Here is a 144179-nt window from a genome sequence, read left to right on the forward strand (position 1 = left end):
CATATTATTTTTATTATTTTCCATTTATTATTTTCCATAAATTTTTTAAAAACATTTACGAACTCCAGGGTGGTATCCTTACATAAGCATGTCAAATGGTTTTGTATAAATAAAAATTGTAATCTGTTAAAAAAAAAAAAAAAAAAAAAAAAAAAAAAAAAAAAAAAAAAAACGAAACTATTAATCCGTTTTTGTCCAAATTTTGTATTTTATCATTAAAAATTGCATAGTTTAACACGGTGTGAAAATTTGCTTATCCTACTATTCAAAAAATTTTGGTCTACATAAAATAAAGCAATAAAAATAATAATTAAAAATTATTTTTTGCAACTATCTTTAGATAGATGAATTTTATAAGTGTCTGAGAAAAGTTTTCGATTTGCTTTTAAAAACGATTTAGATACGTCAAAAAGTGAAACTACCCTTCCCTCTTCACATTTTTATCGTTAAAAATATAAATCTGTCATAAAAAGAAAATTCTTATAATTCAGAGAAAGTATATTGTGTCTGATATTTATGAATAATTAGCACTAATTAATTAAGTAAAGAATTTGAAAGTGATGCTTTGAATAATTAAGATTGACACTAACTACATGAAATTTCGACCATCAAAAAAAAAAAAGTTTTAAAAAGCGATTTTTTTTTTTTTAAATGCTGACATTTTTAAATATTGATCATAAAAACTAGAAAATGCTTCCTAATTTAGCCGTGTAACCTATCATCAAATAATCCATGTTGCTCAAATAAAAATTTAATTTTACTTATATTGTTTGCATATATTGTCATTTATAATAATCAAGATTTTGTCCCTGCTAATCGATTTTTTTTTTTTTTCTTTTAAGCGAAATTTTTCGAAGAAAATATGTTCATAAATTCACAATTTTCGATCATGTGAATCAATAAGTGATTCATTTTAAAACCCAGTCTAAACCTCAAATATATACATATATATTATTAAAAATTTAGTTTTGATTTCTTCCCAAATTGGTGTAAATATTATTTTCCTTATTCTGCGCTTATTATACAAACGCAAAATTGCAATTGTCAGAATTTTTCTTCTGAGTGTTAGATTTAATAATATTGTGTTTTTAGATAGAATAATAATTCTTATGCCCCCTCAGATTAAAGTTTATTAACCTGCGCACAATTTTTTGTAGAATTAATCGATCAGGATGTAGGTTTAGGATTTAATAATACTTGATTTGAGCCTCCCCCCCCCTTTTTTTTTTCTTCTTCTTTACGTTATCAACTCAAATAAGGTCAATCTCAACTCGAATCAAGATTTCTCATTACACTCAAAGCGTCAATAGTTTAATGTGACATGCCACATATAAGTAAGATTAAGTTGAAATTTAAATTTAAAAATCCAGTTTTGATTTCTTCTCAAATTAGTGCGCATATTTTTTTTTCTTATTCCTTGCTTATTATACAAATGCGGAATTGCACTTCTCGGAATTTTTCTCCTGAATATTAGATTTAATATTTTGTTCTTAAATAGAGGCGGACAATAATTCTTATGCCCGCAGTTTAAAGTTTATTAACGCTGACAAAAAGCTTTGAATAATAAAATAATTGCTTACTGTAGTTTTTATTAATTGAAATAAGTATAGATTTATATTTACTCCGTATGACAAAAATATGTGTCAGATTGTAATTCCATACTTTAAAAATGGAAGATTAAATGAGAATCAGTTAAAAAAGTCAGCGGTTTAGACCAAAGAGGTACATTTGCAAACTCCTGGAAATCCCATAAATTAAAAACTGCATTTTGCTTTTAGATTAATTTTTTATTAATTACAAATAATGTTTATAAAGTGTAATCTACTCTGCTTCGTATATTGAACGCATAGGTCGCGTTTTTAAGAACTATTATAAGTTATTTATTGATTTTAATTAAAAGAAAACTTCAATGGAAAATTAAACAATTATAGTTCCCTAGAACTTACTAATTTTTTTCTTATGTGCTTTTACCATAATTTCATATTTAATAAAAAAAAATTCAAAAAAGCATGATTACTAATGCATTTTTTAATATTTTAAAATTTAAACACAGTTGAAAAATTTAAAATATTCATCAAAATTTGTAAGGTAAATAATTGAAATCGTTTGTGAAAATTTCTGATGTGCATTTTAAGATATTTTTCAGAAATACAAATAGAGAAAAAAATGAATTTTAAAATATTTTAATGAATATTTTCCCTGGTTGCATCTTCCTCGAGTGCCGTATCTCAAATAACGATTTTCAACCTTAAAGAATATGACAAAACTGAATTTTATTACGGTTAACCGATCACACAAGTCATAAAAGAGTGTTCCAAAATGCTCTTGTAATTTTTATAATGTGTTCATATAAAGTGCGATGACACCGCGAATTTAGACTGCGAGGCATTTTTACCCGTCGACATGTTACTAGGGCCTCAAGTAGAAAGTGGTTAAGTTCACCTGCAAGCATGGAAATTTCAGTGCGTAAACCACCTGACAAAACGGAGAGCGGTTCCATTTTGCGTTGAGGGTGTTCGCTCGTCGCCTGTCTAGCTTTTGCTCTTTTTTCGCGTTCGGATTTTAGAGTTTGACAGCAGGCTCTGTTCAGCAAAGATGCGCTGATGTTGATGATAAAAGCTTCGTCGGGCTCTAGATGCCAGGGGGCTGAGCTGGTTGAGGAAAGGCAGAGATTACAAAAGATGGTTGAAACAGAACCTAAACTATTCGTAATTCAAGGAGATGTTTACGAAGTCGAGAAACTTGTAGGCGTTAAAACTGTGAAGGTATGCTATTTTTATAAACATAAATACCCAACTATGTTTGTTTGTGTTATCGTCTGCTCACTAATTATCTCCTGTCATCTGAAAGTGTTGTTTTTAAAATTTATTCACATTTCAATAATGTTCCTTCTATTCTAGAATGAATTATCCTGCCGTTAATATGTATTTCAAACTTCTACTTACATAGGAAATGCATTTTTATTATTTGTCTGTCTTAGAGTAAAAAATCGATAAGATTTGGTTTGCAAACATTGCATTGCGAAATGCGATCCCCCAGGAAATTTGATCATTGTTATTCACATGGGTAGATAAACTAGATTTTTTTTCTTCAGATTCATAATTTAAAATTTTAGTGAGCTGGGATTGAAATTTTAATTGATGAATTTTAACTTTAGAGTTTTTCATTATACCAATTTGATTATTTGACACAATAATAAAATTTGTAGTTAAATATTTGTAATCCTGGTTTCAATATTTTACTATGTTTGTATCTATTTTCATAAACTTTATAATTATGCATCAAAAAGCTGTGTACTGAGATAGTAACATTTAAAAATAAAATATAGTATTGTATTAATTACAGTAAAATTATATTCATTGAAATGTACAGCATTCAGTTTGCACTTATTATTTGTTGTTTGAGTTTTATGTGATTATTTCTAATATTCAAAGTATTTATTATTCAAGTATAAATGAAATATAAATAATATGTAAATAAGTATAAATAATAAAAAGTTTTGAGACATGTTTATAGACTAATTTACATAAGCTCTTAGTGCATAAAATTTGGTAAAAATTAAATTCTTATTATTTGTTACTCTTATTATCCTTACATTTCTAGAATTCTAAAAAAAATCTTTATACTTGCACTGTCCGAATTCTAAAATATTCTTATTATGCATGCACTTTTAGAATTTTCTTAAAAATTCTTATTATGCATGCTTGCCTAACTTGGAATTTGGAATACTTCAAATTAAATTTTATTCTTGATTTAAAAGTATACAATTGAAAAAGCTTTATAAAATCGCTTCAGCTCTCAATTTTTGTCTTGTTTCTATCTAAAATCAATTTATTACTTAAATTTATCTTTAAATGCTAATTGCTAAGTTGGAATTTTATGTATTTTCTATGTGTACATACTGGCTAAAGTACTATTGTAATAGTTATCATGCTAAAATATGATGCCCAAATTATTGTAAATGATATATGCCCATAGCCAAGGAATGCTCAGCCCCATCTAGTAGTGTCATTTATCCCCTCCATATAAGATTTTTAAAAAAAATTATTAAATAAATTTAATATTTGACCAATTAATATGTTATTTATGCTTATTAGTATATTTATATTAATAATCATAAATAACATATTAATTAGTCAAATATTAGTTATTTAATAATTTTTATTTATGCTAATGTTTAGTAAATAACTTATTAACATTATATCAAATAAATTAATTCATCAAGACTAGCAAATTGTAAATAAAAAATTTTTATAATGCCTCCTTCTCATTTTGCATATCCTGAATAGAAATTCGGGCTATTGGCTGGAAACCGTATCAATGTTTTTGGTAGTGCACAGGCCAAGTTACCAGTTTTTCAAAAGACAAATGGACCCTTTTGAATTGTGACCTTCTTACAAGGACAATTAATACAGATTTAAGCTATAAATTAGGTCATTTTGTAGCCCAAAGGCTTTGTATGTTATTTTCTTGGTAAATAACGAAATCTAGTCTAATACTAAATATTTTTATATTATTGTGCTTGAAATATGTTTTAAATTAAATAGTGTGTCATAGTACATAAATTCAATTTTCATTATTAAAGGTTATCGAGTCAGTTCATGAAAAAAAAAATTTCAAATAGTAATTTGTTAACTAGATTTGCAATCTAGTTTGTAAATTCTTTTCTTGGGAAGTATCATTTTCTCATAATTTTTATTTGCATTTTGTTGCAGTAATATAATAATTTTAATTAAATAGTGTAAGACATTACACTATTCAATTGTCCTTAAACTTAATTAAGTCATCTTGAAAGAAAAAAATAAAATACAAAAATTAGAACTTGTAAGCTAGATTTAAAATCTAATTTAAAGTTATCAGCATAATTAAATATGTTTAATTTAAATACAATGTTCAAAAAGAAGCATTACCATTTTTTAATTTTTTTAAAAAAATCTCAACTTTAAACTATCTTTCCTTACTTCGTACTTTTCATTATTCCAAAAGGTTGAAAAAGAGGATACTATTTTATTATATTTTTTATCTTAAAATATGTTCTACCACAAACTTGGGGCTGAATTGGAAAGGTTGTTTCTTGGGTTCCTATGCAAAAAACTAGTTATTTATTTATTTTTCCATGCAATAGAAAAACATGATTTGCCAAGAAAACTTATATGAGTTTTTATACCTTGTATCTTGTACCTTGGTGGTTAAAAGGTTAATAGTGCAGAAAACCGTTAAAATATCATTATGGACAATTTACGTTAATTTATGAAATGCACTGGAATGAATATTTCTGTATTAAGGTTATTTCAAATTAAAATGGCTGTTATAACTTACTATACATCAATTTTTTGTACATTTTATCCATTTATATTGTTCACATGTTATTTATTAATTAAAGAAACTTAAAATACATATGGTGTTGTGGGGAAAAAAAATTTCGGCTGAATTTATGGATTTTAATTTATTTTTAAGGGGAAAAGACTCTACAGAGTTAGATGGAGAGGTTATGGAAAAGAAAGCGACACCTTGGAGCCCGAAGAAAATCTATTTTCTTGTAAAGATATGATTGATGATCTGGAAGCGAAATTGAAGGAAAGGCATGAACGAAAGAAAGGTAAAAAGTTGCTGAAAACACAAGCAATTTCAAAAGAGCCTATTAACACTGTAAGTATATTTTGTTAAATTTTAAAATAAATTTGATATATAAAGTTTTCAATGTTATGTGTAACATTTAAAATCTTCTGTTAAAATTCTTCTTCAATTTACACTAAGGTCAATCTGGAATCTTACTTTTTTTTATAATTATTGCTCTGATTTTAAATACTGATTTTACTGTTAAAATAATGCAAGGAAAAAAACACTGATATTTGAAAGAAAATTTTTATTTATATATGTATGTTATGGTCAATGTGAATAGCCGGTTATTATTAATTCTAACTGGTTATTATTAATAATAACCTGAAGTTTGATCAATGTCATTCTTTCGCATTTTTATTTCTCACTTTGACCAAAGATGCGGTTATTATCAATTTTGTCCGATTAATCACATTGACTAAACTTCATTGGTTATTATTAAAATAATAACTGGTTAAAGTGAATAATTTGTGATATTTCTCACTTTTATCAAAAAAGGAGTTATTACTTTTATTAGTATTAATAATATGTTATTATTAATAATAACCTGATTTATTGTATTAGTATTAATAAGTTGTCTTAGTATTATTGTATTGAAATTGTATTAGTATTAATAATAACCAGATTTATTACTTTAACCGTAACATATATTCTATATTCATTATATTATTCTTAGTTATATTATTCTTAGTTATATGTATATACGTGTGTATATATATAACTATACTGTTTTTGCATCAAGTAAAGTTTAAATTTTGATGTCATGGTTAAGTTTTTTAATATAAAATTATTTGATGCAATATAGCTAGCTGTTTTTATTCATTGTTGTGCCATTAAATTTTTCATTCAATTCAATTTTGACTGATTAAATTTACTTTCAAGACATTTTTCTTTCAATAAGAAACTAGTTCGTTAGATTTATGTACAAATTTTGTTGAATATATATGCAGGAGTATACTGAACCAATTTTTTAGGATACAGCATATTATAAAATAGAAAGTAATAACCATTTTTTGCTTTATGAACTTACACAGAGACAAGATGTTTAATATATTATCTGAAATTAAATGAATAAGGTTATCAAAAATTTATTATTTGGTCTTTTACTTAGAGATTTACTGAATATTAAAAGTCAGTAAAGGGTTTGTTATTTATTAGCTATGTAATATGATGTATTAAATAATGTTGTACTGAATAGTAATACAAGAAAAAAACATGGTGTTTAATGCTCTATGATAAAAAAAATTAAAAAAATGCGTAGATGTTAAATTTTGTTTAAAGGGAAAAAAAGCCTTTTTGGTTTTAAATGTAAGAATAATGTAACAAAAATGAAAATAGGAAGGGGTAGAAATTGATTTTTAGTGAAATCATATTGTTTCTTTAAGACAAACTTTATTAACATTACTTACAATTCACAATTGATCGCATCTTTTAATTATCATTTTCGAGTGGAGAAATATCCAAATCTGAAACATTTACAATGGTATTATGATAACTAAAGTAAGATACGAAATGTTCGAGTTCTATTTTTTCAATATTTCTTGCAAAAACTGCATCAATGGTAGGTCCCCCTTTGGTTGTTGGATCATTCCTACCATTTATCATTTCCAATCCAAATTTGTCTTTAAGGAAGGTTAATAATGTTTCAGCTTCAGGTAACGAGAAATTCACATTAAAATCTCCTGCAAGGATCACTGGCCGCTTACAATAATCAATTTCTTCACCAGTAACGTCTGCCAGAGCTTGTGAACCTGCAGTGGATAGTGGCAATAAACATAATTATTAAAATCCGAAATAATCATCTACTAAAAATTTAAGTATCGTATTATAAAAATTAGACCCCTTTCTTAGTTTTATGTCAAAACTATAATAAAAAAAATAGTGCGTGGAGTCCCTCCACGCGGAAGAAGTGAAACTTCGTAATGTGGAAATAAAAATAGGAAGGGGTAGAAATTGATTTTTAGTGAAATCATATTGTTTCTTTAAGACAAACTTTATTAACAATGCTTACAATTCACAATTGATCGCATCTTTTAATTATCATTTTCGAGTGGAGAAATATCCAAATCTATAACATTTTCAATGGGATTGTGATAACTAAAGTAGGATACGAAATGTTTGAGTTCTATTTTTTCAATATTTCTTGCAAAAACTGCATCAATGGTAGTTCCTCCTTTGGTTATTGGATCATTCCTACCATTTATCATTTCCAATCCAAAAGGTTAAGGAAGGTTAATAATGTTTCAGCTTCAGGTAATGAGAAATTCACATTAAAATCTCATGCAAGGATCACAGGCCGCTCGTTGCCATGGTAGCGTTAAACCTTCAAAGCAACCTTGTTGGAAGTCGCATTAGAAGTTTCACTTCAATAAAAAATTTCTCAACATTTTATCTTAAATTCTTTTTTTTTACAAAATTGTGTGTTAGAGCATAAAAAATTTTTGTTTTCACCTTTTTTATGCAGCTTTTTCATTAGGTGTAAAAATTTTTTTTTTCATTTAACTAAAGTTTATATTTATAGTTGTCAGCATGATTATCTGCATAATTTTATATTTAAGCTAAAAATGTCTTTATTTACCAGTAAACATACTTATAGAATTTTTTTTTTTGCCTGTAACTTCATTTTCTTTTTTCAAGTCTAAAAATCCTTTTGGAAACTTATCTTTGACTTTTCTGGGTAACTTGGTAAATTTCTTATAATTATCTTTAAAAAATTGTAATTTAAACAAATAAAAAAATGTTTTTTTTTTTTTTTTTTTTTTTTTTTAAATCAATTTCTTTTACCATTTTATTAGTTTTGTATATCATTTTTTCTCAACTGCTTAGATTAATAATTGTATTTGAATTTAAATATAAATTTATTTATATTTAAACAGAGTTAGGGTCAAAATATTTTTCATTGCAGGAAGTGTGTGAATGATCAAACTGGTCAAAAAAATTTTTTAGTGCCACAGTTTTGCATGTGAGAAAATTATGCTAATAGTCCAAATTGCTAACCCTACCATTCCACAACAAAACTCTGAAATATTTCACCAGTTCTTTGAGTAAATCTGGTTTAGAAACACTGTTCTAGGTCATTCACTATCTCATAAGTTCTATCCTAACATTTATAGTTTAATAAACCTTATAATTTTCATTTCTTTTATTCAAGGAGGCTGAAGTCAACAAGATGGCAACAGCTACCTGGCAAGCTACTGAAATACAACCGATTGGTGCTCATTCTAAAGATACATTTTGGAGAGATTTTGATGAGGGAAAAATAACTGTTGCTGGTGCAGTTTATGAAAAAGACATGTATAGCAAAGTCAAAGAGAGAGCAGCTAGAACAAATAACTCTGGAGAACCAAGCAAAAGTGGAGAAACCTCTCCCCAGAAAGAAAACCCACCACCTCCTTTATGTCCTAAAGTTTTGTTAAAAAGAAAACCGTGTAATAGAACTACTGATAGTTTGGGTTTTAAATCTCCTTTAAAGAAACCAATAAGTTTGCAAGTTCGAAAAAGAAAAAAGTATGATGTATTAAGAGACTATCGGAGACGAAAAAGCAGAATTCATAGGAAAAGGAACATTGACGAAAATGGACGACATAAGCTTCTCAAAAGTCTGGCCAAACATGATAGTTTTAGTGTGGAAAATGGACTAAGCAGTTCTAATATATTGCAAGAATTGCTTATAAATGACGAGAAAGGGACTACCTTTCCTGAATATGTCTTGAATTCATTAAAATCTGAAAGTGAAAAGATGAATTGTGTGTTTAAGAATAATTGTAAAGATAGTTCTTGCGGTGAAGTCTTGGGAACTGATGGAAGGAAAAGCCAGTCACTAATTTGCAAGATCTCGATGCAAGAAAATTCAATGGTAATGATTTTTTTTATTAATTTAAGGGAAACTTTTTCTGAGAGGAAAATAATGTATGGTTGATTTGATTGCCTAAAATTAAATGCAGAGTTTCAATTTTTAACTATATACATCCTTTTTATAGAAAAAAAATTCTATGAACTTTAAGATACAATAGCTTGAATATTTAAAAGTTTATTAAACTTTTTAAAGATGGATAATTCAGCAATATTTTTCCATGTAGATAAAAATCATTATTTGATGGAAACCATTATGTTAGGAGGAACGGGAGCTGGAGTGTTCCAGAGCTATTTTTATTCGAGCTAGATCTTTAAATTTCCCCATGTTTCTGAGCTCTTTTAGTTTTTTAATAATAATCTTTTTTCTTCAGTCTTTTGAATTTTTCCAGCCTAAAATTTTAAAAAAATGAAAGATGTTTGTTCTTTTAATGCATATATATATTTTTTTTAGACACAGATATTTACTTAATTTTGTTTCAAATCAAGTTATGCAGCATTAATTTTATTTTATTATCTAATAAATATGACATACCCACAACAATATAAGAAATTAATTTCTATAATTAAAATACTTTAATATACTTTTAATAATAAATATTCATTTTTATAATTAAAATACGAGAGTCTTATTATCTGGGAGTGGAGTTAGAACATTATAAATTGTTCGTATCTGAGTCCCAGTTGAGCAATATAGAGGCTTTCAAAGTTATCCTAAATAAAAGACTGACTTGCTTTATTCCACCCTTTAGTTGTTATGGTACTTGAGAAAATTTTTATCAAGCTTGTTTTACCTATTAAGAACAAGTTCTATTAAGTGCTTCAAGATCAACACTTAAAATTATTAGGTGTTTTTATCAGGGTTCATTGATTTAAATCAACTGATTTTTTTTAAATATATATATTGATTTTAAAAGTTAAAAAACAATGTTTTAAATTATTGATACTTTTATTTTATTTTCTTAGTTTTAAAATTTATTTTAAATAAATTGCTGTGTTAATTAATTTTAGTTAACGAAAAAATTTTCTTTCTTGGTGTGTGTTAAATTCCAACACATTTGAAATTGCATTTTTAAAAATCTTTTGATTCTTGAGATTGAAAGTGCAGATTAAAGTATGCATTTAATATTGTCTTAATATAGACTTGCATAGCTGTAGAAAGTAATTAATAGATGTGAATTTCGGAAAAAAATGTGAATAATCTTAATTAAAATTCCACCTTTTGATTGAAACAGCATGGTATTAAAATCTACATTATATGTTATTGGAAAAAAATTTATATTTCTAAAGCTTGGGGTTATATTAAAAATAATTATACCCTAATATGCCAAAAATAGAAAGAAAAAAAAGGATAATGAATTCAGATATTTTTTCCTGATATAGTGTCACTTTTCCCTTTCAAAGTCTATTTGAGGCAGTAGAGTTATTAACTGGTAACTGGTATTTTTTTCTCATAATATGTTTACAGTATCTTTGACATCATCCAGATTTTCTATAAAGAAATTTTGTGAAAGAAAATTCCAATGAGTGCATAGATTTTTAAAAAAAATTTTTTAGCTGGTCTATTTTGATATAGAATTAAAAATGAATATTTTAATATAAAAATATTGCTGAGTGACTACATTTATAAACACAATCTGTTACATTTATTTTGTCATATTAAAAATCAAGAGAAAAAAAAACACAATTTTAAATTAAAATTATGGTTTGCTAATATAATATTGCTTTCATATTAATTTAATTTTGATTAAACATTTATAAAGTATTCTTAATCATAAACTAAAGTTCTTACAATGTGTTTGAATAAAAATCAAAAAAATCTGATTTAAATAAAAAAAAATCCGATTTAAATCAAAAAAATCACAAACCCTGATTTTTATATAAAAAAATTTACAACACACTAGCTTCTTATATTGACATTTCCTTTCAAAAATCCACAGTGGTGGCTTGAAACCCACAGCTTTACTTCATTCTTTCCAACAGCTCTTCATAATTTGAATACATATTTTTTTAAAATTAATAATGAAGTTCCTAATTTCTTTAATATTAACATGCAATTCCTGTTATTCCAGACTGCTTATCCTGCTTTTAGTCAAAGATCTGGTCGAGTCAATCAATTGCATCAAAATGAGGCTGGTACGCGAATGAATATAATGGTTGCCAAGATGTTTTCTTCTCTTATTGATGGTATCGTCAACGAGAAGTTAGAAAAAGTAGAACGATTCTGCAAAAATGGTTACATAGTTAATTGTTGTCGTGGTGATGGAACAACTGCATTAATGGTTGCTGCACACTTGGTAAATCTATCCTCTTTTTGATAGCTATGAAAATATTTTTGTTAGTCTAAGTAAATGTATATACTCATAATTGCTAACAGTTTATTAAAAGCAAGCAAGGTATAAGTCTAGTAATTTTATACTGTAATATTTTGTACTTTCCTTATTTACTTTCTTACAAAACTATAGTGTAGTATCTTAGGACACAAAATTTTCACTCACCATTGGCTACCAAACAATTAGGGCTAGGTACAGGTTTTATCTTGTAAAATGTTCTATTTTAAATCAAATTGCCATCCATATTTTTCTCAGAACTAGCTCTTTAGTTCAAAATCTGGGGAAAATATTAATCTGCAACTTCTACAAAGTAGACCATGGAACTCTAGATTCGCTAGAATGATTTATTTAGAATTTCCATAAATGGTTCCCCTGACATATTTTGATCCTGATACAAGCCCTTATATTATTTATTCAAGGTGTTTAGTTGGTATTCAGACATGAAGTGTTAAAAGTATTAAAACATTTTTTATATTTTTCTTTTTTTAATGATATGTTTATGATATTAGAATCATTGAAACCTTATGGAAACTTTTTTTTAAAATTATTATTATTTCACATAAAATATGCTTCTATTTTTCTACATCCTTTTATGGTTTTGGTCACCAAAACGTTCTTCATAGTACATTTGTTAACATTTTAAAAATGGTCCACATTTTTCATGAAGATAATTGCATACAAACATTTAGTTAGAGTAGCACATTAAAAACTGAAATTTCCTACTCTGAGTATACACTTCTATCTGTACATTTTCACTTAGAATTTTCTTTTCTAATATTGCCTCTTGGCCTTTTCTATTTTATTCTTTTTTTATATGTTATGTAATCATTAAATATGATTTTAATATGGTCCAGGTCAAACTTGCCTTTAACTCCAGTGCTTATTATAGAAATAATGGACGTCTGAAAAATTTAAATCTCAAATGTCTTTTTAATAGAGACTGATTTATTATTTTTGTTAAAAAATTCTGTGAACTTCTTAAGCATTGCAGGTTTGAAATGATTAAAAACCTATTCCTCTTTATAATATTTCATTTTTATTCATTGAATTTTTTTAATATATATATATTCATATGTTTGTGTATAGGTGTATATATATATATTCATATGTTTGTGTGTGTGTGTATATATATATATATATATATATATATATATATATATATATATATATATATATATATATATATATATATATATATATATATATATATATTTTTATATATATATATATATATATTTTTATATATATATATATATATATATTTTTATATATATATATATATATATATTTTTATATATATATATATTTATATATATATTTTTATATATATATATATTTATATATATATTTTTATATATATATATATTTATATATATATTTTTATATATATATATATATATATATATATATATATATATATATATATATATATATATATATATATATATATATATATATATATATATATATATATATATATATATATATACATACATATATATATGTGTGTGTGTGTGTATATGTATATCCTGTGGCAGAATTGCAGCACACGGTGGCATTGTGGCAGAACGTTAGAGTTTTTGCAGGAAAATGTTTCATTTGGGAAGGGAAAATTTTTGGCTTTCCTTTCCGCATAATTTCTCGAAAAATGTTTTTTTTTCTTCCAAAGATGTCTTTCTTATACATCAGAGAAGAAAGTAATAATCATGATTTTTCTATTCTCATTTGAGATTTTTAAAAAAAATCTGTGATGACTGGCATCAGCTAGAATCTCATAGTAATAATCTAAAATAAAAAATTCGAAATTGCGATAGATTAAAAGATAGTTAGCTCAAATTATGTTCTTTCATTTTCTTTTCTTTAAAGAACTCCATATTTTACATACACTTATTTAAATCTCTCTTTTTTTTTTAAAGAGTCCTATACGCGTGATGTTTATTTTGGGAGCTACTGCACTGATTTTACGATTTTTAATTTATTATCATTTAATTCATTTACAAATTTTTTTAATTTGTGTCATGATTTACGAAATTCGAAAGAGGAAATAGTTAGTGCATTTTTTCACCTAAAAAATGCGAGAATGTCGCATATAATATTAGAATTAAAAAGTACTACTTTTGCAATTTAAAATTTTATGCATTTTTATTCTTTACTTTCTTCTGTAAACACAGTGTTTCTGTTACTTTAAATTAGTAATTGTTATAATTAAAAGTATTTTAAAGCAAAATATTAGTGCTAGGGAAGTTTGTTGCAGAAAGCCTGCAAATATTCTGCCTCAGGATATACACTGAAGAGCCAAAAAAACTGGTACAGGCATGAGTATGCAAATAATCAAAGCCAATCAAAGTACGGTGCTGCGATCGGCAACGCGTATATAAGAAAACGAGTGTCTAGCACAGTTCTTAGATCGGTTACTGCTGCTACAATGCCAGGTTATACAGATTTAAGTGAGTTTGAACGTGGTGTTATAGTCGGCGCTCGGGAGATGGGACATAGCATCTCTGAGATATCAATGAAATGTGGATTTTCACGTACGACCACTTCAGGAGTATGCCGTGAGTATCGGAAATCCACCAAAATCCCCAGACATGAACATTATTGAACATATTTGGGATGCCTTGCAACGTGATGTTCAGACGATATCCCATCCCCTCTTACTCCCACTGTTTTATGGACAGCCCTGCAGGATTCATGGTGTCAATTATCTCCAGCACTACTTCACACATTGATTGAATCCATGCCACGTCGTGTTGCGGCACTTCTGCGTGCTCGCGGGGATCCTACATGATATTAGGCAGGTATGCCAGTTTTTTTGGCTCTTCAGTGTATATATTATTATTATTATTTTAATTGCATTTGTTAATTGAAATGTTCGTGTTGCTCTCGACATATTTTCAGTTTTCATCTTGTGAATATTTTAAATTATTCATTTATAAATTAATAAGAATGCAATTTATATTTAAGAAAATATAATTATTTCCTTTTCTCTTTTTTATGTTAAGTTACTTAACTCTTTAATAAAATTAATTCTTCTAAAAATTTCTCTTCTCTATTTTCTAGAGTATTAAGATATTTTTGAATAATTCCTCTCAAGCTTCTAATCCAGTTAATGGAATTTTCTGGACGTGTAAACAGCATATTTAATTGACCGTGTATCTTGAACAAACTTTGTTTGATACATCTCTGCATTACACCAACTGTTTCTCTACCAATGGAAGGTTTTTTTCCCATTGAAACAAATCCAGAGAACAATGCATAACTTCTTGTGCTATCTCTTCATGAAGTGGTGGATGCCTGACTAGTCGAACTGCTGGTTTAAACTATTTATGAGGGTGAAAATATAGAAAAAAGAATTTTTTTTCCATTAAAGCAGTTTTTCTTCATTTTAATTTGATTTTTTTTTCTAACTGGAAAGGGCAAGCATTATATTTAAAGTTAATGAATATTTTTTTTAGATTATTTTAGGGAACATAATTTTTATAACTAACTTTAAATGTATATATTTATGACCTTAATAAATGGCTCATTTGTAGCTGATAGGACAAAATTGATTCATTTTTTTTTTATTGCCTTTTCTTCATCAATTGGATATTTGCAAGCTACGTTATGAGTGGGTCAGCCAATCAGGTACAAGACATATGTGCGATATCACTTGTAGATATCCAATTAAATTTGATCCCAAAATTGATTCAGCATGATAATAAACCCAAGCCTGTAACATTAACATCTCATACACAACCACGTGATTTGTTGCAAGTTCTCAGTTTTGTTCAATTCTCGCAAATAATTCATGTTATAACATAAGACCAAGACATCTGTTTTTAAAGTCATAGCATATTAATAAATTTAGGTTGTACGAGTCATTCTTGTGAATTGACAAGATAAAAGTATTTATTTTGAAAATATGTTCTGATAATAAATGCAAATTAAAGTTTTAGCTATGACTAATAACTGCCATCTGCATATTTTAATCACTTTCTATAGTTTTTTTTTTTTAATTGGTAGGTATTTTTTTTTTTTTTTTTAATTCACTTCAGAGAAAAACAGAATTAAAGATATCTAGCCAGTTTAATTGCCTTATGAAACACGCAGGTGTTTCTAATAATCAGAAGGTTTAATGTTTTCAGCTTTACCTTCTCTAAAAATGATATGTTGGATTTTTTTGCTCTTTAAAATATTCATTTTTGACCCCTTAATTGTATACTTATTTTAGAGACTAGGGATATAATTTAAGGGATTTAATTATGGAGCATCCTTTTTTATGTGTACTATACCTTTTTTTTCGTTTACTTAGTTTATTACTTTATTAAGAATTTATTCGTTATCGTCATTCAAAGTTCTTTTGAATAGCGGGAATCAACAGCTTCTTAGAAATTAATCATGACAAATAAATAAAATATTAATAAATAAAAAATATAATATAATATACTTAATAAAAATTTTTTTTATTTTAGAGCAAAAAGAAACAATTTATTTTATTAATCAAATGTATTCACCTCAATCAAATATGTTTTCTAAATATGTTTACCTCTTACTGATTTAGCTATTCAATCTTTACAGGGCAGATATTATTCTACAAGAATTTTGTTGAAAGCAAATGCTCACAAAGATAAGCAAAACCAGAAGGGTGAAACTGCCTTAATGCTGGTAATAATTAAATATTTCTATCTATATATGATGATCATAATTTGCATGTTTTTTTAGATAAATTATAGTTTGTATACGGTAAGAACTCCCCCTGCCACAAAGTCTGAGGCTGCCTGCTACTATGGAAACAAGAATAGCTCATTTCAGGGAGAGAAGCTTCTTTTTATTCTAAGGCTAACACAATAGACCAAAGAAAAAGATTCTCTTTCCCTTGCCGACCTGAGCCAAAACCTATCCTAAAAAGTGACCCCTCACCCCTACTGGAAATAATTAGGCCTCACATCCGCGGGCCCAGATGAATGACTAGGGGAGTTCTTACTTTAGACAAACTACATATAGATTTTTAATTTTTTTGAACTTAAATACATATTAAGTGTGGTGGTAAAATATTGTTAAAAAAATCACGTAAATTTAGCATTTGTAATTATAGCTTACCTAATACTACTGTGTGAATCAAGCTTTTTCACTAGCAAGTCTTGCTATATCAGCTTTCAAATTATATAACGATTGTGTGGCTTAGGTAAAAAGTGGCTTTAAAATAAGTCCTCTTTCCAGAAAAATCGAAATTACTCTTTCACAACCCAATATATAATGCCGTGTTGATTACATATTTTGTTAATTGTTGTAATAGTACTACATAGCTACCAACACGTACATTTATTGAGGAAACTTTTTGTGAGTTTCAGTGGCATTATTGTTTTAATACAAATGATATATTGAAGCATAATATTGTTGCCACTAACTTTAAGAACACTTTATTATCCTCCATGACTAATCAACAGTTCAAATATATGTTTCTGAGATAAAATAATTATTAGTTGGGTGGTTATGCTTTAAAGTTTTGGCAAAAAAACTTAATTTTTATAAGATTCCTCCTACCTAATTTGTTATTTTGCTATCATTTTGTAAAATATTTCTCAAAGATCCTACGAGGTAGCAGCTATAGAAATGCTTAATCCTATGTGAGTTTTGTAAATGAAAAAATTTTGGAAAACAAAATAAATTATGTGAATAAGACAGCAGGTTAAAATGCGATAAATTTTTTAAAAATTTTTTATGTATATGATCACTAAAATTAAAGATTTTAAACAAATATTAATAAACAGGGTGTGTAGCATTTTTAAAAAGTGCTTAAAGGTGCTTATTTTTTATTTACATTTTTTAAAGGCCCTTAAGTGCTTTTTTTATTATTCTGGGATTGTAAAAAGTGCTTAGTTGATTGTCGTTCTAAATTACAAAAAATTTATAATTTCTCATATATATAATAATTCTTCTTTTCTTTTTTTTTTGGAAAGTGATTAAAAATATTTGAGTGCTTAAAAGGTGCTTATTTTTTGTTGAAAAGTATTGGCTATGCACACTGATAAAAATGATTTTTTATTGAATTTATTTAAATTTTAAGAGATGCCAAATAATCTTACATTATTCAGTAATAAATATACATAAATATATATTTATAAATGTTAAGAGATTGATAAGAGCTAGGGTGCTGTATTTTATCAAACCGTAGAAATTTCTTTTACCATATATCCATGTCATGAGATAAATAATAAAAAAAAATTCGTAATTATAGATGTATAGAAGGGTTGGTTTCAAACATTTGCTTTACTTTTTAGGCCTGTAAAAATAAACACTCAGAAGTTGTGAAGCTGCTTTTAGAACATGGTGCCAACTTTGCATTAACCAATTCTGATGGAGTTAATGTGCTCAAAATATCAAATCAATGTGGAAACCAAACAACTATGCATAACATTTTAATAGAACATATAGTGAGGTAAATTTGATGATCTTTGAACTTTATTTCTCTAATTTTAATTTTTCTGTAATCTTTTTTTAAATTATTAATTTGATATCTATTATATTGTACTTTTGTATCTATTATATTATACATTTTTATTTGTTGTTTAAAATGCTACTATTATCATTCGGTTCTAGCATTTCCTACTGTTACCAAACAATGTGATTGGTCAAATAAAAAACTTTTAATTAAGTTAAATCCAATATTTTTGTTTTTTGTTTAAAATTAACAAACCTCATTTATTTATTTCAAATTTTATTTATTCTATTTAAAAATAAATATCTATTTATATTTGTTCTAACTAATCTTTTTAAAGCATTTACTTATTGAATAGAAACTCTAATAGAAAGAAACTATTTAGAAAATTCTTAAAAGAATCAACTAGCAATGGGTTTTACAAAATTGATTGCTATAAATTCTCTTTCTATCTTTTTTTCACTTAAAACAAAATTCCTGAATAGGTAAAGTTTGATATTTTGAAAGCAATAAAATAATACTGTTTGGAAACAGTGAAAATAATCTCTTTTGTTAAATTGTCTTAATTGAATTTTTTGAAATATATATTGATGCAATTTTTATCGGGTATATGAACTTCAAATTATTTCATAAATATTCCTTCCTCTTTTGACAAAAACTAAACAACTAAAAAAGCATTATTTCAAGTTTTCTATTTTTTTTTCAGTTTGCAATCCTAAATAAAAAAAACTACAATATCATTCACATTAAAAAAAATTTTTTTTTTTAAAAAAAAGAGAATGAAATAATGTCATAGATAAAAATTATGAATTAATACGTATCACTTTAGAATATTATTTATGTTCAGTGTTTTTCTTATTAATTAAATTGATTACTTATTTGACTATTGGACAGGAGCAGTATACAAGTAAAATGCAGCATAGTAAAAATAACTTAATTGAAAATAACTTCTTTAATTAAAATGTATTGTTTTTTCGATGACTTTTTGCATATAAATGTAAAAAGTGTAAGTAGAGTAATACAGTAGGGAACCGATTATCCTGAACGATCGGGACCATCGCTATTCCGGATTACTGATTTTTCTGAATTGCTACAAAAAGCCGTTTTTTTATAGTTAAACCCAACTAAAAAAAAAAATTAGGGGAAATAATCTTAAAAGGAAGAAAAAATGATGAAGTAATACACTAATGATTATTTCCAAAATGATGGTAAGGTAAACATCTTTCAAAAAAGAAAGAAAAATCCTAAAATCTTATGAGGAAAAAAAATTTTTTTTTTAAAAATGGCTGGAAAATGTATCGAATTTCGTTCCGGTTTTCTGATATCCGGATAACGGGTTCTGTACTGTATTACAAAATTAATTAAAATAATATTACAAAATATTATTTAAGTAGCAATAATAATGTTACAAACAAATTAAAGTAGCAATAAGAATGTTACAAACAAATTAAAGTTACAATAATAATGTTACAAACAAATTAAAGTAACAATAATAATATTACAAAATATTATTAAAGTAAAGTATATGATTAAGTAATATTAAAAAACATAAATATTTACAAATTTGTATTGGTTTTCTTTTTGTAAAATTATAACTCTGTTATTTCATATAATATATTGCTTTCTTTGCTATTTATTCTAGTAGACTTTTCCAGTCTGCAAATAAGTTTGGTGATGGATTTTATTATTTTGCACATTAAAATTTACTGGGTATCCTAATAATGACTGCCAATTAAAAACAAACAGAAAGAGATAGAATTATACAATTTGCTGTATTCTGCTAAGTACGCAAGGTATTTCTACTTACCAAGTTTCAAAATTGGTTATTAAGTTTGCCAACAATGGCACTGCTGACTGGGAAAAAGCTATAAAACACTGTTTTCAAAGTATCTATTACTTGCTACAACAATATGGTGATGCATTCTTAGGATAAAAATAACAGGAACCCCAGCAACATTTCAATTGGAGTGGTTTGATATGTATATACAACAAGAAATATTGCTTTATAGTTTTCACAATAAGTAATCATCTGCCTACAGACTAATAACTAATTTTGAAAATGTTTGATAATGATTACTTGTTTTTTTTTTAAAACAAAATGCAGCAAAAAATTACATTTCTGTCTCTATAAGATTTTCTTTGAATTTGCAGTCCTTTTTGGGAAACCTTGTGAATTTACATTTGTTTTTCTTTTGGATTTTAAAATTCTTATGCATTTTTTCAGAGTTGTTTCAAAGTTTGAATCTGAAGCCAGACTTCTTATAGATCCTATAGCTCAAATAAAATATGCATTATTTCCGATTCAGTGTTTCTCACTTAATGAGGGACCAGTGTACTCTATAAATTTCCATCACCATGTAAAACTGGAGTCTCCTGGTAAATATGTTACTTATCTTATTATCTTTAGATGTGGTGCTAATCTAAATCAATAATTCTTATGTCTTATTTACATTTCGTAATATAACTCTTTCATTTATCCAAAAAGTTATATCTTCTAATACAGTCAAACCCCGCTATAGTGAACACTGCTTATAGTGAACTCCCGGATATAGTGAACGAAATGCTCGGACCCGTGCCTTGCTATACACGTATAATGTTATTTTTAGTGGATATAGTGAACCAAAAAATTGAGGAAGTTGGATATAATGAACTTTTTTCTGTCTTCGACTGATTCCCCCCCCCCCATTTTCTTCGTAATAATTTTGAAATTTCTACTTCAAAATAAATACATATACCGATTTTTAAAACCATCTATAGAAACTACTTTTATTTGATCGAATGGCAGGTTAGACAGGATTAAAAGGCGGAGTAACAGAAATTCAGGAAAAATTATCTGAGAGGCGGGAAGTGTTTCCATATCTGATGTTGAGGATTGCTCATCAGCTAAAGATTACAAATTTTTATTTGTACGCAAGATGAAGAGTGATAAAAAATAACACATTTTTTGCTACTACATAATATTTTTCAGTCATTTATATGAATATAATGTAATAAAAGGGAGGAGTTTGGGAACCATTAGTGAAATTGCCTGCGTAACGGATATAGTGAACTCCCTGTTATAGTGAACCGAAATTTCAGTCCCTCGAAGGTTCACTATAGCGGGGTTTGGCTGTAATTCTTTTTTAAAAGTATATATATTGTTTGTTTTTTTATCGATAATAACTATAAAAGCATGTTTTATTTACATAAATAATGTATTGATTTTTACGTGTTAATTTTGCTTTAAAAAGTTATTAAACAAAACTTAGTACACATTAAAAGAAAATAATAAAATGTAAGTGTTTGAAAATAATAAATGTAAGCTACTCAATTATAAAGTAAATATAATGTGTAAAAGCTATTTGTTTTCAATTAAGTAGTACTATAATTTAATTATTTTAATGCTCCTAATTTTGTTGTCTTTTATTTCTTTTCCAAAAAAGTCTTGCTTACCCTTTTCTTCCTGATTTTTAAGAATTATATTGTGAATGCTTATCATTCTTCTTATTTGTATGTAATTATAATTAAATTTCATACATAATGTGAGTAATCAGGAATAGCAAGTTTTTGAAAAGCAGATTGCAATTCTCAAAAACATATTTTAATTATGCAAATTTATCTTTTATGATTACATACAACAAAGTTATTTTAAATTACATACGGAAAAGTTTTTTTTAAATACTTCTAGATTTTTTTGTAAATTATTTAATTATAATTAAGTTATATATGATTTGATAAATTTGTTTTTAATTCTTCCTATAGCATTATCTCCTGTTTTTTCATTTCTATATTTCTTACTATTTTTTTTAAGAGTTATTTCTAAAGTTAACTTTAATTAATTTCAAAACTCGTCAATTCTACCCCAATTTTAAGAGTTTTGTCTTAACTGTTTATTTATTTTTAAATTTATTTTAACTTTAAATTTTAACCTGTTGTCTGTTACATATTTTTTTCTTATTTTATTTAAAACATAGTTTTAATTTGAGTTTTATTCAAGTTAAAAATGAGTTGTTGAAATCAAGTTGAATTTTTGCAAATGAAATATCTTTGCATAATAAACTTCAGATATTCATGCCATGCCATGGCCTGCTCTAAGGATTTCAAATAATGAGTCCGTAAATTAGCCAAATTTCAAAAGTATTCAATTTTTGAAAATCTTCGCCAAATGCAAATCTTAAAAAAAAAAATTTATGATTAATTCTTTTCCCACAGAGAACTATTTTATGGTAGTTCGTTTCAAGCTTATTTTATTTGGACCTACTTCTAGTTTGGTTATGTTACGCATCTACTGAAAATTACTCTAATCGAATAAAAAATACTGATTTGTTTCGAAAAATTCATTTTGACATAATTTTAATTTATTTCCAGTGCAAAAAATCAATCTCCAAAACACAATTTTATTCGCCAAATTTATGATTTTATCACATTTGGCTAGTTGGTGAATGCTTAGGGCGGGTCCTGCACTTAACTATTTGTTGGTTTAATATTAAAAAATTTTTGAAATATATAAAGCTATTAACTTATTTTCTTTTTAAAGTTATAAAGAGTTTGCTTTAAGAAGTCAAAAACTCTTAGCAATTATTTCTAATATTATGATTTTTATCAATATTTCTTGTATTTATTTCAGAAAAAAATGGGAACCAGAATCTTCTATTTATTGCTCACTCTACTTTTCACGAAAAAGCTGTACACTGCCAATTTGATGTTGAATCTGTAATTTATAATGTGACAATAAATGGAATTAAGCAGGATACATTTGAAGTATAAAAACTTATAATTTTTCATCTTGTCTTTATATAAACGTTAATCTAATCTTTTTTCAAATTACTTATATTTTCTTTTCTTTATTTTTTGTAATTGTTTTTTCTTTCTTTTGAAAAAAATTGAAGCATTAATATTTGATTGTTTTTTTTAGAATACTTTTTCTAGTTTTTAGCTGTTCTTTTATTTCTGTATTTTTTTTTCTTACAAATAATTTGGTTTTATAAGCTATATTGACTTGCAATCTAATAATTTTGTTGACCTGACCATTTATTTTCTAATGACCTACACACCTTATTCAAGTGTATTGTGTTATTTATCTAGTTTAAATTCCTGAAATTTTATTAAGCACTTAACTAGAATCAGTACTAATGAACAAACTGATTTTTTAAATGTCACTTAGAAAAATGAGGATTCTGAATATATTGTGCCCCGACCCTTACGATTTTGTTATTTCCTGATTAAATGCTTTAACCTAACACAACACGCCTTTAGAGGTAACAAGAAAGGCTAATAGTACAGACAATTTTGTTGGTAATATTCACAAGTATTAAGATCCTTCTTTGGATTAATGCTTCCCCGCTCTTTTTATCCTTTCCCCCATTTCCTTTCTTTCTTTTCTAGTTTGTATGTATATATATATATATTTCTGAGGATGTTAGAAAATATTGACGCTACCATAAACTTTCTATTTGTACTTTTAAAAATATAAAAATACATCACAATTAATTTTAAATTCATATAACAATAAAGATTAAGGTCTACTGCAGGCAATTTTTGTAGTTTTAAGTTATGTCAATTAAAACTGACTTTCATATTTTTTATTAACTATTTTATTTTTATATTTTGTTAAAGAAATGCTGTGAACTCTTCATGACTGATACTCTGAGGCTAATGATGCTAAATGCTACCTAAGAGTTATAAATAACTTTTCCCAACTCACAAGTTTTTATTAAGGAATCAATTGATTACTACTTCATTTTTGTGTAGTTTTAAGTTCTATTATTCAATCAAAATTGATGTTTAATACTTTTAATTACTATTTTATTTTTATATTTTGCAAAAATATTAAAAAATAACAGTCCAGATAACACAGCAAAATTGCTTATTATATTTTTTTAAAAAAATTTTATTTTATGTTACCACAGAGCCTTTGAAAAATTGCCTTAAAAAGGTTTATAAAACTAGTGGTACAATAAAAGCAACTGATAAACTAGTTAAAACTGATAAACTAGTTAAAACTGATAAACTAGATAAAACTAGTTAAAAGCAACTGATCTAGTTTAGAAATGTTAATACAAATTTGCGTACAAGCTTTGAAATAAGATTCAAAGTAGCTTCCATTTTGTTTTTATTTATTTTTAGTGATTCTAATTTCTTCCATCGAATTTATGATTAAAACTTGATTTTTAATTTACTAATTTTATGAACAAAAATCAGGGAATTATCTGATTAATCTAGACTAGTTTATGCCTTACCTTATAAACACAGCATTAGTGAAGAGATACACTGAAGTTGAAATGTATTTTATTATTATTATTTTTTTTTTTTTTTTTTTTTTTTTTTTTTTTGGTGAATCAAACAATTACTGTTTTTATTATCAATATAATTAATATTAGTGTTATATTTTTAAAAAATATATATTTTATTTTTCAGGATGTTAGTTCAGTTTTCAAAGTGACAGGTTTGCAAAATGGGTCAAACAGAGTTTCAATTACCACTGTTCATTCGCCACAATCTGAGGTTAGCATAAATAATTTTGGCATGCTTATTATTTAGTGATACTATAGTTGTTAAGTAATTTAAAAAGTGAACTATTCATTTTTTATACTATTGTTAATGTTATGTTTGTTTTGCTAATTAACATAGAAAATTATTATTTTTAATTTTGAATAATCTAAAATTTGACATTCCAAATCATCATTGAATTAGTTTTAAAAAATGTTCTCAAAAATAAGTTCATAAAATTTGCTGAAAATATAAACATCTTAAAAATTTAAACATGTGAAACGAAGTTATAAAAAATCCATATATTGAATGCAGCTGCTACGTTGATTTTACTAGGCAATGCCCAAATAATGCCATTGTCCATTGCAAATAGAACCTCCAAATGAGATTAATAATTTAATGTTTTTTTTTAAGTGCACTGACTAGATAGGGTTTGAGATTGCATTTATCATGAAATATTCATTGCTAATTTGCATGTGGCCTCCCATCTAATATTTTATTAGACTTCTGAAGGGTAAGACCTGAGAATTTCAAAATGGTAACTGTTTCATTCATGTATTGCCTTTCGAGAAAAAAAAATCTGGCGGTAAAAGGATATTTTTTCATACCATGATCTGTCATACAATCAAAGCAATTAATAATATGATCTGTCATAAATTTAAGTTCATCATGAAATTGATCAGCCATTATAGTAAAACCCACTTATGCAATGTGGAATTTTTTGATGATGCGAGTCATAATTATCAAGATGGTAATAAATAATGGGTAAAAATCTGCTTGTAGACAAAATATAAGTCAACAATAAGAAGTAATACACCAAGTAATGGGAATATGAAAAAACCTTTTGTCTTGAAAATGTTGCCAAATATTAGAGAAGATATTTAGGAAATTTTTTTTTATAAAAAAAAATATCACTAGAAGGTTGGAGAGAAAGCTATATGCTATGAGGTATAAAATCAAATGAATAGCAAAAATTAAAATCATAACTGCATGCATTATATAATTTATGCTACTAATTGGTGTTTTATCCGGGACACATCCATCTTCAGCAAGACTTTATATTCACTTTAAACAGCGTCGCTCGCATAAGGCCGGAATAGCTTGGTTAGTAGGGCACTAGGCCCATGTTCAAGAGTTCGTGGGTTCGATTCCCACCAGCGGAAGACTCCCTGTGTAGTAAATGGTCACTGATGCACGTTAAATCTGTCGAGTCGCAAAGTCCTCCATGTTTCCATAACAAATCAAAACCTCTGGGAGTACTGATCCAGGAGTGTTGAACATTAGTAGTCGTAAACCCAAAATCGGGTCAGCTGTTCAAGGACGGATAAAATAAAAAAAACAAAATAAACAGTATCGCATGATCTGGTTTATTAATTATATGCAGTTCTCCAACCTTCATTTAAAGCTGTGATTTGCCCTGATATTGTATCTGTGGTTATTGCAATTGTTCACTTTTCATTTGCATGACTCTTGTAGTTTTCAAAAGATAAATATATTTGCAGTTTTATTTTTCAGTTTATTTCAATAATAAGAGTGTATTTATAAAAATTTGAGACTTTTAATTCTTGATATTGCAAAAACCTAGTCTTAAAACCAAAATTATGCTATGTTATTCACCAAATACTTGATCCATACTTGCATTGATAACACATAAAAAAAAATGCTTGAAAATAGTTTACAATCATAAAAATAAATAAATAAATTATTGAGATGTTTCTGCGAGCTACAGTTTAGTTTAAAAAGATCAAAAAGCAAAATTAACACTCAATTCTGTCATATCAGTACCGTGTATAAGATAGTTGGATTTGCTGAAGAAATTTTTTTTTTCTAGGTGAAATTGATTGTTTGTGCTTATAAAGTTCATCGCACTGTTGTTTGTTTCCCATCTCAGAAATTAAAAGGAGATTTTTAGGTTCTCATTCTAAGTGTCAAGTAGCATTGAAAGTTATAAAAATTATTTCATTTATTCTGTGTTTTAATATCATATGTAAAGAAATCAACACTTACTACTATTTTGTCATTCAATATTTGTTGCGTTTTCATACTAATAACAGACATGATGATTTTACTTATGTTTAAAGTATTTATTATTGTAAATTGTTTACTTTAAATGTAATGGACTATTTACCATTTCATTTTTACTATTTTTTTCAAGAGTTGTCTTTTTTAGATTTTAATGATATTTTTAGTTTTGTTAAGGGAACTGTCAGTAGGAAGTTAAAATCATTGCAAAAAGTAAAGAAAAAATCATGCAAGTTGCATGAAGTAATGATTTTGATCTAATTTTGAAACTTTATTTTTAAAAAAAGTCTTTCTACATGAAGCAAAAATACCACAAACATGTTTTAGAAATAACAATCATTATATGGGCTTCTCAATGCTGTACCATTTACAAATTAAAAAGCAACATTGAAAGTATTTATAATGCTAAAAATGGGCATAAGTTTTGTTTCCTAACTAAGGGTTTTAACTTATTAGGAAAAACTTCACATCTGTGACATATTGTTTTTTTTTTTTTTTTTTAAAATCTTTTAATTGTAATATTTTTTATTGAAGAATTAGGCAAAATGTTGAGGGGAAAAACTTTGCAGAAATTGGCAATTTCCCTCTTTTTTTTTTAAAAAAAAAAATTGGTTTAAGATTTTTTTTCACATAAAAAATATTAATTGGATAATTTTCTTTCTTTTAGGTTTGTTTGTCCCATTTTAACTGCCCCTTAATTGAAAGCAATAATGCTTCGTACGGTAATATTAAGCAAAAATGTTCAAATTACTTCCTGTTTTTGTCTAAATTTAAGTTAGTGAATGATTTTTGGTGCTAATATGTTTGTTGATTTCTTTATATATGATAAAATTTAATTGTAATCATTGACTTTCAAAATGAATGAAGATCCAACTGTGATATATGGTACCTTTTATTTTGTTAAGGGGTACCTACATTTATTTTATTGTTGATTTTAAACAAAACTCTTCTATTTACTGCCATTTATTTCTTCCATTCATGTAAAACTACTACTGCAGTGTTCAAAACGTCATTTCCTATGAAGTGATAAATATTTAATCGATGTTATAGTTTTAGCTGTTTTCGTCTTTGTATAAAGTCTATGCTTCTCATAAATGTTAACTGTTTTAATTTTTGAAAGTACCTAGTTTTACAGTACAGTGTTCTTTATTAAATGAACTTCTATTGATTGATTTCCTATATTTTGCATTAAATATAAGTGAATGTTTTGATACTGTTTGAGTTAATTTACTTTTATATCCATAAAAGATTAATGGATTTGTATAATTATATTTTTTATAGAGGCATTACAAAAATAATGTTGTGGAAAAGTTAAATTTCCTTAATAATTTTCTGAATATGAATATGGTTTAGAATTGCCTACTGCATCTGGTTAACATAAATAATTATGATAGTACCGCCGATTTGGTTTAGAATTATGAATATGGTTTAGAATTGCCTACTGCATCTGGTTAACATAAATAATTATGATAGTACCGCCGATTTCGTGTTAACAAGGTTCGACAGTATTAACGAAGTTTTATTGAATTTGTTTCAGTTCATTACAGAAACAAATCAGGTATTTGGTTTTAAAACTGTTACAGTTTGTCATTTTAATTATTTTATTTTATTTATTTTTTTGAATGACACAAAACATTTTTGATTCACTTACTTAAATGTGATTAAATGTTTGATGAAGACCACATTTCATGATAATTTTTGCACATTCATTAAGACATTTTAGGCAATAAAAAATATTTTTTTTATGTTTTGATTCAAATAAAATTTTGATTTGATGATTTTAACAGAATACCTGCTGTATTTTTGAATTTAGTTTATTTTTCTGTATTTATATTTTGTTTATTGTTGAGTATTTTTACATATTTTTATAATAGGTGTATATGAAAAATAGAAAAGTTTTATTTTTCAGAATCATTTAAAAATATCACGAAACTAAAAATCATAAAACTTCTAAAAATTAAAAGAAAGTTAGTTTTGTTGAAATAAATAAATTATGCTACAAGTTAGCATAGCTGGCTATTCTATTTTATTTCCAGTAGGCTACTGGATTTTGCCAGTTACTCTTAAGTTAATCAAAAATTCATAATTTTTGTATATTTTTGAAAATTAACTTGGTTAAGTATTTTCTGAAAATAAATTTGTATCAAAATAGAACTTTTTATTCAGTTTATTCCTTGTAAATAGGGATGGCTGCTTAATAATGTGGTAAGCCTCATTTAAAGTAATCAGCATGAAGGAAGTCTTTTTATTTTTAAATATTTTAAAATGCTAAGTTCTTTTTTATTTATTTGTATTCTCTATTCTTAAAGTAAAGATTAATTTGTAACAATCTAAAATTAGGAATTTAAAAATGTTATAAAGATAATGTAAACTTTTTATATTGAAGTTTATTTATTTTCATTCATTAGTGGATAAATATAGTGAATTTACATTTATAGTTTAAAACAGTTTTTGTGTTTTGTTGAATATAAATCGCTGTGCTTAAAATGTTTTACATATTGTGCAATAGTTAGCATGAAATTTGTTGTTTGAAATGAATTTTACTTTCCTTTCCATGTTAGCAGCTATTCATTTTTGCTTGCAGCCGGTACAGCACCTGAATCAGGATGACCGGCTTCACCAAGCTAAGTGCTGTAAACAAAAGGTTAATTTCAAATATTATTTCTTTTTTGTTTCTATTTGTATTACCTCATTTTACAGCTATTATTAGGAAAGTCAATTAAAGCTGAAATTAAATTAATATACGAGATTATAGAAGTTCGATAATATAGAAACTGTTGTACTATGCAAATATATATCTATAACATTGTTCTTAAAAATTGCTGTGTAGTGCAAAATAATTTCATTTCTGTGAATAAATTGTTAATTATTAAAGCTTGTTAATCTAAGTTAAGAATATTTATGTATATAATTATCATCTCTCAAAAATATTTGAGTTTTGTTAATAACGGCATATCTTAATTTGCTATAAATGACTGTATAGGGCTTTTATCAGTGTTTAAAAAATAACCTACCTCTTTTGGTAGGTTCACTAGTTTTACTGTCTTTGAAATCTGTGATAAAATTATTTGTGTTATTGTATTTTGTGACCTATTGACAAATATATATGTACATATTTAATTTATAGATTTGTCCGATTTTAAGAGGTGTATAAAGTTCACTGACTTGAAATGTATAAATGTCATCTAGATAAAGATAACTACTCCATAACATAGAAGGTGATTTTTGGAAACAAAATAACCTTAAATTTTTGGAATTAAATTATAAAATTTATTGACATCCCGGTGATTGACCTGAATTTAACTGTACAGTTTAATAAATATTAAAAAAAAATTTATTTGTTAGCAATTTTCAGAATTTTGAGAAGCATGTATAATATTTTACTGATTTAGATTGTTTGGAAATAACTTGTCAAAATATTCAGATTAAAAGATTAGGAAATTTATTTTGTGCTGCTGATAAATTAATTCTGATAATAATTGTGAAAGTAAAATGATTGTTATAAGACTTATTTTAAATTGTAATGCTCCTACTCAGAATCATGTATTTTACACCGGCAAGCTGTCTTCAAATTTATGACCTTTTCGTTGCATGCAATAACTTTTTGATTATACTCGAACTCATTTAAATCACATTTTATAGTATAAAGCACGATAATAAGCATTTCTCTTTTGCAATATATGTACAAGGATATTTTCTCACAATATTTGCTGTTGGCCACTAACTTAGTTAAAAATTAAAAGTAAATAACTAAAAAATATTTTTTCTTTTACCAGTTTTTCAGAACTTTATGCTTCTATTGAAAATGCCACTCCATAAATAATCCACCAGTTTTAAGTGTTCAATATTTTTCATTAAAATAATTTTACGAGAAAATATCTTGAAATATAGGTATAACTGTAAATACAATGATCTAAGATTTAATTAATTTATCATAGTTTGATCTTACATTATTATTACAGTGTATAAATATAGTTGTAGAACATGCATATTACTGAATTGAAAATGTATATTTCTGTGGTTTATTGAGGACATTTAAATATAAATATGCATGTAAGTCCTGCTTGTTATTGTAAAGTTTTATTTATTAAATGCTATTAAAGTTTTATTGCCTTAGTTACATACCTAGGTAAAAAAATTTTATTAGATATATTGGCATAAATGATACTAAACAAATAAAATATAGTATTCTTACTGGTATTTTTAATAAATGTGTGCTTAGTTTTAACCAAGAATAAAGAAAAAGTTAAAATATTTTTTTCTTCTTTTAGTTGAAGAAGAAAAACAACAATTAGTTACTTTATTAAAAATATTAGTTCATCATAATTTTTGGTTGGCGGGAATGATTTATTATCTAAAATATTTAAGACTTGCTCATTACATTTGGAATAAATTCATTAAGAAATCTTTTGATCATATATTTTTTAAAAAAACAATAGTTATTTCATAATTACTGTTCTTTTAACAATATGGATAAAAATTAATCTAAGGATAATATTTTTAAAAAAAAGTTGCATGGTATCTAGATCACCTTTTTTATGCATGCTACAAAATGTTGTAGGAAGACTGCAATAAAATAATATTGTCATCAGATTTTTATATTGTGATAAAATTTTATTGCACCCAAAATCTGAAATTGCTTGTGCATAACTTTTGATCGCCATTTAAAGATATTGCATTAACTATTGCACACTAGTATGGATATCGGGAAATCTCTGTAAATGCAAATAATAAATAATTTAGATTTGTTAATTCTGGTCAACAGTATCTTGTTAAACAATATCAAAATATTTATTTGCCAAATGACTAACAGCAACTGAAAAATTTCATATGTATCTTGATTTAGTATTTCTGATATAACAAATATTCTTGTATCAAATTGTATTAAGTATTTCCTTGTTAATTGTCTATTTATTTTACTTCCCTTGTTTGAGTACAAATAATGGTATAACTTTATTTGTGAAATATTCTTTGTGTAGTTAAACTTGTGCCAAAGCTTTATTGGCTTGTAATGTATTGTTTGTGGAAAAAGGTTTTGGAAATCACTAATTTAGAAATTATTTAGTTCATTATTTCTATGGAGGAATCCTTTTGTAGAAGTAGATGCAGACTATTTGTCTACAATTAAATTAGGATAAAGTTTCAACACCATATTAAAAAATTAAGATGCATACAATGAGTTTATTTATTTATTACTTTTTTTTTATTCATTTCACAATTGGTAATGCCCTCAATACACATTGTTGAAAGAAACATCTGATAAAAGCATAGATTATGCATATAGAATTTTTTGTTATGCTTTTATGTGGGCTCTTTACCAATGTAAAAATTGTTAATCTGTTATTTAACTTAGTTACATATATATATATACAAAACACAGTCAAACTATAGGAGGAAACAGCAAAAGACTATTTTCACCATTTAATCATATTCTTTTATGTTTTGTCAAATTACTTATAATTAAGGCTTAAACTTTTTATTTATTATTAAATTTTTCAATTAAAATATTGTATAAACTTTTAATTTTAATGATATTCTTCAAAAGAAATACTATGTTCAATAATGGTAGTGGCGTTGACAGCATTTGTTTTGAAATTGAATACTCTTTAATGATTATTCATTCGAAAAACTGAGAACGTTATCTATGAAGCATAAAAAGATTTCAAAAATTGTTAACTCATTGAATCTTTATAAGCATGAGAGCCTATAACTTAAGTTTATTTTATATTTCAACGACGACTACCAAAAAAAAAATTTTAGCATTAAATGAAAAATTATTGGCATCGATAGCTTGGGATTCTGTTGTATCTTTCCTATTCTGTCATTGTAAAATATTTGTGCATCGTGTAGGATTGGTTGTGTTCTTTAAATTATAAAGCTCATCTTAAGTTTTTACTATTACAAAGAAAAAAATTTGCAAAAGGAAAGTGATTTTCAAATCGTCTGCTTGCATTGTTATTTGTATACTTTTATGTGAGAGAAATGTTATTTTTTTATATTTTGTTTATATTTACAGCCTACCTCATTTACTTTTTTTGTTTATATTACATTGTTTTTAGTTTACATTTGTGTTGATCTACGACTGCCATTTTTGTGCCTCCTACTCTACTTTTCCAGTTGCAATTTAAACTACGTTTTTAGTTTATATTTGTGTTGATCTACGACTGCCATTTTTGTGCCTCCTACTTTACTTTTCCAGTTGCAATTTAGACTAAATCAAAATGCAAATTTGGTATAATTTTTAACTAAAAAATACTGGCAGATAATGTACAGTTGTTAAATATTTTTAAGACTGTTGAAGAAAAAAAAATTAATGAATTATTTAAATTGAGTTTTTATTACATGTTTTTCAAACTTGTATACTCTACAAATTTTATATTATTCCTAGTTGCTTGGTGTTTGTGTCATAGCTTTATCTGAATGTTTAAGCAGAAATTGAAGATTTTATTATTGGCTGCAGAAAAGATACATTATGTATACTTTTAAAAAGTGAAATATATATTAAAATTCTTTTGCAAAGTGATTTAGTTTTGAGTTGTCATAATTGTTTCTTTCATTAATATAAATACAACAGTGGATAACAGGCAAGTGTCACAGAAATTAATGTTAATGCGAAATTAACATTAAGGAGTTCAAACTATTGGAATCATATTTACTACATCGTACCTTCCATGTTTTGAGAGTCAAGAATCTAAATCCAGTATAAAAGGTAAGTTAATTACTTAAAATATTGTCTTCACTAATTAATAAGTATTTTTGATTTTAGGTCTCCAAAAACCATTACGATAGCCCACATGACAATCATATGATTAAATGAAAAGTTATTAATTTGATACATCCTTAATTGTAACACCGAAGAAATAATTAACCCTGGAGTAACTTTCAGTCAGTACTACTTTGTAACTAGTTATTAAATTCATAAATTGCATTTAAACAAGTGCTTTTTTTTATATTTCCTCAGTGTACACACTTTTAAATTATTTTAAATTTTAGTTAAATAATAAAATTTAATCTTAATAACCTTTGAAGATGTTTAAATGTTATGGTAACATCCTGCATTTGCAAACTGCTAAAAGTTGATAGTCTATTAGAGGAAAGTTTAGTCATCCAGGAATAGAGAGCAATAACGGATTCAAACACTGTATTGATTTCTTTAATTTTGAAAACCCTGCATGAGCATTGCAATGCATAAATATTTTAAAGGAAGAGATCAGTAAATCGGATTTTATCTGGTGCTTTGCCACACATAAGAGTGTTAATAATTAGTTTTAATATCAAAATATTTTAATGGTAGAAGGGGTCCTGGTTATGAGCTCTAATAGGTAAAATCATAGGTAGAAGGCATAATTCTCCATCCCATAAACAAACAATACCGTGCCAGCTGATCTATGCAGGTAAAATTATGTCATAGGTTTAAATATAAAAAAAAAATCTTTTTCTTCTTAGAACTGTATTATAACAGTTGTTGAGCAACCAACCCAATTTTGGATTTACTACTACTGATGTTCAACTCCGTAGTCTTGTAATTTTGAACCCAATTCAAAAGACAAGAAAACTCTTAGATCAAGTATTGGGTGAAATTTGCCTTCTTGGAGGACTTTTTGATGAAACTAACCAGCATCTGCATTGGATAGAGGAAAAACCCATGATCCATCTACCACTGAGGATATTTTAAATCAACACTGTGGTCGGTGCGAGCCAGGTGTAGAATTCGTATCAACCAGCCATCGCTGGGATTCAAACCCGGTTCATCTCATTGGAAGGTGAACGCTCTTTTCCCTGAGCCACCACAAACTGTAAATAATAACGGTTGAAATTCGAATATTTCTAAGTATCAAATAACATTGCTTTTTACTTGATGCAGATGTTGGATCATCCTTAATTAAAAGTCTAATTGTTTTGTCTGATTAATATATGCATAAAAAGGTAGAAAAGTCCTGGGATCTAGAGATTCACTGGGTAGTGTTCAGTGGTACATTTATTTGTTGGCTTTAATTGGATCTGCTTGCTACTTGACATTTAAGCACCTCTGTTACCTGGACATGACAATAGAATGCTTTCCCTGTGACATAGTTACCTTTTTCTTAAATTGTTTGGTTTTGAAGAAAACTACTCAGCATAGGTAATACAACTTTTCTTGTAAAATTTTGTTTTGCTGTTTTACACAATATTAAATTAATACTGTTAAGTTTTGCTGTGTGATAAATTGCATTACTTTCAATCAATAATGGATATTTTTTATACATTACTTTAGATCAGACTGTTTGTAACCAGAGTTCCTATATCCAAATATAGTTTAAAATGTTATGAAATACAAGTAGCAGCATTGATTAGCTGAGAGGTCATAACAGATTGAAAAAGAAAATCTCTTTTTAATTAGCATGGAGTAGGTATATTTTTTGTCTGGGGCTCAAAATTATAGGTATTATTTTTTTTAACTTTTAAATTACTATCAAATTTTCAAAGTCTATTTTCTAATGTATTTTCAAAATTTATATTGAGTTATTTGTTCTTAAATGCCAAAAACTTGTCAGTTTTCTGATAAAATATTAGTTTTCTAGTAGCACATATGCAAACAAACTAAAATTAAAGTTATAGTTTTACTGCTGAATAAGCTATTCAATAATTTATAAAAATTTGGTATAGTTATGTGTCCCTTTTCTTGTAAAAAAGATGCAGGGTTACAATGCTAAATTTTACAGAGTGTGGTTACTGAATCCGTTTTCATTCTCTTTTGCATCCCCAATCAAGAAGATTTTAATCATAACTTTAAATGCTACTGAAGTAAGATTCTAGCCATAATAGTTGAACCCAATCCAGAAGACAAGGGAACTCCAGATCAAGAATTTGACTGCATGGAGGACTTTTTGATGGAACTAACCCGAAATGTGTTACATGGAGAAGAAAACTTCCCATGGTTAGCCTGATGGCAAAGGGAACTTTAACCCATGATCCTTCTACCACTGAGGGTATTTTACTTCAGCACTAGGGCCGGTGCAGAGTTGGTATTTACCAGAAATAAGCAAAATAAAAACGTAAAAATTTATTTGAATGTTGAGCTTCAACAAAAATAACTGATTTTATTTATTTATAGATTCATTATTAAAGATATTAGTGATTCATTTTATCAGATGGGAAAATTGAAACCCGATATTGAAGTAAGAGTTTTGATCAGTTTGTTCACACAGCTAGAACCAATAAATAATCATAAATTCTTAAAAATCTCAATAAAATAATGCAAAAATTTTATTAAAATGAACATTGTACAATATTTCATAAGATGAAAAGGGCTTTTAATTCCAGCCTAACCTTCAAAATAATGAAATTTATAATAATCCTTGGCGTTTTAAATCTTCATATGTTTTCTTATTTACAACATTTCCTTGGGTATCTTCATACTCCTCCTGAAATATTAATTTTAACTATAAGCAACTATAAATGCATTTACATTGTCATAAAATACACTCTATAACAAAAAAATCGCAGCACCAAAAAGGAGTTGTCCGATTGAAACGAAAATTGGTGGATAGGAAGACAATGTACAGAATAACAATGATTAAAATTTCAGAACAATTGAATAATTTACTGCAGAGTTACAGTAACAAGTTCAATGAGGTGTTGACCGGCCTCTGGCCTGGATACAAGCTGCCACACGGCGTGGCATAGACTGATAAAGCTCCGGGATGGTCTCTTGCGGTATTTCCTGCCAAACTCGATCCAATTGTCGAACGAGGGCATCAACATTCCGTGCCAGATGCAATCGCCTTCCCATCAGAACCCAGACATGTTTGATGGGAGAGAGATCTGGCAGGTCAAGGAAGAGTTTGACAAGCTTGCAGACAGTTCATAGCAACACGTGCCGTATGTGGTCTGGCATTGTCCTGCTGAAAAACCAGTCCAGGGCACTGCAAAAGGAACGGTAGCAAAACAGGTCTTAGGATGTCATTGACGTACCACTGTGCAGTAAGCGTACCTCTAATGACAACCAAAGGGGTCCGGCTGCCAAAGGAAATGGCACCCCAGACCATAATGCCTTGTTGAGGGCCGTTGAGGTGTGCAATAGTGAAGGCAGGATCCCCCTTCTGCCCTGATCGTCAGGACACAGTTGGAAGCGGGAGTTGAAAGCTATCGGATAATTGCTTCTCGGTGCGTCAATTTTTTTGTTATAGAGTTTATATTACTCCATAGAATTTGTTCAAAACTAAAAGTTTTATCAGTTTCCAACAAAATTTTATTAATAGGACACTGAATGACTGCTATATAGATAGATTTTTATAGTATTACTATAGTTATAGATTTTTATAGTATTACTTGCAATAACTAGTATGCATTAAAAAATTTAACGAGAATACAGTAGACTTGACATTTTTGTACAAAACAGAATTAAAAAATTCTTCAATTATTGTAATATTGATTAGTATAAATCATTTTTAGAGACAACCCTATAACTCTTACTGTATTTGTAGAAAATAATAAATAAGCATGTGGCCTAAAAAGTTTGAATCCTGTGGATTAGTTATATGTCGGAGCAATGAATAAATAAATTGACAGTCATTAAGTTTAAAATAGCACTTTTAATTACACCTAGTGGAGAAATTTAGTAAAGATACTTGATATTTGCACAAAAGAGTAGTGTGGGTAACCATTTAAAGTTTACTAGGCATATGATGAATCAAAAGATTTTCAGAAAGAAAATTTATTTTTTTGCCAAAATAATGGAAACACTTTTATACTAACTTGTTTTTTCGTGTTTCTGACATACAGTTTAAAACGAGGTTTGGGAGACCAGCAATGAATTAGGGTGCAAAAAAATAAATTTTCATTCCTATGCCCAAAAATACAGAGATAAACTTGTAACTCATGCCAAATATGTTGATTATCACATGAAATAATGGCACAAAATTTTGTAAATCTAGCTTAAATATTCATGCAGGATGCATAGCATTTTTAAAAAGTGCTTCATTTCCTATCTTTTTAAATTTTATGATAATAAATTGAGAAATTTAAACGATAGAAGACAATTTTTTTTTTTTACTTATTACTGCACTAATTATGATTTTTCTTTTGGAAAGTGATTAAAAATATCTTTTGAGTGCTTATTTTTTGTTGATAAATCTGGCTATGCACCCTGTCATGGAGTTATGGAAATTTTTTATAAAGTCTTTCTTTTTTACTATAACAGGAATATTCAACGAAATTTTTATTAATAATAAAAACATTTTAAAAATTGTGCAAGATATGAGTATTGAAAGTAGTATTTTTTATATTGTGCATGTGCAGAAACCAGTTAAAAATTGTTTTTTTTTCCTTCATAATTTTGTAACTTATGAAGAAAAAAAAAGTTTAGATTTAAATTTCTTTAAAATTTAAAAAATTTTATAAGTAGTTTTCATTAATTTGGAAAAAGCTTATCCACAAATTTTATTATGTACTATTAAACAAGATTTATTGTAAATGGCATCGTCATTTTGAAGGACCACAGCCTATTAAATTATGTCTTTATTTCCTGATATTACATTTTGTTGTCTGGATCATCATTTTAGGGTATTATCATTTGTTATTAATTTTTTTTTAAAAATGTTTCAGTATGAAAGAATTACTTTAAATACTCATAGCTTGCACAATTTTTAACAATTTTCTTTCTCAATGGAAAAATTACTCTAAAAATTTTGTAGTCATAGTAAGAAAACATAAGGCAAAAATATTATTTTTATGGAAATGTCCATGTTTCCAAGAATATTTAAGCTAGGTTCACAATTTTTTTTCATATAATAATAAACGTGATTAAGTTACAAGCTTATTGTTGTATTACTTGGCATAGGGAGTTCAAAAGCGGTCTTTTTTTATTTATAATTTATTGCTGGTTCCTGAAACCTCTAAAATACATGACTTGAACACTTCTAAAATTTTAAAATAATTCTCCTAAGTGTTTCCATTAATTTGTCCAACCCCTGTACATTGGTATATGAGGCCAAGGTAGGTGAAGTGAAACAGGTTTTTCTAATAGCAGGTTGGCTATGTCAAATATATTTTCTTGTAAATTACCATTCACAAAATGAAAGAATAGAAAAACTTTTTTTTAAGGTTTGAATTTCATAAAATATCCAACATTAGCAAACTAACAAATTTAGAAGATAATTCAAAATTAATGTTATCTATCTAGAATATACCATGTTGCACCTCGAAACAATTTTCCTTAATTTTATTTTTCCTGAATTGATATAATTAGTTCATAAATAATTATATTAATAGGAGAAGTATAATGTATTTTTCATAAAATTTCCAATTAGTTTGAATTATTACATTTTGCATAACAAATTAATAAGTTGAGATTAGTCAAAGATAGCACTCTTTCTTTTAAAAAAGTATGCATTTGCAAAGATAAGAAATCTGAATATAATTACGCAAACGCTTTCTTTTATAATCATAAATATCTTCCTTCTTCCATGTGTCTGATTTTAATAATTATAATTTAATTATAGAATAGAGTCTACTAGGAGAAAGACTAAACAAGATATGCATAAAAAAAAGTTTATAAAATCTCGAAAGTTCCCATGTGCATAGGTAATGTGTGTGAGCAGAAAAACATTTTAAGCCAAAGAAAACCACAAAAAAGAAAGCATTAAGAAAAGACTTACTTCATTGCTTGGCAAAAATCGCTCTTTTTGCTTCTGCTCCTTTAACTTTTGCCACACTAAAATAGATAAGACATTTTATTATAGCAAAAGTAAGAAAAGACTTTTATACAAAACTCTTTAAATAAAACATGTACTTACATCCAAGAGCATCTTCTATCTGAGTGACATTAGCAAAATGAGCTGTGTTTGGAATTCCCAAGCATCTCATACCGTGTGCGTGCCTCCATTCCTATGAGAAGATTTTATTAATTACTCAGGCACGCTAATAGATCCTATCTTAATAGATAGGTAAGAAATACTATAGTGTGTATAAAGCTATAAACTAAGTACACTGACTTGGTTTTTTTTTTCCCACCAAAAAAGGTAACAGGCATTTAAACGACTAAAGTACATAATCTCAGTTATGCTAATTATTGACTGAGTCATTTTTAACAATATACCCGGCTATACAAAATATTACAACTAGGAAATTGTTTTAAAATGCAGTAATATGCAATATTAAATCAAGAAAACCTAGAAACAGATTTAAAAAAAAAAAAAAAAAATTCCTTATTTTTGAAATTTTATTAAACCTACTGTTAGAGTACCTGTGAATAAATAAAAAAACTACTTATAAATTATTTGACAAATGGTTCATTAATATATATTAAGTTCGTATTGCAGTGTGGAAAAACATTTAAATTTTGCATATACATACCTGCCAACTTTTGCGCATTTGGCGTAAAATTTTATTTCTATATTTAATGTGGTAGTAAAATGTATGCTTTCTATATATTTCTTCCATTTATAAATTTAGTTTAAAATCTTTTTGACCACCACTGTTTTTAAAAAATTTAAACATATATATTGGTATAAAATACTGTTGTGTTTGTCCATATAAACCTTATACAAAAACAGCACATGTTTCTGCCTAGAATTGCAATTTAAATTCGAATATACTACCACTTTGGAAAACAATCCTCGAAAGGATTAATTTGGCAGGTATGCATATATATATCATATTTTCAATTCCAAGTAAATCAAATAAATAAAAGCAATTAGAATAATTGGAAACTTAAGTTTATTTCTCATATGCTATTCAATAAATTAAAGCCCTAAGTTTTAGCAATTTGTAGGAACTAAGTAGATTACAAGAAAAACTTGTTGCAAAACAAGTTTTTCTTGTAATCTACTTAGCAACAAGAGCTAAGTAGATTAGCTAGTAGATTAGTTGCATTCTCTTGTTGCAAAACAAGAGAATGCAACAAACTAAGATCTGCGTAAGAAGCTAATGATCATAAATTTGAACTCCTGTTTGTTCCTCTATCAAATAATATACGATAAAATTTATAAACATAAAAGAACATTTTCTCAACCCATTGATCAACAGATTGTTGCATCTAGTTAAACTTTAAATTACCAGCTTAAAAGTTTGATATAAAACGTAATTAAATATGTTATAGAAAAATTCTTACAGCAAAATGTCTCTGGAATGCTTTAGGGCCTTTATACGTGAAATTACCACATATTTCACAGCTATATGTTATATTCAATCCATGTAACTTGTATAACCAATAAGGAATAGGCTAAAAAATAAATTCACTAAAATAAATATTCCATATATAATAAAAAATATATTGTACATATAAAAACTTATATAAGAGAATAAAAATTATATAATACAAAATACTTAATGTATTATATATTTATGTGTGCAAAAAATATAAAATGATTACACACAAACTGCAGTTAAGAGAACTGACTTAATCTAAAAATTATTTTCAACAGAAATCAAGAAAATAAAATCATTCTAAGCAGAGAAACTTTTAACTAATTATTGATTTTTTTTCTTCTGTTAAATCTGGAAGTTTTTTCTTTTCTGTGTTCCTCTGGTGTTCAATAGAGAAACAGCACAGCGATTAAAAAAAAAAAAAAAAATACAGATTCTCTTAAATGACTTGACAGTTTAAAACTGACACATATTCAGGGTTCCCACGGTCCTTGAGAGTCCTTGAATTTTTTTGTGCTAAATTTAGGTCCTTGAAAGTGCTTGAAAAACGTCTTAGGTCCTTGAAAAACTTAATAGGTCCTTGAATTTGTCCAATACTGCCGGCGGCCCTTTTTATAAAACACCCGCAGATCTTTCTCATTCGTTCTGTTTTGTTCCCGAGCTCTTTCACGTGGTTTTAAATGCCACCGTATCTAACCGGGCCTAGCATCTTGGTGTCTACCAAGCGCGCGGAGCACAGTAGACAATCAATGTGTCCGGGGCTAGACTCCACTTCATCTTCTGTCATATATGCTTAGATCTTCTTTTTTCTTATCGAAACTGGAATACTCTCGAATTTCGTAACAATATGTACCTTGTAGTTTTCAATAAATTTGCCGTTTTACCATCCACACTTGTCCTTACGTTTGCGTCATTTCAAAACTTTATTGTAAAGCGTATTCGCAAAGGCACGGCTTCGTATTTGTGTTATGTAGTTTAGACTAGTTATGCCTGGAAAGTGCTATTTTAATCCCCAATGGATGGATAATCCAGCTTGTAAAGAATGGATTTTATCGATGCCCGAAAAGAAGTTCAGAGCCAAGTGCCGATTATGCATGAAGGAGATCGATATCGCAAAAATGGAAGAATCTGCTCTGAAATCACACATGAAAGAAAGGTAAAACAAAAAAGCAGTCTCATGTCCTGAGTTCTCTTTTTCCAAAGACATCAACATCTAATTCATCTGGTGTAAATACTCCTTCAACATCGTGTGCCCCAAGTGAAACAGAAACTTTAGTGGCCGAGGTAACATTGTCTTCTTATCTGGTCAAAAGGAATGTGCTTGATGCTGAAATTCTCTGGTGTCTGAAGTGCATCACTAGTAATTATTCATATAACTCCATTGAAGGGATTAGTAAATTGTTCTCCAAAATGTTTGCTGATAGCTGTATAGCGAGACAATTTTCTTGTAGTGCCACAAAGTGAGCCTATTTGGGCTCCTTTGGATTGGCACTATACTTCAAAGGGATTCTTATAAATGAGCTGAAGAATGTTGATTGCTACACTGTACTCTTTGATGAGACGTTAAATCAGTCTCTACAATCTAAGCAGATGGACATTATGGTAAGGAATTGATAATAAAGTTTGCACTACGTATCTTACCTCCCAATTTATGGGTCATGGAACTGCAAAAAATATTTTGTCCTCTTTTTACAAATGCATGGATGATGGTTAAAAACTCTCTAAAATACTTCAATTATCCATGGATGGACCCTATGTCAATTTGAAATTCTATGAGAAGCTTCAGTGTGAATTAAAAGAGAAATATTCCCACCAGGTCATATTCATTGGTAGTTGTGGATTACACATAATGAATAATGTTAAACATGGTGAAAATGGGATATGTTCCTTCTAATTTTTATTTTCAGAAAGAATTGTTGCTGCATAACATTTAGAGAAGGTTGTGTAAATTATGGATGAATAAATTTTATAATTTCAGAAACGATGTTTAATAGAGGAGAGGAGGGGGTTATGGAATAGTCATGGAATATGGAATACCTAAGATTTAGCTCTGTCTTTCATGCAGCCTTCACGTGAAAATACACAGGATTAAAGGATTTCACCATTAGTTATAGATTGTGCTGAAAATGATTTTGTGAATTAATATGTAAAACCAGTAGGGTTGTTTTTAAAAAAATATAAATGGTAGTCCATAATACATGTACTCTCTTCTCTCTATATAGGGAAAGCATTTACAGGGTTCCCACTCTATGATGAGATTGAAATTCAAGGACTTTCCAGGACTTTTCAAGGACCTCAACAAAATTTTCAAGGACCTTAATCTAAGACCAATTTTAAAAATTATTCTCTTCTATTTTACTAGAAGCAACAATGCTTGTTATGGCAATAATTAATTTCAAATATAATACCTAAATGCTTTGCCTATATAGAGAGAAGAGAGTATATGTATTATGGACTAAAATTTATATTTTTTTAAAAACAACCCTACTGGTTTTACATATTAATTCACAAAATCATTTTCAGCACAATCTATAACTATTGGTAATGAGGTGTTAATGGTGAAATCCTTTAATCCTGTGTATTTCCATGTGAAGGCTGCATGAAAGACAGAGCTAAATCTTAGGTATTCCACATTCCATGACTATTCCATAACCCCCTCCTCTCCTCTATTAAACATCGTTTCTGAAATTATTCATCCATAATTTACACAACCTTCTCTAAATGTTATGCAGCAACAATTCTTTCTGAAAATAAAAATTAGAAGGAACATATCCCATTTTCACCATGTTTAAAAGCATTATTCGTTATGTGTAATCCACAACTGCCAATGAATATGACCTGGTGGGAATATTTCTCTTTTAATTCACACTGAAGCTTCTAATAGAATTTTCAATTGACATAGGGTCCATCCATGGATAATTGAAGTATTTTAGAGAGCTTTTAACCATCATTCATGCATTTGTAAAAAGAGGACAAAATATTTTCTGCAGTTCCATGACCCATAAATTGGGAGGTAAGATACTTAGTGCAAACTTTATTATCAATTCCTTACCATAATGTCCTTCTGCTTAGATTGTAGAGACTGATTTAACGTCTCATCAAAGAGTACAGTGTAGCAATCAGCATTCTTCAGCTTATTTATAAGAATCCCTTTGAAGTATAGTGCCAATCCAAAGGAGCCCAAATAGGCTTACTTTGTGGCACTACAAAAAAATTGTCTCGCTATACAGCTATCAGCAAACATTTTGGAGAACAATTTACTAATCCCTTCACAGGAGTTACATGAATAATTACTAGTGATGCACTTCAGACTCCAGAGAATTTCAGCATCAAGCACATTCCTTTTGACCAGATAAGAAGACAATGTTACCTCGGCCACTAAAGTTTCTGTTTCACATGGGGCACACGATGTTGAAGGAGTATTTACACCAGATGAATTAGATGTTCATGTCTTTGGAAAAAGAGAACTCAGGGCATGAGACTGCTTTTTTGTTTTACCTTTCTTTGATGTGTGATTTCAGAGCAGATTCTTCCATTTTCGCGATATCGATCTCTTTCATGCATAATCGGCACTTGGCTCTGAACTTCTTTTCGGGCATCGATAAAATCCATTCTTCATAAGCTTGATTATCCATCCATTGGGGATTAAAATAGCACTTCCCAGGCATAACTAGTCTAAACTACATAACACAAATACGAAGCCGTGCCTTTGCGAATACGCTTTAGAATAAAGTTTTGAAATGACGCAAACGTAAGGACAAGTGCGGATGGTAAAACGGCAAATTTATTGAAAACTACAAGGTACATATTGTTACGAAATTCGAGAGTATTCCAGTTTCGATGAGAAAAAAGAAGATCTAAGCATATGCGACAGAAGATGAAGTGGAGTCTCGCCCCGAACGCATTGATTGTCTGCTGTGCTCCACGCGCTTGGCAGACACCAAGACGCTAGGGCCGGTTAGAAACGGTGACGTTAAAAACCACGTGAGAGAGCTCGGGAACAAAACAGAAAGATCCGCGGATGTTTTATAAAAAGAGCCGCCGGCAGTATTGGACAAATTCAAGGACCTAAGACGTTTTTCAAGCACTTTCAAGGACCTAAATTTAGCAAAAAAAATTCAAGGACTCTCAAGGACCGTGGGAACCCTGATTTAGGTATTACATTTGAAATTAATTATTGCCACAACAAGCATTGTTGCTTCTAGTAAAATAGAAGAGAATAATTTTTAAAATTGGTCTTAGATTAAGGTCCTTGAAAATTTTGTTGAGGTCCTTGAAAAGTCCTGGAAAGTCCTTGAATTTCAATCTCATCATAGAGTGGGAACCCTGATATTCGGAATAAATTATACACCTGATAGTTTTCCCTGCCTGCAGAACTGATTTTTTAAAAATTTGTTATTCAGTAAAGCGAACAAATTTTCTTAAGTGGCTTCAGAATTAAAAACTAATACATAATCTGCAGAATAGGTCAAAAATGTTTTGTTTTTTTAAGCTGACATTAAACAATTTCAACTCTTTTTTTCCAACTGCAAAAATCTTGGAAGCTGAAAAAGCTTCTACGAAATTAAAAAACAATTATGAATAAAAAGAGATATGTTCATTATTTTACTTTAATTACATAAATTTTGCACCAGAAATAATTTTTTAAAAAAATAATTTAATATTTGTCTGATATAATATAGATAACATAACTAAAATCTAATTTGTAGCCACAACTACCAAACTGAATAGTCTGAATCTAATGTGAGTGTGTCAACAAAAATTACACATAGATTTTTTTTTTTAAAATATACTATCTTCAATTTCACAGTACAATTCTATTTACAAAGATATTCTCATATGATAAACTATATGTGAAGGTAAATAGTATTATTAGAATAAATAACAAATTGAAAAGGCATACTTTTCCATCCCAGCCAAGAGGTAGATTCTTAGGATTGTAAATGACATCATTGTCATCTTCATCATCAGAATCTGATTCAGACGCTTCATTATCCGATTCTTCTCTTTCACCAACAGTTCTGGCTTGTTTTCTTTGAACATTTTCTTTAGTCGCTTGTCGCTGTTCCTACAAAAGAATTATATAGCATTTATAAATAACCCAATTTCGCATCCTTTTTTTAAAAAAAAAAAATATGTATATATTTCTGCAAAAATATAATTTGGATTTTTATTAATTTTTAAAAGAAATTATCACATTTTAGTAGTTTTAGTTAGAGGAGGAATTACTGATATTAAGCACAAAAAATAATCTTTAAATAAAAGAATAATAAAGGAGTTGGAAATTAATTTTTTCACTCAAATCATAAATGGAAAAAAAAAATTTTTTTTGTTTGTTCGGAAATATCCTGTAAATATGTACTTCACACATTCACCAAAATTTTTACGAGACAATAATTGTAGAAATAATTACTTTTATAATACAGAAGTAGGAAAACATATATCTTTTAACATTTTTTATTATTTTTTACACACAAAACTCAAAAGATATGTGAAAGAATAAAAATACTTTTCAAAAACAAGAATACTCTACCCAAGGTTAAGAATACTTTTTTATAAATACTGAACCTTGTTAAAATCTATAAAAACTAATTACTTCTAAAAAACTATATAATTTAGTAAATTTTCCAAACACAATTAGAGGATACTAGCCTAATAATTATGTACAATGGAAACTACGTAACTTTAGAAATGTTCCCTTCCAAAACTATTGTAAAAGTTTACATTTAAAAAAGTGATTTAAAAAGGTATCTCTTTAAAAAAAAATGAAGTGGTACAAACAAAGCACATTTTAAAACATGTATACTAAGCTTAGCAGAAAATTTGACTTACTGAGAGAATTTCAACAAATCTGTACAGCTGAGCTTCAAGTAAAGCAATATCTTTTTGTTTTTCAACATCTTTAGTACGTCCAGCTTTACCTGGTTTAGATTTAGCAAACATAGTTTGATCCAATTCTTTCAGACTTTTTCCTTTTGTTTTAAAGAGTCTTTGAGCCCTTTCTTCGAGAGTACTGATAAAAAATGAGAGAGATATGCAAAGATAATTATTAAATAAATCAAAAGTGAATTATGTGCTTAAATTTAAAAAGCCCAGTTTTAAAGCTGAAAAATGATATGCGACAATATGATAATGAATATATACTGGAAATTGTTTGTTGTAGATTAAAGTCACAAATATGTTAAAAATAAACTGTATCTTTAAACCATAACAATCTAATATCAAAAATAATTTAAAAATAAATCAAGGGAGATTGATTCAGTGGCCAAAAATACAATAAGTTTCTAAGTCTTAAAAATTTTGTCTTAACTTAAAAAAGTTAGTCTTAAACTTAAAAAAGCAATAAAAAAACACTAATTTGATTTGAGGAATTATAAAAAAATTTCTATAACAATGGATTTTAACAACAAAAAAAATGTGAAAAAATTAATTTTAAATTTCAGTATTCAGTATTAAAAGGCAAAAATATTTTGAATTTCAAACTATAAAATCTAACATTCTAATATATTCCATTAATAATGCTTGTAAAATTATGATTTTTTTTAAAACTTTTTTCGTTTGATCGAGTCAATTCAAATATTTGAATTTATAATTTAAAATGACATGGTAGAGAAGGAGGTAAAAATTTGCAACTTTAAAGTTAAAACTTTTTTGACCACTATTAAATAAAAATATTACAGCTAAAGAATTACTAAAATTTTTTTGCATTAATTGCATGTTAATTTTTTTATCACTTAAATAGTTCCATAATTAGAGAAATACACAATAACTCAAAAAATTAAGATTGCATCTTATTTCAGTATTGAAGTGTCTTTTTACATGACTACTAACACAGATAAGAAAATATCCAGATTTTTTGAAATACAAGTTTTATGATAACTATTGCATAATATACTAAATATTTAACATATAGGGAGATTTAGGGATTCTTATTATCATCAAAATACAAAAACTTAATCATTCTAATAACATTAGATAATCAGCAATATTTTGTATTTATGATCGGCATTAAATGAACTAGAAATGTTTTATAATTATGTTAATTCATAATTTTTAATAGTAATTTATTATTGACAGTTAAAAAAATTTTTTAAATTAATTTAAAAAAGGTGTTCTGAATAAAAATAAACTAAAAATTTTAGAACAAAAAAAAGCTTCCAACTGATTACTAAATATGAGGCTAGCTTCATTATGAATAAGCATTACTTAAGTATTAAAGCAAGCAATAAATTCTATTTCAATCGGGATTATGTTAGAAAACTTACTCAATTTTATTAAGTTTTCTAAAATATACAAAAAACATAAGAATTTTTACTAAGCCATTAGATCAGGAGAAACGGGCAAAATCCAATAGTCTGCTGGTTAATCCAGTAGAGTTGGCAGGTATGTTGTTAATATAATGCCACTAAAAATCAATGGCAACTGAAGAGCATTTCAAATGTCTGCATATAATGGTAAAACATAAAATAAGATTTAAAAAAAACTAAATAAGTCAATCAAGGCTACCACTTACCCGCCACATTTTAAACCTAAAGCCATAAGAGCAGATTTCAATCTATCCAATCCCAGAGAGGCCAATTCCTGAAATATAAATACATAAAAATACAGCATCATACAAAAGAAGAAAAAATTTTTTTTTATTGATACTAAGATCATGTAAAAAAAAAAAAAAAAGTCTTAAGCCTAAAATAGAGCAATAATTATAATTTTTAGATACACAAAGAAAAATTGACTTGTTAGGAGTAATTATCTCACATTCTGTTAGTTCTGTTTTTGATACATTTTTAACCTGTCAACATTAATAATCATTTTTTCAGAAGGAGCTATATTTAACAATATATAGAAGCTATATTTAACAATACCACTGAAGCTATATTTAACAGGAGCTATATTTAACAATACCACTGAAACATAATAATTTTTGGGGGGGAAACAAATATTGAATTGAAAAATAACACATGAAGATCAAATTGAAAACAAAAGATTATTGATAAATAAAATGAAAAAGAAATTATAAAATAGATATTGCAATCAATCCATGATAGGAGGTCATTGTAGAAATGATGGAATGGAAGAGAGAAATACTAATATGTGTTTGTTACGATTGACCACTATGTTGTACTTTGAACTGACCACTTGTTTTATGATACTAAAACTTTAAATGTATGATGGTGCTCTTTAAGACATTAACATTTGAAGAAAAGTTTAAAATATTTTCAGAAGTAGATCAGGGCGTAAAGCAAGTTGATATAGCTAAAAGGCATAGAATTTTTCAGTCTACCACAGTTTTATTTTTAAACAGATGTTTTACAAAAAAATGTAAAAAAATCAATCATTAAAAAAATTAAGACAACAATTCGACCTAATATGGTTTTTATGAATATAAAATGTATTCATACATAGTAAACAAAAATACTGCATTATGTAAAAAAGAAAAAGAATGAGAAAATATAACAATAGATGTGAAAAAATAACAATAATTTACAATAGAAGTAACTTACTAAGAATCTCAAAGGGGTGGTCAATATTATTCCCACCAAAAATCTACAAAAATGAAACTTTGGGGCAACTTTGATTACATAGGAAGAAATTATGGCAACTGACTGATGCTCATTACAGAAACTGTTGTAAAGGACTTCCACAAAAAGTATAGTTCAACATTTTTTGCAAACAACTTCAGACTTTCTTTTCATACTCAGGCATAGTATACTTTTAAGCAATGGAAAGCTTAGTAACCTCATATTAAGGTTTAGTTGGTATAAGAACAGTTGTTTTATAAAAGAGCTAAATTTTCACTTAGTCTCTAAATTTTCACAACAGTGTCGTATAAAACCAAAAGCTTTCTGCAATAAAACACGGTGGTGTAACATCTTATAACATTTATGTAAAACAAAACACCGTGCATTAAAATTATATAATAACACAATTTCAAAGAAATTTGGAAATTTTCCCCCTTTTTTCAAAAATAATTTCTTTCCCTAAATTATTATTCAGTGAGTCAGTTTATTAATATAATAATAATAACCAGGGAATAAAACAAAGATCAGATTTACAATTAATTTATAACGAAACATACCTCAGATGAAGTAAATGCAGACAAATCTAAATGGGCACCAGCATGGGTCAATGCACTCTCAGTCTCTTTCTGAAGAAAAAAAATTAAAGTATTACAAATAAAATATTAATTGAGGCAATAAAGCAATTGAAAAATTAAATTATTGATTCATGCAGAAATATATTATGCGATTTATATAATTGAATTTTAAAGCTATTAAAAGACAAATGAAGTGAATACATAAATAAAAAATGTCTATCATTAATTATCATAAGAAAAAAATCACTAGCGAAAAATGCAGAATTTTAATTATCCTAAATAACGTCAAATAAAGCAATATTATTTAGACATAAGACTTCATATGTTCTTAAAAAAAAATTAACAGTAAAAAAATTATATTTGTTACTTAACAATTTTTTTGACTTGACTTATTACTTACTTGCCAACCAGGAAAAGCACCTTGTTCCCACTGTTTATCAAATTCAATAATAACTGAATCCATTTCCTATTTCAAATAATATAAAGAAAGATAAAATAGAAGTAAGGCAAGACAATAAAATAAGTACACAAATTAAATTATTTCACTGTAAAGAAATTAAAGATGAAGACTTGATATCAAGATGCAATATAACGAATGCTTCAAGGTTAGAGTTTTTAGTTAAACAGAAAAGAGAAACAATCAGAAGAAAACACTTAATTTATGTTGGTAGCATACAATAGGTTTCGATCTTTTCCGATACAGTATGACCTCGAAATTCTGTAAAGTTTAAAAGATGGGATAATTTTTTTTTAACTCAGGACGAATAAAAACTATCAAAATCAATTATAAACTAGAACAAGGAATCAAAATTTATGTGTCATAATAATGCAGTTTTAAAAAATTTAATCTGTAAACCACATAGAAATACATAGCAACTACTGCTGAAAAAGTTGCTGATAAAACCACTTGAATTCGTAGGAGATAAAGTACGTAAAAATTTGATTCTCAAATATGCAACTTAATTTCATTTGCCTTTGTAGTACTACAGTATCATTAGATCAAAAGTTATTCAGAGTCTTCCGTTTTTTTCCCCCTGCACTGTCTTCTCCTTCCAGTTTATTTCCTTATGTTTGATCATAATATTTGCATTTGCCAAAAAATATATTGCTTTCAGGAACTTCAACAAAATGTTTCTACTAACTTGGTTTTTTCTCCGATTACACTTTCTTAATAAAAAAAAACTAATTTATCGATATACAGGGCAATTCAAAACGAATATAGCAATTACAAACGGCTATAACTATTTAATAAAAAAGAATTTATGAATAAAATTTACACAACTTCAACATTCCATGTTAATCTGATTGACAAATTATTTTTCATTAAACAGGGTGCGTAGCCAGATTTTTCATTAAAAAATAAGCATTAAGCACTCAAAACATATTTTTAATCACTTTCCAACAAACAAAAAAAATCATAACTAGAATCTGTGCAGTAACAAAAATTATTTTTTTCTATCATTTTAATCAAAACATTTAAAATTCAATCTATCATTATACCCCAATATATATATCAAAATACATCTATCATTTAAAATTCAAAAACATTCTCAAAAATTTCACAATCATGCTAAAATAACTAGTTTCTAATAAATATTGCAGAGAAAATTATAAAAATCATGAATTTTTTGTAGTTTAGAACGACAATCAATACGATAAAGAAAAAATCTCTTCTTGTAAGATAAAAATTAAGCACTTTTTACAAACCCCAAGTAAAAACAGCACCTGTAAGGGCTTTTAAAAAACGTAAATCAAAAATAAGCACCTTTAAGCACTTTTTAAAAATACTATGCACCCTGTTAAATAGTTATAGCCGTTTGCAATCACAATATTCAATTTGAATTACCCTGTATTAAGAAAATAAGTGTAAAGGTACACGGATCAGCAAGCTGCCAAGTGTAAACATGTGGACAGCTATGCAACAAATAAAGTTAAACATATGGGTGACAGTTTAAGTTAGTTATTATGACACCATTATTCCTGACAGAACAGAAAGATTTCTTTTTATCCCAGTTTAACTTTGTTTACAAGAGGTACAGTGCCGTAGCGAGCTTAACTCGCGCCCGGGGCACAATACCTTTTTAGCGCCCCCCCCCCCATTCGAAAATCATCTAATATTACAAGTAAAATATACTCGCAAAGTAATAAATAAATAAAGTAAATAAATAAAGTCATAGGCTCAAGCTAGGCATTAAATTTGAGACAAAAAATGTAGTTGAGAAAACAAGACTAGATTTTGAAATGTATATGATCATCTAGAATTAGTTCAAAAGATACCTATTATTTATTTTACATATTTATAAAGAAATATTTTAAAAACACGCAGTTTTAAAACAATAAAAAAGTAAATATTTATTATCGCTAAGGAGATACATATATTTAATAATATGATTATAATACATTAATAAAACTAATTACTATGTATAAATTTTCCGCTTTTGATGAAACAAATGTATCAATAATATCATCAAAGTTTATCATTTCAAATTTTTTCATACCCTATTCACTGAATAATAGAATTGTCGAGTAGATGTAGTAAGTAATCTTATTTGTTTTATTACTAACCAAGAATGCCTTGAACTTGAAAGGTAGCAACACAGTGAAATATACACTAAAAATTATGCTAACATTAAACTTATAACATTTAATAACATTTCATTTTTATTCTAAGCAGAGCGCGATGACAATGACGCAAAACTGAAAAATACAAGCACAAAAAAACTTAAATGTTAATATTTCGGGTATTTACCTAACTTGTAGCGGAATTCCACAACCTGTCGCAAGTGTCACGGATATGTACAGTCACGGAAAAAAGTATCCGGAAAGTAACAAATAAAGAATCATTTATTTTTTGGAACAGATAATTCTCAGGTACAGAACAAATACGGCGTCTGTGTCCTTTCCTAGAAACAGCAAAACGCTGTATTTGTTGTGTGTCTGAGAAGTATCTATATTAAAAAAATAGACAATCTTTTAGTTGTTATTTTCGGGATACTTTTTTCCGTGACTGTACATATAAGTACATTAGAGTGCTATTGTTATCGTTTTAAAATAACAAGCGTAAGCTACATTGCGTTTATGGAAACAAAAATAAATAGTGTTCTGAAAGAAAGAATGTTTGTACTTTGTACACTGATGTTTGTACTTTGTACACTGCAAATATTTGGAGATAATTTATGTAACCACACAGCGTAGATGCCATAAGGAAGTGCTGACAGACACAGGTCGAGTCAGCCCAGTGGAAAAGACGTGTCATTTCTATTATGAATATATTATTACAGTTTGATTAGTGTTCCTTTTTATTTACGAATTAACATTTATTATAGTATTTCACCGGCACTAAATTTAAAATATATTTTCCAGAAATAAATTATAATAAAAATTAAAATCATCCAACATTTTTTTTGTTTTGCTGACCATTTGGCGCCCCTTTGTGTGTAGCGCCCGGGGCATGATGCCCCCCCTTGCTACGCCACTGAAGAGGTAATATCTCTTTATAGCTGCAGCAGCCAATACAGTGGGACCATTTTTTTCCCCTCTCTGTCACTACTTCATTATTTGTTTATCAAACAACAAGATAAATGGGAGATTTTTTTTGCGAGTGCTCTTTTATTATGAAATAGGATGAATTGACTTGTTATGAGTTGCAAGTAAACAATAGGATAAATCTAGTGTGAAAAACAATCAAACTTAATTATGTGAATTACAACCTGTATATATAACCTGTAGTTTTTGTTTAAATGGTGCAGAAATTGCCTAGTAAATTAAAATATTGATAAAACTAGGTTCAGGGTATCTGCTACATTTTAGATTTTCAAATTCATGACTTTCCATGAGTAATTCCAAGAATTTTTCATGACTTAACGAAGTAACTATTTTCTCCAACAAAAACACAACACTAAATTTAAAAAAGCATTATAATAACATTCATTGAAATGATAGGTATAACCAAAACTGTTATATTCTACATCTTCATCTTTACAGATTTTAAATTTAAAAAACAAAGTTTAGAAAGAGTTGAAGCAGTAAAATAGCTGAAAAAAATACAAAAGCAAATATTTTTTTTCTGCAGAATTATATTCTAAAGATACTTTTCTTGCTCATACGAAAGGAAAGAAATACTCCTGATTTTTCTGTTCTCATTTAGGAATAAAAAAATTCGCCAATGGCCTTCAGCTAAAATTTTAAATTTATAAAATAAAAATAATAACACAAATTCTGAAATCACAGAAGTTTAAAAGATAATTCACTCCAGAAATGATGTTTTTTCTTTCCTTTTTTGAAAGAACACCATAATTTTTAAAGAACAAGATAAAAACATTTTATATTTTAATCAAATATGACTGTGAGTGGGAATTTTGTTACAAATTCAGATATTCGGAACACTATTGAATTGGGGGGAGGGGGTAAATTCCATTTTAAAAATTAGATCTTTTGGCGACCTAAATCCATGACTTTTCATGATTTTTTTTAAAAAATAGTTAAAATCATGACATTTCAAGACAAATTTTGTTCAATACCGAAAATCATGACTTTCCAGGTGCGCGGATACCCTGCATGTTCCATAAAAGAGGAATGAAAAAAAAATCTTTTTTTTTGACATTTATTAAAATTTTTTGGAAAAACATGGAAAAATTTTCCCATCAAATTAATAAAATTTTCTTACCTACATCACTAATGGTGCTATGGTTGGTTAATTGGTTAAACTTCCAAAGAAAAGCTAAAGATAACAGAAATGAGCTTTTATGTAACTTTACAGGAAATCTCAAATACCCTCTAACATTACATCAAACTATGAAATTTAAAAACAATGCAACAAACAACGATTCAAAGAAGTGGCAGCAGAAAAATTACGACTCAAACTATTTCTATTACAATAAGATGTTTTTAATGACACTTACATCACTTAAATCAAGTAAGGGCTTTACACGATGACAGTAATCTTCAAGATACTCAAGTAAACTTTCAATATACCTAAAAACATTCAACATTTTATTAAATTAATTCTATTTGAAATTTTAATAAATTTATTTCAAATTGAATGGTATTTACATACTTCTTATATTCTGTATTTTTCCTCTCTTTTGGTATATCAAAGAGTTGATCAAATATCGACAAATATGTCATATAGTCAACTTTCTAGAAAAAGGAGAAAAAAAATTTAGAAAATAAACATTATTTATATTATATAAGGAAAGAACAAAAGATAAAAAAAACAATTGAGGTGCAAAGGTTAGCTAACTTTCAAGGTATTAGTAACTAAATCTTTACAAGAAATTCTTTTTTCTGCTCAAGAAATAATACAATTACAAAAAACAAAAATTAAAATTGCACTAAACATTTTGAAAGTTATTCCCTAACATAAATTGATCATACAACTAACTTTTCCATAGTGAGATTATGGTTGCAATAATTTGTGATAAATTATCAAGATAATGTCTATTTTTACATATATGGTAGCTGATACAATAATGAGAATTGTCCGCATCAATAAAATATAAATGACAGTATTTTAAAAGCTTTTTTAATTAACATCTTAATATAAAATTTTTAAAAATATGGAAGCAAAATAAATGACATACCAATAATAATTATTGGCCGACAAAGGAATAAATAGTACTTTTATTTCATGTGTGATCAATAAAACTATATTGTGAAAACATTTCAAGGTTTCAAACAAATAAAACAGTATTTTTCAAAGATTTTTTTAAATGGAATATGTCTTTAAATAGAAAAGAAGTGCAAATAAAAAATAAACGTAAAGGTGATACAAACCTCCACTCCTCGAATATTTAAAAACTTCTCATAACATTCATGCAGGTCAAGAAATTTACCATAACCCTCCTCATCTTTAAATTCTGCCATGTCTAAATAAAATAAAGAAAACTAAAACACAAGCTTATGTAAAACAATTTCTTAAAGGTAATGCTTATTAAAAGAAAAACAAGTTTTTGTATAGATATAGCATATGAGCAACAGAAAACATTTATTAGTAATAGAAGAATAAAGATATATAAATAACTTATATCCGCATACCTTTAATATTTTCGTTATTTTTAAAAAATTTAATTTTTATTAATTTCAAAACTTTTGAACATTACCAATAATTGTTTAATAGTTAAGTATAATTAATACACAATTATACTTAATAAATATACCAATAACAAGCAAATTAATTCAAATGAATTTGGGAAAAAAATATCAAATACAATGAACTTCGTTTAAAATTTATTTTAAAGTGGTCTTAATAAACTTATTATTTTGCAGTATAATTGCGACAGAAAGAAATAAACATGCATACAAAATAGTTTGCATATTCTTATTTAGAAATTTTAAGTGTAGTTCATTAGCCAAACAAAGAGAATTTTCAATTTCTTAATTTTTCTAATAATCATAAAATTTCTTTTAATTGTAACAATATAAGAAGTTACAATGAAGTTACAATTTGTGTCAAAATTTCTATTTTGGCTTTCATTTATATAAAAACTGAAATCATTATACAAGAATTAAATCAATAATATGAGGAATAAAAGGAAAACCTTATTACATTACTATTCATTCAAATTTAACAATCTTACTATAATGAAATTAACATAATTTTCAGAGATCTTACATAATGAAAGTTAAGATCACAACAATGATTTTTATAGTCAAAACTGGACACTCATAAAAATGTTTCAGTGCAGAATAAGGATGGTACATGGGCAAATTCCAGCTAGTCAGTCATCTTGTGGCATGATTAAATAATAAAGTTAGAAAAGAAAAGTGTAATACATTTCAGATTATAGCAGACTCCATATTAAAAGTTGTAATCAAATTTATAAGCAAATTTAATTTAGATAAATTGAAAAAGAAATATAATTTTGACTATTTTATTTATTAATTTTAAATTAAATATTCTGTGGGCCAGGATAGCCTGGTTGGTAGGGAGCTGGGCTCACATTCGTTGGAACGGAGTTCAAATCCAGCCAGCTGAAGAAAACTCCCCATGTAGCAAATGGTGACATGTTAAATCTGTCGGGTCACAAAGTCTTCCAGGCTCCCATAAAAAAATTATACGTCTGGGGATACTGAATTTGAGATTGATCGTTCTCTGGTTCAGGTCAAAATTACTATCTGTGGGTGAATGAATGGGTCCGTCCTATAAATAGGTGTGGCAGAAGTCTAATTCTTGGTTGTAGATGGCGCCACTGGAAAACAAGAGTAATAGTACCCCAGTGCCTTAATCACCTACGACAACAATAAATTAAATATATTTGTTACAGTAGAATAACTTTATAGTAGCAAACCTTGAAACACTAAGCTTCACATTTTATAGAATTTTCTGTAGTATAGATCATTTTATATAGCTTTATATTTATCAACTATATATAGCAGCAATATTAGTCTGGAAGGGAACAATCATAAAAAGCTTTAAAATGATTCTTATATATATAAACTTAAAACACAAAAATATGAACTTGATTATTTATTATTCACAGATAAAAGAAATTTAAATTTTCTAGAGCATTAAAATAAATTTATTATTTTTGGTTTGCTTAGCTTATAAAATTGTAACCTTTTAGCATTGCAAAAAGTTAAGTTTTCTTGCTTAGACAGAAATTTCTGAGTTTCAATTTTCATTGCTTACAACTTTAAAAGTTAATGTGGTTTAAGGAGAATTGCAGTTTATAGAATTGTGTTATATAAATCTGCTACTGTATTTTAATTCTAAGACTTGTTTGCTTATTTTTGGGGTCTAGGCACTTAAAATCTATGTAATAAAAAATTATTTGAATCATTATGCAACAATTGAAACATATAACACCGAAACTTTGCGCTGTACAGCATCTTAAATCAATATATAAGAAATCACAAATGAGAGGCATTTTAATTTTTAACTTTTAGAATATTTAAGAATGTCTCACTCTCTGGAACATTATCTTCAGTAGTCTCTCTTAATTTATTGATTTCATCAAATTCTACTGACATGGGAACTTGAATCTGTAAAAATAATCTTTCAATTAAAGATTAGAAAACTATTATGCCACATATAAATAAAAACTGAAAAAGAGACAGTAAAAACTATCTTTATTACTGGAATAACAAAATACAAATATATTTACAGTATTAGCATTAATGTGAAATTTTTGCAGCATAAAAAGTTACATTATTTTGAATATTAAGTAGAAAATAAAAAAAAATTAGCCTAGTTATAGAAATGCATCTCAGAATAGTTACTGAGAAATAGTAAAACAATATTTACTGTTAAATAAATTGTGTATCATTTTATCTTACTATACTTTGTCTGCAATAAACTTAAAATTTAATTCTCATTTTAAAAACCATAATTTCAGGGTAAAGCACAAAAATTTAAAAATTGTGGTCAATTCAGTATTTTTTGTGAGCATCACTTTAATTTTGAGCTGAGGTGAGTGCGTACTTTTTTTTTTCCAAATGAATTACCAAAGTTAATATATACTAAAAAGTAACCAGTAAATAAGTATCATTAAAATTAATAAATTACAATCTACCTATGAATTAATATTATTAAGTTTCTAAGATATTTTCTCTACTTAAAAAATGCATTTAGTATAGTACTTAATATTATATTTCATATTATATTGTTCAAAACATATGATTACAGAAAAAAATAGTGATTCTGAAAACCACAGTATTTTTAAACAGTTAATATAACAAAGAAAATTTGCTTTTAGATACATAAAATATTTTTCAGATTTTTTCAAACAGATAGGAAAAGCAGAAAATAGTATTCTTTTTAGCTTCTTAGAAAAGTAGTTAGCAAAACTGAAATAATTTTTGCACATAGTGGTTCAATTATAGAAATTATTTAAAACGTAAAACAGTTGCAAGTTTTACCATTTCTCTGTTTTAGCTATATAATGAGTCTTGCAGAAGTTATTTTGTTCTGATATATCCCAACAGTGCTTTTTAAAAACAAAGTACTTGAAGGAAATCATTCTTATTTTTCATCGAGCGCCCTTTTTGACCTCTTAGTAAAAATAAACAAACATTGCTTCTTTATTCATATTCCATTTTTAAAAAATTAATTCACTCTTTAAATAATAATTATACAATAGTAAAAATATCTGTTTAATTTATGTTATTTATAGGTTTACTTCTGCTTGCTATTTTATTACAGATATTTTTTTGTCAGGATTATTCTCAACTGGTTAAATTTTTATAAGTTTAACTTTTTTCAGGGATATTTCGATGAATTTTTCAAGTGATTTTAAAATTATCCTTTAAATACCTATTTCTTTTTAAAGGCATCTTTAAGTTTTTTCTCTCATTATTTTCAGTTTAAATTAAAGAAAAAAAGCTTTTGAGTAGTTTATCAATAATCATTTTTTTAGTTTAGTTTTTTTGAAGAAAAAAAATTTGCACAATGATTGTTTTTTTAGCATGCCTGCCTGTAATTATTTTTTTATAAACTACAAATTTTTCTCTTGTTTTTAAAATGAGAATTACTTTTTGAAATATACACATAAAATAGTATAAGAGGATAATTTAAAAATTGCTGAGGATTGAATTCAGTTATTACATAATATTGCACATTTTGGCAATTTTTAAGGTGTTAAATGAGTCTTCTTTCAAAACTCAAATTACCCTTTTCGTGAGGAAGCGCCTTGGTTTTTTTTTTTTTTTTCATTCCTAAGGAGAACTCTGCAACCACCAAATGCTTTTTTTTACTCATGTTTTAATATTACTGTTTTTTGTTATAGGTATATATTACTTTTTTTAAAGAGTGCACAATTTTTAGTATGATATACTGACAAATAATTAAATAGTAATATCCAACAACAGAAATTTACCTAATTCATTGTCAGACAAAGCACCAGATTTTGTATGCAGATGTGACAAATATGCCTCACAAATTTATAATTTTAATTTGAAGATATGTTTAGTAATATTTAAACATTTTAAAAATTATATTTTTTAAAATTAAAAGCTGTTATTGGAGTAAAAAAAAAAAACTTTATTTAATTTCCTAGTTCATAATATTTAATAGTAAAATAGAATTTTAAATTGAGCTTTGAAATAATAAAAAAGAACAAACCTCATGAGGGTGTTTTCGATAAAATTCTCTTATCTCCCTGAGGCGAGAATAAAACTCAGCAAATTCATTTGGTCCTGATAACGAAGCAATTTCATCTTTTCTTAAACTAAAGAGAGAAAGGTTTACTTAAAAAATTATTCCACTAATAATACATTACATAAATAAAAATAAATAAAAACAATAGAGGAGAACTGATTTGTTATTCATCTGCACTCAATGTTTGGAAATTCATTTCATTGCCAACCACATTTAGCACATTTTTATTCGACGCACTTTCGTCAGAGGCCGAAAACAGAATAAAATTTGCAATTAATTAATTTAAAAGTTCATTTGTACTACGTTCATTTTCCAACAACACAAAACATGCATTTCATAAATAAATAAAAAATAGTAGAGCTATATCAAATGTCATCTCCCAGGCAACAGTTTTATTATTCTCCTACAAATTTCATAAAAATATAACATAAAAATACACTCAGGAAACTATTATTAAAAAACACTAAACATGTAAACATGTTTTGTTACCACTCTGCTGCAAACTCAAAAAATTTAGGAATTCATAAACACAAAACAATTATTTAAGAACACTAAACATATGTATCTTAAAAAAGATACAATATATTAAATTAAAAGATACGATAAAGATATAGTTTATTTCATAACCATCAATGAACAGCCGACTAACCCGCATTTGTGTTACATAGAGAGGAAAACCTCCCAAGGTTAGCCTGGTGGCATGGGGTACTCTAAACCATGATCCATCTATCACTGAGAATGTTTTACATCAGCACTGTGGTCGAAAGCGAGCCAGGTAGGGTGAGTAGCCAAATTTTCAACAAAAATAAGCACCTTTAAGCATTAAAAAATATTTTTTAGCACTTTTAAAAAAAATTCATAATTAGGATCTGCACCCTAATAAGAATTTTTTCTTGCTCCTCTGAACCCACGTGAATATACGAAATTAGTGAATGATCCCCAGGTCAAGTTCGATTGGCTTACCAGTGACGAAGACAATGGCCTTCACCAATGATGAAATTAACAAGAGAAATAAAATTTTCTTTTGCTATTAAAGAAAAAAATTGGCAATATTTAGTAGGTCTCCATAATCTCCAAAAATTCAAGATTTTTCACTTCCAATTCAGAGGTCGGAAACTGAAAATCAATTGTAAAATGCATACGAGAACGCAAGAATCCTTCTAACCAAATCCAGCTCAGTACACGCATATGCGGACCTGTAAGCATTTCATCAAATATGTTAAATGATTGGCGCTTTTATATGCTACGGACCAATGGTATGCTGAAATGGATTGTGGTTGCATGAATTATGAAAATATTGAATGTACCTTTGCGAAAACCCCTATTTTTGCATAGAATCCTTCCAACCAAATCCAGCTCAGTACACGCATATGCGGACCTGTAAGCATTTCATCAAATATGTTAAATGATTGGCGCTTTTATATGCTACGGACCAATGGTATGCTGAAATGGATTGTGGTTGCATGAATTATGAAAATATTGAATGTACCTTTGCGAAAACCCCTATTTTTGCATAGAATCCTTCCAACCAAATCCAGCTCAGTACACGCATATGCGGACCTGTAAGCATTTCATCAAATATGTTAAATGATTGGCGCTTTTATATGCTACGGACCAATGGTATGCTGAAATGGATTGTGGTTGCATGAATTATGAAAATATTGAATGTACCTTTGCGAAAACCCCTATTTTTGCATAGAATCCTTCCAACCAAATCCAGCTCAGTACACGCATATGCCAGGGATGTGATTGACAAAAACACAAAAAAGAGGAAGTTTATAACTGTAGCATTAAACGCGCAAAAGAAAAAATGATATGAATTCAATAGCCAATATGATAATGATTACATTATTATCTATTCAAATAAATATAAATAAATGGTAATTATGTTCTTAAATAAAATCTTGATTAAAATAATTTTTTTTTAATAATTTAGAAAACTTTGAGTAATTATGCATAAGCACGATTTTATGTATCACATCATTTTAAAAAACATTTCTTTAATGGTCAAAGGACCTTTACGGACTTTCTTATCAGTTCTTTGTTTTTCCGATGGTCTTTTATTAACATGACTGATCTGTAGACTGCGTTTTGCAGACTTTTGATCATCAGTGTTGATAGGACAAGAAAGTTCATTTCTCACACAATTTTAAGAGGCCTTAGATTAAGAATCGCGATGTTGGATTTTAAAATCGCGTGAAAAAAAATCGCGATGCCCGATTTTAAAATCGCGTGAATAAGGCGATATCGGATTTTAAAATCGCGATGTTGGATTTTAATATTGCGTGAATAAGAATCGCGATGTTCGATTTTAAAATAGGGTGAATAAGAATCGCGATGTTGGATTTTAAAAGTGCGTGAATAAGAATCGCGATGTTGGATTTTAAAAGTGCGTGAATAAGAATCGCGATGTTGGATTTTAAAATAGGGTGAATAAGAATCGCGATGTTGGATTTTAAAATAGGGTGAATAAGAATCGCGATGTTGGATTTTAAAATTGCTTGAATAAGAATCGCGATGCCGGATTTTAAAATTGCGTGAATAAGGCGATATCGGATTTTAAAATCGCGATGTTCGATTTTAAAATTGGGTGAATAAGAATCGCGATGTTCGATTTTAAAATAGGGCGAATAAGAATCGCGATGTTGGATTTTAAGAGTGCGTGAATAAGAATCGCGATGTTCGATTTTAAAATAGGGTGAATAAGAATCGCGATGTTGGATTTTAAGAGTGCGTGAATAAGAATCGCGATGTTCGATTTTAAAATAGGGTGAATAAGAATCGCGATGTTGGATTTTAAGAGTGCGTGAATAAGAATCGCGATGTTCGATTTTAAAATAGGGTGAATAAGAATCGCGATGTTGGATTTTAAGAGTGCGTGAATAAGAATCGCGATGTTCGATTTTAAAATAGGGTGAATAAGAATCGCGATGTTCGATTTTAAAATCGCTTGAATAAGAATCGCGATGTTTGGTTTTAAAATCGCGTGAATAAGAATCGCGATGTTCAATTTTAAAATAGCGTGAACAAGAATCACGATATTGAATTTTAAAATCACGTGAATAAGAATCACGATATTGGATTTTAAAAGCACGAAAATACAAATCGCGGTATTGAATTTTTAAATCGCGTAAATAAGAATCACGATGCATAATTTTTAGAGTCCGTGAATACTTACCGCAACGAGTAATGTTTAAACCGCGTATAAATTCCAATATCGATGTTTGATACTACAACCGCGTGATAACGAATCGCAATATTGAAATTTAAAAATATATATGAATACGAATCGCGACATCGGATTTTAAACTAGCCGGAATATGAATCGCGATAGTGGGTTTTAAAAACGTTTAAATACAAATCGCGATATTGGGTTTTAAAAACGCTTAAATACAAATCGCGATATTGAATTTTTAAATTGCGTGAATGGGAATTGATTTTCAACAAAAGAAAAAAATTTTCAACAAAATATCATTTACTGCATAAAAATTTTTGAAAAAAGAGCGGAAGATTTGGAAAAATCTGAAAAAAGCGGAAATCAGCGGATCCGCGGAAGAATCACATCCCTGATATGCGGACCTGTAAGCATTTCATCAAATATGTTAAATGATTGGCGCTTTTATATGCTACGGACCAATGGTATGCTGAAATGGATTGTGGTTGCATGAATTATGAAAATATTGAATGTACCTTTGCGAAAACCCCTATTTTTGCATAGAATCCTTCCAACCAAATCCAGCTCAGTACACGCATATGCGGACCTGTAAGCATTTCATCAAATATGTTAAATGATTGGCGCTTTTATATGCTACGGACCAATGGTATGCTGAAATGGATTGTGGTTGCATGAATTATGAAAATATTGAATGTACCTTTGCGAAAACCCCTATTTTTGCATAGAATCCTTCCAACCAAATCCAGCTCAGTACACGCATATGCGGACCTGTAAGCATTTCATCAAATATGTTAAATGATTGGCGCTTTTATATGCTACGGACCAATGGTATGCTGAAATGGATTGTGGTTGCATGAATTATGAAAATATTGAATGTACCTTTGCGAAAACCCCTATTTTTGCATAGAATCCTTCCAACCAAATCCAGCTCAGTACACGCATATGCGGACCTGTAAGCATTTCATCAAATATGTTAAATGATTGGCGCTTTTATATGCTACGGACCAATGGTATGCTGAAATGGATTGTGGTTGCATGAATTATGAAAATATTGAATGTACCTTTGCGAAAACCCCTATTTTTGCATAGAATCCTTCCAACCAAATCCAGCTCAGTACACGCATATGCGGACCTGTAAGCATTTCATCAAATATGTTAAATGATTGGCGCTTTTATATGCTACGGACCAATGGTATGCTGAAATGGATTGTGGTTGCATGAATTATGAAAATATTGAATGTACCTTTGCGAAAACCCCTATTTTTGCATAGAATCCTTCCAACCAAATCCAGCTCAGTACACGCATATGCGGACCTGTAAGCATTTCATCAAATATGTTAAATGATTGGCGCTTTTATATGCTACGGACCAATGGTATGCTGAAATGGATTGTGGTTGCATGAATTATGAAAATATTGAATGTACCTTTGCGAAAACCCCTATTTTTGCATAGAATCCTTCCAACCAAATCCAGCTCAGTACACGCATATGCGGACCTGTAAGCATTTCATCAAATATGTTAAATGATTGGCGCTTTTATATGCTACGGACCAATGGTATGCTGAAATGGATTGTGGTTGCATGAATTATGAAAATATTGAATGTACCTTTGCGAAAACCCCTATTTTTGCATAGAATCCTTCCAACCAAATCCAGCTCAGTACACGCATATGCGGACCTGTAAGCATTTCATCAAATATGTTAAATGATTGGCGCTTTTATATGCTACGGACCAATCGTATGCTGAAATGGATTGTGGTTGCATGAATTATGAAAATATTGTATGTACCTTTGCGAAAACCCCTATTTTTGCATAGTTCATGCATCGACATGGTGAAGAAAAACATGTCATGTGGTAAAAGGAAAATTAAGTACTTTATAAAATCACCCAATAATAAAAGCACCTTTAAGGAATTTTATAAAAAAAAACGCAAATAAGCACCATTAAGCATTGTTTAAAAAGGCTATGCACAAAGTTTCAAATTAAATCAGCAGCCATATTAAATCTTTTTACATTTAACAAATCGTAATACAGCAATGGATTACACTTCTAGCTAAAAAAGTTAGTTTTCCCCCTATGTACTAAAATTTTGCTCAGAAGAAATTTATCTCGGCAGCATAGATAGATAGAAAAGAACATCCAAGCTTATCCTTAACACAACATCCTTAATCACAAAAAAAAAAAAAAAAAAATCAGTGTAGCAAATTGAAGACCAATCTATATCCAGCAATCACACTTAAACTAGGGATGAAAAAAATAAAACAGAGAAGATATTAAGTCAAAACCTTTGCTCTTTCCACTCTCTCAATCATCTGTGTGAATACAAGTACAACCCAAACCATAAACTAGCAGTGATCGCAGATGCTGGTGAGAAAAAAAATTCAGTAAAAGCGAGCGCAAGGGGATATCAAATCAAATAAGTTTTTACATGATTTTAACACAAAATTTCAATCTATAAAAATTTAAGGGGTCATTGGAAAATTCACATTCTACATATAACATGAACACTTGTGCTTCACATTTGAAATTAGGACAAATACAAATCAGGGGTCTGTCCAGGCCGAATTTACTACCGTTTAGCGGTACCTTCACAAATTCAACTTCAGGAAAAACGGTAGTTTCACAAAATACTTTTTCTTAAAATTTTATTTTTGTATCCCTTAAGAAACGATAAATCCATATTTTTGTGTTGATTTTTTAATATAATTTTTCATAAATTATGTCTAAATTTTCACAAAATAGGTACCTCTTAGAAAAACCTAGACAGACCCCTGCGAATGTTAAGATGGTTATTTTATAACCCTATTTTTCAATGACTAGTATATACTAAAAAATAATGTAGCAAAAATAATTTTACCCATCTTTGTCTTCATACAGCTCCTTTAAATTGTAGGTGCAATCCATGGATCTCTGAAAATAACATACTGAGTTTAAATCGTCTAAATAGAAAAATTGAGTTTTAAACTAATTTGGACAATGGTGTTAATAAAAATATAACAATACAGAAATAAATTTGCAAGAAAAATACACACAAATAAAATACAATGCTTAAGCACAGCTTTAAGTTAACTTCAGTATTATGCATAATGTAGTAAATGTCAATAATAATTACATAATTAAATGCATTTATTTAAATTTACTGGTTTCATTTAATACATACAGGGCCGGATTAGCCTATAGGCACACTAGGCATGAGCCTAGGGCCTACGAAAAACTTGGGAGAAAAAATTTTTTTTAAAAAAATCAAACGTAGTGGAATCAGAAAAACAGTTTTGTTTTTCTGATTCCACTGCATTTGATTTTTTTTTCTTTTCACGATAAATTTCGCACTCAATAAATTCTTTTTATTCATAAATTTTATCATTAGGTTTTTTTTTTTAAAAAATTCCGTTGATCTTGCCTTGTTCCGGGTTTTAATATTTATGCTAGTGCCTTTTTTAACTATCGTTTCGGTTCGATAATTTTCAAGTGTTTTGATTTAGATTAATAAGTTTTCCTTTTAGCTTATTGTCCCCCCCCCCCCCGTTTAATTAGGTATGAAATATATTGCGTTATTTAATCATTGGTTTTGTTTATATAAGTTAATTTAGGAATTGTAATTATTTTTAAAAAATATATATGAGAATTTTGTATTTTTTAAACTTGTTTTTCTTGTCTAAACTTATTCTTTTAAATTGGTTCTTATTCTTTATTCATTATTATTTTATTGGTTCTTATTCTTTTAAATGTTATATTTCTACCATTTTTTTTCTCTCTAAAGTTAGGAGTTCCTTTCTTTTTTCTCTTACTTTATGCATTACACTCGTCGGTATTGCAGATAAAGTTCGATAAACAAATTCGTAAATTAAAATCCATATTAATAAAAGTGTAAAAAAAAAAATATGCAAGAAAATTTCAGCATATACAGTAGAGCGCCGATTATCCGAACTGCTCGGGACCGAACGTGGTTCGGATAATGAAATGTTTGGATAATTGGAAAGTTGTTTAAAACCTAGTTTAAATGATTATTATTTATGCACCAACTTCCCTTCACACTTTTTCTAGGCTTAGGACTGGCAGTACTATCTAAAATAGCTCTGGCGAGTTTAAGACTTTTTTTTCCCAATTTTTAAATATATTTTTTTAAACTTTTTTTTTCAATTTGAATCGTTTTTATCATATTTCGGCTTTTTATAATTTTTTTTGTCAATTACTGATTTTACCACATTTTTCTTTATTTTCCATTGCAAAAGATATCCAGCAAAGACTTTTGTTTCAAAGAACATGCTCTTTTTCGTGCAGCCATATCCCTTATTCTTTTTAAATAAATCAACTGAATTGGATCAACATCATTTTGACGTTCTAGGCAATTCATTGCAATATCTATTGAATTGCATGCTTCTTATGAGAAGGTCCACAATCTTGAACTTGATCACGTACTTCTTCCTCTTAATCTGAGGAGTTCCGATTTGATTCAAAATTTCAGAAACAATTTCATGATCATTTAAAATGTGAAATTCTGAGTCGTTTTCAGTGTCTCGACACCAGTCTTCTATTTCTTCTGCTGTATAACATGGCACATTTTCACCCGAAAGATCTAACGATTCACAAACTGCAGTTTCGTTTGTTTTTCTGATAAGAATTTTATTCCAAGATTTAAGATTCCAAGCACTGTAATCACTAATCATTACCATGAGTGACAACTACCCATCCCCCAATTGTAGAATTTCGGCACTTATCTATTCATGAACACATTCCGCTTTCCAACAATTGTAGATTGTCAAAATGAAGCTCGCATTCCTTGATGATAATTTTCAGGTGAAGAGGGCTAAAGGGGTATGTAGGTTTAACTGTATAACAATGCATGTATGTATGTCTACTATAAGAAAACTGCTTTAAATTAAATATGGTCTTCAGATGTAGTGGATATTATTTATTCCTCTAAATTTAAAAAAATTGTCAATAAGTTAAAAAAAATTCTGAACTTAAAAAAGAGAAGACGAAAAAAAAAAGCGAATTCGGACATAGTTCGGATAATTGGACGTTCGGATAATCGGCGCTCTACTGTATTTTGAAAAGAGGGGAGGAGTGGGGGAAGGAGGGGAGGGCCCAAAAACGGCTATGCCTAGGGCCTACGAAAGGTATAATCCGGCTCTGAATACATAAGATTAATTTTTAATAATACAACTGTAAAAAAAATAATAGATAAAAATAATATAGTAGAAACTTTGGTTAGATATTTTAACAGCACTAAATATGAATACATCATAACATTCAGCCAAATGTTCGGCCAAGTATTTTTTAGAAAGCTAATTTTTGACAAAATTTATTTGGAATTTCAATAGATGAAATAGAGATTAATTTAAAATAGTATTGAAATTATACATCTGATATAGTTTTAACACATACTTATAAAGCGTTTCGGTTACTAGGGGGAAAAAATATATTTTTCCAACCCTGAATATAACTGAAAATTTACTTACATTAAGAAGAAGCCTTAAACGATGATCCGAATTGATCTGTTCCCGATTCTGAAAAGTATAATACAATTTTAAAAATTACGATAAATGACCAAGTTTATAGACAGAAAATATAAAGTAAAAGGTTTAAGAAAAGATACATTTGAGATTTCATTAATTTTATTTACTGGTAGAAACACGAATTATTGCTTACAGAACTTTTCTTGTGTAAACTTTCTTTGACCATTGTGTCAACAAGCCTCTCTCTTTCTTCATGATATCGTCTTTGTTGTTCAAGAAGAGTTTCCATTTTCAACGTCTTCTAAAATTCTTTTACTTAAAAGATAATCGGAATAAATTTTATACCATTTTTTAGGTAATTATTACTCTTTCATTTGTTGTTTACGGTTTATGCCGACATTCTATGTATAAAGTTACAGTGAGTTATAGAATAAGCGGAAAAGGCACAGTGAGACATTTTCAACTGTTTCGATTTTTGAGTTGAATCCATTGTATAATGATCAAGTATTTTTAAGAACGAAAACGGTTCGATTGAGCTATCCAGCTTGGGTAATATTATTTTTCTGTAACAAGATTTAGATACTGTAAGCAAAAGTAGATAACCGGAAACGTTACTTTTGCCGATAAGCAAATTGTAAATAAACAAAGCAAGGAATAGAATCATCCAAAAAGTGATCAAAACTCTTGAACATAGAACTAAAAAAATATAATTTTAGCTCTCACTTTTTTTTTCACAAATTGAAAAGCAATCGGAAATGCCTAATGTCTCTCAATACGGACTGGAAAAGTCATAAAACAAAACGTTCTTTTATTTTTTATGGGAATAATTTATTCAAAAAGTTAGACTGTTTTAAAATTGAACTAAGCGAAATAAATATCAAATATAAAACATTAAAACAATTCTCAAGTTTAGATCTTACTCCATATTCTATAATTAAAGGAATATTTATTGGATGGTCTTTCTTGTTAATTAAAATTAGTAAATATCTATTATCTAAACTGAAATTTCAATTTTCATCATACTACATTATTATTTATTTAAATTAATCAATAATTCTCATTTCACAGATGAAGGGACATACCACTGTGGTTTTTATGAAACAGCTAATGAAGAATCTCACCCCCGTAAAATCTTTTCTGGTGTACATGACTTAAGCTGCAGTCTAAGCGATTCTTATATCATATCCGAAACGTTGGACTTATATCATGTTTCGCATCCTGATTTCGTTGTTAATAAAATCGATATACAAGATAAGAAGTTAGATCGAATTGCTACTGAAGATTTATATACAATTGCTTTAACAACAGGTATATTTATCTATTTGAATAAATAAAATAAAAATGTAAAATTTATGTTTTCCCTGATAATTTTGATTTTGTAAGTGTTTCTTTTCTCTGTAACACAAATTATAATATTGAGTAAGGCTGATAACATAAGTTGTGGTATAAATCTGACAAAATACTTATAAAACAAGTTGTGGACACATTGTGGAGAAGATTTCTGTGGACCTGTGAGAAATGAAAAAAAAAAAAAACATCACAGAAGCGAAGTAATTTTAAGGTCCTCTACAAATTAATTTTTTTAATTTTTACAAGTTTAAAATACCTTTAGGGACTAGGCAATTGTAGTTGGTGCAAACAGGTACTGGTACACATGTATCCACCTTTTATGTTATTCTACAGATCATATACTATATGTCATGCAAAGAATATATATCAACTAGTATTACTTCATTTAATAATGAGTATTATATTATTGCAAAGTGCAAACTTGATTGGATGAGCATTTAGATAGTATAATGTAACTAGATAGCTTTATAGATAAAACTAGATAGTTTAACAATTAGGGAATGATTTTGTATTACAAATTTTATTTGAGAGAAGTTTATTTGCATAAAAATTAGCTGAACACATTTATGTATTGTTTTGTTTGCAAAGTTTTCTGCATTGTAAGTGAAATTGTCTATTAAGTGAATTAGTACTATGTAATTATACTATGTAAATTATTACTATTAAATCACAAAGCTATAATTATGCTCCAAAAAACATTAATAGTTTTAAAAAATATACTTTCTAAGAGAGAATTTTTTCTACTCAAAAATTAGTCTAATATGTACTTGGTTTTATTTTTCATTTCATTGTCAAAAGAGAATTATTTTCATCACCTCTGCATAATTTTCCTAAAAAATACAAGATTTCAGTAGATACAGAAAGTTTCATCAATATTTTTTAATTTTTTTTTAATTGAGTATTATCTTTATTTGAATTTTTTTTATAAAAAATGCAAAATGTAATAATTTTTTTATAAAATGCATTTGCCCCTTGATTGGATCCCCCCCTTGATTGGATCTAATATTAATATGAAATGCTAATAATATATTAATGACTAAATATAAAAGTATTAATTTATTTATTTTAGTATTCTTGGATTTAAAATATTAATTTTTTTAATTAAAAGCCTAAATTTTATTTCTCATGAAATATGTATTAAATTATACAATTACAAGATTTAATGTTCTCTTTTTTTTTAGAGGGCAAAGTTTTAGATATTAAAAAAACAGAAGAAATTCAAGTGACATTAATAGATTTACCTTTCATTATTAATCAAGTTGCATGTGGTAAAGAACATGTATTGCTACTCTCTAGTTCTGGTGTGGTGTTAAGTTATGGTTTTGGAAGGTAACATTTATTTTTTCAAATATATAATGTCTAAAAATTTTTTTTTTTATTTATTTGGTAGGTATTACATAACTATGTGATGCAAACCTAAGTATTAAAACATAAAGTTACTACAAGATGCATACATTAAAAAAATAATAACTATAATATTGTTTAGTTTCTTATACTTTTACAGAAAAAAATATTAGGAAACTTTATGTGTATCTCAGGCTAATTGGAAAATTCGGTTTTCGCAATGTTGTTAAGTAGCTGGAAATTTTCAGTGTAATTTAGCCCAGGTTCTCATAGCTGAGAGGGTTAATTATTGTTAAACAGTTCATAGTTTAGTTATATTGTTTCAAATCAGTTAAAATGTTACCTAATAAAATAATATTATAGGATTACTTTATTATCGAGAAATACAGCTATTAAGCCTTTAATTTGAAATAATAATCAAATCATCTTTATAGCAAAGAATAATACTAAAAATGGATTATAAATAAATTTTTCTTGTAAGTGCTGTAAAATAAGGAGTAAAGGAATGTTTTACAGGTAAAAAATACCCTTATAACTTTTATTAGTTTAATGCTGATGACAAACAAAAAGAATTTTGGTCTATTTGTTAATTTAGGATCCAAACAAATAATTTTTCTTGTCAATTAAAATATGTCCAGAACAATGACAAGTTAAACCATTTTCTTTTTGTATTAGATAGAGGTATTTTACCATGTTCATGTATTTTTGCTGATAATCTATGGCACATTTAAATAATTTAAAAAATGCATTCGAATTAAATAATATATTTCTTAATTAAATTTTTAAATATTTTGAATAGTTTTTTGACATTGATTTTAATACAAATTTTCAATTATTGTATAATTAAATATTTTATTCATAACATTTTAGCCGTGGTCAATTAGGGCATAATAACTTACATAAATTGGAGAAACCTGTGATATTAGAAGCTTTAGAAGGCATAGAAATTATAGCCATAGCTGCTGGAGGTTGGCACTCAGCAGCAATAAGTTGTAAGTATATGGTTAAGAATAAATACAGTGTATCATATACACTTTACCCACATATATATGTTATATTTACATTATTTTATTTTTTAATTGATATTGAACAGTCAATCTATTTTCATGTTTGCGGTTATTAATGTTCTGTTCAACTCTGTAGCCTTGTAATTTTGAACCCAACTAAGAACACAATGGAACTTTTTGATGAAGCATTAGGTCAAATTAGACTTTGTGGAGGACTTTTTGATGGAAATAATCTCCATTTGCATTATCTGGAGAGGAAAATAACAAAAGCCTACTGAGGCTAATCGGGCAATAAGAGGACTCTAACCCATAATCCGTCTACCACTGAGGATATTTTACATTAGTGCTGTGGTTGGAGCAAGCTGGGTGCAGAATTTGTATCAGCTAGCTTGTGGGATTTGAACCTAGACCAACTTATTGAGCAGCAAGCGCTCTATCCCCTGAGCCTCGCAGCTTTAATAAAGTTTTTTCTTTTCAAATTATTGGAGGAAGAAAAAAAATTATGAGAAGTTTTTAGTGAAATAATTATAGCTTTCTTTTCAATTATATCACTGGCCTTTCACTTTATTTTTATGCTTCAAAATTTAAACTGAAAAAATTTGGTACTGTATGAGATAAAGTTATACAAGACACTTATTCCCTGAGGGAGTAGGAACCTTAACTTTTCTAAGAAGTTACAACATTTTAAACTTCAAAGAAATTTTAAAAAAAGTTGAGAAGATCTAAGTTGAAATCCAATCTACCTTTTTTAAGGGAAAATTTTTTTTTATCAATTTGTCCCTTAAAAATGGTTAAAATTTTGATTAAAGTTGTAATTATTGCATTGTTACAAACTCTTGAATTATTATTACGGGTCATTATAATTTAAATTTTGATTAAAAATTAAACTAAATTTTTCTGTTACCTCTCAAACTATCTTTGATTTTTAATGTAAATTGATTATTATTTATTATTTTTAAATTACTAGCTATTGCACTAACATATTTAGACCTTTTTGAATCGTGAAAATGAAAATAAATTGTTTGATTGATAATTGTTTTTGCCAATGCTTCATGTAAAAAAATTCTTTAAGAGAACAACTATCATAAGAAGTCGAGTTATCACAAAAGTCAATGTTATTTATTTGACATTTTATATTTTTGGATGAACGATTCATATACTAAGACTATTTTGCACTGCTTGTTATATTTAATTTACTTAAAAGTATTTTTATTTAGCAATTGGTGACTTGTACATGTGGGGTTGGAATGAGAGTGGTCAGCTTGGTCTTCCTTGTCCTAAACTTGAGGGAAATAGATCCTCTTCAGAAATCTATACAGCTTGCTATCTTCCAAAATTAATAGATCTAGATGACAAAAAAGTCACAAAAATATCTTGTGGCTCTCGACATACAGCAGCTATAACTGGTATGTTCTGTTAATACTTTGCAAGATTTAGATATAACTAAAGACAAAATTTGATTTAGTTTAGACAAAATAATTTAAACTAAAATCTTTGTGACCTTTTTTGATGACGAAAAAGACAAAGTAGCATTTTGTGTATCAGGACATACACCAGCTGTGAATGGTATGTTCTGTTAATAATTTGGAAGATTTAGATGAATGTAACTACAAACAAAATTTTATTCATTTTAGATAAAATAACATAAACAGTGGTGTGTCTATACTTTTTTTTTTCAAAACATAGAGTTAACAGAACCCAAAAAGTAAACATCCAAAAACTGTAATAGCCTAACCTAATTTCATTGCTTTGGTTTAAAATTATTTATATTTAACCCACCTGTAGATCTACACATAGATACTCACAAATGGTTGTGCAATTAGAGAATTTTTCTTGTTTAATTTCTATCTACATACAATCCAGTGTATAGAAAAAGCCTCTAATTTTTATGCATAACATTTACTACTTATGTACACAACATTTACTTCTTACAACCTACTTATGTAGTAGTACTTATAAAGTAGTATGTAAAAAAATTAACATTCATATCACAGTTTTCTGATTGAAAAGATCATTGAAATGTTGAAAGGATTATTGTTGAACGTGAATATTTTCCGTTGAATATTTGGAAAATGTGTATGGCTATTTCAACCATATTTGTGCAAAAAAATTTGAACATTGGGAAGCAGTTAAAATGAAAATGTCAACAAAACTGCTAGTAGATTAAATATATATATATATAAAAAAAGCAGAATAACATATTTTGATTGAGCAATTTTTAAAAATTATTGCAAGTAAAAATTAATAGTAATGAAGCTTATGGCAACTTGGTTTTTATGGAGAAATTATTTTGCTGTTAATTGTTAGCGGTATGTAAAAACCATGAAAATTCTAAAACTCTAGACTTAATTTAAATGTATAATTTTGTGTAGTTATTCAGCACCAAGTTTTTGGGATCAGTTTTGACAAATAAATGGGTCCTGAGGATAAGGTCAAATCAGTGATAAATCCAATTTTTTTTTTTCTGATCCTTTACAAAGTTTTAAGTTAACCTGATTTCCTTCAAAATTAGTATATTATTCAGAATTATTATTAGTATTAGTGCATCCTTAAATGCCAAAATCTTTTGGCGAAAAAAAATCCATTTTTTGTAATAACAAATTATTTAGAATCTGTTAGAAATTAAACTATTAAAAGAATAAACTATTAAAGGAATAAACTATTAAAAACTATTAAAAGAATTTTATTTGCAAAATATAAGATTATAAAAAATAGCTAATGTAGTTAAGCTATTAATGATTGTATAAAAATGTAAATAACAATCCTGATTTTAAAAAATCCCACGACTGTATTTGTGATTTTTTTTATCAATATTTTAATTAGTTTATATTTAGACTGTTAAAAACTGTAAAAAAAAACTTTATTTTTCTTAACATCAGAATTCTAAAATTCATGTTCTTTTTTTTTTTCAGAAGATAAGCAGCTGTGGACTTGGGGCTATAATAATTGGGGTCAATTAGGAAATAAAAACTGTTTATTCAATGATACGCCTGAAAAAGTTTCTCTTCCTAAAAATTTTATTGTTCAAAACGTAAAATGTAAGTTTTGGGATACATTAATTGAAGGTTGCATAGAAAAATAAATATTTGTTTTACTACACTGTTTTGTTGGTTTGCTTAATAAACATATATTTTTTTTAAATAGTCAATAACTCAGTTATTCAATAACAGAGTATGCAACACAATTTTTTTTAATCTTAGTGTTACTTATTTACAAACTAACAGCAAACTGCAAAAAATAAATAAATAAAATTACATCTAAAAAAATTTTAAATTTTTTTTTTTCTCTTTGCAATCTAATTTTGTTTTTTTTACATGAAAATTTGAATCACCTTAATGAATCACTTTTTTGAACTACATGAATCTTGATATTAATTACCGAGTTTCAGTAGATGCCGAGTAGTTGTAAATCAGGGATCATACATTACTTTTATTAAGTGTATCTATATAGTGAATATTAAATATCACTATATAAATATTTTCTTGTGAAAAATACAGCTTTCGAAATATTAGTTCTTTTTTTTTTTTTTTTTTTTTTTTCAAAATTTTTGGTCCCTAAGCCATTTTATATGAAGTTCTAAGTAGCTAAACACCCTTCTGTTAGAAAATAAAAGTATCAGTTATTGGAGCCAAGAAAAAAAGAACGAGGGAAAAAATCTTTTCATAACTGGAAAAAATTAAGTTAAAAATTAAAAATCCTAATTTTTAATTTCATTTTAATATTTAAAGCATCACATAAACAATAGGTTACAAATTTAAATAACATCATTATGAGTTTTATATATATATATATATATTTTTTTTTCAAAATATTTTGGTGTTATGGCAAGTAATGACAAATTTCTTATTCTATCCCATATGTAACTAATAGTAGCATAAGAATAAAATAACTAGAAAACTAATTAATTTAATAAATTAAAAATTTAATGAACATTTGCATATAACATTAATTTATAAAAATATCCATTTTTTTAGTATATATATATATATATACACACACTCAATGTTATGTTACATAATTTTAATTATTAATGTAAAAATACATTATTTATTCATGATTCTAGTTTTAAGCAACTTTCTAGTTCTTCTCTTGACATCTTTTGCAGAAGTATTTTCATTCTTGATAAACACAATTCAGCAGCTTTCTTCATGTCATGCTATAAGAAAAACATTAAATGTAATAATTATAAATGATGGCATTAATAAAGTATTCAAGAATTATAAATACTTTTATCTTAAGGATCAGTACTTAAATTAACTGTAAAAAGTGCTTAATTATTAAATATTTGTGTTTGGTTAATTTTTAATTATTTTTACTTATTTTTGGTATGAAAAAATTCTAATTGTAGTATTATTTGATTTTTACAATTCATTTATTGCATCAAATTTAAATTTCGAAGATTTCAGAGGATAAAGGTCCTATATAAGCTATAACTTTCAAATGTTTTTGGAGTGGAAAAAAGTCCATGCACATTTGGAAGCAAATAGTATATAAGAAGAAAATCTGGTCTTTCGGCAGAAAATTAAAATGCAAGGAGTGTAAATGTTTCAATATAAACATCTTTGGAATTTCTTCCAAAATAAAGGTCAATTGGATCTTAACAATGTATTCAGAGCTCATTCTAGGCAGGGTAAACAGGGTGCAGCACCCTGCTGCCCTTTGAGTCAAAAGAATCCACCCTGTTGCCCCTGAAGTAAATTAGTAACATGATATAATAGACTCCATACCCTTTTTGCCCTTTCTTTCTTCAACCCTTCGTTACTTACAACTCTTTTTATTTAGTTTGTCATTGCTGTCAATACATAGATTTATATGGGAAAGGAAAAATAGCCATCACACCCCCTTGTTGCACTTGTCTTTGAAAGTTTACAGTTACTTCACTATCATTGAATCATAATTATTATTAATCATTTTAATTATTCAATCATAACTACAGACACTTAAAAACATACATTTGTTATTTTATTAATATATGCATGCATTTTAAATAAATTACTAAGCTAATTGGCTCATTAACTCGATATATATATGTTAATTTATTAATAAAAATTAGTAATTAATATGATTGCTTTGGTACTTTTAGTAAAGTTAAAAAAAATTGACAATGTTTTTAATAGAACGTGAATGTTTTTAATAGAACGTGTAAAGCCCATAGAAAGAAATTATTGCCTCTTTAGGATAATAATGCCCTTTTTTTTAAACTTTTGCACCCTGCCCTTTTTTCTGCCAAGAATGAGCTCTGGTATTAGGCTATGTTATAAACAAAAAATATTTTTAAGAGTAATGTCACTCATCTATTCAATTTTTTGGGAATTGGCATATTTTAAAATATTATTTATAATGAATGAAATATTAAATAAATTTATATTAATTACAGCCCACCTGAAAAATATGCAAGCCTTTTGTTGTTAGAATGAGAAGTTCTTTCAATCCATCGCCAACTATGTCAATGTAGCTCATAGCTAATATAGGATTGGGTAGCATTTGTTGATGAAATAAAAAATAAGAACCTTTGCCTTTTTTAGCTGATTCTGGTTTCCACTTGTATATCAAAAATAACTAGAAAATAATTTCATCTCATTTTTTACTCAAATCTACAGTTTATATTCATATAACTTACAAAGAAATTATTTTGATTTTAAATGCTTTTTTTGATTAATAAAATATTTGGAAAAGATAATTCTTCAGCCAGGAAGGAAAATTATACATGATGATTCCTGTTCATTATATATAAATCAATAAAACATTCAAAATCATTATATTAATTTAAATAAAATAAAATAAATTCTAATAATACTAAGTAAAATATTAGATTTTTTTAAACACATGATTTTTATTATTATTTTGAAATATGACATATAATTTATAATATTTCTAAATTTATTTGTGAAGTAAAAGATGTGAATACATGTTATAATTAAAAATTCATACAACACAATATAGTTATTTATTGCAATAAATTTTTAAAACTAATATTTTGAATAACTTTAAATTTTAATAAAATTTCAATTATAAATTTGAATTTCTAGGCAGAGATTATCAACTGGCAAACTCTATTTAGAGAATTGCATTTAATTCTTAGTGATGTAAAATGAATATATCATTCTATGGCAGACAAGTTTTTTTTTAATGTAAATAACTTATACTATAATTTTGTACACTATTTTTCCTAAATGCTTCTTGGTAAATCAAACAAAGTATTAGTTGCTGCTCCTCTGAATCTTTAGGCACAAACTGAGTTACCTATTAGGGAAGCAACCTGTACAAGTAAGTATTCACGAATACCTGATGTGTTATTAAACTTTGACAACCTAGGTTTAATTAAATACAAACTTCTATAACACCTTAGAATGTTATATACTACCAGAAATATAACTAGCTGCAAACATTGTGATTGCAAGTGTCGAGGTGAATGTATGGTATAATTCAGCCAGGATCAGATAGATTGCACAAAATATAAACCATATTATATAATATAGGTAACTGATTAAAGAGTGCAATAAACTAATTCTGATAAAGAAAAATATGGCACCTCAGGATTTAACCTTATGTTCACGTAAGAAAGGTAAGCGCCTGTGTGAAAAATTTATCAAGTTTCTTTTTTTGTTTTTGTACCATTCTACAAAAAAAATTTGTTCATAGGCACAAGGTTTCAACTATGCAACTTTTTATGCGACTAACATTTAACCAATTTAAAATTTCTTTAGCTCATTACTGATTAACTTAGGAAATCAAAATACCAAATTTATAAAAATGCACCCCTACCGAAATCAAAATCTGGAATTTAAAAACTCAAATACCCATAGTTATTTAAATACTTAATAGTAAGTAATCAAATGACTATTTAATAATTGGAAGATGCTTTTTAAAATAATAATCTTTTTTTTTGAGGAAATTTGTAAAGAATATTGTCTATTAATACGCTTTTTGTGCAATAATACACCCGCAACTAACAACCCAATGTTATCATTTAGTTTAAAAGAAAAATTACATCTATCAGGCACAAAAGCTTATGTAATATCAAATAAACACTTTATTTTTGTACATACTTGCCCATATGTTCCTAATAACAATTCATTGTTCCCATCCATATCAATATCTGCAATCAATGCACAGGTGACACAGTCAAATTTATTGCTATTAGGTAATTGCCATTGGGACGATATACTCAAATCACAGTTTAAGACATCCCTGTAATAATATGCAAAAAATTAATCTATCATAAATTACATTACAGAATGTTAGGGTGAAAACAGACAGTACGCTTTACAATAATTGTTACCCACATAGATACAGAAATAACAGCAATATTGGTGCTAATTAAGATAAATAAATATTTAGATTATGAATAAATCTTCATAATATAAAATTGGTTACTTTTATTAATTTATATCTTTAAATCGGAAAACTTTGATTTCAAACTAAATTAGATTACAAACGACATAAAAAAAAATTTGCTTAAATACCTGTAAACAACAGATACTTCTAGAGTGTTCCCAACAACTAAATTTATCTTTCCTTTCTCATCAATTGCATCTATAACAGAAAAAAAAAATTTATTAATGAATATTAAAATACTGGATGTTTTGTTATCACCTCTATTAAAATATTATTTTAGACATTAGGGATTGTAAATTAATATTTAATAGAGAAGTAAATAAATAAAAATTCTATCAGAAACTAAAGAATCATTACAGAGAAAAGTGGAACTGAAAACTTTAAAACTTGTTTGATTGCCAGATGATAATTAGAAACACATTAGGTAAACAGGTTTTGATATTTTCATCCTGCATTTCGAAGTAGTAATTTAACAGATTTCTATAGTGCTGTTGTTTCCTCCTTGCTTTTGTGACTGCTAATGTGATTTTGGAAAGTGTTTATGGAACGTCCTTATATAATTCACATGTGGACATAATTGTTTTTCTTTTTATTAACTTATAGAATATTATTAACATATCAAAACCAGTACTACATTAAAAACATGAATATTACATATTCAAAAACTAGCTGTATCTGGAAATTATAATTATTGAAGAGAGAATACTTCATTATTGACATTTTCTAAACATACAAATAATACTCTAGGAATAAAGTTGTTAAAAATAGATATCTACTATACTAATTAAAAGAAAATACAGTAGATTTTTGACACATTGCATTGGTCATAAAAAAAAATAAAAATGACATAATTAAAGTAATAAAATAACAAAGATGAAAATAACATCTGCTTTTTCAATGCTATAACCCAAATTGGATTCAATTGAATTGTGTGAAAGTGGTTGCTTTTCAACTTTGCATTATGATTCATATTTTTGTGGTATGAAAACTGAGAAATGCATGCAAATCATAGTATTAAAAAATTTCTTAAAAATTTATTTTATCAACAAAATTCAAATATTCAATATTTATAGCTTTATTTCTTTGATAAATTTAAGTAACAACCTGAATGGGCAGAAGCTAGGCGATTTTTCAATCCTGAATCTTTAAAGAGCTTAACAGATGAAATAGGGCCATCATGCTGAATTTTCCAGGAAGACACAATATGTATATCTAAAACAAATGTTTTAAATAAAGCGAAATAAGAATCAAATATTTAATATTTTTGTAAACATCAGAAAATCACTTATTTAAAAATAAACCTTAATTTAGATTCAATTCATAAACTATAACTATGCAGTGTGCAAAAGAAAACAACTTAATAACGTTTGATCTAATGATCGGATTTTTAAGTACAAAGACAAAATTTTAATAGTTCAAAGGCCTCACCTTGAATTTGCTATGAGCAGATAATATTTAGTTAACAAAATCAGACACTAAATCATACTTCCTTTGAGAAAACACACATTTACTTCGATAGATTCGAATGCTTGACCTTCAAAATATGGAGCATAGTCCAATCTGGAAAATATAGTCCCAATAGTTTAGGTAGAAGAGCGGTCAAAAGTTTGGCTGCTTAATGTTAATTTTCTCTTCTTTTTTTTTTAAATTCTGCGATATCTCAGACACTAATTAAGAGAGTCAGAAAGTTTTGCACAGAGCTATAAAACCAGCTTATTCAAATATGGTTCCATATAATACAAAAACTATTAATTTTGAGTGCTAAAATCCAAAAATTGAAGGAATTGTGAGAAAAAGAAATTTAAAAATCCAAATTCTTTGAGGTAACAAAATACACAAAAAATTAGATTAACATTGAGAGGTTCATACTTTTGATTCCTCTCCTGACTAAATTATGGGGGTCAAATTTCCCACATTCTGAGGGTCAAGAATCCAAATTCATCAAAAAAAAATTTATGCTTATTCATAAAAATTAAGCTTTTGTGTTTTGTAACCTATACTGCCTGCATTAATTAAATAATATACTCAACGACCACCATGAGAAAAACCAATATAATAGACATGTTAATATGTTAGCTACAGAAACTGGTTATTTCCATATATTTTACGTGTGGCAATAAAATATATAACTGAAAAATTAAGATAAAATAAAGTTGCCTTACGTTTTATACTATAGATAACCTTTTTTCTCCTTTTTTAATTTTTTAAACTCTATTAAACTCTACTGTTTTAACTCTACTTTTTAAACTCTACTGTATTAATAGCACTCTTTGTGTGAATTAATGAAAATAAAACTATTTAAATACTCATGATACATGCTAAACTGATCCAAAATTTTAATTAAAGAAATATATTTCACACATTTCAATAAAATTCAAACTTGGGCGAACTTTTCTAATCTTAACTTATATTTAGAATGCTAAATGCAAATCATTTTAAAATTATAATTATAAATCTGAATTGCTTAAATTATCTTTACTGCAAATTTGTTGATTTCACTCAAAAATTGATTCAAAATATTGTCACTGCATTTGCATAGTGATTCAAAATGGAAAAATATGTATACCTGGAGAATGTATTCGTGTAATATGTAGTCACGACCACTTTTTTTTTATCAAACTCTATTTCATAGTTTTTTTTCTCTAATAAAATGTTAAAGATGCAAACTGGTTTTAGAAAATGTTTATATTGTCTGTTTCATAAAATATCTACTTTTAAGTTATAGATTTCCATATATGGAACAACCCCAGTTTTTTTTTAGTTTTTTTGGATATTACAAAGCTAAAATACAAATCAAAGAGGACCTAGATTTCATGCAAATATTAGGAACAAATTCGGTTAAAGAAACTATCACAGTTCCATATTTATGCAATATTTATTACCCATAATAATATGCATTCACGTAATATGCATTCTCAACCACTTTTTTGTTGTCAAACAACTTAACTCAATTTCATAGTTTCCTTTTTTTAAGCTTTGAGTGCAATTATTAGTTCCGAATTAAATTTTAGAGATACAAACTTAATTTATAAAATGTCTATATTTTTTGTTTCATAAAATATCTATCTCTTAAGTTATATATTTCAATATATGGACCAATCGACAGGTTTTTTTTATAGATATTTTAAAGATAAAATAAAAATCAAATTAGACTTAGATTTCACGCAAATACCTGGAACAAATTCAATTAAAGAAACTATAACAGTTCCATCTTTACATCCCAAAGCTGTTATTCTTGAATCATCAGATGCTATAAAATCCATCCACATTACCCTAAAAAAAGTTTAAGCATATATTTTTGTTGGTAGATATTACAAAGTGGTGTAAGAATCAAATATACAAGAATACAAAAAATATCTTGCCTAACTCAAATGTTGAATAACCTTAATGTTAAAAATATAGCTTAAAGTATTATGCACAAAAGTTATTTATTCATAATAACATAAAAGTTTTTAATCCTATCATAAAAGTTATTAATTTCATAAAAATAAAAATATTGCACTTGCTCTATTGTACTTCAGTGAATTTTATATTTTACAATGAAATTACATATCCTAATCTATTCTTTATGATACAAAAAATAAGAAAGTTGTTTTTTTTTCCAAGATCATATAATATGGGAACTAACTTCTTGTTTTATTTAGAGTGTATAAAAATTTGTAGGAAAACAAATACATTTAACAATGTTTTTAAAGACTAACAACTTAGAAAAGTTTACTAAAATTCATCTTCAATTTTTCCTTTGGGAGGAAGGAAATATTTAGACTTAACTTATTTCATTTAATAAAATTCATTTAATTAAGGAAGCAAAGAATATCTATTTAAAAAAAAATAGTCAAATAAAACAAATTTTAAAATTAGTACCAATATTTTTTGAAAATTTTAAATAAATTAATATTGATTAAGCCAAAATAAATTAAAACTCAAATATTTAAAAGTATACTGCATTTTTGTTCAAAATTCTTGCATGAACTGATGTTGTAATCCGTTAACATAAGAATAAATAAAACTCAAATGCATAACATTTTTTAATAACCAATAAATATAAATTTTTATTATTTTTTGAACAATCAAATCCGCTGGTACTACATTAAAAGCTGCCTGATATGACAGACTGTAGTATCAACTCACTGAAACATACTATTCAAATGTAGTAAACATTCAACAGATTTTTTTAAAAATAACTTATACTTTAAGGTACAAAATTTCTTTAAATTTAAACTAACATTTTTTGGAAATCAATTCTAGAAACTATTGGTTTAAAATTAGTACTAAGAAAATGGCCATATGAATATTAAAACTTACAGACTAGGCAGATCTTCAAACTCTGGGAAACAAGTATTGCTAGGTTCCTCAGAATATGTCTGACGAGTTTTATCCTATACAAAATCAAATACAGATTTTAAAAACAGTATTAGTAAATAGTTAAGTTTAGTAAAAAAAAGATATGCCCAATGTACAAATACTTACAATGTTGGAAGACATTCTGAAAGATTTGATGTAAACGTGGTATATATTGTAAAAACCCTGACTATTCGGAATTTAACCGATCAGTAAGCAGTATTTCAAAGTATTATTATTTACCATGTTTGAGGTTACCCCCTCGAACCATTAAGAATGGGTCCTAGAACATGAAGATCCGACCATTTGATCAAAAGAAATTCAGGGTGGTCTGCTTTTTTTCGCTTTTCATTTTGGCGCACTGTACATCAGGGTGCGTAGCCAAATCATTCAACAAAAAATAAGCACTTTTCAAGCACTCAAAAAATATTTTTAAGCACTTTAAAAAAGTATCATAATTAGGCAAGTTGGAAAGTTTCTGACAATTGATGGTTTTATATTGTTTTAACCGACATGTCACAAAAAAAAACTTTTGTCCTTGTTTTTGACAAGTGTCAAAAATCATGAAATTTTGAATCATGTAAAACGAATTTCATACGGTACGAACTGACAATACGCCGCAATAGATTGAGATTGAATTTATTGTGAAGAGGTAGAATAGAACAATGTGAACTGTGTCTTTTTGCATAATTCGTAGCTAAAATCAACATGGTAAAGGAAAAAATATCATTTTGAAAAAGGGAAAATTAAGCACTTTTGAAAAACACCCATTGAAAAAAGCACCTTTAAGGGCTTTTAAAAAACAAAAATCGAAAATAAGCATCGTGATGAACATTTTAAAAACGTCACGCACCCTGTACATGAAGTATAAGTGTTTTAAGCAATGTTAACTACATATGCTAACAAAATGTAAATAATGTTATTGATTTAAGCAGCAAAAATTACCAATAGAAATTTAAAAAATTTATCAAAAACTTTTAATTCATTCTTACCTCTCGATAAAGATGGATTTTACAATCACTCCCACTTAAAAGCCATACCATTTCTTTCGATTGATTTACAGATAATCTAGGTAGAAATAAAGGATTTGAATTATGAGAAAATATAATCATTTATAACATCTATTACTAAATCAATAACTTTTTAAAGTTTTTCAGTAGCAGCAAATCAAAATATAAACAAAAATGCTTTTACAAACATATTTTTGTTTAAATTTCTACATCATATCAAAATTTAGTTTTGAGAAATGCTCTTATAAGATTTTACTCTTAGGTACAGGAAAAAAATGTAAGATGTATGTTTGATTTTGCAATGTTTGAATGACATCAGAAAACTTTTTTAAATTTCAATTTAAAAAAAAAACTGTGATTATTTTATATGATTATAAAAAATCTGTCTATTAAACATGATTAAAAATGTATTTTCAAATCTAATTTTTTAAAAAATTTTTAACAGGCCATAAATTAAATGGGTAATCTGAAAGAAGCAATTTAGAGGTGTCCCAATCCTCTCAGCATTTTCATCAACTTATAATTGCTTTGTTGCTAATTTTTTAATAGTAGTAAACAAAACTAAAAACTTTTTTCAAATTTTAAAACATAGTGGTAAAAAACACTTTTACAAATTATTTTATTCAAAAACACTTTGACCAATTACTTCATTCTAAAACACCTTACCTATCAAATTTTTAGAAATAAATCTGCTGAGGTTGTCTTTAATGAAATTGTTAAGTTGTAAGATTTGCTTACTTTTTAAAATCATATCTGCGTACGAGATCATCAAGAATAAATTTTAAATTGTCCTTGACACTCGAGTTAATATTGGAAGTGACAAAAAGATTTAAAAATTTTCAAACACTTTTAAATTTAAAATTCTGCTAATTATACAATTATGTAAAAATATTTTGAAAGCTTTCTGTATATTAAAAAAAATGTTTTGCTTATGCTTAATAAAAAAAAAAAAACAGTTTAAAAAATTAAAAAAAACATTCATTTAAATTAAAACTGCTTAAAAAATATAAATGTAGTAATTAATTTAGTTTTAGCGTATTTATAAAATTAAATAAAAATTTTTTTCCATAATGTAGACATGCTGGTAAAATCAGTCACTTAATAAAATGAAATATCCTTAAAACTAATGAAAATTTACTAAGCCACTGTATTTCAAATATTTTTTAGAAAAAAATGCGTCTTAATATCTCTTCTCTTTTTAAAAAATTATTTTGATAATGAAACAGGAAAAATGGCTTATTTCATGGTAATACTTCCAGCATTTGTTTTCTAAATTATGGTTAAAATTTCTGGATTTCAAATTTGAAAAATAGGAAACACACTCAGCTGCTGTCTAAAAAATATACTCTTTTTTTGGGCTATTTTTATTTTGCTTAACACAATATACAACTAACATAGTAAAAAATAAACATAAATTATTTGTACAAATGTATACCTTAATCATTAGCTTGTTTCTTTTTTGTCTATCATGTATGATGCTCAGCAAAAAAATGTTCTCAAAATTACTATGTTTTGATACAATGTCTAATCTGTTTTCATTAAACTTTTTGAAGAAAATAATTTTTAAATAGTTTAAAAATACATATTTTCGAATTGGGAGTAATTTATATAACTTAATTATTCTTAGGCAATAAAAATGTTTTAAATCTAATAAATAGAAGTGAAGCAAATAAGCTTTCAAACTCATCTTTTTGAAACATTTCAATAAAAAAAAAACATTTAAAAAAATAAAATATGTGTACTACATACTAATGATAATAATAAACAAAGTAATTTTACTGACAGCATATAAAATAGACATGCAATAATTGTAGTTCATAAAATAATAAACAGTAAAATAATAAACAGTAAAATAATTATTCTTACTCAGTATGCGTTAAATGAAATGGAATAAAATCAAGGCAAATACTTAGGCATCCCTCTGAAAAAAGATATTTTCTTCTTAGAAATAAATAAAAGTAGAACCAATGAGAGAGAAAATAAAAAAAAGATGAACACATTTTTTACATCACAAACTTCTTTTATATAATTAATAAATTTTTAAAATTACACACTTTTACTGCAAAATTAAATTATATGAAATATTTTTTTTCACTTTAATTAATGTCTAATTACACAAATATGTGATCAGACATTGATTTTTTTAAATAAGTAAAATACATGTTTTTTTTAAGGAAAAAACAGCAAATTCTCAATAAAGATAATTGATATATGTAAGTTCATAATTGCCATTCATATCTATATTTTTTTATTTTGTACAAAATTGTTAATAGCTACTGAAACTAAATTTAATTTTCTTTTAGATGAAAATTAAGAAGAAAAAACATAAGTTATTACTTTCCTGTAAAAGAATCAATGGATCAATCGGTACATCATGTAAGAGAAGTTGTTTTCAATTGAAGCAAACGAAAAAAAAATCTGAATGGTACTTATGAAGTTTTACAATTGAACAACTTATACAAAAAAGATTTTTAAAAAATATGATTCAAAAAAAATTCCACATCAAAACCTTGACACTTATCATACTTTAATTAGTTACAACTTGTACAAATAATATAATATTTAATAAGAAAGAAAATCAATATAATTCAATAGCTTAATAGTACAAACAATTATTTCACCTAAACTAAAGAGAAAACAACTCAACTCTTCTAGTTCATTTTTGACAAAAAAATCTTATATTTAATTTTTTTTAAATTTTATAGAAATAAAAGAAATACTTAAAAAGGATAAAGCAAACAAAATATAATGCTGCAAGTTCCAATTTTGTTTTTAAAACACTATTTCACTAAATTTCAATTATTTTTTCATTCTTTTTTTATAAAAGTTTAAAATAAATAGAAATGTTTCCAATGACATCAATAAATAATCATAATCACATATTTGTATGCTAAAAATTTGAATTATTATTATTTAGAAATCAAAATACCTACGAGCAATATTGTCTAAATCACATTCGTTGCTAGGCTCCCAGTCAGAATATATATTAAAATATTGGCTTTGCTTCCCTCCATTATCTAGCTAAAAAACAAAATTTTATAAGTATTTAGAGTTCACAAAAATTAAATTATTCATTTCTAAATGTTTGAAATAAAATAAAGATGATAAGGAATCTGTAATTACAATTATTTACCAATAAATCACTCAACAATTTCATTTTTATAAATTCAATAGAACTGATATAATTTTCAAAAAAGAAGAATTCATTCACTAGCATGCTTATTGAAATGGATAATGAATCTTTTTAGGCTGTGACAAAGTATTTGTGCCAAACTATTGAACGGAAAATAAGTAAGTTATATTTTAGTAACAACAGTTCTCAACAACAGCAAATCACAAAATATAAGCAAAAATAAATAAAACAAAATTAATAATAAAAACAAATTTAATATGTACATAAATTTATAAATTCATTTAATATTATAAAGTTTACTGAACACTAAATATAGAACTAAATAAATAATTAAAAAAAAGGACAAAACTAAAAATTAGGAAACGTGGTTTGTTTTTCTAATTTGTAGGTATTCTTACTTTAGTAAAGGTAATGCCAACAACAAAATCATGAATATGGCATGCCTGATTAAAAGCATCAATTGATATAATTTCAGCACGACCTAAAAATTAAAGATGATTCATTAACAATCAGACAGATTAATTCAGCTAGTAGAATATTTTTATAATATTCAGAAAAATGAATTTTTTTTTTTGGTGCCCTTTTTTATCTCATACAAATGTTTCTAAATATATTTCAAAAGATAAAATATTTTTTTTTTATTAATTCATAAAAGATATCATTTGGCCATATCAAAATATAAAAAGATATTAAGAGTAAGCATATAAAAAATATACAATATTAGAATATTATTTTTTATTCTATAAAGATAAAAAGTGAAATAAAAACAAATATACAAAAGAATTCCAAAATATTGGCATAGAATAGGAGTTAGAAATGATATATATATATCCGAATCCAGTAATTAAAAAAAAAAAAATTTATATACATATTTTTTTTAAATACTGCATTTTTTTATAATTCATACAATAATTTATGACTGGCAGTAAATTTGAAATACATTTAAAATTAAAATGCTGCAGCTTCTTTGATAATTCTGTAAGAAAACTTAGTTATTAAAAAAAAAAATTATGTTCAGAATAAAGCTTATACATGGAAATACTTTTATTGCATAATATATTAGTTAATATATTGGTAAAATAATATTGTTAACAGTGCCAGATAGAAAATTATAATCTCTGTTAACATTAAAAAAGAAACTATTTATACAGCTTTATAACTACAGCTTGCAGTATACTAGCTAAAATTATTTTAGAAATGTCTCATTCAGTTAGCAGTGGATAACATAGAAATAAACAACTAACAAAACTTTTAATTAAATATTTTATAAATTTGGGAATTTGAAACAATGTGTACAGATTGAAAATAAGAATTTTTACTTGGTATATACGTGAATTGAACTTCCCGAGTTGAAAATATCACACTTTGCTTGCTTTTTGTATATTCAATACAGTAGACTTTCCTTTTAGATGATGCCACTAAGACTTTATGGGAACTTTCACCAGCAAATAATGAGGTCAAACCATAAATACTACTTTGATGAGGAATACCATAAAAATGTGCTTCAATCATAGACACCATCTCATACTGCAAAATAAAGATTATTAAAAATTTCAAGGAAACAAAATTAACTTTGTTTTAAATATTTTTTGAAAAAGAAAAATATTTCAATTTTAAAAAATACAACTGCCTACTTTGAAAAATATTATACTTCTAAAATAAAACCTAGTGAAAGAACATGCTTCAACAAAACTTCAGACATAAACACACATCATTAACAGTTCCATTGCTTTATTCTACATTATTCACAGGTAAATTTTAATATTTCTGTTTTTATCGACATGAAAATACAAACAAAAGAGTTTAAATTATTTTTTATGCATTCTGTATCCCTTTAGCTACAATATTCAAAAAAAAAAAATATCAATTGCACAAATTTTTATTTTAAACCACTGGTAGTTCTGCTTGTTCAAAGTTGCATTTTAACAGGCAGTTTCCTCAGCATAGCAAAACCAGTTTTACCATGTTTAATATAATTTTTTGAACTAAGATTTATAATTAATTTATCAACTAATGAAGAATATCACACCTTTATAATAACAACATTAAGAAAGAGCTTAATTCTTACAAGAATCACTATCCTGGATTTTAAAAACAAGCGAGTATAAATTGCATGTTTAAATTATACTCGCATAATTAAATTGCCGACTAATGAAGAATATCACACCTTTATAACAACAACATTAAGAAAGAACTTAGTTCTTACAATAATCACTATCCTGGATTTTAAAAACATGAGAGTATGACTCGCGATATTAGATAATAAAATCAAGTGAATATGAATCGCAAAGTTAGATTAAAAAATGTGAAAAAACTAATCGTGATATTGGATTTTTAAAGAGTGCAAATATGAATTGCAATGTATGATCAATCTTTAAATCACATGAATACAAATGGTGATGCGTGATTTTTAAATCACACAAATATGAATCTCATTGTGTAACTTTTAAAGCGTGCAATTATGATAAATGATGTTTAATATTAAAATTCCATGAATATGAATCGTTACATTAGCAGATTTTGACACAGTTTCAAATATTTAAAATGGCTACAGTCTGCCGAACAGACAGAATCAAATATGCGGTTTTATGCCAATTAATTGGCTGAAGAATCACGTGTATGTAAACATTTCGTTAACGGAATTTATTGAAATGTTTCCGAATTGGAATTTTAGATTGAGGAACTCTGTAAAAATTTCGTTTGATTATGAGTTTTTGATTCATGGAAGTTCTCGAACCAATGGTCTTTGGACCCGAGAAATTCAGGAGCAACACGGGGAGATTTCCGTATCGTGATCTGTGGCGGAATAATCGTCAAGTCCAGAGAAACTAAAAAAAAAACACCACAGAAAAGACTAATTCGAAAGGTATAACTCGTAGCCACCCCCGGGCAAACATCTACATGTTTTTTCTCTTAAAAATTTGCAAGTTTAAAATCTATTTGGCATCTTGGCGATTGTAGTTGGTGAGACAGATCACGATACGGAATTACAAATCACAAGCCCTGCTTTCAATTTTCAGATCCGGAACAATGATACGAAAAACCCAAAATACTATCACACTTGAATATTACTTTAGAAAAGTCAAAATAGAATTTTGAAATACAAATATGAATGAACATACATTTACTGTCAATACAAAACTCGTAAAATATCCTTGAAGAATCAGTTTCCGAAATATTTCTTTTAATAAATTAATATCTTCTAGAAAGGAATTTAGTGTCTATGTCATTCTTCAAGTACCCAATTCACTTTTAATACTGAATAAAAACTATAGTACTTCCAGCAAATTCAAGTCTGAATTCAAACTTCCATGAAATAAAATTTATGAACTTTAATCAGTTTCAACTTTATTTATTGCAAATAATTATAATTATTAATAGTTACCTCCCGAAGATACAATCAGTCAATGGATCATGTATTTGGAATCAAAAAACTATAAATTTCACGCTTTGTTTACCTTCCTTTTCTTAGAGTTCAAGCGTTTGTCTACAATTTTTTTAAAAAAAATTATTAGAAGTCATAAAGAGTATTAATACATTTTAAAAAAGTTTTTAAATAATTAAATATGTTTTATGAAGTGAAATAAATTATATTGTATTTAAACACTAACAAAATAAAATATTTTCATACTTAAAATGGCACTACATAATTTTTAGTCTTGTTTTGGTTTTTGTTTGTATTCGAGTATCCAGTGTCCGGTGTCAAGTTGGCGGTATCGTATGAAATCCGAAACTTGATTTAAAGCTTTGTTGAACTTGCAACATATACTGTTATCTGATTTTTATAATTTCTTATTAATGATCAAAAAAATTATTCATATTTATATTGCTATTATTTTTCTTATAATGACGTCATCATGGCGTCTAATGATACGGTGAAAGACGAAGATGATATCAAAATACAAGAGACACGTGCAGAGACCCCACCGCCAATAGGAGGATATCTTCAAGTTATGAATTCTTATGGTCGCGAAATATTTTTCGTGATTGCAATCGTGTTTACTGGTATAGCAGCTCTTCAAAATAGGTAGGATCATAGAGATATAGTAAACAACACTGCAAACTTGTATGGCTTCTGCTCGAAATAAAGTTTATTTTGTTATGCATAGCAAAGTTACCTTCAATTGTTTGCAAACTATTAAAGTTTCAATTAAATTTTTTCCATATGGTTTACTTTGCAATAATTAAATTTCTAAAATAACTTATGTGGGTTAAAAATAATTTTCATTAACTTGCTTTTTTTATGATTTTGCTTTAAACTTTTATTGTTATAGATCTTGTATTTAGTACATAGCTATATAAAAAACACTTTACAAACTTGCATGGCTTCTGCTAAAAATAAAATTTATTTTGTTGTGCATAACAAAGTTACCTACAAGTTTTCTAAATATTGAAGTTTCAACTAGATTTTTCCCATATGGTTTGCTTTGCAAAAATTAAAACTCTAAAATAATGTATTAAGTTATGTGGTCATATAATAATTTTCATTGACCTGTATTTTCTGTGTTTTTTCTTTTCAATTTTTTGTTATAGATCTTATTTTTATTTCTTCCAAGAAGTGAAGATACTTTGTATCCCGGTTATTGATTTTTTTTCTTCTTCTTCGTGTCTGCTATATTTTTAGCTACATTGTTTTATGTTTATGCAGTTAGTTTTAAAAAAAGAATTTCACTAAATAAAGTGTTTTAGACACAACAACTCTCTATGGCAGTGTAGTTTATAATCTTTTATCTTACCTTTAAGCTTGATTAATCTAATGAGAGGAGTGATTTTTATTTAAAAAGTGCACACAAGTTATGTGCACTTATGTAAAAGTGCACACACAAAAAAAAAGAAACCTATTTCAATTGTGAAATAAATCTTTTAAATATCAAAAACATTTTCAATAAAAAAATACAGAAGTTTCTTTTACATAGCTAAGTAGTATTAAGTTTTTTCTTTTTTATGTGTTAACTTCTTCTTTTTTACCTCTTTGACTCTGTAGTTACTGTAACATTAGTCTTTCCCGAATGATTATTTGACTGACTGTCACTGTTGTGAGATTAAGTTTATTTATATGAATTGCTTTCATTTATGAATAAAATATAACTATTGCGAAATGAAAGTTATGATATTTATCAAAGAAAGAATGTTACATTGCTTATTTATTGTTCTAATATTTAAAGGAGTGACATACAAGTGAAAACAAGTTTTTAAAATTGTTTATTATATTTTTGATATTAAAATTCACTTCCCAGTATTTAAAAAAATACTAAGTATTACTCTGGTTTTTCGAGAAGCAATTTAGTTATATTTTTTAATCAAAGATTTTCAAAGCAAAAGTATTGCGTTTAAAAAAGTTTATTATTTTCTTCAGCAATTTTGTAAAGAGCATAACTTTAACACAACTTTAAAAAGCAGGTTCATATTTTAAAATACAGTTGAATTGATTAGTCAGGGTCTGTGTAAGTTTTTTTGCGAGGTACCTATTATGTGAAAAATCAGACATAATTTGTGAAAAATTAAAAATAATATTTAAAAATCAACACAAAAATATGGATTTGTCGTTTCTTAAGGATACAAAAAATAAAATTTTACGAAAGCGTATTTTGTGAAACTATCGTTTTTCCTAAAGTTGAATTTGTGAAACTACCGTTTTTCTTAAAGTTGAATTTGTGAAGGTACCGCTAAGCGGTAGTAAATTCGGCCTGGACAGACCCCTGTTAGTATAATTGAATCAAATATATTTTAAAAGCTTAATTTTAATTTATTAATTCTGAAATTTAAGATGCACTATGGTTATTCTTGTATTGTTTTATGTGATTTTATATATTGGATTTGGTTTAATTTTATAGTAGATGTGTTGTATAATTTTTTTTTTATTTAATAATGTTATTGTTCTAAATAAGTAATTATATATATTATATTTAAAAATATATATTTTTTCTTTCAGTCCCTTGAAAACAAAAAAAGCAAATCCTCCTAAAATATTTTTTGAGCCTCCATCTTTAGTCACAGATTTTTACACTGGTAATTTTAAAAATTTATATGCTCTTATTTCGGAAAAAGATGTTTCCCTTATCATATATTATGCACCATGGGATGCAACATCCATGCAAGCCAAGGAAGAAGTTGAAACTGTTGCCAGATTTTATCACAATGAGGTAATATATTTTTTAATGTGCATTTTTAATTAGGTATTCTTATTTTATTTGTTAAAAAAATAGTATTTAATTAAAATGCAAATGTTAAACTTTGATTCTAGATTACATGAAAAAAAATTGCCTGTAAATAAGTTAAGCACCAAAATACCTTATTTGACAAATTGTTGATTTAATTACAGTTCACGTTACTCCTTTGTTTTATTTATCACAAGCAATATAAATTTTAATAAATGCATAGAAGATTATACATTTATTTATGTATTTATTTTTGTAAAAAATATTTTCAGGGGTCTATGTTTTTCTGAGAGGTACCTATTTTGTAAAAATTTAGACATAATTTGAGAAAATTAAAAATTATATTAAAAAATCAATACAAAAAAATTAATTTATCGTTTCTTACGAGACTCAAAAATTAAATTTTAAGAAACAGTATTTCGTGAAACTACCGTTTTTCCTACAGTTGAATTTGTGAAGGTACCGCTAAGCGGTAGTAAATTTAGTTTGGCCAGACCCCTGATTTTGTAGAAATTTTATTTAATTTAAAATTTTTAATTCTAGATAAGGAAAAATAAATCACAAATTGTATTATTTGACAAACATTGTTATATTCTTCGACAATATAAATTTTATCTTTAAAAAAAAAAGAGCCTGTTTTAATTTTTTTAAAAAGAAAAATTTTAATGAAAACACCCCTTGATTTAATAACAGTTTTCATTATGGTATAGAAAAATCTGTTTGAGCTGAAACCAATACCATATAAATTGGATATTATACAATCTTTACACGTTAATGGTATAAAGTAATAAATTTTTTATGATATTTGTCAACCATTTTAGTAATTAAACATGATATCCAATTTCCCCTATTAATAGTAACATATATAAAATAATAATTATTTTTTCATAAGTAGTTTAATTATGGATAATTTTTTTGTTTTATGTGTTTGTGTAGAGAGCTTTTAACAATTTTGTGGTCGAAACAATGTTTGTGATTTCTCTCTTCAATCATAATTCTTAGTTCCATACAAAAATTACGGAAGGCTTTGTTAAAAAATTTTAAAAACATGCTCACCAAATCTACTGTTAATCATTGATGGCTTGATATTTCCTTCCAGCCATGCTTTCATCATATTTGAAATAAATGAATAGTGGATGAATATTTCGTTCAAAATTATGTTATAGCACATTCAATGATTTCAAATAATGATGACATTTTAATATGTTTCATTAGCAGTTGAATAAAAGGCACACATATTTACTTTAAAATATGAAAAACAATCATTATCTATTTAGAACATGGAGTGTTTGGTGTAATTTCTAAATAATATCCTCACTTTTCTATCTAGTGAAACTTTTGAAGATTGTTTTTCATACAAGTTTTGGGTGTTTGCTTGTGAAAAATGATCATTCAGGAAACAGCAGCTAATAAACAAAAATCATTATTGAAAACTGGAAACATATGTCATTTGCTTGAAATAAGGGAGAAAAAAAACTTTTAATGTAGTTTAAAAATTAGTATTTATAAAAATAAATGGAAATTATTATATTTTTTTTCTATTTCAAACCATTCTTATATAAGTTATGATATGGTGGTTTTCTAGCTTTGAAATCAAATGCTGTTTTTCAAACTACATGTTAGGGAAACCTTTAATTTTTGGTAAAGAAACAATGTTTGTCTGTTAAGTGAGTCAGTAGTAAAAACATTTTTCTCCTTCCTTGAAGGTTGGGATATGTGTAGGTGTAAGTATGTACAAATGATGCCAAGTATCTTTTTCTTGCATCAACAACATGTCACTGTGAAAATAACTGTTACCTGAATCTCTCTTTGTTATTTTGTTTTGTTATATTTCTCTAAAAAAAGAAGTTTAATCATCAAACATTTAGTAATTTTTTTTTTTATAACTATCTTTTGTGTTCTGAAATAAATATCATATTTTAGTTGTTATTTTGTTATATTTCTCAAAAGAAAAAAGTTTAATCATCAAACATTTAGTAAAAAAAAAATTTTTATAACTATCTGTTATGTTCTGAAATAAGTATCATATTTTAGTTGCTTATTTGGATAGTTATAATTGTAAATTTAAGGAATTCATTGAAATCATTTGATTTTTTTTTTAAAAATCTGTTGTTATCTAGTATTTAGATTTTTTTTTCAGGGAGGAGGTGGATGAATTAAACATCTTTAATAAACAAAGGCAATTAGTTTAAAGGGAGAAAAAATATATTTTAGCATCAAAGTGGTTATTCTGTAGAAAAGAGAAAATCTGGAATTTTTTAGAAAAGCAGAAAAAATTCTGGAATTTTTTTATGAATTTCTAATAAAATTAAATTAACTAATTTTTTTATGTTAAGGAGTAAAGTAAAACTTAATTATATAATATATAAAATATTAAAATTACACTATCAAATTTTATTAAAAAAACTAAACTCAGTGGCGCGACAGCCCATAGAGGGCCAAGGCCTACTGTGCCTATCTCAGTTTTCTTGACCTTGGGCTCTGGGGTGCAGGAGCAGATGTTCCGGTCAGGTGGTCAGCCGAACGCGGAACCCCCAGTGTTTAGTTCCCAAGCATGCTTGGTACTCAAATTTTATTAATACCATTAAATTAACAAATCACATACTAAACATTGGTACTACTAAAAACACATATTAAATCACAATGGTTTAAACCAGTCAACTCTGTTATGTATGATGAATATATATGAACAGTGAAATGGTCAGGCGCAATTCAACAACCAACATGTTTCAATCTATTATTAGGTATTATAACTATTTTATCTAACCAATCATATAATAAAAACTTATCAAAACTAACTTCGTAAACTCAATTATAATTAATTTTTCTTCTCATCAGTGCTATTTTAATAATTTTGTTATTTTCTCTTTTTGTTTAACAATCACTTACGTTAAATTCAGTTTCTTCATTAAAATTGGGAAAAGTTGATGAAAAATTAAATTGAAATGTATAGAGAAATCTCTTGATATATAAGTTTGTAGCATGTTGATTTTAATAAAATTAATTATAAATTTAGTGAGTAGAAAATTTTTTTTTCCTTAATATCATGGAGTTTTTGGAGAAGAATTTTAGGTTAGAGAAAATTTCAAATTTTAAAAAATTTTTGCTTTTAATTGTAAATTATTAATACTCATTAATATGCAATGCATATATGTGAAGTGCTTAATTGCTTTTAGATTTATACTGAATTTAAACCCTGAAAGTTTGAAACATTTTAAGATTTACTCAGAAATCTGAGAAAATTTGGTTTGTCTGGAGCAAGTTATTTAATTACACATGAAATTTATTTTCTATTTAAAAACAAATAACAATAAATAAAAAAAGGAAAATTATGCTTTGAAACTGTAAAACTATAAAAATCAGTAAAAACAAAACTTTATGTTCATTTATTAGAAAAAATCTGGAAGATTTTACTGATTAATTTTAGATGTTATTATATTTTAAAGTTGTTTATATAATTTTATCCACTCTATACTTTAAATTTTCTTTTAAGAATTGTACGAATCATATGCAAAATTCTAAAAAGACTCCCATTCTGAACTTCAAATTATGTATTTTATAACGCTATTGAACTATGCATTTTATAATTATTTTATATCAGGGGTCTGTCCAGACATTTTGTGAAAGGTCCGTGTTTGTAAAATTGTGAAAAAATTACTCGTAATTTGTGAATATAAAATAAACGTTAAGTCACATTCGTTCAACCATGGTCCTGCTTTTGTGAATATTTGCAAATAGGGTCCTGTAATTGCAAAAAACTTTTTCAAGGAGTTTTTTAATTGTAAAGACCTGCAAGATTATACTCAACGCTATAAAATTATAATTTAAAAAAATTCAATTTTAAAAAATAAACAACAGTTGCTGCTACTGAATTAAAGATGCAACATACAAACATTTGTTATTTAGCCCATACTGTGCTGAACGCAGAATATTCATTTCGGACGAATAAAGGAAGAAGCGTCTGCCGAAGACAAAACTTAAATCGTTTATATCTGTCTTTAATTCCCCCCCCCTTCCTGGGAAGTGTTTTTTTTGATTAACAAAACAATGAAGATAAACAAATTTGTGAAGGGTCCGATTAAAATATAAATTATTTTGTGAAGGATCCGTTTTTATGAAAAGATATTTTGTGAAGGGTCCATTAACGGACCCAAATTTATTCTAAACAGACCCCTGTATATATTATGATGGTTTCTATACTTTGCACATTTTATGTAATTATGTGACTTTTCTTCCAATTTTAGGTATTTTTTGCTGCAATAAACTGTTGGTGGCCTGAAGGGGAGTGCAGAAAAAAATTTACAATACATTCTTATCCCATAGTATTAGTAAATGTACATGAATTTGGGCTTATTCGGTATGAGGGACCAGTTATATCTACTTACATTATATCTTTTTTAGACTATGTCTTATCTCCTCTTGTGCCTTTGCATCATTATGGAGAATTACTTGACCTCCTCACCAAACACGAGGTTAGCTGTTCTTTATTCTATTTTTTTAGTTTATTAATGTTCACTATTCTGTTTTTTATTTGGCTTTACAAAATGCTTTTCAGATATAGAATAAAATTTGTTCGAAATTATTGTACAGAAATGCTGGGCTGCATATTTGTTGTGTTTTCGCTTTGAGATTTTGCGATAGAATTAAAAATTGTTTGATTACGGAAATCTTGGAACTTGATTACAAATTTTAAGTACATATTGGTATAAGGGAATATTAACTGATAAATTTATTCTGGAAACTTAAAACTTTCTGATATAAGCAAAGTATAATTTAAAAATAGTATATTTTATTTTTATTTTAGGATAAAAAAATTTGTTTTATTATTCTAAAAAATACTCTCTTAAGTAGGTAAATAATAATAGTCTCTTAAGTAGATAAAAATTTTACTTTTTGTTTAACTTTTTTATATTTTTAAGAGTAGTATAGGATTTTTTTTTTTTTTTTTAGTTTACTATGTGGCCTGAATTATGTATAGTGAAAACATTTCAAATTATGTAAAATTTACAAAAAACCAGATATAATTAATCTACAAAGAACTAGATATTAACTTAGCTGGAACCAGATATTAACTAATTCGATGAATGACAATTGCATTTTAAGACAGCATAGCAGCACAGCAATTTTGACTCAGCATAGAGGAAGACCTAGAGTTTGAGTGGTTTATGATGCTGAAAATTACTTCCTTATTCTATGAATTAATTAGTGAACTTAATTTATTAAATATAATTACTGAATTTACTGATGCACTTGATTATAATCATTGTTTATGTTTAACAATAACTTATTCTTGTGATCAATTTGTTGTATTTTTTTCCTTTTTTCACTAATTTTGTAAATATTCTTAGGGTGTCCTTGTTGCTTATCTAGAATTTAAGGATGGCTCTTATCCTGATGGCTATAAGCAATTTTACTATGCTTCATTGAATTCATTAACCGCAGGTAAAGTACTAATATTGTTATTAAATAGGATCAAAATAATACCTTCAATAAATTCCTTAAAAAAATCATAAATTGTTTCTCTTTTGTAGTATTACTACTCTTTATATATTGTAAATAAAATCTTGTTAAATTATGCTAGACAGCTAACTGTTTTGAACCTAAATTTTATCTGTACACAATTTATTACAACCAGGTTATCATAATGTAGAATTTGGTTATAAAAAATTATCATCTTGTTCATCGATTTTTAACATATATTTTTTTATACTAAAGTTATAATATATTGAAAATAGGATAATAATCACACAAGACAATTCTAACCTTCATTCTACTTTATTTTACTAACTCATTTTATTTAGACTACTATATAGTTAAACCTGTTTCTTTAATTATTATATCTATTGCTTTTGCATACTTTCTTAAATACTAACTAAATGCCTTTAATATTTATGCAAAAAATAGTACAAAGAGGAAAACTTGTAATCAAATTTGTTCAATGCTTTGACAGTTATTAAATTTAATTTATTAACATTTAATTTTTTTAAAAGTTTTATTCCTTATGAATTATTGAGTATTGTGTTTCAAAAGTTTGACTGTTTAGTTGTTGAAAATTGTGATTGGTTTTGTATTTAAAGGTTTGACAGTTAATCAAATTATGAAAAATTATGTTTCATTTTATAATTATTGTATATATGTTTATTTTATGAATAAATTTGATTTGTATATATTTCAAGAGCTATTATTTCTTTCAGACCCCTATAGAAGGATCTGTTTTGCTGTCGTAACAAATAGACGTGATGCTACAAACTTAAAGTTGAAATCAGTTCTTCAGCTTTTTCTATGGAATTCAACAGAAGTTAGACAAATTTAATTTTATTTAATATTTGCCTGAATGTTATTAAATGTGTATGACATTTAAGTTTTGATTAACAATGTAAGTGGTACAAATATTGAAAGACAAGCTGCAAGTTTTGTTTGAGAAATGTTGCTTACTAAAAACTTAAAGTACATTTATTTCAATAATGCTTATTTTTCTTGCTTAAACATGAACTTAAACCAAAGAAAGTACCAATAAAGAATTTGAAACTTAACCCCCATTTTTGTAAAAAAAAATTTCACAGCATTTTAACTTTTATGAAAAACTTACAGATATTTAATATTTATGAAATCTTAAGTCAATCCACATTTTTTTATAAAAAATATTATTAAAAACACAGTATTGAAGTAGCTTTTTTTTAGTGTTACAGGCAATTAAAATACTGGATAAAATGTAACCAGGAATACATATTTCAAATGTGTTTTAATGAGCCTATCTTTTTGAAATTTACAAATTTTCAAACTAACATATAAGACTATATAAATGACAGTTTAATTTACAAAGAAAGAAATGAATCTAAATTATATTATTCTTTTCTCTTTATTAATATCTTCAATATTTCCACTTGGCGACTGAATTTCAGAGTATTCAATATCATCATCATTTGCAGATTTAGAAAAAGGTTTTTAATGATCATATAATAAAACTATCTTTTGGTCTGACTTTTTTTTTCGAAGTAAATTTTATTTTGTTAACTATTTGGTGGACTGGTGGTAGGTCTTCCTTTTTTCATTTTGCTTGCTGTGTGGTAAATCAAAATAAAGATATCTTCTCCCTTGCAATTAGAATGCTGAATGCATGAATCAAACAGATAGCAGGCAAATATGGTTGATGCATGCTTTTTTAACAGGTTTACCCAAATGCATGGACATAAAAAATTAAGTAAGAAATAATAAAAAATTATGTGAATTTTGCTGATTTTTGATTAGAATTATTAAATAGATAATAATTTTTTATCGAGTTTTTGTAATGATGCTGATTATTTTGAGACAATTTTTGTAAATGTGCCGTTTTAGTCAGCATAAATTTTGTGTAGGTACCATTTCCATTTGATAAAAAGCATTTTTTAAGTCAAACATTGAAAAATATATATAATTTAAAACAATGAAATCAAGAAATATTTTTTTCACTCGCAAATGAAACCCTTAAATAAAAGGCTAATTATTTCATTATAAAATATTTTTTGTGGTTTAAATGGTTATTTTTTATTCTATAATTCTTGTTTTATATGTTATGATCAAAGTTGTGGTAATTTTTTTTTCCAAGCAAAATTTTTTAGTTATAAATCATTAATTTAAAAATATAATATTGAGTTATTTTTAATAAACTGCATTATGTCTTTTAATAGATATATAATGAAACTTCAATAGAACATGCAGAAGTTATTAAGTGGGCCTACTCCAAGTTGCAACTGGTAATTTATCATTTGATTTCTATTTTCTTTAGTTCTTTTAAATTAACCTTAATAAACTTAAATATGGTTCTTTTTTTTCTATAATATTAATTTATTTGTTGAAATAAGGTATTTCTTATTTTTTAAAATTTTATTGTGAATTTTACTTATTGAATGCTGTCCGTTTTGACATTCTGTTGTGTGTGTGTGTGAGTTTTGAAAGCTCGAATGTTCTTTTGCAAAATATTTTAAGTGGCATTTCTGGAAATCTTCCTTGGTAATAGCTGATGAGCCAGGGGAGGAGGACTTTTGGTTTTATGAATTCAGATTGTCAGTACCACTTATGCATGGAATGAGTAGGTTTTTTTTTTCCTTTTGAGAAAAGGTGCACATTTTTTCTCCTTTTGAAAATAGTTTTGTTTAAGTTACAAATTCAATATATTTTTATCTCTTTGGTGTATTTTGACCTTTAAAAAATTAACTATTTCCCTTATTATGCACAGAAACTTAAACTAATTGGCATAAGATGAAGTTCCTTGTACATATTAATTTATTTTAAGACAAAGAATTGGTTATCTTAAAGACTTATTGTTTTTAAAGCAATCTTTTTATTAACTATTTTGTCAGCCATGTGTATGCATTAGAAGGTTTTTTTTTAAAAATAATTTCAACAATTTATTTAATGTTGCAAAACCAAAAGTTTTTTGCAAGAATAAAAAAAAAAATTTTATTTAAGCTTTAAAATATAAAAATAATACTTTACTTAGTTGAAATATTGTATACATTAAAAAATCCTAGTTTCATTATTTATTTTATCTTCTTTTTTGAATTATAGCATGTAAACATATTAGTTTATCATATCATTAAATTAAAAGTAAAACTTTTGTGCTAAATTTTTTAATTACTAGTAGATTCAATGTGACATATATTTTTATTTATCACAAATTCAAAAATTTTCATTACATATAATAATTTTTTTTAACGTTCACAAGCAAAATATCATTGTAAATCTATTGGATTTCAATGGGTTTCTTGTGTATCTTTATTATGTGTATACAATCTTTTTTTACTTATTTTTTTAAACAAAAGTTATGTTTATTGATATTGCTCTACATGGTATTTTTTTTATTAAAATATTGTGTCTGAAAGCGAAAGCAAAGTTTATGATGATTGGTTTAGTTTCAAAATCAACTGAAATTCAAACTCCTTTTTGTATATAAACATAGAATTAATGATTTCTTGTTTGACTTTTGGATATTTCCAATGTTCACAATTGCAATAAATTTTAAAACTAAAAATTTTACATTTTGTTCTTGAATTTTTTAATTAAAGGTAAGGTTACTTCTAATTTTCAATTTCCTTAAAATGTACTTTAAAATTGTTCCTTTTTTTTTTGTTTTGTACTTTTCTCTTGTTATTTTTCAAAATCAAAACTTTTTATCTGTTACTTATGCTTTAAGTCCTAGTACTTTTACTCGTTACTTTTTAATAATAACCTTCCTATATATGATCTTGAAGTCATGTATTATTTAATTCTGTTGTTTATCTTATTATCATAAGGTTTAAGAATTTGCCACATGCTTATTTATTTTTTGTAAATTTAATATTATTAATTTTGTGGTGAAAAAAAATATTGCTTTATTTTATGTAATGTTAGTAAGTCATTAACAAAAAAATTAATTATGTAAAGTAACATAGATTTATAATTTAAGTGCACATAATTTTTATTATTGTTTAGTGGAATATGTGATCTTTGCAAATTTTACTATTAATTTCAATAGAGCATTTAACCATCGATCTTGAACTCAATACTTTTTTTCAATTTAATTGAAATACGGTTCATACTAAATACCTTTTGGTATCATGTTTTACAAAAATTGTAGTATTGAAGTGAGATTTGGTGTCTATGCTGTCTGATAATGTAAATAACTCCACTATTAAAACACTAACAAGTATTAATTTGCTTTGCATTTAAAAATAATTTCGTATTTTATAAATACAATTTAAAGTTAACAAATTATTCATTTATCATGCTGCCCCTGTTATCCAAACAAAAATGGATAATATAATGTTATTATGCATATTAATGTAAGCTTATTGAAGAATCTAGTTTTTCTTTTAAAAAAGAAATAACAATTACAATTCTTTATTTTCAAGAAGTTTCTGTTGAAAAAATAGATTATATTTTTAGTTTATGAAAAAAAAATTTCATTTATCTTTATCTGACAAAAATTGACAAATTTAGATAAACCTAGGTATTGCGTAAAGATGACAATAGTTATAGTGTATAAACTTATAATTCAAGACAAACCTTCTTGACTTTTTTTTTTACTGTGATTTTCCTGTTTTTAATTAAATTTGTAAAATCTTATAACCCAATAATTCATTGGATCCAAATGTTTTCTGAAAAAATTCTTAAAAGTTATGTTTGTTTTTTTCCCTATAGACTGAAGTTTTTAAGTAAGTTTTGACTTGATTTGTGTTAACCTAAGTCAATTTTATTTGTAAATCTGAATCCCAAGAATTTTTTTAAATTATTTATCAATCAATCGATTTTTAAATTTCTGTATTATTATTAATTATGTTTTTTTTTACAGGTAACTCAGTGGGTGTCGCCACCTGGGGCTAAAAGTACAGCATTATCTGAGAAAATAGAAAAAAATCCAACTGTAATTTTGTTCACTCCTCGTAACTTGTTGCTAGATCATTCGCCCTATTACAATCTTGTAAGTAAAGGCTGTTTTCAATGTAAAAAAAAAGTTTTGCAATTATTTAATGTTCACTAATATAACATTTGAAAAGTGCTTGCTAAAGTCTTCAATTATGTGTCATTAAAACTTAACTTTTCAAAATAAAAATAATAATTTGTGTGTTATATTTTATTTTTATGTTTATTATGAACATAATTTTTTAATCTTGCATTTTACTGTGTAAATATATCTTTACAAAAGTTTAAATGTATAGTTTCTATATAATAAAACTATAAAAATATGATTCATAATCCATTATTTTATATTTATGAATATTATTTTTTGAATTATAAATAACCTGCTATTTTATAGATTGCTTAACGTATAGCCATTCCTTAAGTATAGCCATTTCTGGTTCTTGCTCTACAACTAAAAATTACAATTGTTTAAAATGGTGTATTTCTATTTAACTTTTTAAATGGTATTGCTTTTCAGCTATTCTATTAGTTAAAGTTAAGTGAATGAGAACCTGGTGCTCTTTTTTTTATTATTTTAAAAACTGTGAAATGACTTAGATTTTATTCAATTAGTTACTTTATTAAACCACAACAGTAAACTTTACAAAAAATTTTGATTTTTTATACTAAACCAAAAAGTCACTTAGTTAAATGAAGTAATTGCAAATTTACAACTCCTTTTATTTTCATCAGCATCCTAATTAAAATATTATTTAATTAAAAAATATTAAATTAATTAAAGGATTTTTTTTTTAATCTGCAGATATAACTAAATTTCTTGTTTGATTAGAATTTTGTATTGATGAGCTTTAAAAAGATATTTGAAGAGCTATAAAATCATCATCTACGAAGTTCTATTAAATATTGTCTTTTAAATAATTAACTTAGTGAGACAGCTAGTTTCTATTCGTGAAAATATAGAATCGTTAGCTTAAGTCAAGAATATTGCCATACTAGGAGGCTCCGCCCCCTCCTTGCTAACGCTCGCCAACCCCCGAGAATTGCTACGCAATCCTATGTGGTTCACGCCGTGAACCATGGCTCGCTCTGCTCGCTCGCCAATGAACACAATGCTCTAGCACAAAGACATAGTATATTATCATCAAAGACATAGTATTGTACTTATGTAGAAGAATTCTATCAGTGTTCTTATTGGCTTTTAAAAAAGTATATTAGCTTTTTAGATTGCACATGGCTAAAAAATCAAAACATTAGCTAAATGAGAAACATATTAGCAAAATAAATTATCAAATATTGCAGTTACTCACCTAAATTCAACTAAATGTGTATAATAAATTAGTTAATGCTAGTTAATTCCAAAAGTCTTTGAAAAAAATTTTATTATTTAAAAATATAAACTTTAAACCCTAACTTTTCCTTGTGAGATAATAACCATCAAAAAGTCTTTCATTTTCAAGAACACAAAAATTTGTTTTATCGCCAAATGAAATATTTTTTGGTGATCAGCATTATTGAAATCAATTTCTATATTAATTAACATTTGTGATAAAGTACATAACATTTTAGAACAAAATAAGGATGTTTTACATACAATAAATTAAAATGCATGACTGTTAGCATTACCCGAAAAATACCACGTGGAGGTCGCCATGCTGCATTTCTAATCGGGGAGTTTTGATTTTGGCAGTTCCCCTTTCCTACTGCCAATAGAAGTTTCAATTAAATTTTTTCCAAAAAATTTTTTTTATCTGCAAACCTCTAAGAAATTAGCACTAAGCATTTAGAATTTCTTTGAAAACACAATTATAGATTTGGCATCTTGGAGCAATTACTGAAAGGCTGTCAAATGACTTAACTCTTGACAGGCCAACATAAAGTTGTCCATGATTAAAAACTTGTTTAGTCAATACTAAACTGATTTTCTCAAAAGTCTGACCTTGTGACTTATTTATAGTCATGGAGAAGGCCAGCCTAATTAATTCCTAATTGAGCCTAAATTAAATATTATCATGTTTTTAGGGCATGAATCTGAATTGAACAACCTGATAATGCTCACTCTGGTTATTGTTTTCGTTTTTAAAAGCGCTATATGTTGAGCCAGTTTAAATTAAATATTATCTTGTTTTTAGGGCATGAATCTGAATTGAACAACCTGATAATGCTCACTCTGGTTATTGTTTCAGTTTTAAAAAGCGCTATATGTTGAGCCACCTCATGTGACATTTGCCATGTGACATTTTTAGCAGCAATCATTGGTCCATTTTCTAACGTTGCCATTCGGGGAATTGCAATGAGGCTTTTTTTTGGTGCCGTGTAAGAGAAATATATATATAGATATTCTAAGTAATTATACCAGGAAAGTTTAGTTTGCTATAAGAAATGACTATTCAAAATATATACACATTTCATCTTTACTGTGATCCGATCTCATCATCTTTTGATTCAATCTATAAATTTGACTTAAATACATTTCTAAAAAAGTATATATTTTTTATAGGTACATGTTTTAAAAAAAAGTAAAAATAAATTTTTAATGATTCTTAAAAAAATAAATAAATACTTTTGCTTTCTTTGTAGAGTTATTAGAATGAGTTGAAATATTATATTAATGAACTAGGTTTGAAATTTGTAAATGTTGATAGTTAGTATCTTATATATATTTATTTAAATTTTTTTTCCCTTCCAGTTTAAGGAAGTTGCTCTTGACTACAGTAACTGTGAAAAAACAGGTTTCATTGAATCTCTAGTTCATCGCATGGTTTTGCAGAGGCATATTATGCAAGAAGAGTTTTCAAAATCACTTAAAAAGTGCCATAAAAATGACACCAAAACACATCCCAACATATGCAGTCGACGTCCTGACCTCTGTGACCTGACCTGCTGCCAAAATGCAAACTTTAATCTAAGATTTAACACTTCCTGCTCATGTAGGGTCTGCTTACACCATGTCGTCAAGAACGTAGAAGAAATGAAGCTTTCCGAATGTGAAAACACCTTACACCTGATTCTAAAGAAGTTCAACATCAAAGAACTTGGTAAATTCAAGCAGTGCCGGGACATGGAAGTTTCCTTTCCTGTTAAATTCGGTCAGTATAAGCAACTGAGCTTTCACTGTGAGGATGGCTCTAAGGATTCTGTTAAGCTTTCTAGAAAGCAAATAACAGAAAAAGAAATAGCTGAATTAAAAGATGACTTAATTCTAACAATGATTCAGAACAATGAGAAAAGGCTGTGCCATCGCTTGAGATATGCCTTAAACTACTCTGAGCTTAATTTTCCTAATTTTCCAGCATCTTCTGATCGCAGCTCTTGGCTTAGCAATTTCACAGGCCTCGGTTGCCGTACTAACCGATCTTTAACTTTCATTGCTATGGACACTGTGCTTTTTCACAGCTTTGCAGAAAATTTGGGAATTGATGTGTCAAATAATTTGCACCAGACAACTGCTGTGATAATTGAATCAGCGGTAATGATTTTGTTTTTTTAATTAGTTAATAATGGTATTTTCATGAAGTCTAGTCTATAACATGCAAAGTTAAGTAAATTTTGTTTGAAAATGTCTGAAAATTTGTTGCATACAAAGGTAGTTTTTAAAAATTGTGACTTGTTACATCATTATTTTTTTACATAAATTGTTAAATTGAACATTGGTTCACAACATGCCTCTTTCATGTTATGAACAATGTGTAAATAAAACTTTTTTGGCATACAATAACAACTAAAAGATACGAGATAGGTATTTAATGTTCTTTATATTTGATTGCTATACCACTTGAAATTATATTTATATTTCTTGCGCTATGTGTTTAGCCCTTCATTTATGAATCTTATGTATTATTTCTAGTTTGTTTTTAAATATTGTTTTTTTTTTCTAATTTAACATTTTTTTAAATTTAATTAAAAATTTATAATTTTTTAAAATTTTAATCTATATTTTCATTTAAATTTTTTTTTAAAGAATCATTTTCACTATCTTATTAATTTACAGTGTTACTGCATGCCAAAATATCCTCTTTCATCTTGTATATTTCTCGGCTTTCTCTTTAATAATTTAAATTACATCTTAATAAACCTTACTATTCAGTTTGTAGTCTAATCAATTTGTTTGGTTCTTTTCAATGAATAATTGTATAAATTTTTTAATCTTAAAGGGTGATTTATGTTTAATTAATGTATATAGATAAAAAAAAAGGCTCTTTTAAGTAATTTTATATAACTATGGTAGGTAAATTTTACTTAGTGTAATTATTCAAGTTTTTCTATGTTTTAAAAAAAAACTCTCGCATGATATAGTTGTAGTTCAAAATTAGAAAACTATTATACAAAATTGCTCCCAATTCTAAAACTGATAGTTTTTAATTGAATGAAAAATAACTTAGGATTTACTACAACTTCCACTACTTGTTTTTTTTTTTTTTTTTTTTTTTTACTAATTGCTATATTTGATTTTTTTTTAATAGTTGTAGTAAATTAATCAATATTAAATAACTATTAATTTTTGTGATTTTAATTGAATATGACTTGTTAATTTCTGCATCTTCTATTACAGCAAGAATCTCAATTTGTTTTAAATGGATTAGTTAATAAGAAAACATTAGGTAAGTGAACTGCATTTTTCTTTGTTTCAATTAATATTATTATTCTTTTTATTTTAACTGTAAGCTTAATCATAGTTTTTCTTTATTAGTGGAATTTATTAGAAACTACACAGACGGAAGCTTAAGCCGTGACCTTAGAATGCCAATTCGAAAATTGAAAGATTGCAAGAAAGATGATAATTCCAATGTTTGTGTAGATGAGGTGACAACTGCAACTTTCTTTGATATAGTATTTGATCAACAAGTAAGATATTTCTTCTCTTTATATCTAAATAAAATATGCATTCCACTGATCTATCTGGTGTTTAAAATTATTTTTATAATTAGAATCATATATAATAGTTACTACATATTTTTAATAATTTAAAATTGATCTTGTTAAACCAAATTAGCTAGATATTTAAGGTAATTTTTTTTAAAATCACATACATGAAAAATAGAAGCTGCTTTGAACAATCCTTTTTTCATTGAACGAAATAAATTTTATTGATTGAAAGTTATTGCTTATAAAAGCTTATCAGATTCCTGTTTAATGAATTTTAATCTATGATAAAACTATGTCTTGATGTATACTCATACGTCATATACTCATTAATGATGCATATGCTTGATCTATGTCATATACTGTATTAATTTTCTTGCATTCTATATTTTTTTTTTTTTTTAATTTTATGATTTTTACTTGGTAAAACTTAATTTTTTTTTCCTCTTTAGTGCTTTTCATACTGATGTATAGATATATTTTGCTATATTAATACAGTATTAGAAAGTTATATTTTTATGAATATAATCATGTGGTTTTTCTTATATTAAATCAAATGTTATAGTATATATATTCAGCTCATACTTTAAGTTCTGTTAAGTTATATATTGTTCACAGTGTTGAAACCAACAACATGCAGAATTCTTTTCAGAACTTTGCTGTGCACCTGTAAGTGAAGCGCTTATGAACTGTTTTCACCAATGATATTTTTTTAATTACTCTGGAGTTAACTAAAATTACATTCCAATATGGAAGCTTGAATGAGCATCGTTTTAATAGTTAATTAGTTCAATAATATTTTTATTCATATGAATTAGAATCAGATATGAATGTAAATAAAGAATATAATTCTAACATCGAAACTCCTGAAACAAGCAACAAAGATCAATATTTATAGAACCCTAATTCGACCTTTATTACTGCATGTCTGCGAGTTTTTTACACTTGCTAAGGCAGCATACGATAAACCATTGATTTTTGAACAAAAAATATTGCAGAAAATGTATGGTCTTGTATATGAAAGTAACATATGATGAATACTTTACAACAGTGTGCTCTACGGTAAATTTTAAAGGACCAACATCGTCCAAATAATTTAAGCATATTGCATAAGACCGTTTGGACACTTGCAAAGATTAAGAGACCCCTGAAAAGAAGCTGACTTTTGACTAACCTGCTGGCACAAGGAAAACAGGTCATCCAGCCATCAAGTGGCTGGATAATGTAATATAAATCTTGTTGTGTTAGATGTCAAAAATGAAGCTGACTTTTGACTAACCTGCTGGCACAAGGAAAACAGGTCATCCAGCCATCAAGTGGCTGAATAATGTAATATATAAATCTTGTGTTAGATGTCAAAAATGAAGCTGACTTTTGACTAACCTGCTGGCACAAGGAAAACAGGTCATCCAGCCATCAAGTGACTGGATAATGTAATATAAATCTTGTTGTGGTAGGTGTCAAAAATGAAGCTGACTTTTGACTAACCTGCTGGCACAGTGAAAACAGGTCATCCAGCCATCAAGTGGCTGGATAATGTAATATAAATCTTGTTGTGTTAGATGTCAAAAATGAAGCTGACTTTTGGCTAACCTGCTGGCACAAGGAAAACAGGTCGTCCAGCCATCAAGTGGCTGGATAATGTAATATATAAATCTTGGTGTGTTAGATGTCAAAAATTAAAGTACAGTTGCCTTGGATGGACAGCATTGCCGAAATCTGACTGGCGCATCCTTGGCCTGTTCTAGGGTGTAGTGCTGAAGAAGGAGTAGTGAATAATGAGTTTTAACAAATGTCTAAAAAATTTTAATAAGTTAAACAAATTAGTTTAATATGAATGCATTTCTTTAAATGTTAAAAAAAGAAATTCTATAATATCACTAAGCTTAGTGCAAAGAAATTTATCCTTTATAACAATCTAATTTATAAAATCAAAAATTTATCCTTTTTTTTCTTCTTCTTTTTAATAGGATGTTATTCTTTACTACTATGCTTCTTGGTGTGGTGCTTGTAAATCAATATCTCACATCTACCTACGTGTTGCTGACTACTTTTCAAATGTGGAGGGCATAAAATTTGTTCGGTAAAGATACGAGAGTTTTGTTTTTGTGTAAATCTTGTAACACTGTTTCCATCATTATTTTATTATTAATTATTCTGATATAAATGATATTTTTTGCAGGATAAATGGTGAAGAAAATGATTTACCCTGGGAGTATACAGTTGAAAAATATCCCACAATAATATTTTTTCCTGCTAAAAGGTTGGCCATTTTATATTTTTAAATTATATTTTAACTAACAATTTTACGCTAAGATAAATTTTCTTTGAATAATACATTAATGCAATCATCAGATATTAAGTGTTATTAAAAATTAAAATGTTTTTTTTTTAACTACTCATTAAGTAAATATATGTATGCTAAGGAGATTCTTTATTGATTCTTAAATTTTTTTTCTGTATTGCAAAGAACAAGCAATATATAGTCTAAACTTCATTGTAATGATTGCCTAAATTTATGTGTATGGATTCAGTATCTTAACTTCATTTTCCATAATTCATTTAAATGTCTTATATTGTGAAATAATTATTTTTTTATGGATGGTTTGGCTGAATGTAAACAATAACAAGCTTCTTGAAACTGGAGGAAATTTACAAAACTTCCGATGTATCACTTCGATTACGAGGCGCTTTGCTTGTCATGCTTGTGAGGAGATGTGTTAACAGGCTTAATATTCTTGGAAGTTTTATTATTGTGACTTGGTACAAATTTAAGCGTAATTTCGCAATTCATAAGAATTTTCTGCAATTTATAAATTCCAACAGCTCGTAAGCCTAAAACAAATTTATCAAAATAAATATCACAGCATAAATAAAGTTTAAGGTTAGCCATGTTTTGAATTTTGTCCCTCATTTGGTTATATTTGCTTAAAATAGCACTGCTTGTTATTTTTTGTTTAGCATAGCAAGCTTGCGGAGTCTTCTGAATTTATTTGTTGTTTCTTTCATTGATTGTTAGATTAAAAGAACATGTTATATTGAAAACACTACGAGTATAATAAAATTGGATGGTGCATTTTTGCAAACTTAGGTGCAAAAGTCAGTCGGAAGTGTTAAGACGAATTTTAACCCTTAGCGCCATCTGCACTTAGCTTTTACACAGTCAACCATCCCTATTGTCATTTTTTGTGGCTGCGGGTTCGAATCCCGCTCAGGGCATGGATGTTTCTCTCTGTGTGTTGTTCTCTATTGTTTGTTGTGTGAATGTGGCCCACTCTATGAAACGGGTATCTGTGGCAGTGTGGCGTGGGTAATGTTGCTCGCCTCCGTGATGTAGGTTCACAGGTGCCCACTGGGTAACGTTAAATGAGTGACACTTCCGGCATCTTCCATGGACCACTCTATGAAACGGGTATCTGTGGCAGTGTGGCGTGGGTAATGTTGCTCGCCTCCGTGATGTAGGTTCACAGGTGCCCACTGGGTAACGTTAAATGAGTGACACTTCCGGCATCTTCCATGGACCACTCTATGAAACGGGTATCTGTGGCAGTGTGGCGTGGGTAATGTTGCTCGCCTCCGTGATGTAGGTTCACAGGTGCCCACTGGGTAACGTTAAATGAGTGACACTTCCAGCATCTTCCTAGGCGAAGAAGGTAGGAAATTCAGTGTCTGCCATTTTAAAAAAAGTCATTTTTAATATTAAAAAAAATGGTATAGTCATGATAAATTCATTTTGTGGCATTATGCAGATAACATAGTGTAACTGTAATTTTAAATGAACAATCGTACTTCTAAAATCATTAGCATGAAATAAAGGATTTTAAATGTGCAGAAAACTAGAACAGATTTTAGTTCTGCATGGAGATTTTAAAAAAAATTTCCTTAATAAGAAATCAAAAAAGTGTAATTTTTGCGGACCTTTTCTTTTTCTGGTCTATATTTTTTTCAATTTGTGAACAACCCCTAACTGCATTCAATTTTGAAACTACAGTTATCTTTATATTAATGCAAATTATTTTTACTTCCTTCTAGAAAAGCTGATAGTGTCGAGTTTCCAGCACACATGGAAATCACTCTTACCAACCTCTTGCATTTTGTCCTCATACACTCCCAACCTAAAGTACGCTGGCTAGTGTCCATGGAGATGTGCAATCGGGATTGTGTTGCTCACAACCTCATAATGTCTGCAAAAGAGCAAAGACGATTATACAGGGAGCTCAAAATTCTTACCAATGACCTGCATTTCGCTCAAAAGGTCATCCATGAACTCCAGCCGGGGAAAAGTGCAAAAATTAGTAAAGATGGCAAAAAGCCAAATATAAATTACTTAAAGACAGTTTATATATCTAGTGTGATAGAGCGCATTCATAAGAAGAGATTGCAGATATGGAAAGCTCAAGAACTGCAGATGGTTTTAAGAAAGAAAAGAGACATTTATCTTCGTGATGCAAAAGACTCTGATAGCAATAATGTAGAGAAAGGAACAAAGCATAAAAAATCGAAGGCTAAACAAAAGAAAGCTAAAGATGAGTTATGATGTAATAAATTAACTAGGTTTTAATATTAATTATTTTTAGTGAATTTAGTGCACTAGCCTTTTTGAGTTTTTTTTTTTTTTTTTTTTTTACCTTTTAAGGAGATATACACACCCTGACACAAAAAGTTAGATATTTTTATAAAATTTAAAAAAAGTATGCTTTTTGAAAAATTGTGCACAAATACTGTTAAGCCATGAACATGCGCCAGAAGAACGCTGGTGACACAAAATGTCTTAATATATTGCAAATTAACGTACCACCAGAAAAAAAAATTCTAAAAACCCAGCCTTGTACTTGAAATCTCCCCATTAATCACTGGAGCCTTATATTCTTGACCCTTCTCAGGGGTCACTGTCCTCCATCTTTTTGTATTGGAAACTTGGTAACTGATTTGCACTTCATCTAGTGGTGCCTTAGTGGTTCAGAATGTAATGTTGTATTGTTCCGGTCAGTTTCAAATCTATAAAAGTCTATGGGTAATTGGAGAATGAGGTGTTTACTATGACCCTCTCGTCACGAGAATAAGAATGAATCTGAGACTGTTGCCAATTGCCTTTAGTGTAATTCTAGTGCAATAGTAATGACAAAGCAAATCTAGTTTCAAACGTTTCCTTTATTAGGGATGATACTTTTGCAAGCGCAATTGACATGTGTCGAATAATTTTTGATGAAAAGGTGCCTTTCCATAGCTGTAAATGCATTTACATATTTTATTATTCAATGAAAATTTTCCAAGCTGTATTTTGAGCTAGCTTTTCCCATGGTGACTATTTCAACCCATTCCTCATTCATCTCATAATGTTTTTTTATTCTAAACTATCAAATGTTCTTCTTGATAGTCGTTTTTAGGAATATGAATCATATATATGAACCCTGTTTTCAGATATATGTATCCTGATACTCTGTATAAAAAGAGTAAAAAAAAATTATAAATAGATTTAAAAAAATAATAAGGGTAAAAATATATATTTGCTCCTTTTTTTTCAGTTACAATATGGATCTGCATTAATTATAATGAAAATAAAAACTAAATAATTGAAAAATTGTGTCATAAAGTTTTTTTCAAAATTTCATCCCATGACAGCTAGATATCAATACTGAGAGAACTCTACTAAAATTCTTTATCATTTTTAATTTCCATTTTAAGTACTATTCTGTTCTCTTAAAGCAAATAAATATATTATTTTTCATAATCATTTTTTTTTTTTTTGGAATTCTTATTTCTCTTACAAACTGCTGATAAAAAATATAAATTCACAAAACGCAACTTAATTTAGTTTACCAGGTGTGTATAACTCCTTGAGTTTGTAAGGATGCTTATATCAATTGTCGTTTCAAAGTATTCAAAAACTGATGTATTATGGAGAATAAAGAAACAAAGTGATATTTATTTTCTTATTTAATTAAACTCAATGTCTCTGACAGTCAAAATATCTGTCTTTTCTGGTAATAAGTGTTAATGCTAGCAGTTCATCAGCATGCGTACGTCTGTTACCTGTTGACAGCTATGTTTCAGTTCAGGCTTTTGCATAGTTGTATCTGTGTTTTCTGTATGCTTATATAAAAATTCCCGGTTCTCAATTATGTTATCATAAAATTTAATAAAATCTTCTATTTTAAAAATAATAATGCTAAATTCATAATTATTTATAAACGAGTGCCGGAAAGACTATTAATAAGCTATCAGTTGGTAAAGTGCTTATAAATTCTATAACATGAGCATAGAACTTAATGGAGATTAATTTTATAGAACTAGGGCAGATTTTATGTTTAATATAATGTTGTTTGCAATTTAGTTTAAAGATAGAACTATTTTGTGCATAATGTGTTTATATGGCTTAAATAAAAAAAAACTTGAACTATAAATAAAATTTAAATCATTAAATAAAATAAAATATACCCAAGTTAATTAAAATATTATCTTTCTGAATAAGAAAAAAAATTGCATTTATATATGTGTGTAGTTTAATTATGTGTTTACTTAAACCCACCATCTTCTGTAATGACATTTCCAAAAGAGTCATTTTTAAATCAAACTGTTAATTAGCATTGTTTTCAGATAGATACCAAATTTCCACGAAATGGTATATTCTGGAGACATATACAAAAAGTGAGATTTAAGTTGGTCTCCTTCTGTAATGTTGTGCTGTGGTTGCTTAAAAAATATTGCCAGTGAAGGGATTTGAATAATATAATGATAAGCCACATTTTTCAAAATATTAAGAGTATTTTAGGTGTAAAGCATCAATTTTCATGTAGAAGTAAAATATTTTTGTGTATTGTGCTGTCATCTAGTGGATGTTATCTGCCCTTGCCATTCGTGTTGGTGACTTTAGTTTCGAGGTTTGACTATTTCAAGTAGGGGCGTTAGGTTAATATTTAAAACAGGATTTGGCGAGAGAAAGGGAATAATAGGAAGGACAAGATCCCCTCTTTGAAATGTGCTGTTTCTTGTTTCCATAGCAGCAAACTGCCTTAGACTTTGTGGCGAGGGGAGTTTTTTCTATACACAAACTATATGTCAATTTGATTATTTATTAGCTAGAATTTCATGAACTTAAAAATGGGGCCTTAAATTTAGTTTTATAAATTATTATTATTTCAATATATTTTTGCTTCTATTATTTTTAATGATAAATTCTTCCAAATAAATTCAATCAAATAATGATAAATTCGTCAAATAAATTCTTTCTTTGTTAAAAATATCATCAAAAATTTTTAAAAATATACAAATTTTACTTTTTAAAAATGTTTTGAAGAAGTTATTGTAGCTAAGAAAGAATAAAAGCGACGTAGTTTTAGGTGAAATTTCAAAATAAAAATATTCTGTCCAGGGAAATATAGTCTGAGAATTTTCTGCACCCCTGATCAAAGGTAAATTTCCTATGGAGTTATCTTGCTTTCTAACTTGTCGATTATATTGTTTTTCATACTTATAAAGTTATAATTTATGTTAAAAACAAATTTCATTAAAGTAAAATTCAGTCTTATTTAACAAAAAAAATTTTTTTAGTTGTATGCCATCAATTCTGAAAAAATTCAATTTGCCCGATTTTTTTTATTTCAAAGTAACATTTATGATAATCAAATTCTCTACAAAAACAAAAGTAAAGTCTAAGTTTTAATATTTTTACTATCTTCAAATTTTTTTTTATTTCAAAAGTTTATATACATGTTTTTTAAATTTGTATTAAATTCTTAAATTCTTCTACTTTTAGCTTAGTAATTGACTGTCAAAAAATGCAAAAATAATAATAATAATTTCTGTATGGTTCTATTTTAGGCATAGTATTTAACCTTTCATGCCCAATTTTAGATACCATTTTGAATAAAATGGTGAACAAAAATCCTATCCTAGTCATAAAATCAGTTATACTTATCATTATCACCTAGTTATACTTATCAAAGGCAAACATATCCTTCATAAATAATTAATATTTCAATAATCTTATGTTTGGATAATGATCAAATATTTATTTATTTTCTTTCCACTTTTGTGTGATCACCGCCATTTAGTTTTATTGGTTTCAGTTTATAATGTTTTAGTTTTGCACAGTGTTGCCTCATATGGTTCTTATGCTATTAAGCATTATATTCAATCTAATTCATAATAAAGTTGTGCATTTTTTTTTTAACTAATGTGGTATTTAACAAGAAAAAAATATCCACTTAATTTAAATGTAACTTATGAGGCGATCAATGTGTGGTGGATTGAATAAAAAAATAACTTATAAAGATTATAAAACGTAAATTAACAAATTAAACATTAATTGACGCATAAAACATGCTATTTACATGTCACTTAATACAACACAAATATAAAAATTCTAACGCTTATAGTCTAATACAGGGGTCTCCAAACTTTCCAGCCTTAGGGCCATACTGATTACTCCAGTAAGTTCCGAGGGCCAAAACCATATTATCATTGTTGCCGGTGGTAAAAAGTGAAATAGTCCACTGATGAAAAAAAAAGTCCGAAAAAGTACGCAACGTTTAAAAAAGGCTGCAAATCGGACTAAAGTCCGCAAAACGGCAACACTGCATATTATTAATTTTCCTGTCATTATCTGTAATTTCTAGATTAGTCGTAAAGTACGAGCCATGAGGAGTAACGTGACACGACATCTGGTGGACACAAGGGAAAATAGGTAGTACCTTCTATTGCTAACAGATGGCGCTAATAGCACGTACAGAATAATCTCGTTGGTTCGAGAAAGTTCTGGTGTCTTCCACTCACTTCTAGATGGCAGTAATTGGAATATATAAGAAGGCTAGTGGCGCAACCACAAGTCAGTTCCTATGACACTGTTGTGAAATAAAATAGTGCGTACCTCCTTAAAACGTGTTTGTGCGCGTTTAAGTTTAAGACATCTTTGTAACAGTATTTTGATTTGAATTGTTGCTTTTGTGTGTGATTTAGTAGTATGGAAAAGAAGCGAAAAATTGATAGTGAATGCAGAAAATTCAACGATCAGTGGAACATTCAGTATTTCGTAATTGAGTCCAGTAACAAGGCGCTATGTTTGATTTGCAATGAAAGCATAGCCGTTCTCAAAGAATATAACATTAAACGTCATTATGAAACAAAACATTTTCAAAATTACTAAAAAAATACAGGAAGTTTGCGGCGCGAAGCTATGAAGCGCGGATTGAAATCGCAGCAATCTTCAATTACAAAACTCAAAACTGAACAAGAGGCTGTAACTCGTGCCAGCTTTCGTGTGGCTCTTGAAATTGCAAAACGTGGAAAACCATTCACCGATGGAGAAATGATCAAAGAATGCATAATTGCTGTAGCCGAAGAAATGTGCCCTGAAAAGGTAAATTTACTAAAAACTGTCAGTATGTCAGCAAACACTGTGGCTCGAAGGGTAGAAAACATCGCTGAAAATATATCCTCTCAACTGTTCGACAAAAATGGACATGTTGAGTGGTTTTCTTTGGCCTTGGATGAGTCAACGGATGTGTCAGATACTGCTCAGGTGTTGATTTATATTCGAGGAGTAGATAAAAGCTATGAAGTGCATGAAGAACTTCTTGATATGTATAGTATTCATGGCACAACTACTGGTACAGATATTTTTAAAGGAGTTGAAATGGCCATTAATCAAAAGAACCTTCGATGGAAAAACTTGAAATGTATTACAACTGATGGAGGCAAAAACATGAGTGGGAAAGATAAAGGAGTGGTCGCTCTTGTGTCAAAGGCTGTAGAAAATGACGGTGGTTCAAAACCATTAGTCTTACATTGTATCATTCATCAACAGTCTTTGTGCGGAAAATGTTTGGATATGTTTGAAGTTCTGAAACCAGTCATATCAACTGTTCATTTTATGAGATCTTTTGGGCTGAATCACCGACAATTTATTGCAGAGATTGGAGAAAATGACTTACCTTATCATACTGCCGTACGTTGACTTAGTTGTGGGAAAGTCCTTCAGCGCTTTTTTGAACTTCGAGCGGTGATCGAAATTTTTTTGAATGAAAAGCATCGCCCTCTTACTGAATTACAAAACAACGCATGGCTGTGGAAGTTAGCATTCTATGTTGATTTGACAAAACATGTGAACGAACTGAATTTGAGATTGCAAGGAGAAAACCAGCATCTTCCTGATTTATACACTAATATCAAATCATTCCGGAAGAAATTGATACTGTTTCCATCACAACTACGAAGTAAATGTTTTTCACATTTTAAAACATGTGAAATATTCAGCCACACTACTGAGACTGAGTTTCCTATCGATTTTGCAATCGAAACTTTGAGTGCTTTGAAAATAAATTTTGATACTCGTTTCTCGGACTTTGATGCCATTGCGAATCAAATTAAGATTTTTCAGAATCCTTTTGATACTGACATTGAAACCCTAGCCCCGGAACTTTAAATGGAAATGATTGATCTACAGTGCAGTGATATAATTAAGAACAAATATCAAAACTCATCTTTGTTGGAATTTTTTAAGAGTCTTCCACTGACGCAATTTGATAATTTGCATAAATTTGCTCGTGGGCTGTTTTCTGTTTTTGGTACTACTTATTTGTGTGAGAAGACCTTCTCCAAAATGAAGTACACAAAAAATGTTTACAGATCTAAATTAACTGATGAGCATCTTAAATCTCTTTTAATAATTGGTACAAGTAAAATTAGTCCACAACTACAAACTATTGTCAGTGGAAAATCTCAATTACATAAATCTCATTAGTATTTCATATGTCATTATGCTTGTTATAAGTTATGTTTTTATTTAAAATGTTAGTTGGATTCATTTCAATAATTTGTTAGTTATTATATACTGAAGTTAAATTTTCTGCATATTATACATGTCTTTACTCATTACAATTCTGTGTTTCTTTATCCAACTTATCACAAAAACAATAACAATAAGCCTACAACAATGTTATGAGTAGTTAGCCCATGACCATATCAATGTAGATGTCATATTAATAATTATTCAACATAAAATTAGAACACTTCAGTAAACTAAATTTAATTTGCTATAAAAAATATGTTCTCTAAAAGGAGTTTTCAAGTATGCTAGCTCTCCGCGGGCCGGACAAAATCTTTCCGCGGGCCGGATGTGGCCCTCGGGCCGTAGTTTGGAGACCCCTGGTCTAATATAAAACTCTTAACTCTGTATAAATTCATTTAATCTATCTGTCCGTGCAAAAGGTATCCTTCTGAATTCCATTTTTTTTCCTCATAAGTGATTTATAAGTAGTATAAACTACTTATAGGAAAAAAAATCTGTGTGAAATAATGAATTGCTTAAGCAACACAGTAACACAACTGTGTTAACACAGCAGTATTTCTTATCGTATATATTTGTCAACTGTCAAATAGTGTTAAAATGTAAAGGATTAAAGTATAACAGTATTTCGAAAATATATTGTAGTATTTATTTTCTGTTTGATAATTGATTTTAGAAACAATTTTAAAATATTGTGTAAGCTTTTTTTATGTAAACATTGTAAATAGAAACTAATTTAGTGTAAAATAGCCAATAAATAAAGCTTTTAAAATTTTGAACATAGTTATCATTAAGCAATTTTTTCAATTCATAGTAAGTTTAGCTTTACCATCCTTAAAAAATAGGTAGTAATCACTAACAAGAAATTATGACTTAAATGAATCTCAAAATTTGATCGCTATTTTGTTATTTTCACAGTTATTTCGTGATTAATTACTAAAATCTAAACTGCATGTTTCACGAAGAGTTGCGAAACTCTCTTAATTTGCCATGCATTGCATGAACATGCTTTGAAAATTCGTCTGATTCAACAATAGAACATTGCGGTGGCCGAATGGTCAGGATGTCTGACCGTGAAGTCAATGGTCGCGGGTTCGAATCCCACACGATTATCTCTTTATGTGTGTGTTTGTCCTCTTTTGTATGATGCGTAATGTGGCATTTTGTATGCGTAAATGTGGCAATGTGGCGTGGTTAGCGATGCTTGCCTTCGTGAGGCAGGTTCACAGTAGCTCTCTGGGTAGCGTTAATGATGAAGAAAGTAGCGTTCCGTGCATGCCAGCTTAGCACAAATTGCACATTTGAAGAAAATGGACATATTTGATTCAGAATTTTGTTTTCCTACTATTGTTGCGACAATCATTAAAAAGAAGTAAGTAAATAATATATGTTTGTAGTTTTTTTTTTAACTGCATGAGTGTAAATATCATAACTATATTTTAAATAGTTATAGTTAGTCAGTATAGTGGAGATAACTATTCCGAGTGTCCTTAAAAAACTGACAATTTTAAAAATCAAAGAAAAAAAATGGAAGAGTAATTTTTTTTGTTGCTACATTTGGAACGAGATCAGTGATTTTCTTAAAGCTACAAAACTAGCTACTTGCAAAGTTCATCTACATATGACCCTAAAAAATTGTGAACCATTGCATACCAGACATTTCCAATTGACATATTTGCACAAGTGTCTGTTAATTTTGTTCTCGACTGATTCTCACCGTTGTTGCAAGATTTAAGTTACTATTTTGAGGACATTGCTATGTAGTTTTCGGTTAATAGTGCCATTTGTTTCAAAACTTTGTAATGAGTTTTGGAATCTGATAAATAGAAATCATCTTGTTTCTTAAGCAGAATGCAGCAAATGCATTTCCCTTAATTTTTCTTCAATTTATTTTTCAATTCATCAGTCATATTTGAGACACTTTTTACTATACATTTGAATATAATATGATTACTTTTACAAGAATGACCGCTAAAATTGACTGAACTTCTAATTTTAAAAACTAAAATGATTGTTAAAATACGAAAATTCACCTTCAATTTTTTAAGTGTATAATATACCAATTTTATGATAACTATAAGACTGCCTACTTTTCCCTGGCAGCGACCTTGATGTAATAATTGTCGAACAAACTAATGCTTGTCAGTAAGAAATTTATCCTTACATTGCTAACAGTAAATAATTAATACAAGAGCCCCTGACTCAGTTGACCGTTTAGATAATCATACATACGAGGTAATCAAAAAGTTCCCGGAATGGGTAAATTACAAATTATTGTAATAAATAGAACAATAATTTTTCTTTATTAGCTTTCAAAGTAATTTCCTCTTGTGCCCCACACACTTCTTCCAGCGTTCGTATGACTGTTCAAAACACCCCTGGAATCCATTTTTTAAAAGGTCCTTGTTGTTCCCTTGCATTTCATCTGAATCCACAAAGCGGTGTCCCTTCAATATCATTTTCAACCATGGAAACAAATCAAAATTTTCTGGTGCTAGGTCGGGAGAATATGGAAGGTATTCCAGAGTGGTAACACTCTGTCTGACAAGGTACTTTTTCATAATCAAGGAGCAATATAGTGGAGCCAATTTTTGTTGCAATTTTTTCATGTCGTTTTTCGTCCGAATGCATTTCGTAGAGGCTTGAGAATCTCCAGGTCAAGTTTTTTGTTGACAGTTTGGACTTCATTCATAACTTCGTAATGAATGACGCCCTCGTAATTGGAAAAACACCTCCAACATCAATTTCCCCCGATATTTTCCTTCCTCTGTGAACGTTTTGCTTTCCATTCACTTGACTGACGTTTTGCCAGAGGGTCGTAAAGAAAGCACCATGCCACATCACTTCTGCACCATTTTCTTCAAGAAGCTGTCCTCTTCGTCGGCCATGTCAATCGAATCCCCGTACATGTTCACTCTCACTACTTTTTGTTCGGATAACATTTTTGGAACCATGAGCTGGTAGACACAATGCGTGTTCAAATCATCTTAAAGAATGCTGTGAACACTCTTATGTGAAATTCAAAAACTAACATCAATGGACATCTGTCTGTCCGGCATGCACGATTTTTTGATCGTGCTCACCATTTTCATCTGCGGTGGAAGACTGAAAGAGGAGGATCATCTTAAATATATCATCTTCCATATTTGCGCCCCCCTTTTTTTAATGGCATTGTTTCCGTATTCTTCAGCGTCTCGGTCAGTGATTTCTTGAGCAAAACGCAGAATTTGATGTCTACCCGCTGCTCTAAAGACAACGTTTCAAAGTTCAACATATGAAAAGTTCGTTTTGTCAGAAATGGTCTGCAGTTAACGCCGGCAGTACCAGAAATGAATTCCAGATGGCTTTGTTTCGTTATTAGTGCTACCAACCTCTAAAAGAATATTTCCCCTCCAATGTACACGTGCGTGAATGTAGGCGACCATTCCTGGAATTTATTGACTCTACCTCGTAAGCAGGCTTACTGTTTGTCTACGATAGGTACTCTGCCAGACATTCGTCTGGAGCTGTGGCGGTGACTATGGTAACGAGGTATGATTATTTCATGTAGGGATGCGTGCTCCCTCTTGGACGGGTTTCGGCGAAAGAAAAAAAGGAGACCTCTTCATCGAAGCCACCCTCCCTAAAATGCCCTCTTCTTGTTTCCATAGCACCAGACTGCCGCAGACTCAGTGGCGGTCAGAGTACCTATCTTAGACAAACAGTATGAACCCTGGTCAAAGTGAAGAACAGATGCTTTCAGGGTCACGGCGGGGTTCGAACCAGCTACTTCTATGCAGTGGACCGTTTGGCAAAATCGATCGGCTATGGAGACCCCAGGCAATGTACGCCCGATATCTAAATGCGACTTTTTGAAACAGAAGTGTTGGCTAAAACGAGAGTGTTTTACTTCAGTATCAACTTATATCATTTTGGGAAACATTTTTATTACGTTTATCGATGCTGTCAATTAAATTCTAGAAGCAAATAATTCTTTTAAAAAAAAAAAATTTCTTTGGAATCACACCATTGTTTGTATTTTATGAAACAAAACAAGGGTAACCGGTCGTTCAACTTAACCTTTTCTTCCCAAATAAAAATTTTCATGTTCCTAAAGTAGCTCTTCAGCAGTTCGTGTAATTGTGGAATCAAAAACAAATCTTCCTACAAAATTGCAAACGATAAAAAAAAAAAAAAAAAAAAAAAAAAGTGGCGCCGTTTCCGCGAAGCAAAATACAGCACTGTTTTCTTTTCCCCAACCTCTCTTTAGGATGACCCGCAAAGGTTAACTTCCGTCAGAAAAAATAAAATAAAATGGAGGGACATATCTGAGCTAAAAAGTGGGTGGGTCTTAAATGTGAAATCACGAAATTAGATCAACAGGTCAACGTGATTGGAAGGTTGTTAACTGTTGTGGTAAAATTGGGAGATAAATTCTACGATAACAATACTGACAGTCCATTTTTATTTCGAGGTGAAATTTCCTGGTTTTAGAAGTTTCTAATTGTTAAAAATTTCTATTTTTGTAAGTGAGACATGACATGAGAAAAATATATGGTGATCAATATCGTTTGACCAAAATGCATCGATTTCTTGGAAATTTTAATGACTTTTATATTAGTTCTTATTTATTATGAGAATATTAAAATATCGTTAAAATAAAAATCTATATTTTTACTGAGAGAAAGATGTTCCTTGTAATATGGGTTTTATGAACATTTTTTTTAAAGTATATTTGTTTTTGTTTTTTTATTATTTTATTTATTGTTTCTGATTATAGTGAATGGGAGATTAAAGGGGAAATCTATTATAGAATTCTAAATTTCATTTTCATTATTTTAAACCTTTTTTTACCCTAGAAATTCTCCAAAATATTCAGGAATAAGCATAAGAACAATTTTTTCCCTTAACTGTTGAATAACGGTTTCAAATTTCTCATGAAAATAAAATAAAAATTTAGATGCATTCTTAAAAAAGTTTTTAAGAACATTTATAAAAATACAGACCAATATTTTACAAGGGATTTATGAATCTTTCACAACTGAAGTTGAATTTACATTATTATGGTTTGCATAAGACAATTTTTTATTTTATTTCCAATGGCAGACATGAAAGACAAATTTGTAGCCAAGAACAATATAATTGCATAAGACAATTCAAATAATTAATTTTAAGATGAATTTAACTAATAACCATATTTACCTTGACAACAGGAGAAACAAAAAAAAGAAAATAGTTGATTCGTAAGATTATATTTAATTTTTTTCTTAAATGTTATTTTAAGTTTTAAAGGAATAATAACACTAGATATAACGTGTTATATTTATTATCATTTATAATATATTTTTATTTTAATATATTTCATATTCATATATTTTCATAAATTTAGCATTCATATATTTTTTTTAATAATAACAGGGTGTCCACAACTGGAAAAATTTTGTAGAGAAAGACTGAAACAAATTTTCTTATCAAACTCTCATTTACTAAAATGCGAGTATAATTGTAAATTTCATAATCGTCGTTGAAAAGTCATCTCCATAGCATTGTAATTTTGAGCCCAATCCAGAAGACAAGGGAACTTTTGGATCAAATATTGGGAGAAATTTGCCTTTATGAAGGACGATTTGATGGAATTAATCAGCGTTACATGGAGAGCAAAACCTCCCACTGTAAGCCTCACTGCAATGAGACTCTAATCCATGATCTGTCTACCACTGAGGATATTTCACGTCAGTACTGTGGTCGGTGCTAACCGGATGCGAAATTCGTATTGACCAACTATTTTTGGGATTCGAACTAGGGTAACCTTATTGGGAGGCGAGCACTATATCTCCTGGACCACCACGGCCTTATATTTGTAAATTAAGAAAAATGTATCTAGGTATAAAAACTGAACAAATTAACGCTTAAAATTATAAATTTAACCTTTTACAACTTCTAACAGCCTTATGAAACATTCGTCAACAGTTTTTTTAAATTTTACCTGGTTATGGACATCCTGATTTAAAGAGAATAACTTTAAAAATGTTGTGGTATTAAAAAGTCGCTGTAACTGGTTTTCATGTATAGTCCAGCAATAATAACAAAAAAGGGGTGTTTCTTCCGAAATATTAATACTCAATGTATTTTTTTACGAAAAACTTAGTAATGTTATTATAAATGATGCTTAAAAACTCCTCTACTTTTTTCTGTATGCTTCCTCCTCATTTTTGAGGGAGATAATTGAATTTAGATATTTGAATTTAGATAATTGATTTTTAATATTTTAATTAATCATTTATTTTTATGCCGTTTGCCCTGAAAATAGAAGTTAAAAAAACGTGTAAATATTGATGTGTTGAAATAAATATTTAAAAAGAATACTTCAACGCGCCAATCCGGAAGTCCTAGCTGAATATTTATAGTGGCGAATTAAGAATGCTTAATTTAATTTGTTTAATTTCGCTCATTCATAAGCTTAATTTGTTTAATTTTTCACACACCGCGAAGATAATTAGATAATTGAATAGTTTTTCAATGTATTTTTTTACTCTGAATTGACCGAGGCGATCGAACTAATAGTTTATAAGCTATAAGCGTTTTATGAAAAACTAATACAAATTTGTACCTATTTATGCATCTGATCTTGCTACCTGAACAAGTAAGACATTGTTTCGATTTATTTTCTCACGTTGAAGTAAATGAGACTAAACACGCCAGTCTAAAAGTAATTAAATTCTCCTCATTATTTCCCCCCAAAACAGAGGGAAGCGCACAGAGAAGAGGTCGGAAGTTTTTAGGTATGACACAACAAAGCCTTTAGTCAAAAATTTCTTGGGTATCAATTTTCTACAAAGAAAAAATCTAATTTTCCAGATCTCAATTTCAAATTATTGTCTTGTACGAACCAGGGGAAGTGAATCTTGCCAATATTATAGTATTTCCAAAGAATCTATATACTGCACGTAAATAAGGGAAACTTCCCATAGGATCAATGTAAATTCATAAGAAATTCTTTGATATTTGTTGTATATTTAGAAATTTCCATTATAATTTATAACATAACACCTCTTGCAACTCACTAAACATCAATTATTTTACTTCTTTAAAATAAATAACCCTCTATTTTCAAATCGTGCTTTTTATCTTCATGTTAATTTTTCGTCGGATTGACTTCATATTCATTTCCATCTGTTTTGTCAATCAAAATCCGGATTTAAATCTCTTTCGATACTGCCTAAATCTCACATATCTTTTGAGTTAGATTCAAAGCTGCAAGATTATGCGATAAATTGCAATCTTCGCAGCATGGTAATAATACCAACAGTAAATGTATTAATAATAAGTTATCATGGTGCGTAGCGTTTTTAAAAAGTGCTTGAAGCTGCTTAATTTCGATTTTTAAAAGCCCTTAAAGATGCTTTTTTTATTGCGTGTTTTTAAAAAGATTAAGTTTCCCTTTTTGCAAACGACATTTTTTTCTTTACCATGTCGATTTTCGCCACGTACTATGCAAAAGAGTGGTTTTTACATTGTTCTATTCAACGTTTTTACAATTCATTCAAACACAATGTAAATCGGCATATCGTTCGTCCGTAGCGTATGAAAGCGCCAATCATGTTACATGTTTGCAGGGCTAAAGAGAATAGAAGGGCTGGTTCACTCCTTTGAAGAAACTCTCGCCGCGCCAATCCTCCGATTTTCTCTAGTGACGTCACTTTGGCGCAAAGTTCTCACTTTTACTTCAAGAACATAGCGTTCGGCCTTACTAGCTCTAACTAATATTGGAGCATTTCTTTTTGTGACATATTCTAAGACATTTGTTATTTTCTATAATGACTTTCCTCAGAGTTTGCAGTGAATTTACAAAAATTTAAAACTATTAAGGAAATGCCAGTTTGTGCGATTGCAACTTGCAAAAATTCTGATAGAAAAACAAAAGGAAAAAGTATAATTTTCCGCGTGTTCCCTAAAGTGAATGAACAACTATGTAAAGAATGGATTTTGAAATGACACAGTTAATATAAAACAGCAATACGTTTTTTCTACGTCTTTTATAAAAATTCATTATCTAAATAGAAACAGCCTCGTTACTTCAAAAAGAAAGGCGGGTGAAAAAAATTAAAAAATGGATAAAGTCAAACTAAATTAAAACGTAAATAAAAAGTATAAATAAAATATATAGTGTATAGTTGAAATTCTCCTAATTTCATAACATATTTTTTAATGTAGTTATTCGAAATATTTATGATTTTTTTAAAAATTATATTCTCTTAAATTTAAATATCTATAAATTATATCTTAAATTTAAATATCTATAACCAATTGTAAAATTTCTAATGCCATTATGAACCTAAATTACTATTTTGTTTCAGTAATTATCGTTTAAGGTTGATGTTTCCTAATGATTAAGTATGAACAAATCGCTATTAACGGCATATTTTAAAATCAGGGATTCTAAATTAAACTCAACTTATTGTTATAAAAGAATATGTAGATAAAAAAGTGTCGATATATGCTTTCATTTTTCCTAATAATTAAAATTAAAACTGACCTTTTAAAAATAAGTATTTATAGTTTCATTTTATCCAACTAGTAAAATATTTTTATAAGTTTAAAATGGTATTTTTTTTAATATAATAACCAAGAAAGTTTTTTTGAACTATGTTTATGAACGGAAATAATGTGTTAATTACGTAAAGTTAGAAAACTAATAACCAGAAAAAGTCTAAACTTATTTTTACAAAGAGAAAGATGCAAAGTTATCATAATATCTTTGCTTGCGATCTCCGAGATCTGTGGACACAGTGACGTCATGAGGAGGGAAATCGTAGCTTCAGCTCTAAGAGCAGAGTGAACTAGCCCTGACATGTTTGATGAACTACTTGAGAGTCCGCTTGTGCATCTACTGAGCTGGATTCGATGAGATTCTTGCACTCTCATGTGCAACTCTGCTGCATTTTGTAAAATATTCTCAATTTCAAGCTTCATTTTCCACCCTCTGAAATCGAACCGAAAAATCTTTCGATCTTTTTGCGGTGGCTAATATAATCAAGAAAGAAGCTCTTTGTCAGAAACTAATTATTTTTATCATGATCATGTAAAGTTTTAAAAAATTATTTTGCATTTTGTTAATGTATATGGTGCTTAAAAATATTTTTAGTGCTTAAAAGGTGCTTATTTTTTGTTGAAAGATTTGGCTACTCACCCTAGTTATTAATTTAAAAAACGTACATAATAGGAAATAAAATACAAGTTTTAGCATGGTTGTGTTCTGTTTTTAATATTTTTTTAATTGAATATTATATATTACTCCTATATCATTTTTAAAAAAAATTCATTGTTTTGGAAGTTTTATTTTATGTAGAAATGAAACTTAATAATTTTATAATATGGACAATGGGGAGACAAAATAATATTTTCGCTTAACTCGTGACCGGAAACGTGACTAATCTCTTTTTTATTGGCTTTTCCATACTATTATTGTTTTCAATTTGGCGAGGGGAGAGTGACTATGTCACTGGGAGGCGATCGCCTAGCGTAATTATCTTCACTCACGCCAAAATTTATCAAAAAAAGCGTCGATTACAAGTCATGAAGGAATCACGAGGATATCAATTTAAAATGACAAAATAACATATCCACTTTTCGTTTTATTCTCTTATTTCTTTTTTGAAGCATTTGTGTTTAAAAAAGAAATCTTGCATTGATTGTGACCGACACTTATAGGATATTGCATTGTTGAGTTTATCTCTTTTTGTTTTAAGATGAATGGACCATCGTGAGATATCAAAGGGTTTACACAAGCGTAAATAAATTGTGCTTATACTATAAAATTCAAGCTTATTGACTTGATTCTCGACACCATGTTTAGTGTGCTCAACTATAGAAAGCAATATTTGTAGAGGTTATTCAATGGTGCCGGTGGCAGAATCTTACTTGGCAGAATCCTTGTGGTCCTACTTGGAAAACCAAATTCGTGCTGCCACTACCCCCTCGCAATATGAGAGAATTGCAGGACCAATTGGCGAGCGCTTGCAGTGGCGGATCCAGTAATGGGGGGGGGGTCATAGTGATCGTGACCCCCCCAAATTGAAAGAATTTTAATAACTTTGCCAGTTAGTGCAGCAACAGCAGAACGTTCCTGAGCAGATGCTGAAAAAAATCACTGACAGATTTGCCAAAAGTTTCTAAAAAACGCATAACATTTATTATTTAAAGATTTTGAATACTTGAATTATGTATTGTTCTATTGTTCATTATGAAGAAAATAAATGTGAAGACTAGCATTCAAAACCCCAATTTTTTTTCCAAAATAAAATATCAAAAAAAATTTTTTTTTACAAAAAAAATTAGTTGTGTGTTGGAGGGAATCTGAGTCTAAACCCCCCCCCCCCAGGAAAAATTTCTGGATCCGCCCCTGAGCGCTTGGTACCAGATATCTCGGATTACCTATCAGCACCTTGTGGAATCAATGCCACGGCGGGTGCTACATGCTATTAACAGGGTGGTCATAATGTAATGGCTCTTCGGTGTATATACTGCAGTAATACAACTAAACTCTAATTTCAAAGATATAAAACGGTATTTAGTAAGAATCGTGGAGCTCTCTTTCTTTATTTCCCCCCACCCCCTTTTTTCGCTTAATACAACAATTTAACAATAAATTCTGTTTTACTGCACAAAAACTGTAAGAGTTATTAGAAACTTGATATTACGAAGAGGTGTTGTTGTTGTATTGCTGTTGCAGTTGATTTACGTCGCCCTAGAGCTGCACAATGGGCTATTGGCGACAGTCTGGGAAACATGCCTGAGGATTATCCGAATACATGCCATCACAATTTTGATCCTCTGCGGAGAGGGTGGCACCCCGGTACACTTCGGTGCCCCGACGACCTGCACGCGAATACGAAGATGTGTAGAAAATGTACAAGGAGTAGAATGGAACTAAAAAAAATATTAATTTTATATTTAGTTCGTGAAAAATTCCCTATTATATAACTAGAATAATGCAATAAATTAACTAATGTAAGTGGCAAAAAGTTTGCAATAATGTAACCACCATTACGACATGCCTCAAACTCGACTTTAGAGGGATATAACTAACCTTCTCTACTAACTTGCTACTTAACCATAATACTGTCAAACCAAAAACAGAACTTTTTAAAAAAATTTTTTGATGTTATTAGATCTTTAAAAACATTTTCTAATTAATTGGATATAGTAGTGCTCAATATCATTTCATGAATAGCTATTAGTTTTAGCAATAGTTATTATTTTACTATTAGCAATCGAAAAACATAAATTTTGCTTAAAATCTTATTTTATGCAAGCCAGTTTCATCCGAATTAGAGGTTAGAGAGATATAAATTAGTTTATAATAAAAGCTTTCTGTATCATCCCTCAAGAAAATTTGCGAACACAGTATTTTTAAAACTGTAAACATGTTATGAATGTTTAGTTGAAAGAGTTGTTAGTTTAATTCGATCCGAGAGGAAAATTCCAAAACCGAAAGTATTCAATCCCTTTTAGTACTATTTTCCTCCTGCTATTGAATTTCTTTACTTCTATCTAATAAATACATAGCCCTCCTATTACAAGAGGTTAAAGACCCCTAGATTAAACTTAAAAAATGCGTTTATTTGTTGATTTTATACTACACCAATCCTACTTAATTTTTAAACTGCCATCATAAATTTATTTAGCAACACATCATTGATTATATGTTAGTTTACGCGTGTGGTTAAATTGATAAGCTATTATGGTGAGCGAAAACATTTTAAATTAAATTTATTAAACACTGAATAAAATATAAATTTTGCTAACACTTAAAATGCAAAACTAAAATCCTCCTTGGAAAATAGGAAAAGTTGACAACCATAGCTGGGATTAAACCCCGGGACACCTTATTAGGAGGCAAGCCCTCTACACTTGTAAATAAAGGAAAATTTTATTAACACCAATCATACTTAATTTCTAAACTGCCATAATAAATTTATTTAGCAACCCATCATTGATTATCTGTTAGTTTATACATTTGGTTAAATTGATTAGGTACTATTATGGAGAGCGAAAACATCTTAAATGAAGTTTATTAAACACTGAATAAAATACTAAAATATAAATTTTGCTAACACTTAAAATCTAAAATCTTCCGTGGAAAATAGGAAAAGTTGACAACCGTCGTCGGGATTCGAACCCGGGACACATTATTGGGATGCAAGCGCTTAACATTTGTAAATTAAGGAAAATTTTATTGACATCAATCATACTTATTTTCTTAACTGCCATAATAAATTTATTTAGCAACCCATCATTGATTATCTGTTAGTTTATGCATTTGGTTAAATTGATTAGGTACTATTATGGAGAGCGAAAACATCTTAAATCAAGTTTATTAAACACTGAATAAAATATTAAAATATAAATTTTGCTAACACTTAAAATCTAAAATCTTCCGTGGAAAATAGGAAAAGTTGACAACCGTCACCGGGATTCGAACCCGGGACACATTATTGGGATGCAAGCGCTCTACATTTGTAAATTAAGGAAAATTTTATTGACATCAATCATACTTATTTTCTTAACTGCCATAATAAATTTATTTAGCAACCCATCATTGATTATCTGTTAATTTATGCATTTGGTTAAATTGATTAGGTACTATTATGGAGAGCGAAAACATCTTAAATCAAGTTTATTAAACACTGAATAAAATATTAAAATATAAATTTTGCTAACACTTAAAATATAAAAATAAAATCTTTCGTGGAAAATAGGATAAGTTGACAATTATGTTATTTATAGCTTAATCACCAAGAACATTTTTTAGAGTTGCTTTTGATATCCCTTTATGTAAAAATAATTGCAGGCGCTAATTTATGATTCGGTCAAAATAGGAATTTCATTAGGCAAAATGAAAATTTTTCTCCCTCTCAAAAATATAAGTTAGCGTCGACCCTGTATATGTTTTTAAATCTAGCGGAAACTAGAGACGTGACAGGTGGAAAAAACACGGGATATTTTAGGGAGTAAACTAGTTGTTTTGAATATTGCTAGTTTTTTTATTCCCAGCAGTTTATATAGACATTTCAAACAATACAACCTCATTTTTCCAAGCAGAAGTTTTTTGCAAGAAGCAAGCAGTCGATTAACTTTTTGTAGACTTTTCTGCTTAATCTTTGATGCATATTTTGAAAACTGATATTTTGTAATGAAATAACAGCATGAAAAATAATTGAAACATAAAATGAAATTCTGTATTGAAAAATAAAATTCATTTTATATTTTGCGTTATCAAATCATAAAAATTTAAAATTTTATCTCTATACTTATATTACACATATTTTTTTTTTTTTTTTGTTGAAAAATGTTTGATGTTAAAATGCTAAATGATAGATATATATTTCGAAAAATGACATTTTGTATTAAAATAACCGCATGAAAAATAATTGAAACGTAAAATGAAATTCTGTAATAAAAAATAAAATTCATTTGATATTTTGCATTAGCAAATCATAAAAATTTAAAGTTTTATTTTAATGCTTATATTATACATCTTTTCAGCTGATATTTTTTTTAAATGTTTCATGTTGAAATGCTTGGTTATTTTTTTAAATATTTAATTTAAAATTTTCTTTTAATAAAGTATCGAATGATATTTTAAGTTATATGTTTAGGAAGTGATGTGCAGCCCCTCAAATGCAAATGCTGCTTTTATATAGCATACATTAATCTCCCAATTTATACTGGAATTAAGCCAGTGTCTTCAAATAATTCACTATGTTCTCCAAAATTCCTGGTTTAATCTTCAAAACTTCAGGGTCTTTTTTCACCGTCCTTCAAACACTTTTTTTTTCTCCCTGCAACGCAAGTGGAAAGAGTGTTGTGCAACAATTTATTGATAACAACACCGGAAGTTAAGAAACTAAGTAAAGAAATAAAATCTGGTAGTTGCCAAGTCATGATTTTACACAAGAGGTGTGGCATCGTTTAAGGGGACACTTCACGATGAAAAACCCAAAAATCGACTAAATTATACTTTTTTCAATTTTTGTTTCAAAAAATAATAGTTATATCTAGCTACAATTTAAAAGAAAAATTTTTCAATTTCAGTCATTTTTTGCAAAGTTATAAGCATTTCAAGATTTGTAAACACGGTTATGTAAACTGTTTGTTTTTATAGTTAAACTGTTTTTCTCAATGTTGTTTTTTACGATAATATTCAAACTTCGAAAAGTTCCTTGCGCATGAGTTTTGAATAAATCTTTTTTTTTCTTCATATATATGATTGGTCTAATGTTCCGTAACCAATGTGATATAAATAAAAGCTGAATACTCACTGAATATTTTTTAAATTACTTTAAATTGTTATTTAAATTTCAATTTTTAAAAGTTATATAAAGACTATGATATTTTGATTTTTTATTTGTTTAAAATTAAGTGCTAAGTTGTTCAAACACATCCAATTTTATTTATACTTATTCAAACTGTAATATAAATGAGTTTCATACAGCTACGATAAAAACTCATGCGCAAGAAACATTTTGAAATATTGGAACATTTAGTAATTTAACTTGCGGATAAATTATTAAAAAAATTATAACTTTTCAACAAATTAATATTTTTGCTTCAAATTTTGGGAATATCTTTCTAAATGCTTTATTCACAATCTATGAAATTTTCATTAAAATTGGTTGATATTTAAAAAAAATCATTTTGAACCTGAAGTGTCCCCTAAGGAAGTTATGAGGGAAAAAATTAACAAATGAACGAGAAAAAAAAGGGAAAATAAAAAACAATAATTAAAAATAAGCAGCAATATAGGGATAAAAAGGAAGAAGAAAAAAAAAACTACTCTCGACACCTGGTGTTGAGCATTTTCACCAAGATCGTCTGCTGCTACGTGATATTCATGCAAACTTTAGTGGCAGCTGACTTAATCCGAATACAATCGACTCGATACAAAAAAATATTATTGACCCCTGATGAAGTATGCCGCAACTTTATGTCTGTCATTAATGACAATGTTAAAAAAAGAAGAAAAAATCTGATTTTTTCCATTTTTATAAGGCAGATGCACTATATCTAATGTTATTTCAAGATCTCTGTTTTACAGATGTTAAAATTGTTTACAACCAATTTTTATTGAGGAAGCTAATTATGAACTGAATTGAAATCACCCTTTTAGTTTTATTCTTCAGAGGTAGGCATTTTTTTTTCTTCTTCTCAGAACATACATTAGTAAGGTTATTGATCGGAATTCAATAATAAATTTTTCTTATTAGAATTTCACCATATTTATAAATCTCTCTTATCTTATTTATATTTTAAGTGATAACGAAATATGAACTTTAATAATTCTTTTCTTAGTTTAACAGAATAATTTTATAAAGATCTTGACTACATCAACAAATAAATATTTTAAATAAATGTATTAAACTCCTAAGATAAAGTTTAAGCAATTTCTGCTTACAGTTGTAAATGCAATTGTTAAACCGGTGCCAAATGAAAAAAGTCTTACCTAAAAAGCGTAGAAAACGGCAATCATGCAAATGGAATAATACCAGTGGTCTCAGCGTCCTATAAAAAAATTAAAAAGTGGTAGCCAGTTAACTTTAAATTAACAAACAAAAATTTTAGTTTGATTTAAAGCTATCAAAATATTTAATTTTTAGAATTCACTTCATTTTAAAAATAACACCACTTACAGTTTTATAACTAAATATTATTACTTAAATTGTTAAAATAATGTTTAAGTGATGAAGTCATTGTTAAAACAAACTTGTTACCACCTTAAAGAGTCAATGAATACCTGAAAAGACTAAGATTTTAGATAAAAGAAGCATGTTTATTCAAATAACTACTATATACTCTTACTTTCAGTTGATTTTTAACACTTTAATTAATCATTTATTTTTATGCCGTTTGCCCTAAAAATAACAGTTAATAAAACGTGTAAATATTGATGTGTTGAAATAAATATTTAAAAAGAATACTGATACATGCCTACCCGGAAATGCTAGCTGAATCTTTATAGTTGCAAAATAAGCATGCTTAATTTAATTTGTTTAATTTCGTTCATTCGTAAGCTTAATTTGTTTAATTTTTCACACACCGCGAAGATGATTCCAAAGAGAGGGATTCTAAAGAGAACAGAGAATTAGCTGTAAAAAATTGGGAACCGCTGAGGGTTTTATAGCCGAAAAAAACCGCTGCACTAGGCAAAACTTAAAAATATTTATATTATTAATACATTATGGTAGACAGAGCAATCTTATTTCTTCAAAATGAATCCTAATAACGAAATTCCTAACCTAATCCTAATAATGAAAAACCAATTTATTCGTTTTGGATAAAAGAAACGTCCCAAATATTCTTTCCTCTTATTAATCATTTTAAAAGCAGTCTTTTTGACGCTCACAATTATCTTAATAAACTTTATTTATAAAGTTGGTACCCCAACTTTATAAATAAAAGGTTAAAAATAGCCGCAAAAGAAGGTTGGTTATTTAGGGTTCCATAGCTGTAAAAAATTGGAAACCACTGAGCGTTTTATAGCCGAAAAAACCGCTGCACTAGGCAAAACTCAAAAATATTTATTATTAATACATTATGGTAGGCAAAGCTATCTTATTTCTTTTCTTCGAAATGAATCCTATTGACGAAATTCTTAACCTAATCCTAATAATGCAATCCTAATAATGAAAAACCAATTTAATCGCTTTGGATAGAAGAACCGTCCCAAATATTCATTCCTCTTATTAATCATTTTAAAAGCAGTCTTTTTGACGCTCACAATTACCTTAATAAACTTTATTTATAAAGTTGGTAACCCAACTTTATAAATAAAAGGTTATAAATAACCGCAAAAGAAGGTTATTGGTTATTTAGGGTTCCATAGCTGTAAAAAATTGGAAACCACTGAGCGTTTTATAGCCGAAAAAACGGCTGCACTAGGCAAAACTTAAAAATATTTATATTATTAATACATTATGATAGACAGAGCTGTCTTATTTCTTCAAAATGAATCCCAATAATGAAATTCTTACTCTACCAATTTGATCGCTTTGGGTAAAAGAACCGTCCCAAATCTTCATTCCTCTAATTAATCATTTTAAAAATAGTCTTTTTAACTTTCACAATTACCTTAATAAACTTTATTTTTAAAGTCGAGGTTCCGCAAAAGAAGGTTGGTTATTTAGGGTTCCATAGCTGTAAAAAAATTGGAACCACTGAGGGTTTTATAGTCGGAAAAAACGGTTGCACTAGGCAAAACTTAAAAACATTTATATTATTAATACATTATGGTAGACAGAACTATCTTATTTCTTCAAAATGAATCTGAATTATGAAATTCTTGCTCTACAAATTTAATCGCATTGAGTTAAAAAAGAAAAAAAAAAACTAACCAAAATGCAAAAAATGCATAATTCTGTCGCTGTGTCGCTGACATCGAAAACTTTTGTTTTGTTTTATTCATGTTACTCGCTTTCGGTACTTTCTTTTGATACAGAGTAATAATCTTTCCATAATTCTTGTTGAAAAAAAGGAATATAAATAAAAAACAATAACAATAATGACAATGATAAGTAATTTTGAATGGTGAAAAGTATGGTCGTGCGGCCTACTTATTCTAGTGAAGAAAAATTCTTCAACTACTTATGTTATTAACCTTTTGACGCAGAATTTTTATTAAACATATTTTTCATATTTTTCCCACTATTTTGTAATTATTTTGGTCAAAATACGTTAAAAATATTATATTTAATATTCTCATAATTTATGGTTATCAAATACAGCATAAAACACCGAAGTCTTTTTCTGTGTTAATGGTAAAATCTTCTTTACACGGCACACTTCCAAACAATAATTTTTTCCAATTTTCACTTATTTGCAGTTATTTTGATCTAAAAGAAACAATAATTCCTCATTGAAATTCATTTAATTTACGAACTCGGTTGTAGATAAATTTTTGAATATGAATAAAGAAAAATGTCAATCTACTTTTTATTTTATTTTATATTTTAGTACAAATATAATTCCATTAATCTAACAGATTTTTTTAGTAACTGTTAGTGTTTTTTATAAATAAAAAAATACCAAAATATGTTTTTTCTTGTAATTAGAGCGTCATAAAAAAATAATTATTTATAAGGAACACTGGTGTTCCGTCTGCCGCAAAGGGTTATAAATGAATTTTTTACATAAAAATATAAACTTTATTTCTGTTCTTCCAGCTTACCCTCCAAATTTTGAGATCTTTGCAAACAATTTTTCTAGAGGTAGTGAACTTCAGTAGATATCTTTAGCCAATAGATATTTAAATCCAAGCAAATTTATTAATTTTTCATTGAGAGTTGCAAACGAGACTATAATTCACTGGGAATTTTTTTTATATCTGTTTAACTTATTTATGTGTAGTGGTAGGAAATATTTTAATTTATAAAAAAGATTTTGTAGGAATTTCTAAAACTACTGAAATTCCGTAGCAGTTGGAGGGTACGACTTTGAATCTCAGGTGTACTTTATTATGAAATAACTTGGCTATTCACCAAGTTTCCATTAAGAATTGTAAACAAAAGCTTTGATATGTTGATACCTATTTAGTTACGCCTGACAAAGACTAATAAATCTGCGAGGGGTGTTTGTAAAAAAATTCTAGCGCCAATTACGCAAGAAACAAGCGCGCTATAGCATTTAATCACGTATTGTGTAACTCTGAATCTTAAAATTGACCATTGTTTCTAGAATCGTCAATGTAACAGCAAAGAAAAAAAATTGTTTTTTATTTTTACGAATAGATTTATTTAAAATGATGACGTTTTAATTGAAGAATGGAACATAATAGTTTGAAAAAAGCTCTCATCTGGAAATCTCAAGAAAATAATTGTTTTGTAAAAGATCAAAAGTTCCCACGCATGCGCCATCACTCCCCCAGGGGACAGTAAAGAGTTTTAGGGGAGTGCTAGCAAGATTATAGGTATTTGAGGGGTGTTAGAAGTAGTTATGTTATACTTTATGAACAAACCAAAGATGAAATTAGTATCTAGTGCACATGAACATTCATTTTTTTTTTTTTTTAAATTTAGTATCGATAAATTATTTACATTTCTAATTCACCTTACAATGCTTATTATTAAAGCAGTAATATTGTCAAAATTGTTATGGTTAAGTAAAATATTCCACTTCATGACTTAAACTTTGAACAGTGCCGTGATTTTCGTATGAATTTGAAACATTTGTATTCTTGCAGCTTTATTCAAAAACTTTGAAATATTTTATCAACTTTTTTTTCACTTCTAACTCGTTTTTTAGATAAATTTAGAAAATATATTTCAGTTAATTTATGTGTACAATTTATGTTTTCTTCGTAAAGATTCATAAGGATGTTATTAAAATTTAACTAACTTTGGATTTTCGATAGTTCACGTAAAAGAAATGTAACTCTTAGATTTGATTTTGAACTATATTTTACACGATACTTGTAATAAATCACGATACTAGTTGCATACCCTCCAACTGCTACGGAATTTCCGTAGTTTCAGAAATCTTCTTTTCAGACGGTAGCAAAATTAATGTCTTAATATTTTAAAAAAATTAATTTTAGCGCAACTTGTCCACTATTACTTATAAAAGTGCAGGCCATAGGGCTAGATTCTTAAGTTCTGATAAAAGTTTTATGAGAGATCCATTTGCTTTAAAAATTTTTACTTTGGTTCGCTACCACTAGAAAGAATTATTTTCAAAATCCTCATAAGTTGGAGGGTATGTAGTTGTGTTGACAAGCGATGGATTGCAGGTTGAAATGATTGCATTCATAAACATTACTTCATTCACATTTTTTATAATTTTAAGAAAAATATTATTTAATTAATAATTTAAAAACTGCAAAGGGATATGGATTTGTTTTTTATTAGCAAACTCTTAAAAAATGTCGCGCTTGTGTTATTTTCATCAAAACTATTATTTCATAATATATATAAAAAGAATATATAAGTAACTATTTAATTTAAGCTGCAAAGTTACGCGAATTTATTATTATGTAACACTTCAAGCACTTACATATTTTTACAACATATTGCCAACACTTACATATTTCATTGATATTAGCAACAACAACGAAAAAATAAAATAAAAAAATGTTTCCAAATGCATTAGTTATTTGCAAGCGGGCGTTATATTGTTTTGACACAATATTATAGTTTGCTATTGCTATAGTTAATTTTTAAAAAAATATACCTCTTTGATTTGATTTTGAACTATTTTGCTCACAATACTAGCTGTAATAATAATTAAAAAAAAAGAAAAGAAAGAAAAAAACGCATTCGCGGAATTGTATATATCTAACTGATTGCATTGATAAACATCATTTACTTCGCATTTTTTATAATATATAAGAAATAATAATATTTAATTAACAATCCAAAATCTACTAAGGGATATTAATTTATTTCTATGCAAACTCTTAAAAATTTTGCATTTGAGCTATTTTTATCAAATTATTATTTTATAATCTATGAATGCATAGGAATTTATATAATTAACTGTCGAACTTGAACTGAAAAAGTGATATAAATTTGCTGTTCATGCAAACACTTGAAATTGTTACACGTGAGTAATTTTATTTAAAATTAGCATAAAAAACGTTTCCAATATAAATGCATTGGTAATTAGTAACGGGCGTTACTTTTTTTTTTTTTTAACACGCAAAGTGGACGATGATCCAAAAAATAATGGGATTCTATATAATAGATAAATCCAGAAAGGATTCCCGAACAGAACACAGAAGAGTTCAGAGCTATCGCTAAGTCTTTGCAAGGCACTGACAAAATATTTTGCATTAACTCTTGATATGTTCTCTTTTTGCGTGGTTCTTAGATAAAAGAAATAAATTTTTATCCCGTTAAATTTTCGCCTAAATTATAGCAATAAATTACATATTTCTTTTTACGAATATCAATCCTAAAATAATTTTTTTTTTTTTTTTACATTTTTTAAAATCATCATTATTTTTTAAAAATTTTGGTTTCGAATTAAGGATTATCGTTTAAATTTTATCAATGCTTTATGAAACGCAGGACTTTTTAGGAAAGAAAAATTTTGAATTTAAGAGTCTCTTTCAGGCGCAGTGTTTCCAGTCTGAAAATACTTTTTCCAAAAATGTTGCAAGCAACTAAACTTAATACAGTCGGACCTCGCTAATTCGAACCTCGATTTCACGAATTTTTCGATATCTCGAAGAAAAAAAAATTTCCCTTCAAATTTTCTATACACCCAATGTTAAAAAAACCTTGATTTCTCGAACTTTTTTTTCTAATCCCTCGATAACTTGAATTTTTTTTACATAAATAGTGTAGGTTTGTTTTCTGAAAATAAAAAAAATATTCCAAAAAAAAAATTTTTAAGAATAGAAAACCAATTCTCATAATAAATTCTCAAACAAACACTTTCTGCAGTGAAGATTATTGAGAGGCAGCTGAATATGTCAGAGGAGATATTTAAAGCTATAGTCCACTTAGAAAGTGTTATAGACAAACTTTCTTACACATCTCTAAAGCAAACAACAAGTGAATCTTTTTAAGTGTAAAAAGTGTTTTTAGAATAAATATGAAATAGTAAATAAGGTATGTAAAGAGCATTTTTCTTTATTCTACCATCGATAACATGCGATTTTCGATAATTCGAATTTTCGGTATCTCGAATTTTTTCTCCTCTCCCTTCAAGTTCGAGATATCGAGGTTTGACTGTATAATATTTCTAAGGATCCACCGTAGTTTTTTTCAAAGAACATCGATTTTAAGTATATCTGGAACTTCTCAAGTAGGATAGTACTTGGAATTTTTGATCCTACGGTGGCAGTAGCTAATGAACTGACCATCTAAAATTTTCAATCACAATTTGCGGAGCCGGAAAAGGTTATGTAATGATGTAAAATTTTTTAGGTATATCTTATTTTCTAATTCTGAGATTTTGGTATCCATGAATAGAATTGTTGAGACCACAACTCGGTTATAGCATTTATTTATACGACTAAATTAGAAAACAAAAATTTCGGAATTTTCAATAGTAAAAAATAAGTATCAGAATTTTTTAATTAATATTTTTTTACTGTTATTGGGTGCGGTCCCTTGGAAATGCAGTAGAGTCCTGGGAAAATATTTCACATTTACTTTAATACTTTACTGTGATTAGAATCAGAAAAATATCCACAATTTCGAATTTTTAAAAAGTAGTTTCATACGTAATTCAAGACAGTTACTTACTCTTCAACGCTTTTCGATATGCAACTTGTTGATAATTCAATTAATAACAAATGCGTCTATTTAATAATAAATGCATTATTTTGATCAAAAAAACTAAAGGAAATTGAAATAGTTAAAATAAAAATTTTCGGCGCGATAGTTTTATGTTTTCTAAGAAGGAAATTCTCGTCACCACATGTGAATGTAGGTAATCAAAGTGGTGCGTGCCATTAAAATCATAATTTCTTTAATAATGCCGCTTTTGTAAAAATTACATGTTGGGAATTTTTTATCTCAACGTTGAACCTATACCTGCAGCAAAATTCTTCCGGATTTACCTGAAGATTTTATTTTTAAAATTGGGTGCTTGCAACTCGAGAAAAAGGGGATCACTGATGCACAAACACGAGACCGATGATCTCAGAACCAACTGATTGTTTTTTATTCTTATTTTATAACCGTTGTTGAAGAGCCGATCCCAATTTTGGGTTTACAACTACTAATGTTCAACTCTGTAGTCTTTTAATTTTGAACCAATCCAGAATACAAGGAAACTCCAGGATCAGTACCCCAAGAGGTATGATTTGTTATGGGAACATGGAAGACTTTGAGACTCGACAGATTTAACGTGCATCAGTCACCATTTACTACACTAGGAGTCTTCGCCGGCTAGGATCGAAACCACGACCCCTTGAATATGGACCCAGTGTCCCACCAACCAGTCTAGCTCCAACCAGGCTAAACAAGATGGCGTGTTAAAGTCGAGCCAAGTTTTTCTATACACATTAGAATGTTAATTAATGTGAAGTTAATTAAACACAACGCGGTATCACGTATCTAATTTGTTAAATTATAAGTATTTCTCCTGCCTCTTTTATTTAACTTAGATTTATTATGTATGCATTTTAGTGGTACTGTGATTATTTTTGTTTTGCATATCTGGCAACTTCGATGCACAATTAGTTTCTCTCTGTTCTTCACGGCTTCGTAGCAGTGATCACGTGGTGACTATTTTAAAAAGTGGGCGTAATATTCCTTACTTTTTTAGTTTTACTGTTTAATTCTATTTACTATTTACCAATTTATTATAACTTTACGAAACCCGATATATTTGCAAAACTTGTGGTGTTCCATTACACGTAAGTGATTGTTATACTTTTATTATACGGCATTAAAAATGAAAAATTTTTAAACTCTATTTATATTGTTTTACTTCCACATCCGCTTTCAAAAGAATAGCCGGGCACATGTGGTAATTTTCAGAAAAGTTGCCGGTCAGCAATGTGTTAACCCTTTTGAAGGCCGTGGTAAGTATACTTACCACCACGTTTCACCTGTTTTAATTTAGGTTTCCATTCTTCAATAACTTCAGCTTTCTTGAAGTGAGTTTGAATAAAATTGGTAACCATTTGTCACTTTTAAAAAACGTATAAAAGTTATAAAATACATAATTCCTTTTGAAGTTTGTAGCATTTAAGGAATTTATTTTATAAATAAAGAAAAATAAAAGTCAGTAAGTTCCTAATAGGTCATGTTAAATACATTTACCACCAAAAAAAAAAAAAGGCATTTTCATAAACTAAATGAGTTTTTTTTTCCT

At 27.8% G+C, this 144179-nt stretch overlaps 6 protein-coding genes across 9 annotated transcripts; 4 read left to right on the forward strand and 2 right to left on the reverse strand.

The window, feature by feature from the left end:
• Window positions 1-2216: 2216 nt before the first annotated feature.
• Window positions 2217-28010, forward strand: LOC107453648 (uncharacterized). Its single transcript, XM_043049918.3, has 10 exons — window positions 2217-2765; window positions 5458-5649; window positions 8771-9475; window positions 11544-11768; window positions 16365-16451; window positions 18068-18225; window positions 20450-20601; window positions 22832-22965; window positions 24622-24708; window positions 26525-28010. The coding sequence occupies exons 1-10, from the start codon at window positions 2604-2606 to the stop codon at window positions 26603-26605; spliced, it is 1983 nt and encodes a 660-aa protein (XP_042905852.2). The 5' UTR covers window positions 2217-2603; the 3' UTR covers window positions 26606-28010.
• Window positions 28011-35943: 7933 nt separating this feature from the next.
• noi (splicing factor 3a subunit 3 noi) lies at window positions 35944-69296 on the reverse strand. The gene is made up of 17 exons (XM_016070539.4): window positions 68861-69296; window positions 68671-68718; window positions 66066-66118; window positions 59997-60102; window positions 57844-57919; window positions 55712-55803; window positions 54993-55075; window positions 54838-54910; window positions 50337-50402; window positions 49919-49987; window positions 48356-48423; window positions 46675-46855; window positions 45746-45910; window positions 40808-40918; window positions 39492-39582; window positions 39354-39409; window positions 35944-36119 (listed from the first exon to the last, which is right to left on the reverse strand). Exons 1-17 carry the CDS (start codon window positions 68954-68956, stop codon window positions 36042-36044), a joined length of 1512 nt encoding a protein of 503 aa, XP_015926025.1. The 5' UTR covers window positions 68957-69296; the 3' UTR covers window positions 35944-36041.
• On the forward strand, window positions 69284-75467 carry LOC107453647 (E3 ISG15--protein ligase Herc6). Its single transcript, XM_016070540.5, has 6 exons — window positions 69284-69646; window positions 69736-69975; window positions 71199-71346; window positions 72232-72353; window positions 73586-73774; window positions 75281-75467. The coding sequence occupies exons 1-6, from the start codon at window positions 69430-69432 to the stop codon at window positions 75448-75450; spliced, it is 1086 nt and encodes a 361-aa protein (XP_015926026.1). The 5' UTR covers window positions 69284-69429; the 3' UTR covers window positions 75451-75467.
• An 802-nt stretch (window positions 75468-76269) lies between these two features.
• On the reverse strand, window positions 76270-91960 carry LOC107453643 (KICSTOR complex protein kaptin). 4 transcript variants are annotated; one of them, XM_016070534.4, is made up of 14 exons: window positions 91822-91960; window positions 91576-91677; window positions 89510-89717; window positions 88589-88671; window positions 87991-88078; window positions 86924-86978; window positions 85040-85115; window positions 84012-84085; window positions 82879-82979; window positions 80811-80918; window positions 79835-79904; window positions 79418-79559; window positions 77751-77927; window positions 76270-76524 (listed from the first exon to the last, which is right to left on the reverse strand). In XM_016070534.4, exons 3-14 carry the CDS (start codon window positions 89709-89711, stop codon window positions 76420-76422), a joined length of 1281 nt encoding a protein of 426 aa, XP_015926020.1. In that variant the 5' UTR covers window positions 89712-89717; window positions 91576-91677; window positions 91822-91960; the 3' UTR covers window positions 76270-76419. The 4 variants fall into 4 exon arrangements, with proteins under 4 accessions (XP_015926020.1, XP_087020582.1, XP_015926023.1 ...); XM_087164456.1 differs by lacking the exon at window positions 77751-77927; XM_016070537.3 differs by lacking the exon at window positions 91576-91677 and having other exon boundaries at window positions 91822-91959.
• Window positions 91961-92047: 87 nt separating this feature from the next.
• On the forward strand, window positions 92048-115510 carry LOC107453642 (thioredoxin domain-containing protein 11). Its single transcript, XM_043049916.3, has 13 exons — window positions 92048-92217; window positions 94123-94333; window positions 98593-98820; window positions 99697-99790; window positions 100543-100646; window positions 102016-102081; window positions 104658-104786; window positions 107415-108194; window positions 109278-109326; window positions 109416-109570; window positions 111559-111671; window positions 111771-111851; window positions 113621-115510. Exons 1-13 carry the CDS (start codon window positions 92048-92050, stop codon window positions 114123-114125), a joined length of 2685 nt encoding a protein of 894 aa, XP_042905850.2. The 3' UTR covers window positions 114126-115510.
• Window positions 115511-118763: 3253 nt separating this feature from the next.
• Window positions 118764-119543, forward strand: LOC122270849 (general transcription factor II-I repeat domain-containing protein 2-like). Its single transcript, XM_043049913.2, has one exon. The coding sequence runs from the start codon at window positions 118764-118766 to the stop codon at window positions 119541-119543; it is 780 nt and encodes a 259-aa protein (XP_042905847.2).
• Window positions 119544-144179: the final 24636 nt, after the last annotated feature.

Source organism: Parasteatoda tepidariorum, chromosome 5 (genome assembly GCF_982258835.1).
Source record: "Parasteatoda tepidariorum strain Cologne lab strain chromosome 5, Ptep-v5.0, whole genome shotgun sequence".
Lineage (NCBI taxonomy): Eukaryota > Metazoa > Arthropoda > Arachnida > Araneae > Theridiidae > Parasteatoda > Parasteatoda tepidariorum.

Excerpts from the sequence above, each read along its gene's own strand:
- LOC107453648 (XM_043049918.3), top strand. The coding sequence starts at position 2,604 with ATGTTGATGATAAAAGCTTCGTCGGGCTCTAGATGCCAGGGGGCTGAG. Across the intron at positions 18,226-20,449 it reads TTAATAGAACATATAGTGAG|AGTTGTTTCAAAGTTTGAAT; the intron begins GTAAATTTGATG and ends GCATTTTTTCAG. Across the intron at positions 24,709-26,524 it reads TTCATTCGCCACAATCTGAG|GTGAAATTGATTGTTTGTGC; the intron begins GTTAGCATAAAT and ends TTTTTTTTCTAG.
- noi (XM_016070539.4), bottom strand. The coding sequence starts at position 68,956 with ATGGAAACTCTTCTTGAACAACAAAGACGATATCATGAAGAAAGAGAG. Across the intron at positions 60,103-66,065 it reads CTGTATGAAGACAAAGATGG|TTTAAGAAAAGATGAAATTG; the intron begins GTAAAATTATTT and ends TTCTCTCTTTAG. Across the intron at positions 40,919-45,745 it reads CTCTTGGCTGGGATGGAAAA|CCTATTCCTTATTGGTTATA; the intron begins GTATGCCTTTTC and ends TTTATTTTTTAG.
- LOC107453647 (XM_016070540.5), top strand. The coding sequence starts at position 69,430 with ATGTCTCTCAATACGGACTGGAAAAGTCATAAAACAAAACGTTCTTTT. Across the intron at positions 69,647-69,735 it reads TTTCTTGTTAATTAAAATTA|ATGAAGGGACATACCACTGT; the intron begins GTAAATATCTAT and ends CTCATTTCACAG. Across the intron at positions 73,775-75,280 it reads ACATACAGCAGCTATAACTG|AAGATAAGCAGCTGTGGACT; the intron begins GTATGTTCTGTT and ends TTTTTTTTTCAG.
- LOC107453643 (XM_016070534.4), bottom strand. The coding sequence starts at position 89,711 with ATGGTGTCTATGATTGAAGCACATTTTTATGGTATTCCTCATCAAAGT. Across the intron at positions 79,905-80,810 it reads CCTAGCTTCTGCCCATTCAG|ATGCAATTGATGAGAAAGGA; the intron begins GTTGTTACTTAA and ends TTTCTGTTATAG. Across the intron at positions 79,560-79,834 it reads GAAGTATCTGTTGTTTACAG|GGATGTCTTAAACTGTGATT; the intron begins GTATTTAAGCAA and ends ATATTATTACAG.
- LOC107453642 (XM_043049916.3), top strand. The coding sequence starts at position 92,048 with ATGGCGTCTAATGATACGGTGAAAGACGAAGATGATATCAAAATACAA. Across the intron at positions 99,791-100,542 it reads ATTGAATTCATTAACCGCAG|ACCCCTATAGAAGGATCTGT; the intron begins GTAAAGTACTAA and ends TATTTCTTTCAG. Across the intron at positions 100,647-102,015 it reads TTCTATGGAATTCAACAGAA|ATATATAATGAAACTTCAAT; the intron begins GTTAGACAAATT and ends GTCTTTTAATAG.
- LOC122270849 (XM_043049913.2), top strand. The coding sequence starts at position 118,764 with ATGAAGCGCGGATTGAAATCGCAGCAATCTTCAATTACAAAACTCAAA.